The sequence below is a fragment of the Opisthocomus hoazin genome, chromosome 14 (genome assembly GCF_030867145.1).
Source record: "Opisthocomus hoazin isolate bOpiHoa1 chromosome 14, bOpiHoa1.hap1, whole genome shotgun sequence".
In the NCBI taxonomy this organism is placed as follows: domain Eukaryota; kingdom Metazoa; phylum Chordata; class Aves; order Opisthocomiformes; family Opisthocomidae; genus Opisthocomus; species Opisthocomus hoazin.
In genome coordinates this window covers 10,891,787-11,018,390 of record NC_134427.1, presented here as the reverse complement: position 1 = coordinate 11,018,390, position 126,604 = coordinate 10,891,787, and the positions used below count along the sequence as shown (strand labels likewise).

The 126,604-nt window shown below is 54.6% G+C and overlaps 2 protein-coding genes across 11 annotated transcripts; both read right to left on the bottom strand.

The window, feature by feature from the left end:
* Positions 1-5,793: 5,793 nt before the first annotated feature.
* On the bottom strand, positions 5,794-83,838 carry DLG3 (discs large MAGUK scaffold protein 3). 10 transcript variants are annotated; one of them, XM_075435289.1, is made up of 24 exons: positions 83,775-83,838; positions 81,614-81,745; positions 74,134-74,285; positions 72,365-72,520; positions 46,355-46,408; positions 38,345-38,395; positions 35,283-35,407; positions 34,619-34,788; positions 34,126-34,262; positions 33,663-33,807; positions 33,351-33,510; positions 28,297-28,453; positions 27,837-27,939; positions 22,244-22,358; positions 18,431-18,607; positions 17,688-17,763; positions 16,980-17,079; positions 14,042-14,083; positions 13,309-13,359; positions 12,416-12,517; positions 12,079-12,251; positions 11,396-11,505; positions 10,311-10,402; positions 5,794-8,519 (listed from the first exon to the last, which is right to left on the bottom strand). In XM_075435289.1, exons 1-24 carry the CDS (start codon positions 83,788-83,790, stop codon positions 8,413-8,415), a joined length of 2,703 nt encoding a protein of 900 aa, XP_075291404.1. In that variant the 5' UTR covers positions 83,791-83,838; the 3' UTR covers positions 5,794-8,412. The 10 variants fall into 10 exon arrangements, with proteins under 10 accessions (XP_075291404.1, XP_075291405.1, XP_075291406.1 ...); XM_075435290.1 differs by lacking the exon at positions 16,980-17,079 and adding an exon at positions 15,197-15,242; XM_075435291.1 differs by lacking the exons at positions 14,042-14,083; positions 16,980-17,079 and adding an exon at positions 15,197-15,242.
* A 1,031-nt stretch (positions 83,839-84,869) lies between these two features.
* Positions 84,870-93,795, bottom strand: GDPD2 (glycerophosphodiester phosphodiesterase domain containing 2). The gene is made up of 15 exons (XM_075435617.1): positions 93,685-93,795; positions 92,406-92,509; positions 92,238-92,331; positions 91,927-91,986; positions 91,024-91,122; positions 90,561-90,654; positions 89,981-90,126; positions 89,099-89,181; positions 88,393-88,543; positions 87,604-87,819; positions 86,593-86,744; positions 86,078-86,225; positions 85,695-85,777; positions 85,223-85,251; positions 84,870-84,948 (listed from the first exon to the last, which is right to left on the bottom strand). Exons 1-15 carry the CDS (start codon positions 93,793-93,795, stop codon positions 84,896-84,898), a joined length of 1,623 nt encoding a protein of 540 aa, XP_075291732.1. The 3' UTR covers positions 84,870-84,895.
* Positions 93,796-126,604: the final 32,809 nt, after the last annotated feature.

The following is a 126,604-nucleotide window of genomic DNA, read 5'->3' as shown; positions in this document are numbered from 1 at the left end:
TGGTATTGACCGCCAATCCATCTGTACTTATTAAATATACCTAAATTTACTGATGAGAACTCAATAAACTATTAGATCAGATCTGTTTGAGTGATCTCTGACATTTTTTCTGTGAAAACTACTAACACACCAGTCACAGTTCAGCATGAATCCACCCCAAATCCACATAAAAACACAGGCTTATAAATGGATGGATCTTACTGCAGCTGGATTGAAGAGATACCTCCCTCCTGAAATTCCAGTGAGGAGTGTGGAGAGCTGACATGGGGTTAAGAAACATAATTAGGTCTACACAGCTGTTGCTGTTTGACCAGCAGGTTCAGAAGTCAGAAAAAACACAGCCTGAGTGTTCACTCCTGTACTGTAGCACAGATGTGCTCCATGATGCCTCTTGATGGCCTAACGCTGGAGAACAAATTGTTGCATTCTGCCTGCATATAAGTACAAGGCCATGCATCTTCCAGTGTGCCCAGCCCTTCTCTGGAAGGAAATAAAGGTGACCGGAGTGGGAAGGAGCAACGGTGTGCGCCAGTAAAGCCCTTTGAGTGCTGGGGGACCAGTACTGTGGGTTCTAGCAGAGCCTAGATGTCCTTAGCATAGGAGTTTTGAATTATTTATTTATTTATTTTAAAAAAATAGGCTGATACGGTGCTTGAGCAGAAAGCATGGATTCAAGCTGTCAGTTGCCTGCTTAGAAGATGCGGTCGGTATCGTAGCTGGTAGATGTGTACTGGTGGCTTTTCAGTTAGAGCTGCTGCACTGTCGTAAGGCAGGTGAAAGTGAAGACAGTATGTTGTGTCTTTTGTGTGATAGACCACATATACATTTGCATGATCTGTAACTGGGCATACATCCTATAAGGATTCTTTTGCTGTTTCTTTAAGAGGATATCCAAGCACCCTGAGGAATGCTAACAGTCATTTCAGGTCCCCTGGTTTGCTTTAGAGAACTAAAGGTGCTTTGCTGCTTATTCTTTACAAACTTTACACAGAAGGCAGGGCTGATAGGCAGCAGTATCTTTCAGATATAAAATAATCTGGTTGAGATTAAGATTTACTTAATTTTGCTTTTAAAATCTAAAAATATATTTTACTTGGAGCCAGGTTATTAAAGCCTATTCAGACAGAGGACAGGGCCGCTAACAGCAGGATGGTGGCTATAGAAAAGAAGAAATTGCGTTAGTTGTAGTCCATTCTGAAAGCCTGACGTGCTGGGGAAGAAGAGCTTAGTAGTGTGCTTAGTGCAGTGGTCAGGGCCAAGAAGTAATTAAAAAAGTTCTTCTGTGTTGCAGTCCCTATCAATGCTCCGTGTCTGGCTTCTTTTCATAGTCTGGGTAAACCAAATATTTGTGATTTCTGATTTTTGTGTGTGCCAGGAGCCACGTTGCGTCCTACAGCTGAAGCTAGAAACCAGCCCATAGCATGGCTGCCACGTCCTCACGTCTGTTGTGCAGCTGGGTACAGGGCCATTTCCTGAGGACAGGTACACACAGACACGTAAGTCAGCGTGGCGTTTACAGCAACGCTAAGTAGGAGCTTACTGTACTAGATGCTTTGTAGTACTGCACAGGTTAGTATCAGCTGCTGGACAATAGTGTGAGCAGGGGACTCCCTAAAGGAGTGAATTTATACTGAAGGTGGCAGCCGGGGAAGTATTGGGAATTCTATATGATCTGGTGCCTGTGATAGCAAGATACTGGATGCTGCAGCTGAGGCTGGTGCTGCACCTCTGCTGGAGAGTTGTGAAGGGTCTCGTTGCTCCTCAGGCTCAGCTATATAGAACTATACATTGGTAGGAACAGGAAGGTACCTTTGTGGAAATAAACAGGATGCAAAGATGAAAGCAGAAATAATTACGTTCAGCTGAAGGTTATGTACATGTTCTTATTCCTGAGGTCGACCACAGGGCCTTTATTCTTCAGGCTGAGGTAGTATAAGCAGTGGAAGCCTCTTCCACTGAACTACGTGGCATTCCGTTCATGGTACCCAGACAAATCACCCAGGCTGCCGGATGCAGATGGCTGCTGTGAGACACACAGGAGGATGGATCTCTTTAGTTTCCCCACCTAGCATGCTCAGTTCACCAGGTCTAACGTGTAACTCCGTGAGCAGCTGCTTTCAGATCTTTAATGCACAACGTGCTGTCTGTTTAACTAAGAAACACCTTTGAACCCGTAAAAAGCCAGGCCTCAAATGCCACAGAAAAGTCTTCTGGAGTCACGGTTTGGGAGAGGTATGCTGCATCCCATCAGTGCAGGGACTGTAAGCGATGCCATGGAGCCGAAGGTAGCCATTGCTGCCTGTAGCATCTCCTTGGTGCCTGTGGGGCTGGCTTTAATTATTGCTTTCTGTTCTGACTTGCACAAATACATAAACAGGTAAAGGTCTCACACTGCACCAGATGAGAAGGTCATTTGCCCTGTAAGTGTAGCAGGTAATTACATACAGCCGTAGAGGGCAGCAGGTATTAAATGTGTTTTTGCCCACAGCCAGAATTGTTTGAATTTTTTCCTTGGAGATGCTCAGTTTGATTTCTTTTATGTTGCAGACTTTACTAAGGCGTGCAGATCAGTTACAGACTGCTAATAGTACTTCTTGCCTCTTCTCTGCACATTTTTGCATTGTACATTTAGTCCAGGGTTAGTGTTTACCAGAAGTTTTAAGCAGGACAAGAATTCCTCTCCTAGTTGATTCAGACCTTAATTAGCTGGATTTCCAGTGACCATTCCCAAGAGGTGGCTTGTGTGGAAGCACTCTGCTTTGCAGGTGTCTGTGCACTGGGTTAGCTAGTGTAGATGCAGGCTGATGGGACAGAAATCTTTTTAAGACAGCAACAGCTGACCTGGAAAAAAAACAACAACAAACCCCCAGTGCTGCTCATTCCTCCCCCAGTCTTCTCTTTTCGTTGATCCCTGTTTTGTTGCAGCACTGTTTCGGCTTGGAGAGCCTGGGTGCTCATCCTGAGGGTGGCACTGCGGCAGCAGTTTCTGATTTACACGGCATTGTGGAAGCTACAGGGTGTGCTGGACACTTGCGCTGTAGCTGCAGAGCTCCTCCTTGCTTCTGAGAACACAAATGTATCCTCTGGGGCAGTAGTTCACAAATTCCCCCCCTTTCTCCAGCCTGTACTTAATGCCCTGTCTTTTTCCCTCATCTCATGATTTCTTAACTGTTTAGGGAGCACCCACAGTCTTGAGGCACAAGGGAAATGCAATGTGACTTGGAGAGTGGGTCCAGGGAGAGGGTGGCTTTACCACCGAGCCACTAGGAATGTGGCTGCAGGGAAAAAGAAGCCCTTGCTGAGAAGAGGCTGGGTGCGGGGCAGAGATGGAGCCATAGCTGCTGAGCCCTGGAGCCCTTAGGCCACGGCTTACCCAGAGGTGCCTGTGGTAGGAGCGCTGGCTCTCCAGCCGCTTGCCACTCGGGGCGAGCCTCGGGCTGCCTCCCGCCGCACGGCTGGAGAAGACCTTTGCTGTTGTTAATATCACATCTGCACTGAGCATTCTGGAGCAGCAGGAAGGAAGAGGGGCTGGTCTGGCCACTTAGAATTGAAGTGAGCACAGAAATCAACGTAATTGGAAGAGGGCTGAAGCTCATTAGAGGACTGGGGGGAAGCTTTCGTCAAGTCGTGCGCTGGAACTAAGGGAGGAAATACCACAGACACCCCTCTGGTGAGCCAAGTGTGGCCCCAGCAAGATACTGCTAGTCCCACAGTACTTCTGGCTGCTTGCACCATTAACAGGTGCTGCACTGACTCACCCAAACAACATAATCTTCTTCCTTAGGGTTAAAAAAACACCTAAAGCAAAACAACATGACCCTCGTTTTGGACGCAAGGGATATAAATAAATCCTAAAGGTCAGGGGTACCTAATGATTCTTCAAGGACAGAAATACCTTTAACATCATGATACCTTTACCTGCTTCACAGGAGATGCTTTAGTGCCGTGAATCCTGCTGTGACAGCCTGAGAAAAGCAGAGATAGCAGTCCTTGAAAGTTACGATAGCAAGCACCAGAAGCAAGAAGAGCCACATCCAAGAGAGCTGTCCAGGTGCCTGCATCTGAGGCACCAACAGAGAAAATTTTTGAGAAAACTATGATTAAATTCCTTTAAAACCCCTCTTCAGCAGCCACACAGATCCTGTGCTCCTCTGCTTGACAAGGTCCAAGACAGCTAATTAACCAGAGCTGCAGACAGAAGCACTGACATGTTTCTCTACAGCACAAGCAGCTTATGGTCTAATATTCTAGAAGTCTCTTACAGCAGATTAGTTTCATGCCTGCTGCAGGCATCTGTAGCAGGACATCTTGGGAGAGAAAAGAACACCCCCACCCCCCATTTTGCAATGAGACAGAACCATTAACAGGATCATGCTTTGCTATTGTCTGGTCCAGGACTTTGCTAAGGTCCTGGCAGGCAATTTGTCCTTAGCCAGTGAAATAGCTCATTACAAAGCTTCAAAGGAGCAGGTTCTTCTCTCCGTGTCACCCCCCACTCTCTTAGCACGCAGTTTACTCTTGCACTGGTTGTCTCCACATTACAGGAATAGCATGATGTATTTGAAAACATAATCCTCTCCCCTCTGTAACCTCAGCGTTTCACCGGCAGAGCAGTTGAAGACGACACATCAGCTCCGGACGCAGCATGAATTGTCTTGGGAGGAGTGCCTGCAGGGCCCCGTACTGCTGACTCAGCGCTACTGGAACTAACGCAGCAGACTGGACAGTGAAGCCTGGCAGCTACCGGGGCAGCCGCTAACAGACAATGTTCCTGTGATGCTTAAAGTCAACAACTTCATCATTCCAAATCCACCACTACGTAAAGAAACAGTTTGATTTTTTGGGAGTGGTAATGGCAGCATCAGACCTGCTTAGCAACTGTTTAATCTTCCAGCATTTTGTGGACAACCACCACCACAAGACTGTTGACCTGATCAGTTAAAGGAGTTTCTAAACTGTGTTTTATTTGTCCAGTGAGCTTCATAAACTATGAAACTGTCAGCAAACTGTTTGCCTGTGCTTGGTACAACACGCCTGCTCCACACTTCTCTTGTGTGCAGTTTGAAAGGAAAAAAACAAAAAAAAACCCACCTTCAACATTTAAAAACAAAACTCTCTCACCTTTCAGTTCTCTCAGCTAAATGACAAAGCAGATTCAGGCACGAATGTATAATGATACCCCATTAACCACATTTGTCTTCCAGTGAACACTCCTGTTCTCTGCACTTAAAGGTAATAGAAAAAGATACTAGATGTCCTTACAACTTCTTTCTGCTTCTCTCTGATGTCTAAGCAGCATGTTAGACTGTAAAAAGATGTTCTGTATTAGCTGGACTATAATACTTACTTTGCTGTCTTTTTATCTAATACAGGAACAATGAAGTATCAGCATATAAACTCTGTTATTTGATCTGCATTTGCAAAGCAAACTTCCCACAATTCAGGCCATGACCCAAAACACATTTATAGTGCCAAGTCATCAGACCAGAGTTAACCTGTGTTACAACAGCCCAACCAGAAACGCTTTTCAGCAGCCTGGTTATGGCTGTAAATAAGCCCACTTCCTTTTTTTTTGAATTTTTTCTCCCATTTCCTTTTTCTTTTAGACAAGTTCTTGGTGACTACTTTATACTAAAAAAAGTTTTGGTTTTTTGGTTGTTTTTTTTTTTTAAGACCACTGTCAACACTTCGGTTTGCCATGGAGAGACCATATGAATAGTTGCTAAGACCAGCGCCAAAAACCCAGATCTGGCACACAATGAAAGACTCTACAAGAAGGTCTCAAAGACAGAGTTCTTTGCAACTCTCTGTTTATTAAAAATATATGTCTCCTTAGAAGAAACACTGGTAACCAACTAATGTTGTCATGATCGATTCGATACTGTCAGCTATGCCATGGAGTACATCATTTTTTTCTCCATGTGACTTGAGAGGGAGACAGGCTATTGGGGGGGAGGGAAGAAAAAAGAAAAAAAGTACAAAAAAACCCAAACAACCCCACAGACAGGAACAGTGTGACTAGCGTCTTAAGGACTTTCGTTTCACTTACTCCACTTCTCCAGGGACTGACATTTATAGCAGCCAGAGCAGGGCCGGTGGGGCAGGGGGCCTGATGCCGAACAGGAATCCATTGCCAAAGTTTGCTCCTTTAGGGTCGGTCCCACTGGAAGCAAAATCCTTCCTGCCCTCGACTATGCCAGCAGCTGCGTCTCCTCTGCGGCACTGCTGTGTCCCAGGAAACTGCTGGTCCCTGCAGGGCTCCTGGTGACGCAGGACGAGTAGAGAGGGCTTCTCACCAGGCAGCACACGCACAGCCTTGTAGCAGTCCTTGTTCACACTGAAAACCACGGCGTGTGCGCGCCGTGCACTGACTGGCACGCTGATAACCGTCACCTTCAGGGAAGGGGACCAGCGCCCCACACGTTCACTTATCCCTACAAGGACAGGAGGCAGAATGGCCAAGACTTACCTGTTTGTGCTCCTGTGGTGCCCTCCTTTGCTCTGGTGCTTGGCACCGTGTCTGAGAAACAGCATTTGCCGGTTCTTTGTAAGGTGGGAGCACTCTTCTGCGTGTGCCATGAGTACCCAGCAACATAGCTCCTTTCCAAAGGCTGTGCGAGTCCCCCCCAGCTTCACACAAGGCTCTGTTCCCATCACAGAGCCCCAGTCAAGTGTGGAAGTCAAAGTGTCCTCAAAGACAGACATTTCTCAGCTTAGGGCCAACTGTCTTAGCACCAATGGTTGCCTCGCCTGAAAAAACCCCAGTGCATAGCAGATGGGTGCAGCTCCGCACCCCCCTGCCCCACCGACCTGCGAGCACGGGGCACCCAATTCGGTTTTCTAAGGTGACCCTGAGAGAGGGAGCAGAGCCCAATTCCAGAAAGAGGATTTACACAGAGATGTCAGAGACAGAACCAGGTGAGGTGGCTGCCATTCGCCTGCCAAGCCCCAGTGCCCAGAGCAGCAGGCGAGGTCCCTCTGTGCTGGAAGGACAGCCTTTCCACGGGGAAGGCTGCTGCCGCCACCACCTGCATGCAGCAGAGCCGGGAATGGGGCAGGGAGCAGGGGAGGAGGGGGACAGTTTTTCTACTCTATTACTGATTCGGAGAAGTACGAGCGTCCATCCAAGGCACACCTGGGAGCTTTTCCTGCCAGTGGCTAATGCAGAAGGGAATGCCAGCATGCTGCCGCAAGCTAGAATGGGTCATTTCACCTGTGCCCACAGGTACAGGGCCAGCCCAAAGTCCCAGATTTTCCACAGCAACACAGGACAGCGAGTACATTTGTTCCACGTGGCCGGTAGAGTATTTCCTAACTAAAACCGCAGATCTAGATTCTATTTACAATAGAGCCAGCTTAAAAAATAAGTTAAAAAACTGGATTTTATACCCATTCAGTTCATTATTAACAAGAAAAAAATGGAGTAATGAAAAAAAAAGCCAACACAGCAACACAATATGGTTTTGGTTTAAAATTGGCTTAAAAAAATAGAACCAAAAGGAAACCTCTCATGCAAACACATAAGGTGGTGTGTAAAACAATGTGCAATTTAATATGTAGTATCATCCATTCTCTTGCTCTGCAGCCTCCTGCTCAGTCTCTGTCTCCCAGCCTCCCTCAGACGAGCTGCTGCTCCTTGCTGCGTTACTCTGGACCTCTGGCCCCTTCTGCACAGGCAGCGTGCCAGTCTCTGCTCTGCCTCGCAGACCTGGGGCGGCTGGCAGGAGGCTGGCCCCGGCCGGAGACGCTGCCGAAGCACCTGGTACCGTTTTGAGCTCTTCCTGCCCAAGTGGACTCCCTACGCCCAGCGGCTGGGGCAGAGAAACTGAAAGATCCTTGCAATAATACAATACCTTTTGAGAGAGGTCCCTCAGGTTTCCTAGTCCACGTACATATATATATATATATAATATATATATAATATTTCTCTCTATATTATATATAAATTACATATACAGATAAATAAAATGCTTTCTGCTGCCTTTGCGTCGCACTGTTCAGAGCTGCTAGACAGTCACACTTGGAAAAATGCCCCTGGAGCTTCGATACTAGCTCACGTGCTCAGAGTCCATTGTTTCACTCATTTCTTACATTAGTCCTTAGCCGCCTCCTCCCATCTTGATTCTTGGTTTAGTTAATAATAATAATAATAAAAAATGACCTTGAATGGGTTTTCATCTGTCTCTAATGGAGCAGTGGGAAGGTCCATGCAGGAACGGTGGGAACAGTCACGTGATGAATGAGATGAGTTCATCCCAACAAAAGAAACAGGACTAGAAAACTCAATTCTGCGACGATCTAAAAAAGGGGGCAGGAATAGTTTTCACATTGCCCCCTCCTTGGGGCAGAGGGCTTGGGTGGGGTGGGACTTCGGAGATCTTCTGCTCACAGGGAAGCAGGTGGGGGACATCTTCAGAGTTTCTCTGGGGATGGGACCCAGATGTAGTGCCCAGACTGGTCCTCGATGATCTGTTTGATTTTGCTATAAATCTCTTCAAGAGAGTCTCCTTGTACGATGGCTGGAAGAGGAGAGAACAAGCAAGACCTTGAGCATCAGGCAGCACTGCGCCTTCCCTGCCACGAGCTATGGGAAAGGCCTTCACTCTGCACCAAAGGGGCCGGTGGGGCACAGCCAACAGCCAACAAACGAGACAACTCATGTCAAAGGAGCTGCAACAGGCACACGATGACACAGAGGGTTAACCCAGCGTGTCCAAGGGGATTAGCGAGAGCTGATCCCACGCTGGCAGAGCTCCTCGCGCGTGTGAAGTGCTGGCCGGGTTCTCCACAACGGGCTGCTAATCAGCTTTGCAAACCGTGTCACGCCACCGCGCCAAGGCTGCAGGCAGCTGGCCCCGGCACCGTGGCTACCCCACTGCAGCGAACGGGAGGGCTTCACGCCGGTCAGCCGGTGCGCGCCACGCGTGTCCCGAGGTGCCGGAGCTGCCCCTCCCCTCCGGCCGGCTGCCGAGGGCTCCTCGTGCTGGTTGCTTCCGCCAGTGCCGGTGGGAATCGCAGCACGGTCAGGCTGGCAAAGGCCAACTTATGGCTCCCAGCAGCAACTCTCGCCCAAAGACCAGCGGCAGTCTCGCTGCTTAGTACGGACACAACACGAAGCACTTCGTTGTGCCTCCTGCATCAGAGGAGGAGGATGCACACACAGGGCCAAAACCTTTTGGTAGTTCAGCCTGCCCCTGTAGCCCAGCCAGGCCCATCCTCCAGTGCCTCTGCTCCCCCACTAAGTTACTGGCACAGAACTTTCTACAGCAACGGTCTCTCTGCCCACTACCCACTTCTTTCAACAATGGGTTTCAGCCAAGAGCGTTCCTTCCCCAGGTCAACTTCAAACTCCCTGTCTCATCGCATGATGGCACGCCGAGGGTCTGGCAAAACCATGGTGCGTGCTCCCCTTGTGCTCTTCACGGAAGAGCAGCCGACAGCTCCAGAACTGCTGCCTGGAACAGGAGGGCTGGGGAATGCTTTTACCCTGTTTGTACCCACATATTTGCTCAGTTGAGATCCATTTTTGGAAAACGTTCTGCCTGAGATTTTTCCTGGTAGCTATTAGGTAGGTAATACAAGGTTTGGCATGATTATCACTCCTCAACTTCAGATGAAACAGTTACTGCACTGGAGGAAAGATGGAACACCGGTTTCTCCGCCTCTTTGGCTGCCCATGATTTTCCAGAATTAATCATGTTACAAACATCAGTTTCTCCGTGCACAAGGCTGCCTGTGTCATGAGCAGCTCATCTCGGCAGGCACAAAGCGTGAGGCAGCCTCTGCCTGGCTCTTCAGCAAAGACTACGTAGGAAGCCAGCCAAACTTCCAGTCTTTTTCTGGGAGATGTTTTGTAGTAACTCAGGACAGTCTCCACCATTTAGGTCACTAATTTTCAATCTTTCCTCTTTAAAATGACTGCTTTCTCTTGTTTTGAAAACACTCCCCTTTCCCCTGCACACGGAGTTTTACTTCCTGTAGCTTTGTAGCACCCTGAACCTGTGCTGTGCTTCCCCTGCCTGGGGATTTTTTCTTTTTTTATTATTGTTAAAGTTCCTGATAAGCTTTCACAAACTTGGAAAATCCTGCCTGACAACTTGTCTCCTTCTCTGCAGCCAGTTTACTCTTATCCACTGATCTTGGAGCAGTCCCTTTGCAGAGCCCAGCTGGCAAAGTGCCACTTCTTTTTTGCTTTGATAAAGCTGGACATTTTCCCATGACCCTACAGCAAGACAGTGCTGGTAGAGAGGTCCCAGCTGCCAGCCAGAAAAACACAATAAATCAGATACGAGCCTGCTCAGGAAACCCACCTGTAAAATACTCTCCAAACTCTTGCTCGAGTTTCATGGCTTTGTCGAAGACCTTGTTGGCCTGTTCGTACGTCTGTCTCCGGTTCATCTCCCTGCCACGTACAAAAAATAGAAACTTAGCTCTTCTTCTTAGCAATGAACAGAAGCAAAAATAGCCCATGGAGCTGGGGTGCCTGGGAAGCCTCTGCCCACCAGGAATGGAAGCTGTGCAGGACCCAGCTCTCAAAAGCAGGACCCTTCCCCACATGCTCTTTGCTGCCTTGGCACTTCATCTCAACTTCCAACGATTCTCCCCATCGCCACCACCCACACTGCTTTCACTATAGTGCCGAAGTGGACTCAGATCCAGACAATCCTCTCAATTTGCAAGACCACTGCAGAGTCTTCCTGCTGTTCCAGGGCCTGCCACCACCCTCCTTGCCTAGGTTCCCTCACCTTCATAGAACACCCAAATAAGCAATACAACCCCTTCTGGCTTGAGAAGCGGTTTTCCCCAGTCCCCTCGGTGCCAGCAGAGTCTCTTCCGATCTCAGAGTGCATCTCTAGCTACTGAATCCCCTCACAGATAATATTCTCTCCTGCTGCTTGGGAGAGCTGCAAGCTCAGCTCTCGTGTCCTCTCCATCCTGCGCTCCCCAGGGCCAGGAGCAGCAGGATGAGCAGAAGATCCCCCTTAGGCACTCAGAAAACCACTCTCTCTGCCTCCCTGGGCTGTCCTGGCTCAGCCACCACCCGGCTGTGCTCCACCACCACAGGCTGTCAGCAGATCTCCTGGCTGGACTCGGGGCCCAGGTGACATCAGGTGTATTTGGGAACATTTTTAGATTTCCCATGGATAATCCTCTTTGGGGCGAACAAAGGGCTTTAAGCCGGAGCAATCCGTGGAGCCTGGATGCACCATGGAATTAGATGAGGAGCGACACCACAGAGACAGCAACGGGCCCAGCTCCTCCTAACGAGGGACAAGTTCAGCACCAGCAGCAACCTTCGCTGCTTTCTATAAAGGCAGAGGCAGCAGACATACAAACCCCCGACGTGCCAGAGCTGCTTGCCCTGGAAAGGCACAGAACACGGCGTAGCACTTACATGAGAGCTTCAATGGATTTTGGTTTGATGAAAATGGCAATGGGATAAAGTTGTGCTTGCTGCAACCTCTTGATAGCATTGCCAGACACATCCAGGATGCAGTGCTTCCCCTGGAAAGCAGAGAGTCAGGATCAGCCCTACCCATACAGTCCACTCTGTACAGGGAACAGCTTGCTCGTACAGATGCGCTTACAAAAGAGAGGAGCCACAGAGATGAAACACCAGTACTGCGACACAGGCCAGCTCCCAGTGGCCTTAAGTTCCCGCCTGCTTAGGGCAGGACAGCAGCAATGCAAAGGGACTGAATCTTTCTCTGAACATGCGAAACAATTTACGAGCCATGGGTACACTTCAGTGCTCCTGGGAAGAAATGCCGCTGCCTCAAGGAGGGCAGCCGGGCACCTTCGCCCCGCGAGCTCCCAAGCATGAGGCCGGTGCCACCAGCGCTGGGCTTACGGGCAGAGTCTGGATGACAGAGGTACGACATCGAGGTGGAGCAATGTGGCTGAAAAAAACAGCCACATGGCTTGGCAGGACTCTGGAGGGAGGACAGGCTCATGCCACACTTGCCTGATGTGTTTATACCCCTTCATTAACAACATGGGGAGAGGAGGGGAACTGCCGAACACATCTGGGTTCAGGCTGGATGTGTCCCGGTCCCAGGAACACCACCCAACACTCACCCTCTCCGCCACTGCCCGCACTGACTGAATGCTGGTCCCGTAGAGATTGTCATTGAACTGCCCAGCCTCTATGAACTTGTTGTCCTGGATGTCTTTCTCCATCTGTTCGCGGGATACGACGAAGTGGTAGTCTTGTCCGTCCACCTCGTTCTCGCGCCGAGGCCTGGTGGTGTCTGGAGGAGAGCGGGCATCGTGAGTGAACCCAGCACGACGCATGCCAAACCTGGGAGGGAGAAACCCACCCGTGCTCCCGCCCCACGCTGTGGGCTAGACCCTGCAAGTGGCAGAGCCACCGCTCTCCCTCCAGCGAGGGCACCGAGCGCCAGCTGGGACTTACGGGGCACGCAGGAACCAAACTTGTGTGGGAATTCAGAGATGAGGTCATCGTTAATCCGGTCCTTTGTCGGCCCCAGGATGATCACCGGCCTCGCATAGTGAACTGTGAACAAGAGCCACAACCTCAGGCCCCATCTGCGCTGTGGGCAGCTGACCCTACCTACAGCCACTTTTGGCATCAAACTGCCCTCTCCCTGCTGCACCCTGTGGGTGCTCCTGCTCGCATGGGCACCCGAAAGTGATCTGATCTCCTCCTGGTCACGGGCAACATCCCCCTCCCATCTGACCCAAACCATCCGTGTGGCCCTGGGGACGGTGCTGGTCTCTGGGGTCGTGGATCAGCAAAGCTGCTTCCTTGCTTGGGGCAGGAGCCAGAAAACCAGGACAGCTGGGTGAGGATGCCATGGAGCTGGGGGAGCGACAGGAGCCCGAGTCTGCTCCAGCTTCAGGCAAAGGGAGCCCACCGAGGCTGGGACGATTCAGCCTGTGAAAGGGTCCGCAGTCACTGAGCGTCGAGCAGAGTTAAACACTGAGGGCTTGGGGGGGTTTGCTCTGCAGCAGGGACCTGGCTCAAGGCAGGGAGAGATAATCCCGTCCTCAGTCAGGGACTAAAGCCCAGCTCAGTTTTAGCTCTGGATGTCTCTCTTGGTCTTCCAAGACCAGGTCACAAGTCTTTTCCGTTGATTAAGCAGGGGCAATCAAGGCCAGGGAAAGCCCCGTGCATCAGCGTGCACGCCTGGCTCCCTCGCTGTACACACAGACAAGGAACTCCACTCGTGTTCACCCGGCATTGTGCTACTACGGCAGAGGAGGTCGCACCAGCCACCCCGCCGTGCCGGGGACACAGATGCCCATGCTGGAGCGGGCACGGGGCAGCTCAGCACCAGCACTTACTTTCTTGACGTGTCACCGGCTCGTATGACAGGATGGTGTCCTCTTGTCCTTCTGCAAGAGAGCAACGGAGAGGCAGGTGAGTGCCCGCAGCAGCTTTCCAGCCCCTCTGCACCCGCAAGGAGCTGGCTCCTGCCCCCATCATGCTGCCAGCTGACACGGAGCGTGACGGGCATGCAGTTACCAGCCCTCAATCCATGTTAATTATTCACATCTCAGCTCTGGGTCAAGCCTCCTGTTTCCCTCCCCACCGCTGTGTGCTCAGGGCCCCTTGGGACACACCGTCTGCCCTCCCTGCGGGGTGGACAGCAGATGTGCTGCAGATATTGAGAGGACCCTCCGGGGATAAAGGCAGCATTCGCTGCAGCTGGACCCCTGTGCTCTGGTACAAGCTTGGGCTCCAGGAGCCACCTATGCTACCAACTCGGCCTCTGGCCATTGCCTCCCGCAGCAGGCACCGAAGGTATGGGACCACCAAGGACTGGGAACCCACCACCCAGCCTTGGAGCAGAGCCCTGCAGCCAGGAGAGTGCAGGGAAGCAGGCAGGCTCACTCCTGCCCCCCAGTCCCTGCTCCCCTTGGAGGACTGGCTGCAGCACCTCGGTGTCACCAGCACGAAGGACCAGGCTCCGAACAGAACCACCACCAGACAAGACAAGATGGATATACCAAAATGTGCGCACACATACACACGCACGTGCACAGGGGCGGGAGAGCAGGCGAGACGCACACTTACTGGAACTGCTCTCGCTGTCACTGGTGTTTGATGTCACGCCCTCTGCAAAGCAACCAGAGAGACCCCGTTCAGCAGGAGCACGGGTGGAAGGCACGGGGGCATCCCGGCTGTCACCCAGCACTGCTGGCCCAGGGCAGGGCAGCACGGCCTCCTGAAAAACCCATGCCCCAGTACCCGCTGGGATGTGCCTGTGCCGCATGGGCAGGGTGGCATCTCTTGCCCTTTGCTGGGAAACCAGGGATGTGCAGGGGGACGCTTGGCTACTCCAGGAGGACACAGGGATGCCAGGAGGAGGCTGCCTGGCAGCTGTGGGCAGACATGTGCAGGCGCTGGGCTTACCAGGCCAAGAGAGGGAAGGTGGAGTGCGTGGGGAGGAGGGTGCTGGTGGGGAGCACAGGTGCCGCATGCACATGGGGGGCAGGGGAGGGTATGGCTCCATGCCGGCACAGGGATGGCGGAGCCTGCCTCTGGGGACAGGGCTGGGACTCACAGAGACAAGACAGTGACAGGACGGGACAGCGTTCGGGGCTTGGCTTTGCTCAGGCTGACCCCAGTGCTGCGACCGCCCCACAGAGGCTCGCTGGCCGCTGCCTGCCCCTGGTTGGGCTCTGATCCGGTCCGGGGGGTGCGGAGCTGAGCAGGGGACTCAGGCCCAGCTGGGAGGGCCGCAAGGCTCCCGCCATCGTCATTTTGCAGCTCTGGGTACGTGGAGCTCCAGAGGAAGATGGCAACAGTTCAAAACGCTGACCCCTGCCCCACTCAGAGGGGGCCCATCATGGTCACGGCCACCTCCCACCCACACTGGCAGCGGCTCCGAGTCTCCAAGCGCTAAACCAGCAGCCAGCCCAGCTAGGAGCAGGAGGAAGAGGAGGATGAGGAGGTACAGCTCGCTCCAGGTGCAGTGGGCAGCCCTCAGCTGGGCCCGTGTAGGGCACAGCCACCATCCCCAAGCAAACTTCCCCATCCCCTCCCACCTGCGGCAGCGGCACCTCCTGAAGCCCAGCGGTCCCCGGCACAGGAGCAGCACCCGCAGTGCTCCTCCTTCCCCGCACCCAGAGAAGCGCAGCTGCCCCGGCCAGCGCCCGGCCATTCCCCAGGTCCCACCAGGCATGCCAGCGACGGAAAGTGAATGATGCGCATCAAAATTTGACTTACTCAGGTTCTTTGCTCCATAATAATCGTCACTTAACCCAGGGAAGTCCTGATTTCACAGACAGCGAAAAAGGGGAGAGGGGGAGAGAAGAGAGCGCGGGAGAGGGCAGTCAGAGGGATGGGGGAGACAGAGCCAGACCAGCATTAGTGACAGGAGTCCAGAACAGCCCAGAGCTGCAACTGCAAGTGAGGTTTAAACGTTTTCAGAGCTGATGCCATCAGCCCGCTGCCAACGTCTCGCCTTGTGCAGCTGGACGCCCCACCCCGAGCTCATCCTCTCTGTCAAAGAGCCCCCAAGGGCCATCCTGGGTCTGGGGAGGGCAGGGCAGCCATGGCAGCATCCGCTGGCACCCAGGGGCTGCGGCCCCAAGCTGCTGACAAGCGGGGACGAGGTGCTTCTCTGCACTGCCTTGCAGGGTGCTCTGGCAGGGCGCAGTGGCTCTGCGCTCCCCCAGACAGCCCAGCCGCTCTTGGGGTGGGCACAGCGCAGCCAGTCCTTGAACGCGAGGCAGGGGGGCACATTTTTCCCCACCTGCAGGTGTTAGCTGCCCGCACCTCGGTGCTTGCACGGGCTGTGGAAACAAAGGGGAAGGACCCCTCACTGCAAGCTGGGAAGGGCAGAGGCTGAGCACAGGGAGGGAGCTAGCTGCGGGTCTAGGACACGGGCTGGCGAGGAGCACTGCCGGCCCCATCCCTGTGCCGGACATCACCGCACTGCAAGGCTGGCCGAGAGCAGTGCCGCAGGGAGCCCCCAGACCCAGTACGGAGGTCACTGGAGCCCAGCCACGTCCAGACACTACAAGAGACACCCAGACTTCACCTTCACCGCAGGCCAGAGGCTCGCTCTGGCTGCTAAGCTTACTGGAAGCCAGTGCCAGCCTGGCATGGGCAGCAGAGGGATGCGGGCAGCCCCCAGAGCAGCCCAGCATCGACCTCCTGCCTCTGCATCACACTCAGGAGAGCCACCGGCGTGGAGGGCATGTGCTCGCTGCGCTGGCACCGGGGCAGAGACACTGCTCTGCCTTGCCCACTTTCTACCCCCGAGGTGCTGAGGACCAGGGCTCTCTGTCTGGACGCTTGCCGAAGCAGTGGACGCAGTTTAGCCTCTGGAAGGAGGAGGGGCTGGGTTCGGCAAGCAGCTCCGGTGCTGCCCACGTTGGGATTTTGAATGTCCTGCCTTCACTGGGAGCCTCAGGTGCTGCCAGGTGAGAGCTGGGGACCCCCCAGCTACCAAAGACGTGCCTCAGTCACGGGTGGGCAGCTCCTCCACCAGCGAGGGCATGGCTTCCCTGTGCCCACAGGGTTTACACCGCGGGAGGAGCTCTCAGCTAGGAACGCGTAGCTGCAAGTCCCTTCTAGGGGAAATGGGGAGCGCAGCTGGGACCTCCCCAGCCCCTCAGCCCTGACAGGGACAGGAGAAGATCTGCAGGAGGTGACCAGCCCCTTGCTTGGAGGGGACCAGCCCTTGGTAGTTGGAGAGAGGGAGCAGAGCCCGCAGCAGAGGTGGGAGAGCAGGGGGAGGCAGAGCAGGGGGTCAGGCGGGTGTAAAGGTGGATGAAACGATGAAGACATTGAACATGAGAGAGAGAAACAGAGCGCCAGCCCGCAGCCGTTGCTTTCACTTCAAGCCACAGTTTCTCCCTAGCTGCTGGCACGACTGTGGAGCACAGACCCGAAGGCGGGCAGATGCCAGGACCCCTGGCTACAGAAACGTGCTGAATCTCTCCCCCCAAGGCAGGGGACCTGAGGGTCATACGCTTGCCCTCTCTGGCCAGCTGCTACTTACGTTCCTGTCCGCCGCTCTCCTGGGCCAGGTTCTCTTTGCTCTTGTAAAATGGAAACTTTCGAGAGAGGCGGAAACTCTTTTTACGTTTCGTTTTGATCGACTGAAGAATACGGAGATGGAAGGGAGGACAGAAAAAACAATGATGTTTAACGCATGTGGGAAAAATTAAAATGAAGAGACAATGAGGAGCTGTGTCAAGACAGTTACCCCCAAATGAAATCATGGAGATTACATGAAAACTGTAATGCAGGAAAAAAATTAAGCATGGAGAAAAACATGTGGTAGGGATGCTGGGAAGCTGATGGGGCAAATCAGCAGCACTGCAGGGGTAGCCAGGCTGTTCTCCCTTCCTTGCTCACTCGCTAAGCACTCTGCACAAGGGGTGAGGGCAACTACCTTCACCTGCATGAGCTGCCTGCAGTCAGCTCCCAGCCACAGGCTGTGGTGGGACAGGCTCTGCTCCCCCACCATACCAACCATGGGTCCTTCCCCAGTGCTTCTGCACCACCCTGGGCTCCTCTGCTCACCTCCTGGACAGTCACAGAGGATTCGTGCTGAGCAGATGCAGGCCTGGGGTAGGTCCAGTTGCGCTGCTCTTTGCTTTGGGACTGCTCCAGCCACCCCACCTGGAACTCTGGCTGCTGGGACTCATCTGCCCTGCTAGCTACCAGCTCTGGGTGCCCACCTGAGCCCCAGCTTGGCACTTACCCTGTTGGACTCAATCATGCCAGTTCTGGCGTGGAACTTCACCGTTTTCAACCGTGCTCTCTCCTTCTTTTCCACCCTGATCAGAAGTTAAAGGGGAGAAAGAGCTGCTAGTCCCATGAATGTGCTCTCCGTGCACCCTTGGGTGGTGGTCCTGATGGCAAAGGGAAGCTCCTTCCCAGAGAGGGACAGAAATGAAGCCGCCTGCCCAGGGTCTGGCCAAGGCCAGCATCTGCAGGAGCAGGACAGGGACAAGCCAGTCTTCCCAGGAGGGGAGGGATGGAGGACAGAGATAGGGCTCACTCTGCAGACCTGAAGGCAGCGGCAGCCAGTTCCTCTGCTGCCTGTGACTTCCCATCTTACGGGACCCGGCTCACAGAGCTGCACAAGTTGTGAGAAGACACAAGGAGCAGCCCACAGTCACTGCTGTGACTCTGCTCTCGCTTGGAGCCCCAGATTGGCTAACACCAGCTCTCCATCCCCACGGGGACCACAGAGGGGGCTGGGTGCTCCTCTCCTCACTCAGAGTCTCACCCAGCTTTGGAGAACATCTCCCCAGGGAGACCTGCACACAGCCCAGCTTGCAACCGGGCTGCCCTTCATGCTGTACAGCCACGGACAGGCAGGTGGGCTGGGACCACAAGGAGATCCCACCCGGTGTAGACCCCTGAGGGCTGCAGGGCTCGCGGAGGCTGGCGACCTCCAGGAGGCACCACGTGTGACAGCTCCTGCTGATGGACGCTCACCTTTTCTTGCTGGGGATGACCCCGATCTGCTCACTCTCGCCGTGGGGCGTGACAAGCCTAGCTTGCCACCACTCATCATCGGAGGCGTTGATGACGTGCAGGATGTCCCCGTAGGAGAAGCTGAGCCCCTGGCTGGGCAAGCAACTGTCCCGGGTCCGGTCGTAGTCAAAGAGGGCTCTGCGGAGGAGCAGAGAGAGGAACGATGCCTTCCCTGAGCACAGCCAGGCAGTAAGGGCAGCAGCACTGCTGACCTCCCGGGGCACTGCCACCTTCATACCTTAAAGGATTTAAACCCAGACTCTGGGGAAGCCTCCTGCCGAGGCAAGCGGCACCGTGCAGCCACCAGCACACCTGTCCTGCCGGCGGGCTCAGCACAAGCCTCGAAGCGTGCAAGGCAGGAATAACAGTGCTGGACCAACGCAACTCGCTCCTGACGTTAGCTGCGAGAGGCAGGCGAACCACAGACGCACTGAAGGCCGTTGTGGTTAGCGAGCAGGGGATGCTGACGCGGCCTCAAGAAAGCAGCAGTGTGCAGGAGGGCAGCGGGGAGCCAGGGTGCGGGGCTGCTCCCCGCCTCCCCTCCCCAGCGGCTGCGGGGCCAAGGAGCGGGACGGGGAACCTCAGACCCCGCTGCTGGTGGGCTGTCACAGGCAGAGACCGCAGGGAGCTCTGAGCACGCGCGTTCTTTACATACAGGTGTACCTCAGTCCAGAGCCTACGAGTTAGGAATGCATCTGTTTCCACATCTGATCCTTTTCAGACTCCTAATACTTCCCCTGAGAACAGTTTATTTAGTTTAAAATTATCTTCAATATTAAACTAACCAGCTACAGAAAAGCTTTTTTCTTTTTTTTTTTTTTAAACTAGAGGAGCACCGATACCTTTCCTGTGCACACTTTGTCACACACAGCACTGCAGACCATACCCACAAGCTGCTTTCAGTGGCTTCATGTGCAACTCGTTCTACTAATGTCAGATCTCAAACCGTGTCTGCTGCGGTATCAAACCAAGCAACAAACTTTGCAAACCAAGGGAACAGTCACCAAAAGCACGGCTGCCAGCAGCACAATCCCTGCGTTCGCTCTGGGGACATCGGCCCTGCTCACCCCCCAGACCGACACGAGCCCAGACACAGCAAACATCAGCTGGCTTCTGGCTGCATCCTGATGCTAACGAGCCTCCCTCAACCCTCTGCCCTGCTCATCACTCCTGTCCACTGTGGGGGCTTCTGCAGTGGTCTGACAGCACAGGGTGCAAGCAGGAGGGCCGAGGGACCATGCAGCAGGTCCCCGTGGAGCAGCAGAGCTGGGAGGGCCCTTCTTCAGCCAGATCCCTGCTCCAGCGCTGCCGGCGAAGTGCCGGGCGGCAAAACCTTTTGGGTCACTTGGGACTGGCTCAAGGCAGCCGGTCTCAAATGGCGAGGAGAAGAAGGGCTGCCCTGCAGCTGGGGGAGAACTCTTTGGGATGAGACCCAACGCAGCACTACACATCCAGGCACATCCAACCACCAGGTCACCCCCCTTGCCCAGCCTGCTCAGGGCTGGGGCAGCTCTCGTGCTCGGCCCCTCTGCACCCAAGCGTGGCCCCTGGCACGCTGGAGCTGCCAGCAAAGCACCACAGGGCTCTTTGGCCGGAGGCAATCAACCCTTGCAGGCAGTGCCTGACCCAAAGATAAGGCTGCTTGTGGCCAGCAGGCCCCTGCGAGGCCATGTCAGGAGCAAGGCGCGAGCCAAGGCCCCGGGGAACTGGTCAGGCCGGTTCCCGAGCCCAGCAAGCTGCGGGGTGCCCTGCCCACAGCCCGCACCCAGCCCTGGCCCCACGGCTCCCTGCCTCCTCCCGCAGCAGCCACCCGCGACCCACGCACAGCAAGCCTGCTGCAAGGGCCAGACACCCGCAACGCAGGGGCAGGAGGCACGGGTGTCCCCACGGCGCGATGCTCCTGGAGACCACCCCCTGGGGCACACAAGCGTGCAGGGCCAGACGGCAGCGTGGCCGCTCCGCTCTGTGCCCGAGCCAGGTCGTGGCACACGGCAGGAGCAGCCAGGGGAGCAGATGGCTTGGCTGGAGGGCAGGGCAGCGTTGCCAGGGACTCGGCATGGCCTCCTCCCTGTGCCCAGGCACAACGCCCGCCTGTCCCCCATCCCTGCCCGGCACAGCCCCAGTGCCGGTGGACTTTGCCCTGCCTCACCCCTGCCCACGCCGCGCAGCCGCAGCTCCAAAACACGAGGTGAGCGCCAGCACCCCCAGATCAGCTCTGGCAGGCACTGGGGTGCCCGGCTCCAGCCCCGCTGACAGCACATGGGGTGCAATGCAGCCTCACGGGGCTGACTCAAGCAGTTGGGTAGCGAGTCCTGTAATTGATGTCCTGTCCGCAGCGCAGCAGCTCAGCTGGTTTCGGGTAAACTGTGCTCGAAACCACCCCACCCAGAAGGGCTGGGGCAGCCCGGCAGCTCTTGCAAGCACATTTGTGGGGTGCGCGGCCACCCGAGCTGGAGGGTTGGGGAGAAAGCTCTCCCCTGGGACCACCCTCTCAGCAAGGTGCTGCCCAGCTCCTGTCTGAAGCCACCTAGGTGCATGTGAGGGGACACAGAACTGTGGAGGCCACCAAAGCCACATAGAGGGATGCATCAAAAGATGAGAGATGCTACAAGCAGCCCGGAGGCAGCGGGGAGCTCTCTGGCTCACAGACATGCCCCATTATGTGCAGCACCTATCCAGGCAGGGAACAGGAGACTCACAGGCTCAACTCAAGCTGGACCTAGCCTAAACCCTGCTCCACCCACGAGAGTGTCCATGGGACAGCAGGGGAGCGAGGGCAGGACTAGCAAGATGATGTTTATTCAACACAGTGCCCAGCTTGTTGCACACCCCCAGCACAGAGCCCCGAGATGCTAAATCGAGCAAGATGCCTGCAGAGCCTCACGGGAAAGCGTGACCTGCAGGAACCCAGAGCTGCAGCTCTGCCCTCCTGCCAGGCCAGGCTTGCACTGGGTCCAGCAAGAGCCTAAAACCCCTCTGCATGGAGCAGCCATGCAGTGGGGGATGCAGGCTGAGGCTGATGCAGCCTTGGCCCTTGTCATTCTTCCACAGAAGCATCCCCTGCTCCTGCGAGCCCTCACCGGCAACAGGCTGTGCAGGGCGAGGATCTACAGGATTATTTTAATTACAAAGTTAAAATTACTCATTAGCTGTCACCCCACTCACGCTATGGCAGGCAGGAGGTGGCAGGAGGCAGGCAGCGAGCAGAGGCTGCCCTGGCAGTGCAGGACTGGCAGCAGTTAGAGCTGCGTGGCTGCTTAACCCCTGCCTGCCCTGTGCCTGGCTCCGGACCAAAAGTGCACGAAGGGCTCAGAGCAATAATCCTCTTAAGAGCTCATCTCCCCTCCAGCCAGGTCTCACACAGGAATGGCAGGAGGAGACAGGGAGAAGCCTGTTAGCAGGGAGCAGTTCAGTGAGAGCCCTGAACAGTCCCCTGAGCTGCCCGGGGCAGAAGCGGCGCTGAATGCCCGGCATTTCCCCACTTCCCAGTGGTCCCCAGTGGGTCGGCCTGACCAGCACCTGCCCAGGGCTCTATGGAGACATCAGCGCTTTCCACAGCAGAGCAGCCCTCACATGCACCCGCGTGCAGAACACCCAGCCCTGGTGAACCCGTGTGAAATTACCGCTCTCCCTGCTGCACCCCCTGTGCTTCGGGATGTCACGCTCGCTTCCCTGGCCTCCCAAACACCCCGCATCCCATACTGTGGGGATACACCCACCCCACCTGCCTGCGGCTCCCGGAGCAAGGGGGCAGGCAGGGGGTCTCAGCCTTACCGGACATAGAGAGATCTCTTCTCGCTTGTCCGGAGCGAGCCAGAGCCGGAGCTCATGCTGCTGTTCATCATCTGCTCTCTCAGGTCATGGATCTTTGACTCGAAGCGGCTGTACTCTGCAGGGAGAGAGGTGGTCAGTGCAGGCAGGGGCTGCCCCGGGCAGGGCGCAACTGGCTGGGAGAGGCCTGTCCGTGGGGCATCTTGCCCGTGAGCCCGTCCATCCCTGCACACGAGGGAGGGTGAAGCCAAAGAGGCTGCAGCACCCTGTGGCAGTCCAAGCAGGGCATCTGGAGCAGGCAGGGCACCAGCTGCTCCCAAGCCCACCCCAAATCCCCACACCGGCAGCTTGGGCAAGGGCTGCCGAGACCTCCACTGCTACCACGCTGCAGCTCAGCAAGGGACCGGCCGGGCAGGGCTCAGCAAGCCGCTGACCTGCAGCGCAGAGAAAGAGACCCCTCCAGGAGACCACCGCACCCTGGCCAGCGCAGCAAGGCGCGAGTGCAGGTCCCCACCCTCCACTCCCCAGCAGGCCTGGGGAAAGGGAAGGCGAAGCACGGCCCCCGCCCACGGAAGGGGAGCGGGGAGGAGGAATTCACCTCTCGCTCCTACGTCCTGGCAGCAGAGACCCACAGGAGGAGCGGGGGACCCTCCAGAAGCTGCTGCTACCTCCCTGCCGGGCAGCCGGACGGCACCGGCCACCGCGCCAGCACCTGCCACCGCGCCAGCCCGACCTTCAGCCGGGGGTAAAGGTCGGGCCGGCAAGCAGAGGGTGGAGGCACCGGCCCTGCTTACTCAGGGCCGACCAGGGAAGGTTTGCCAGGCGGCAAGCAACTGCGGCACCATGGCAAGCTGCCAGCACCACAACAGCCCACCCCAGCAGTTCTCACCTGGAACCCTTGATTTTGTCCTCTGAGCACACCCCACAGCTACATCCCTGCGTCCCAGCGAGAGGGAACCAGTCTCATCTCTGCTGGTAGACTTGCCTAGAAAGCCTTCTCCACAACCCAGCAGACTGCACGTGGTTTGGGTTGGGATTTTTTTGTGAACCAGAGCACAGCAGCTCAGCAGCGGAGGCAGGCACTCGCTGCAGAGCAGAGCCCAGCAGTGCAGGGGATCGTGCCGGCTGCGCCTGGCCCTCAGAGCTGCGTCGTACAGGGGCAGCGGGAACAACACATGGCTAAGAAACGCGCTGCGGGCTGCCCCATTCGGGGGGAGAGGCGACTCTCGGTGCGGACGCACGCAGGGCTGGGGTTATGCAGCTGTAGCTCGGCATTTCCCGGCTCTCCAGCCACACGCCTGGGCATCCCCCTCCCACATCCAGCTGCCAAAGATGGTTTTTTACTTAAAGACTGAAAAAAAGGTGATACACACAAAACCCGCCAAGCGGCACACAGAAGCTCCACATGGAGCCCCCTCCCCTGCCATGGGACATCAAGAGGTGTCACACGCTGGGCAGGGTCAGCCACTTAACGCGGAGGTCACCAGACCCCCACCGACCCCGGCTGCCCCATGCCGAGCGGCACCCAACACCCCCCCCACCTTCCCGCGAGCAGAGGGAAATGCAGCAGCAGCCAGGAGTGGGAAAGTCTTATTTTATAAGAAAACTGAAATCTGACACCAAAGCAGCTCTTTCGCGCTTGCCGACCTGCACCAGAGTTCCATGGAGCTCCGTGCAGAGGGAGGTAAGCTTCCTTCCGCTCCGCACCTCTCCTCCCACACTGGAGCGGACCACAGCATCTGCGGCACAGCTCGTGCTGCTCCAGGATGCCCATGAGCTCTTACGTCCCAGCGTCAGAAGCAGGTACAGCTGCTCCGTAAACGCTCTTTGGGGCAGAAGAGCTATTTCCCCCAGAAAGCTGCTGAGCTGGGTGCTACAACCCCCGTCCCCAGCCAAATCACCCCAAACCCCACTGGGGGCACAGATCCTCTGCACACCCTGCACTGAGAGGACCACTGCTCCCTGCCACACGGGCCCATATCACTCCCGCAACACCCTACTCCACGAGAAGCCCGGCGTGGAGGACACACCGCTCGGGATCGGGCAGGCAGCGAAGGGCAAAAGCAGGTTTAACCACCACTGGCATCAGGGTGGGGATGTTGGGAGGGCAACCTTTGGGTGCCACCACCCTACCAGCAACCGTGTCCCCTGCATGCAACCCAAGGGCAGAGCTCTCAAACGCCCCCGCCTCAGACGAGGCACCCATGCAAAGGGACTTTCCAAGTTTTGCTGGAGCGGCCACACTGCTCGCAGGGGCTGAGAAAAGCCCACCAGCATGACAAGCAGCACAAGCCAGGCTAGACGCAGCAAACTGAAGAAGGACACAGGCGCCGCTCTGGCTTTATACCCCCGAAAGCAAGTGCAGTCCCGTCCTCGGAAGGATCTCCCAAGGAGCCACTGACCCATGCTCACTCCAGCTGCCGGAGGGTACAGGGCAGAGGAGCAGCCAGCACCAAAAGCCAGCCTGCCACCTCCCTCCCAGCACAAGGGAGGCAAGGTTACCCCAGGAGTAGGCACGGGATGCTCTCACTGCCACCAGCCCCCCCCTTGTCTGCGCACTGGAGCAGCCTCCTAGACAACTACTGGCAAATAGCCCCCAGCAAGCACCGCTCCTGCCTTTGCTCCCTGGCTCACAGACATTTTGCCTCCGCATCCTGGAAGGAGATCTCCCGCGCAGCTGAAACTCACCCAGAAAGCTTGCCCACAGCAGGGAGGTGAGCCACGGCCACTCCCCACCTCCCCGACATTCCCATGGGACCCAGGTGCCGGATACGTTCAGGACACACTTATCAAAACTGAAAAATATGCAACAGGTGACCCTGCGCCTCTTGCCGCAAGTGCCACGAGGGGCAGGACGTTTGCTGTTCCCACTCAGCAACTCGCTAAAAACACCGCTCCACCCTCCCGCTGCTCCTCCCTTCCCAGGGCGCGGGTGCCCCTGGAGTGGGGCCCGATCCTGCTCCGCAGGGTGAGCTCGCCACCGGGAGAAGGACACGGCCCTGCACGCCCGAGCGCGCACAGGTCACAGGCCATTAAGGTCAGGCAGGGATCGCATGCCAGCACCGAGGGTCCACAGCACCGGCACACACTGGTGCGGTGCAGCTGCAAATACACCCAGCGGAGCTGACAAGACGGCAGGCCCGCTGTCGACTTCTGGGCACCGGGAGACAGCGCCAGAGGAGAAGGTGCTGGTAGAGGGGAGCTGCCAAGCAAGCTCCAAGCCTCGTGCACGTGCCCTGCTCTCTCCAACACGCAAACCCACCGCCTGGGGCCAGACTGGCTCCGCCGGATCATCAGCAGAACCAAGGCATATTTGGCCACAGGCTCCAGCCCAGCGACCTGCAAAACCCACCTCCAGCTCCATCCTTCCCCTCCAGCCCAGCACTTTACTGCCCTGACCCCACGCACCTTCCAGCTGTGGGGTTAAAGTACTGACACCTCCCCGCACAGGGCACACGTGCTGCAGGCCCAGGTGAGCGGAGGGGAGCATGGCTATGGGGAAAGCTTGCAGGCTTTTAAAAGAAGTCATCACGTGGCCCTGGCACTTCCCTTTGAGCGGCCAGCTCAGAGAAATGCGGTCATGCGCATTTTTATATTCTCAGGTGAGGAATATCAAGGCTTTGTTACATGGGGTGTGAGGAGGAGCAATTGCCAAACTCAAGTGCTGGAGATAACAGCAGGCAAAGGTCAGGGGGAGAAGTGCTCAAAGCGGAGAGACCTCACAAACAGCTCAGCGGCACCATCACAGGGAGCAGCCGCCGCCTCCTCCTCGACGTCAGGCTCAGGTGCTCAGAAGAAAGGCAGGATGTCAGCTCCTGCTCCTATCCTTCCCCAGTTTTGTCTTTGCCTCTTCCCACCCCCAGCGCCTGGCAGGACCCCACAAGAAGGGCACCTCGTCCCATGAGACCTGCGCAAGCAGCCTCTCTGCTCCCTTGGAGCCCCAGCAAGGTCACACGTAGAGCACGCGTGCATGCACCCAGCACCCCACGGGCAAGCCCTACGTATGACAGGCAGGTACCATCGTCCGCCTTTGCTAGTGGGGAGGAACTTCTCTAAGCCCCTTTCCACCAGCGTCTCCTCCTTTGGGCATCCTACGATCCAGCTCTCCCGCTCTTCCCACGGCCATGATGCACACAGAAGAGGCAAACATTTGGGAGCACACATGCCCTCGAGGGGACCCAGCCTCAGCCACACCTGGGGCACAGGCCAGGGAGACCTCGCTCCTTGGCTCCCAGGCCTTCCAGCCTCCGGAGCGCTGAGGTCAGCTCCCAAGGTACAACAGCCTGCGCTTCGCAGCAGCAGCACCGCTTCCCGGGACAGCCCAGCCCAGCCCAGGTGCTGCTGCCAGCACGCGCTGGGAGCCACTGCAGAGGCGGAAAGCCACCAGCTGCAAAGCACTGACATTTCAGCCTTGGTCTAAAGGGGTTTCAAAACATTCTGTCCTGTTTGACATTTAGGAACCACTCTTCACTGGCGTCTTTGCCAGATTTCAAGGGGCAAAGGGAGCCAGAAATACAAGAACATTAAGCGCTTCCTGGAAATAAAGAAAGAAAGAAAAGAAAAAAAAAAAAAGCCAAAACAAACAAACCCCACGCCCACAGCACGCCCCTGAGCAGCACTGACAGCTCCCCGTCCCAGTGGCCTCTGCCACGGGTGGGAGGACCGTCGGGGACAGGGACCCGCAGGGCACCGAGGAGGCACCAGGCGAGGGGCGGCACGCTGGCCTCGACGGAGAGGACAGGGGGTGCTGGGGGGCAACCAGCGGGGCCCACGAGAGTCACCTTCACCAGGGGACGGGAGCTGCGGCATCCCGGCACGGTGCCGCTCAGGGCACGGCAGCGGCCCCCGGCCCCCACCCGCTCCGTCCCGGCGGGACGTCCCCCCCAGCGCCGGCTCTGCCAGCCCTCAGCCCTGCCAGCCCGGCGAGGGTGCGGGCAGGCAGTGCCCCACGCACGGCCCTCCCACCCCAGGCGGGACCACCGGCCCCCGGCACCTTCGCCGAGGGGAGGGAAGGCCCGCGCTAGCGAAAGGCAGCCGGCGGGGCGGAGCGGCGGGCGGGATGCTCGGAGCCGGGGACGAGCCCCCACCCGGTGACGAGGCCCCGGTTCCAGCCCCGCCGGCCCGGTGGCCGCAGAGGCCCCCGGAGCCCACCGCGCTGCGGGGGGAAGGGAGCCGCCCCCCGTGACCCCGCCGGAGCAGCCCCTCGGTCCCGGGCCCCCCCGGCGAGGCCCACAGGACCCTACGAAGCGGGGCCTCGCGGCGACGCCCTCCGGCGAACGGGCGACCCCCTCCCCCCTCCCCCCCTAGCGCAGACGAGTCCCCTCCCGGCGCGGCCCCGCCGGCCAGGCCCGGAGCGGCGGCCGGCAGAGCCCCGCTCACCTGCAAGCCGGCGGGGTCGGCAGGGCCCCCCGGCAGCAGCCCCGCAGCCGCCCGGCCCGCACACAAAGCCGCGCAGGCACCGCCGGCGGGACGCCGCCGCCCCGCCCCCCCCCGCCGCGCCGACCAATCGGCGCCGGCCTCCCGATCCGCGCGCCAGCCGCCGCCGCGCCCGCTCATCTGCATGCAGCGCCCCGCCCCCGGTGCCCGGTGCCGGTACCTTCGGGCCGGTACTGCGCGACGATGGTCACCGTCTGGCCCGCCCGCTTCAGCGCCGCCGCCGCCTGCTCGTGGGTGGCGTTGCGGAGGTTGACGCCGTTCACCTGCCGGGACAGAGCGGCTCCGCTGGGCCGGACCGACCGGGACTCGCACCGACCGCGTCCGCCCCGGCCCCGGCCCTCGGCACCGCCGCCGCTGCACCGGGACCCGTGGTGCCCACGCTCGCAGTGCGTCGCCACCGAGTCCCTGTGCCCCCAGGACCGGCACCTCTAGTACCGGCAGCCCCGGTACCCGCTCCCGGCCGCACCGCAGGACAGGCCCCGGGCAGGCTGCTGCTCCCGTTCTAGGCGCGGGTGGGCCCTGCCGAACCGCCTCCCTGGTGGCCGGGAACAGGCGGCCTGCGAGCACCCACCCGGGGTGGCGGGAGCCCGTGGAGGGGCAGCGGGCCCCCGCCCACTCACCGAGAGGATGCGGTCTCCCCTCCGCAGCTCCCCGCTGAGGTCGGCAGGGCCTCCGGCCAGGATGAAGGACACAAAGATCCCCTCGCCATCTTCCCCGCCGACGATGTTGAAGCCCAGGCCGGTGGAGCCTTTGTGCAGGATGATTTTCCGGGGCTCCCTGGAAGGACAGACACGGGACAGGGTGACATTAGGGTGAGGAGCAGCGAAGCTGGGGACAGGGTCGGCTGTGCCTGGGCTTCCCGGCACGCTGGCGGGGCTGCAGTCCCCCTGAGCGTGACCTGGCATGGCAGCTGCGGCACCGAGGAGGCTGGTAAACCGGGAGAGGTGCGGGCAGTTGCACGAGCGACACAAGACAGAGCACGGACGGACACAGAGCGTCTGCCATGAAATCACATGCAGAAACATCGGACTGCGAGGTGACACCGGGTGCCGCGAGCCTGGGCATCGAGGACAGCGTTGCCGTGCCGGGACAGAGGGATCAAGCCCCTCCGCACCGGTGCAGCACGGCAAGCGTGCCTGCAGCCCTGCACACCCCCACAGCGCAGGCCCTGCGCGGCTCAACACAAGTCCTAAATTTTTCGATGATGACTTAATCCTTTCACAGCTCAAACAATAGGCAGGCAAAGGCAGAACAGACTGCCTGGCATCGCAAACTTTTTGTCTGGGAAAAAAACCCAAGTCTGCTGGGAACAATGGCAGCTCCCAGCTCAAGGGCTGGATTAAAATAAGAAGGAATAAATGACGCCAGACCGTTAGCACAGGCTGGCAGTGACTGTCAGCCAACAGGACACTGGAGACCATCAGCGCATCCGCTGCGGCGACCAGCTGGATCCTGGGCGCTCCGGTGAGTCCCGCAGGGACCGAGGACCTGCCACTGAGCTCGGCACCCTGATCAACCCCGTGCCTGCCAGGCAGCAGAGGGAGATCTCTGGGGTGTGGTAGGAGAGATGCTGGAGCGCCAGGCATGGCACCGGATCCTAAAATGCCAGCAGACTTGTGCTAAGGGGACCGTGGGACACCAGGGGGGCCGGCTGAGCGACAGCTGGGGAAGGAGCAGGGCTCAGGAAGCATGAGCAGCGGGGGACCCAGGGGAATAAAGTTTGGCTATGTAGGCAATACCAAGCCCTGCATCCTGGCAGCATGATCCCAAGCCACTCTTGTAAGAAAACATCTTTTTCAGCCCCCTGAACCAGGCTGGAGCATCACTGCTGTCACCTGGGCAAATGGGGGAAGGTTTTGGTGCTTTCACAGGTGCAGGAGGCAGCATTTACCTCCAGGGACATGTGCCAGCACCCTAGGAAAAGTCTCCCACCATCCTTCCCCTTGGGGAAGCCCCGATGGGCTGAATGTCACTTAGCTCCAGGCAACCACCTTGTAAGGAGCAATAGGAGCAGAAGATGGACAGGCAGAAGCACAGGACACCTTGCAAGGTCTTGGTGGGCTCCTGCCCTGCCCAGACCCCAGGCTCAGCACAGCCCAACCCTCCCAGCTCTCCCAGCCGCTCCTCTCCCCGTCCCCGCGCCTCCCACCAGGCACAGCAGCATCCCGGTCCCCTACCTCTGGTCACAATTGCTCCTGTGGCCTCCCTGCTGCCTGGGAGAGGACAGAGATGGCTGTCCCCTGTAGGACATGGACGACGAGACATTGACGGTGAACATTGCGGCGTGGCAGGCTCTGCTGGCACCGCCGGCTGAGAGGCACGAGGGACAGGAATGTTCTGAATGCTCCGCGCCACGGCCGCCCCACGCTGCCTGTCTGCCTCTTGCTGGCTGTGGGGCCGGTGGCTTCCCCAATCCACAGGCAGGGTTTTTTATGGAAGTGCTGAAAGGACGAAGCCTTCACTCTGCTAGACCCTACAGACTTAACTCCTTCTTGCCCCTGTAGGCACGGACAGCACGGCCCTGATGGGAGCACCCATGCGAGCGCAAATTTGCAGCCTGGCTCCCCACGCCTGCAGCTCCGCACACCCCATGCATCGCCGCAGCCCCTCGCCTTCGAAAGCAGAGGTGTGGCAGAGGCGTAACTCCCGCTATGCATTTCTGATGGGGCAGAGGTTGAATCTACCTTGTGATCTCCAGAAAATACTTGCTTTATCCTTATGGCCTTTGGATGTGTTTTGAGCTCCAAGCTAAGCGGGGCTCAGGACTCGGCTGGGCCGTAGCGCGGGGCTGGGATGCACTGGGACCAGGAGGAGACCAGGGAAAGACCAGGGAAATGCCATTGGGGTCAAAAGAGGCTCAACCCCAAGTCCTCAGGATGCCACCAGTGCTTGGCTCAAGGGTGGTTGTGAGGTGGCAGGGAGGGCTGCAGCCATCAGTCCCTCTGCAGCAAAGCTGTGCCTGGGGCTAGAGCTCTCCCAGGGGAAGAAGTAGGTCAGACTTCTGGGTCTACAAACCCTGCCTCCAAGCAGCTGATGAACATGCTCTGCCCCTTGGATTCTGCTGCTGCCCAAGCAGACTGCAGGAACCACCACCACAACTTGGCCCGGTGGAAGGCATCCCTAGTGCCCATGAGGACCAGATGGTTTGGCGGAAGGCAGAGAGACACTACAGGAACCAAGGAGAGGAAACGAAGCCCCAGACAGGTACGCCTCAGGTCTCAGTCACGACAGGCATTCTCTGCTTCCATCCTCGCCCCAGAAGGCAGGACATGGATCCTGCAGGCAGATCCCACGCTGGACGTTGCAGCGTCAACACTGGGACCTCGGCACAGAGCGACGGTGGGGATCCTGTGGGGCTGTGCTGGGTCTGGGTTGCAGTGGTGGAGCTCACTGGAAAACGCTCTGGTCCCTGGCCCTGGGTGCTGCAGGACTCCAGGGTCACTGGAGCCACGTCCATGCCTGCAGCAGCACTTGTGCCCACGGGAGGGGAAGAGGCTTGATACTGGAGCCAGGCCAGGACTGCTCTCCTGGGGAATGGCTGGCAGGAGCCTCCTGGGAGACAGCTGCTTTTTCAGGGGAGTCGCTGCCTCTCCCCACACCAGTAAGACACATTTGGACCCTGCTGGTCCCAGTGCACAATCTGGGTGACGCATGAGCTGACAGACCCGCAGCAACGAAGCTGTCCTGGGGGAGGTCAGTGATGCACATGAGGTTATCAGCGCTGCCCTGGCGTGGATGAGGGAGCTGGTGAGCCCACGAAGGCTGCCAGTCTGGCTGGGAGCGGAGGCTGGGGACAGTGGCCGAGCGGTGCCAGCCTGTCTGAAGCGGGGCCTCTGCAAGGCAGCACCATCCTCTAGTGGCCACCGGCACGTGCTGCACCAGGACCACTGCCAAGCCATCGCCGAGCCACTGCTGAGCCACTGCCAAGCCATGCCGAGCCATCGCTGAGCCATCGCCGAGCCATCGCCGAGCCACTGCCGAGCCACTGCCAAGCCATGCCGAGCCATCGCCGAGCCATGCCGAGCCATCGCTGAGCCATCACCGACCCATCGCCGAGCCATCGCTGAGCCATCGCTGAGCCACTGCCGAGCCACTGCCAAGCCATGCCGAGCTATCGCCGAGCCATGCCGAGCCATCGCTGAGCCATCGCTGAGCCATCGCCGAGCCATCGCCGAGCCACTGCCGAGCCACTGCCAAGCCATGCCGAGCCATCGCCGAGCCATGCCGAGCCATCGCCGAGCCATCGCTGAGCCACTGCTGAGCCACACCGAGCCGTTGCCACTGGGCTGTGTCCAGCCCAGGCTGGGCTGCTCTCTCCACTCTCTGGCCCACAAATAAGGACATGTGGAGGAAGGGACACCCTGGTGGGACCGGGGTCCCTGGTGAGAGACAGATGGTGCGTTTTCCGAGCACTGGGACTCAGTCGCTTCGGCAGTGCAATGCAATGGCAGAAAGCACTGCTCCTGAGTGTGGCACCATTCCCCGGTGCCCCAGCAGCACAGGAGTTGCTATACCTGGTGAGGACGCAGCGCCGGGAACGGGCTGTAGAAACAGCATCACTGGTGCCAAGACCAGGCAGGAGAGATGGGGCAGAGGCACCCGGCTGTGGCTGAGCACCAAGAAGTGAGAAATCCCCATGACAAAGGTGAGTGCAGCCACTCTCCAGGAGGACAGCAGACCTGATGCCAGACGGCAAGTCAGGGTCTCCCGCTCCAGCATCTGCCAGCGCCCTGCAGAATGGGACAATCCCAGCAGAGGCTACGGCATCTTCCACTGCAAACGCAACACCGAAACCAGCCTGCAACCTTGCTCCTAACCGCAGAGCCAGCCCTAAGCCTAACCCGAGTGTCAGCCCTGAGAATACAGCCTCAGCCCTACAGCCCTGGGGATACCAAAATCCAGAGCAGGCTCAGCACTGGCCCCAAGGCTGCTGCAAGCAGAGGGAAAGCTATGAGCCCGGGCAAGCAGAGCAGGACCAGCCAGGTCTCACTCTCCCATCCTCAGCATGAGGCTTTGGAGAAGTTTTACACCATGTTTAAGCTCAGAGCAACATCTACTTTGTGTTCCTCTTTATTTCCTGGGTTCAGGAAACAAACCTGCTTGTGCAGCGTAAATAATGCAAGCGGGGAAAAGGGGGCCGTGCCAGAGCTGTGCCAGAGGCTGTCGAGCCCGGGGCTGGCAGCGGGTGAAACGGCACCCGGGTGCAGGTGGTTTGGGATGCTGGGCTCGAGGAGTGTGGGAGGAGGACCCCTACTTGTACCCAGAGCTGTGCCCCGGCCCCTCACTGCCAGCACAGCTCCGCTCAGGGACAGCCGGCTGGCAGCCTGGGAGCCTGCAGCGCTGCCAGCACCGGATGGCACGGAACACCTCGTGTTTCCAGTATTGTAAACCAAGTAAGAGAATGAAGCCGAAATGCAGACACGTAAGCCTCGAGGAGGAGGAGGGGGAACAGTGAAGGGGGGGATGCAGTGAGCGAGGGAGCGACACAGCAGGGCTGGTCTCAGCAGGGTGAGCGCGGAGCTCACTGCGGAGGCCCCAGGCTTTGCACCACGCAGCCACAAATGGGCTTTCGGCCGAGGCTCTGCACCAGCAGCAGGGACGAGGTCAAGCAGCCAGGGAGGGAAAGAGAGGGAAGGAGGAGCAGGGATTAGGGATGCTCATGCCCGGCACTCACCTGGTGAAGTCCTCCTCCCCGATCATGTGCCGAGGGATGGGCGAGTACCGGGAGGGGGTCACCTGGGGAGGGACGGGGTAGGCAGGCTTGTTCTCAACACTGCCCAGGTAGCCCAGACTGGAGTTATGGCTTATGTGGTTGTCAGCCAAGGCTGAGAAGGCTGCAGGGGAGGAGAAGGGCATCAGGAGCAGAAATCCATCCACAAAGCAGATGTGGAGACCAGCCCAGCATCGCCCGCCGCCCCAGCACGCTCCGTCCCCACAAGCCCTGCGGTGCTCGGGCTGCCACGCCAGCGCCCGGCGGCGTACGTACTGCTGGCGTAGTCGGGGGGCGCGTACATGTCGTTGAGGTGGATGTTGCCTGGCTTGGCCACTTTCAGGTACACCATGTCGGAGGTGTTCTTCAGGGCAGCCACTGCCTCCTCGTGCCGCACGTCCTGCAGGTTCGTGTTATTCACCTGCCGGAGGGAAGGGGCTGGGTGATGGCCACAGGCAGGAGGGCAGGGGCCGATGCAGCCCCGCGGGAGTGGAGCAGTTTCCCGCAGGGTAGGTGCCGCAGTAGCTCCAGAGACAGGGTCCCATCTCCGTGGGTTTAGTCCTTCCACCCGCAGCCGGTGCTGTGCCTGCCCCTCCCACAGCACTGTCCCAGCGGGGACCCCAGGGAAGGGGCATGGGGCTGCCGGCGGGAGGGGTGCTGGGGTTCGGGGTTGGCACCGTGGCATGGCAGAGACTGCCCGGCTTCGCCCTGCGACGCCGCTGCCGGGCATGGGGCTTACCGCGAGCAGCCGGTCGCCGATCTGCAGACGCCCGTCCTTCTGGGCAGCGCCTCCCTCGATGATCTTGGTGATGTAGATGCTGTTGTCCCCGGGGATGTGCTGGTTCCCGATGCCCCCAGCGATGCTGAACCCCAGGCCTGAGGGGGAGCGAGAGGGCAGGTGAGGGCTGAGGGACAGACAGATGGACGGAGGTGCGGGCTGGCACCACGGCCCCTCTGCCTCACTGGGCTTCCCACCCTGCCCCAAACCTGGCAGGCAATGGGCCACCCCGCTGCTGTGTGGGGACAGCCCAGCCACTGTGCTGTGGGGCTGTCCCACACCCTGTGCCCCACAGCACTGTGCGGCATCCTGCACTGTGGTGGTGCCACCTTGCACCTCACATCCCCCATGATGCTGCCTTGCACCCCGTGACATCCCACACCGAGGGGTCACCCCACACTGTCCCGTGGGGCAGCAGGAAACCCCGGTCCTGTGAGCAGAGCGAGGGGTTCACCTTTGGGGCCCTTCATCAGGTTGACCTCCATGATGGTCTCTGGCGGGGGCTGTCGGCGGCGCACCACGAGCCGCACCACGGGGCCCGCTTCCTTCAGGGCCTCCACGGCTTTGCTGTGCACCACCTCGGAGACGTCCACGTCATTCACCCGCAGCACACAGTCGTTCACCCTGCGGGCACAGGGTGGTCCTGAGCTCCCCTGGGGAACCACCAGCCCATGCCACCCTCCTTGGACACCTCTGCCACACTCCGCTGGCCGTGCAGACCCTTGTGTGAAGGAAAGCTGCTCAAGCTGGCCAGATCCTGCCCTGCCAGGGTGAGAGTGGGGTCCCCCCCAAAGTGGGAGGCAGCGGGTCTGGTCCCCACGGTGCGACCCAGATGGAGATGGGAGATGAAGGGGAAAGGCTGGATCCTACCCTGGGCTGCAGGAGGAAGAATGGGAGCCGGAGCCTGGTGCAGGGAGGGGAGGAGGGGTAGCTGCAGATGGGAGGCTGGTGGCAAGGCACTGCGGCCATCCCTGCACTGAGGGGACCTGGCTGTGGGGAAGGGTTGGGGCGGGCTGGGGACCTTGGCAGGGGACAGGGGCAGGAGCTGCCTAGAGGGTCCCTGGGGAGATGCCAGGTGACACCGTGATGGGGCTGCTCCCCCAGCCCTGTACACTCACCCCAGACGGCCGTCCATGGCTGCCGCTCCCCCGGGGATGATTTTGGTGATGAAGATACCTGGATCATCTGGAATGTGGGGGTTGTCGATTCCTCCCGCTATGCTGAAGCCGAGGCCGGAGTTACCCTGTGGGAAATCAAACACCGCGTCTTTTCCCCGCAGGCCACTGCTTGCTGCTGGCCCTCCCAAAGCAGCTCTCCCTGAGCCGTGGCTGCCCAAGGTACGGGAGCCCTTACAGCATCTGTTGCGCCCCAGGGTGCCCGGCTCAGGGGGCAGAGGGATGCACGGCCGGAGGGGAGGCCGGTGCTCATCAGCCGAGGGGCTTGGTACAGCAGCACGGAGCAGCGAACAGATGGAGCAGGAGAGTGGGAGCCGCCGAGGACCTCCCTCACTGCCGCGTCTCCACCAAGAGACTCTGAGGCAGTCTGTGAGCTGGGGGAAGAGGGGGTGGTCCTTGGCGGAGAAAACCTCCCCTTGCTGGCTGCTCCCCAGGAGGAGACACCGATGCTGCAGCCCGCACGGAGCAGCGGGGCTTGTGCCAGTCACCAGCATCCCACCCCTGCCCCCCTGATGCAGCCCCCGCACGAAGCCAACCCAGTGACCAGCAGTGCTGACGCCAAAATTTGTAGGATTGGGTGAAGGGGGCTATCAGGATGGACTGGGGTCTCCACTTCTGCCTCCTCTTCCTCCTGGACATGTTTGGAGCATCACTTGAGCTTCGTCCTGCTGAAGTCTGCCCAGGGGGGAACACAGGTGCCATGCCAACTCTCCAGCCCCATCCCGGCAGCATCCCAGGATGAGCGGCCGTGGCCCTGCAACACCTCTCCTGCTCACAATATCCCCATTAGTGACACACTCACAGGCGCTGCTTCCAGCTCCGTGCCTGATGCAAGCGGACAATTCCTGCTTTTTTTGCTCTGCCTTGAAAATCAGATGGCTCCTCGCCTTGTTTTCTCATGCGGAAGAGCTGACACTTAGTCACATCCTATCGTGCCCGCCTCTCTCGTACACAAATGGGCTCGGGCCAAGCACTCTGCTGCCTGCCCACGGCCCCAGTGCTCAGTTCTAGGTGATGGGGAGGGCTGCCCTTCTGGGGGACCTGTGGCCAGGAGGGCCACACCAGAGCTCAGGCTCCCCAGGATCATCTAGCACCAGCAGCCAGCTGGGGCTTGTGCTGCTCCCCAGCAATTTTGGCTCAGCATCAGCTCTTGTGGCAATGCAGAGGTCCTGGCTCTGACTTTATGCCACTCATGACACAGCACGTGGCATCTCTGGGAGCCACCCATGCCTTTCACTACGCAACACTCCTGGATGCTCTCCTGCCAGATGGAATTTGGCTGGCACATGATGAGGAGGCACTCGACGGTGAAAGGTCTGAAGCCGCTCTCCTTCCCCTAAGCTGGATTCTGGTTGCTCCGTGTCCAGATCAGAAAGGCTGCTTACTGTCACCAGAGACCCAGCCTGGCCCCAGCAAGGCAGGTGAGACTGTGCAAAATGGTCTCCAGCCATTCGTTGTGCCTTTCTATGGAAGTGTATGCTCTGACGCTAGCTAAAAAAACCTTGCAATGATCCAGGAGGTGATTATTTTTATTTTGTTAAAAATTGAAATGGAGTTCAAGGGATTTCGTAGCTGGCATCAGGGTTGATGCAGACGCAGGGGCAGCTCCTGCTGCGGACACATAAATGGTGGATAAACCCAAAGCCACATCCCTCTGCAGGTGCTTTTTGTGCAGTAAGACAGGGCTGTTGGATCCCACTGGGGGACAGGGGAAGGGGAAGGACCGGGGTATGGTCCATGCTGGCCCTGGCTGCTAAGCACTGAGATTTCCTCATGGTTTTTCGCTGCCGGAGAGGAAATTGCTGCCTGGGGCTTTGAAATGGGTGCAGCAACGAGTGCTGCCTCTCTGTGCAACCCTGCCAGCTCTCACCCCTGCTCCTACTGTGGACTGAGGACAGAGGATGCTCTAAAGAATCCCTGAAAACAAGGGGTTTGCCTCTAAATTGGGCCTGGAGTGAGAAGCGCTCAGCCCAAAAAGGAAGCATCCCCTGGGCTGGTTTCGTCAGGCACGCCGGGGAAGCGGTGGGTGAGGCGGCAGCCCCAGATAACCTTCTGTCCACCCACCTCCGTGATGCAGAGCCAAGGGGAGGAGGGAGATGACTAAAGGCAGAGAGGAACAGAATAACGAGCGATGCGTCTTCCCCTGTGACGCTGGCCACGTGGCAGGGCCAAGCCACGCGGCGCGGCAGCCAGCTGGAGGCAAGGTGTGCCATGGAGCAGCCCCCCACCCCGGCCATCCTCACTCGGCAGGGCTGTGCACACCTCTCCGAGCAAACATGGGGTCAGCTTTTCCTGCTTCTTCTCCATCCCTCCACCCTTGCCACTCCCTGGGTGCCAGGGGAAAGCCACCCCTGCCCTGCACGGTGCCAGCTTGCCTCTGGATAAACCCCATCCATGGGGGGAGCTTAATTTTAGCCACGGCCGGTGTGGTGCACACTGTCAGGTCTGCGTTGCCAACAGACAAGAAAAGACTCGGGTAGAAACTCCCAGCTGCAGAACGGTTTACTAGGAAAGCTGTCCTTGCCGCTTGTAATCGCCGGGCCGTGTACCCGGGAGTGATGGGGAGTCTGGTGGCGGGGAGGCATCGGCCCACCATGCCCGGTTGTGGGGTGTGCCCGTCCGTGCAGAGCTCCCGGCACCTCTATTTTCTGGCAGAGGGGGTGACCAAGAGCCTCCCCCCCGCCCACCCCCCGTCCCGGCTCTGTGCTGGTGGGTTTGTGGGGGCAAGGGTGTGAGCGAGGGAGGCGAGGGAGAAGCCCTCCTCCCTCCCTTCTGGAGGGGTCTGCGGCAGCGGGGGCAGCGGCAAGCCCACCTCTCCCCATGCTGCAGGGCCATGTGCGTAAGGCAAGCGTGACACCCCCAAAAGCCTCCTGAGAGAGCGGGGAGCAGAGACCGAGCTCTCCCCATCAGCTGGTGCGGGGATGCGGGGGTGCCGGCTGCGCTGGTGGGCGGGCGAGTGGGAAGAGGCTGCAAAGGCTGCCGGTGGGTGAGTAAAGGGCACTTACCCTTTCCAAGACGATCTCCTCGTATTTGAACATCCCATCGCTGCCATTCACCTGGGGAGAGGCAGACAGCGCGTTACGGCTCTGTGCCGGTTCCAGGGGAATTTGCTTTTCCCCTCTGATAGCTGAATATTGAGAATCCAACCTAAAAGCTGCACCATCATCGCTGAAAAAAACCTTAAATGCAATCGCTCGAGCCTGCCCTGGAATTAAACCGTGCACTGCTTTTCTTTCTGGGCATGAGCCAAAGCCCACTGACTTTAATGCACTTCAGCGCAAAGCCTTTATTCTCCCAGCTCATTTCTCCAGCCATGAAAAGGAACACAACCGGAGGCACAAAAAGAAATAACGCCTTTGTTACACAGCATGTAATTAACCTCGGGAATTCACTGCTGCAGGAAGGAAAGAAAGGGGGTCAGTCCATTTAAAGGAAAAAAAATAATGTCTGTACATAATAACATAATAAACATCCTTAGCAGCTTATATCTTTTAAATCTTTTAGTAGCATGACTGTGTTAATGGGGAATTCAGAATAATTTATTCTACCAAATAAGTCGGGTGCAAAGGAAACGAGGTGTGAGTGTGGGGCACAGTAAGAGTGGAAAACATTGTGATGCCCTTATATCAAAAAAATGGTGTGGCCTGCCTCAGTGCTGTACACCATACTGCTTAAAAATCTGCCATAACCAGAGCGTCAAAGCAGGACTCTGGGAAACACACAGACTTGAAATGAAAGGCATGTAACTGTAGGCTGTAAAATAAGAACTGGTAAATGTACAGGTCAAAAACTTCTGTTTTCCCCACAAGCAACAATGCACAGGAAAATAAGGTGGCAGTTTCACTCCAGGTCATCAGGATCAGGCCATAAACAGCTGCTGAGGTCTAAAATTTAGCAGGATTTGCAAAGCAATTGGCTATTGGAACATCCAGAGCTGTTACACTCAACAGCAACAGTTTTGGAGAGGACTGGACCCAACCTCACAATCTGAGTGACTCACAGAATCATAGGTTGGAAAAGACCTCTAAGATCATGAAGTCCAACCATCCACCCAACAACACCATGCCTACTAAACCATGTCCCGAAGTGCCACATCTACACACTTTTAAAACACCTCCAGGGATGGTGACTCCACCACCTCCCTGGGCAGCCTGTTCCAATGCCTGACCACTCTTTCAGTAAAGAAATTTTTCCTAATATCCAATCTAAACCTCCCCTGGTGTAACTTGAGACCATTTCTTCTCGTCCTATCGCTAGTTAGTTGGGAGAAGAGACCAACACCTGCCCCACTACAGCCTCCTGTCAGGTAGTTGTAGAGAGCGATAAGATCCCCCCTCAGCCTCCTCTTCTCCAGACGAAACAGCCCCAGCTCCCTCAGTTGCTCTTGATAAGACGTATTCTCTAGACCCCTCACCAGCCTCATTGCCCTCGTTCCGCTCAGGGAATGAGGGACGGGACACAGGCAGGTCTGCACGGCACGGCCAAGGTGGTGGGACCTGGGGCTCAGCAGGCAAACGCCTCTCCCGTCATGCAGCCCTGCCTCTGCCTGTGGCCCCTGGACAACACGTAGGGCTCCTCCTGTGAATTTTACATCCATCATTAATTGATGGCTTGTAGATCGTATGGATCCACTTTCTGTATGTGCTTTGTATCCCAAATCGGAGCTGCCATGGCTTTGTTTGGACACAGGTCCCCTTATCCAATGCCAGCACGTTGGTTGTGTCCTGCTTGCCCAGCTCCCTGCTATCCGACCCCGTGTAGGCACAGTCCGGCCATCCTCCAAAACCCCACAGTGCTGGGTTGTAAGATGGAGGGGACAGCAAACATCACTTATGCTAAAGCCATCATCTGACACCATGGAAGGAAACTCAGTGAGGTGGCTGTAAGGCCCTATTTATAGGGAGGAAGAGGAAACAGGAGTTTTTCTAGGTGGGAATAATCAGGTGCCCAGGTGGAAGAGCAGTTCTGCATCTGGGATGGGGCCGTGCCACCTGCGACACATGCACCCTCATCCCCTGCCTGGTTCAGCCCTGGTGAAGCCAAAGCAACCCCACACCCTGCAGCGGGTACTGTGCTTCAAGAAGAATGAGGTTGGGGAGCATCCGGAGCTGAGAGACGGGATGGGGGCTCCAGGGAACGTGGCCTGAGAGGGTTGTCCCTCCTCAGACGTGCTCCATGCCTGGTGCCTCTCTCTCAGCCATGGGAAAAATTCAGGGCACGGTTCAGGGTCAGGACATCCAGATGCTCCAATATTGGGATGCTCTGATCCTCCCAGCACATTGGGAAAGGCTTTAGACAGCTCTTCAACAGGACGCTTCAGCAGAAAAGCACCGGGTGTGGTTTGATTAACCCAAGCAGGACCCTCGAAAGCCTCGGAGGGACAGGGACATGTGGCCGGCGCCACCTCCTGCCAAGCACTACCCTGGGCCGAGCTCCCATGGGCAGGGTGGCATCGCTTCACTCACCACAGGCTCCCCCTCTGCCATGGGTTGCCCTTCCCTCCTCGCACCCTACTGTACTGACTAATCCTCAGTGGAGCCGGCTTGCTGGCCCGCGCCGCCCTCACAGCCTCCCTCGCCGCAGCCTCCGGGCTCATCTCGTCTCCGCAGTTGGTAGCCTGGTGCGTGGGGCGCGGCGTTGCCTCTCCCCGGCTTTCCAGCAACTCAGAATCCTGGCACCCTTCGCTACTACACACATTGTCCTCTCTGCTTTGGCATTCAACACAGTTGCCACACAGCCAGCCATATGCACACCCACGGCCGCAGAGGAACAGCGCATACATACCTACAGGATGGGGATGTGCAGAAAACTCTGACAATCTGTGAGCCACGGAGAGAGCCAGCAGTGCACAAGCCCCGCCAAGCAAGCAGCCACTGCCAACAAGTGCCCGGGGTGCCGAGACGCAACCCCATCAGGCACCCCGCTGCCAGGCAGGGGAGTTCGTGGTACCCCCACTCCCCAAACCTTGGGGCTGCCAATGCTGAGCGCTGTTTTGCATCGCTCCCTGAAAGTGAGCAGTGTCGGTGCTCGTGCGGTGTGTGCTGGGAGCAGCCTGCTCCGGCTGGGCATGCCAGGGTCAGCCAGGCCTGACCGTGAAGTTTTAGCTCTGATTATGTTTCCAAAATTCATGCAACAGAATGCCAGTTAATTGCATAAGGAAGCCAAATGGAGAACTTAATATATACCACGTAACCAAGGGAACGAGCCAACAAAGCAAACGTTCCAGCATCGGAAAATTGAATACCAGTCGCTCACTGACGGCAAAACCTCCCTGTGGCACCCACCAGAGCCGCCACGACCTGGCTGTGCCGCAGGCTGTTCCCCCTCTCTTTCGCTGGTGCCCTGTGCTCCTCCTCAGCTCCTGTTTGCGGCCGTCTCAGGGCTACGGGCTCAGTGGGTCCATTGCCCCCGAGCACGAGGAGCACACCCCACCCTGCTCCCGACTCCCCAGGTAACACCAGCAGAGCTGATGGGGTTGTTGGGGGATAATTAGCTGTTCCCAGCGCATCCCAATCCTAAGCACCGTCTGATTTCTCATGGAAAAGAGTAAGGGTATTTTTTTCCAAGCCGTTCCCATGCAGCAAGCGCACCTGAGGCTCAGAAAGAGGCCCCCTTCGCTGGCCTTCGCTTCCCTTTGTGTTTTGAGCAGCAGGGAAATAGTTAGCCATGATGACATTTAAATCATCAACAGAAGGCTGCAGAGTTAACACTCATTTGATAAACAGAAGAGCACACACCTTCCAGAGCTACTGCAAGCTGTCTGCAGGCTCTGCCGGCCAACACTGCACCAGCGCACGTGGAGTGAGTGCGCTTTGCAATTTGCTACAGAGTCAGGATTTGGGGTTTTATTTCTTTTTTTTTTTCCATAAAAAAAGGAGGCCAAATTTAGAAGACTAAGATGGGGTTACTCAAACACAACCCAAAGAGCCCACCAGGCTGCAAGAGCAAATCACCTGCAGGAAGGATAACGCTGCCCGCAGCCGCTTTCGGAGCAGGATCCAGCCTCTGTCTTGTGGGTAGGATGTGATGGGGACAGGCACCGGCACCTGGTGGTGGAGCAGCCATGTACTGACATAATGAAGAGAGTCTGAAGGCTGGAGGGTCAGCCCTCGGTGGTGTAAGCCAGACCTGGGGGTGCAGGGCGCCTGGCGATGCCCCACACCCACCCAGCGAGGGGAAAGGAGAGCACCCCCGTGCTGGGGCAGCCGGTGCGATGGGCACCTCCCCGCTGGCACGGGCACCTGCAGCGCTGGCGATGGAGAACTCTCCCTGCCTGCACATGGCAGGGGACCCGGGGAAAACAGGTCAAGAGCTCCCGCCCTTCACTTCCACATGTCTTGCCACAGCACCGAGACCTACTGACTCACTTCCAGCTAGTCTCCGTCCTCAGCCCCCTCGCGTGTATTGCCCTTGCACACAGAGTAAATAAATGCTGTATTTCTGGTCAGCCTTTTGCCAGAGGGTCGTGGGGACGAGCCTGCTGCGCTCGGGCAGAAGGAAGGGGAGTGAAGGCTGACAGCCCCAGCATGCAGCTGGAAGGGCTCCACAGCCACGCTGTCTGCAGGAACTGGTGTGCCACCACCAGCACTTGGGACCAAAAGGTGAGGGCGGCAGTATAATTTTGGGGTTTTTTTCTGCTTTTTCAGGCTTACGAGCAAGTTTTGCTCTGCTCAAAGGCACTGGACCATGGCGGCTATCTCTGCTGCCCCCCTCCCTGCAGCGACTGCAGCTGGGGATCCTGCTGCAGAGTCAGTGCCACACAAGACGGCTGCCTCTGTGCTCACTGGTGGCAGAGCCCGGGGCTCCCGTGGTGCTCGCTGGCCAGGATCAGGCCTCAAACGCACTTGGCTTCCTCAGACCTGGCTTTCAGAGACTGAGGAGGTGCTGGCACCTCGCTGTTGGGCAGTGCGGCACTAATGGAGGGCTCCAAGGACCCAGGTTATGAAACTGTCAACTCCTCAAGGGCTTTGGAGTGACCTCCCCTGTTCACTTTGGGACTGCCTGGCATCAGTTGCCATGTACCCAGGGCAGCAAGACGTTGTTTCAGCTTCAGAGAGGCAGCTCAGAAACACAGAGACCCCGTCTGCCATGGGAACGGTGCTTCCCACCCTCTGTCTCCCCGCTATGGACCTGCTGGGCAAAATACACCAAGGGGTGAAACTGTGAGCAAAGACCTGCAGCTGGCATGGGTGATGCCCCCTGGCACCCTTCAAGGGATGCTTTTAATACAGCAGGAATTTTATAAGGATTTATTTGGGTTTTTATACCCTGGGTGTGCTGGGCTCTGCATGAGCTGCAGGCAGCAGAGCTGAGCCCTGGTCCCGGTGCTCAGTGGGACCTGGTGCTGCAGCTCGTACCTTACGGTGCTGCTGGTGCCACATGCTCTTGGGGATGGAAGTGGGTGGACAGAGAGACTGAAATGTGGAGCTGACTTCTTGATAAACAGCCGGGGCCAAATTCAGCCCAGCAGCTAGTCCAATGAAATCAATGGAGCTAGAACAGGAAGGAACTAGACTACATCCATCTGTTTATCATTAAGGAAAGCACTGAATAGTTAAGTAATTAGATTCTGGAAGATGTGACTTTAACCCTTCCAAATACATACTGTACCAACAGGCTTCAGCTTTTGGGTTTGTAAAAAAAAGTGCTTCCAGATCTGCCATTTTTGCTCTTCTGCAGCAAGCCCTGGTGTGGCTCCTTTGCCGGCCTGGGAAACTGCCGAACGGGAGGTTTTGGGGAGCGTTTTCCCTGGAGCCTGAGGAGCCCAGTACCCCGGAGAAGGAAAGAATGAAGCAGGGCTCACTTCTGTGCTGGTATGACATGAAGTAGAGGGCAAGAGGTTTTGCAGGCTGGAGGTTGAGAAGAATCAAAGTGAAAAAGTCTCCCCTGCTCTGGGCATGGGCTCCTCTGGGCACCCCGCAGGCACCACACGCCTGGGCAGGGGGCTGGTGGTCCCTGCTCTGCGCAGCAGACAACAGCCACAACCTGACCCTTCCTTTTGACCACCGCAGGGCAGTTCCCCCGCAACATGTGCGGCTGGGGTTGGATGGATGGGGTAGGTGACTGCCATCCCCAGGGAGATGCTGGTGCCTGCCAGGGGTGCAGAGCAGCCCCAGAAAGCCGGACAAACCCACCCCTGGGGGCTGCGGGAAGGGAGCTCCCATCCAGCACAGCAAGCAGGAGCTGCAGCCAAGGAGCAGGGAGAAGGGGCAGACAGGGATATGGAGCTAAGCAGGAGGAGAGAGAGGGGGTGGGAGGGATATGGAGTTAATGAGACAGAGTGAAGGGAGGCAGCTGGGAGGGCAGGAGAGTGGGGTGCACTGTGGTGGGAGGAGGCTGCTGCTGGGCCCATGGGTGGGCTCCCTGCTGCTGGCTTCTGCGGGGCTCGGGAGCCTGCCTGGGGTGACAGAGCCTGTCCTTGGCCCTCGGGCTCACCTCTCGCTGCCCTTGGTCACACAGGCAGGGAGGAGGGACAGGCACGGCTGGAGCCTGGTGAAGGTGGCTGCAATGGTGAGCAGGCAATGTTCCTCCAAGGGAGGGAGGGTACAAAACAGATGTGAAAGTAGACTTTCCATCTGGAAATACCTCCCTGCCCTGCCCACAGCACACCCCTCCCTTGTCCCAGTACAACCTTGCGGTGTGTCCTTCCCCTCCAGCAGACATCACCTGTTTTCCAGTTCCCTGTAGAAATGCACCAGCTGGGTGAGCACGGAGAGCAGACTGCAACACGGAACTGCCCCGCAGCCGGGGTGCCCAGCTCGCGAGAAGCCTCCAACCCCACAAACACCCTGCCATGCCATCTGTTCGGAGAAGGAAACCTCTGGGGACAGCAACTCTGTTGTGCCACGTTCATACAAGGCTGCTGGACCCAGAACTACCATAGTGAGAGAGGCACCATCACCTTCCTCCCAGGTGGCTTCGGTTCAGCGCCCAAGGCATAATTTAACCACACAGCCAGGTTTGCAGAGGTCTCGGCTGGGCTTCTCTTCCTTTTTGTAGCCCTGCCCAACCAGCCCAGCACAGCTCTGATGTGCACTGACCCCACCACAGGCTATGGGCTGAGATCTGCAGTTCTTTACAAGGAGGGTTCAATCACCAGAAGTCACTGGCAGTCCCCCACCGTGACTCCAAAGACAAACTAACGCCAGCTCTGAGTAGTGATGTCGCTTCATTAATGTGAAAGGCAGCTGAAATTTGCTGCATCAGAAGAAAACCAGGTGCAAAGCACCCGGCCCTGGCAAGCTGTCAACTGAGCTTGGGAGCACCCCCCGAGCACGGAGCCAGTGCTGCAGAAATCCATGCTGGCCACCCTACTCCCTCCATCCCCCCGTCAGGAATGATTCACAAATGTTCTGGGAAGGGGTGCAGCAGCGTGCAAACCCTCTCTGCAACAAACTGAGGAGGATTATCTTTCTACTACGCCAAGAGTGCCAAATGCACTGTGGCTGCAAACACTCACAGTTGCTAAGTACTGCTCAGATGCTGGCAGGCTTCACTGGGAGAGGAGCAGAATCTGATGGGCCCTGCTGCCCTGAGGACCAGGGGATGCGATGCCAGCGAACGCCTGGAGACCCCTGCCTCCCTCCCGAGGGGCTGGGGCTGCCGGAGGGGGCTGAGGCAGTGCAGGAGGGTGAGGGATGTCCCAGCAGAGCCTTGCAGCCACCCCGCATGGGAGGCTGAGGAAATGGCTGTGTGGCTAACCCTGAATGCAGCCAGCCCAGCTCCCCCTGCTCCTCTGATGCCTGCTTGCCCCACAGTGTGCCCCTCAGAGTGCCTTGTACCCTCCCTGTGCTGGAGGCCCCAGCATTGCTCGCTGCTAACCTCGGCTCTGCTCAGTGTCACCCAGCCCCAGGGAGGTTCGGGGGTGAGATGTGCTGCGGGGAGGTGGTGCAGGTACCAGGCTCCTCTGCCACCTCCCCAGGGCCTCCTTGGGCTGGAGGAGCCTCTCCTGCACCATTGCCCAGGGAAAACACACCGCTTGTTCAAAGGAAGCAAAACAAAACCAGGAGACTTACAGAGAGCCCTTGTTCCAGCGAGTCTGTGTTCACGATGATGGGAGCAGGGTTGGCCTGTGAGGAGACAAAAGCGGGATGTCACTGAGCTGAGCGTCGAACCCAGCCCTTCGCAGTGCGCTGCCTCTCCCCTGCCACCACAGACCCTCCAGGCCGGGCAGAAGAGAGCAATTCAGCATGAGCTCCGCTCTCCTCACTTCTCCATAACCTGACAGCCCGGGGACAGGAGCAGAGCCGCAGCACGGCTCCGGGCGTGGGTCCCCTCCTCAGGCCTGGTGTGTCCTGGACACCCCACGGCCTCAGCTGCGGGGAACGAGACAGAGAAGACTGGAAACGCTCCCTGCCTCGGGCCAGAATCCCACCAGCACTAAAATGTATTTGAAATGCACCTTACTGAGGGATTAGGAAATAGGAGGAATGGGGAAGTCCTGAGGGGGGATATGTTGCCAGCAGAGCAGTCCTGAGACCCTCACGCACCTTCCAGCAGCTGCTGCCGCCCCCCCAAGCACGGGGCCGCCACGCCCGGGGAGAGGGGCAGCGTTTGGTCCCTCGCCTCGTTACCCCCGGGGGGAACCCTCTGCTCGGCGGCCTCGGCTCATCCCCCACACCACCACCCGCCGTCCCCCTCCCTCGCGGGGCTCCCCAGAAACCCCTCTCTGGGTCCCCCTCCCTCTGGGCTGCCTGCTGCTCGTTAGCTCTTTGCAGGTCGCAGCAGGGGCAGACGCGGGCCGGAGCGGGCCGGGACGAGCCCTGCGGGACAGGAGGGAGGCCCTGCGGGGCAGCAGCAGCCCGGGCCGAGGTCCCGCAGGGCAGGGGCCCCTCCCGGGAGCGGCCGCGAGGCCGGGGAGGGCCCCGCCCCCCGTCGGCGGGCCCCGCGCGCCGGAGCTGTCCAGCGTAGCAAGCTCCTGACGGCGCGGGGCCCCGGCAGCCCCCGCGCTGGGGCGGGCGTCCGCCTCCGAGCGGGAGCGGGGGGGGAGCGGCAGGGAGTCAGCAAGCGGAGGTTCATGGCAAGGCCGACAGTCCTCGCCAGCACGCAACAGCAGGCGGTGCGCACCTGGCAGGTCACGGGTGAGCCGGGATTCACACCGTCACTCCGAGGCCCCGCGGACAGCAACAGCCGGAGCGGGGCGGGGAAACGCTCAGGGACACGAGCTACAAGGGGAGGCGAACCCTCTGACTTCGGGCATCAGAAATACCAGGGGCAGGGGCAGGAACGAGCCAGTCAAGGTGAGGGCTAGCGTGGCAACCAGCAGGAACCACTGCCTGTCCAGTAACGTGGGTGGTTGGGCTGCACAGCCCAATGGCCTCTGTGCGTCCGTGACATTTTCACAGGAGCAGGCTACCTCCTCGTTGCCCTCCTCTAGGTTTCTACACCCCCGACAGAGACCAACCTCCTCACATAACCCAGCACGGCAGACCCTCACTGTCTCCTGTTGCAGCTGATCTTATTTCTAGACTTTTCACTCTCCTCATTTTGTAGGTGGGAGAGTTAGGGGTCAACCAGATTGTGGTTTAAATCTTACGCTGAAAGGTTCTGCTCTCATATGGATGGAGCAGGAGGTAGTTAGTTTGATTTATTCAGATGCTTTCTGATCTTTCCTGCAGCTGTAACTATTGGTTACAAAACCATAGTTTTTATGGCAATTAGTTCTCTAGCTCAGGCAAATATGACCACTTCCAAGCACTCCTGCCAAACCCCTCCCACACACGTGAGAGAATCACAATTTTCAGGTCCAATGTCTTGGGATCTCCATGGCCCAGAAGCAATGTTAAACTGGGAATATCCCCTCTCTGGCAGTACACAGTCTTTGTGTTTAATCCAGATAATTTGTGAGATAGCATATATTAAACCTGGCACTGGCTTTTATTAGTCCCCAGTGCAATTCTAGGAAGGGATTCCACATTTCAAGGCAAAAAAGAAGCACTTCTACTGCCAGCAATTAACAAACGATGGATGTTTGAACCTCGATGTGCCAGAGGCCAGCTCATATTAGATGAGCTTCCAGGAAGGATGCAGAAGAGGCAGCCTAAGTGAATGTAGCCCATCACGTGCCCCATGATTTATGACACAAATTCAACTCCATAGATGATGCTTTGGATCCTTCCCAGGGAGAAGTGCTCTGTATGATAATGTTATAGAGGCTTTTGCAGGTCCATCCCGAGTCCTCTACTGAGCCCCACTGCAGTCTCTTTGTTGAATTACTAATAGCCCACAAATCACACATCACATTGCCTCGCTCACACAGTGGTAAGCCCTAAGGACATATTTTGTCTAGCCTGCTCACTGTGCACTGAGCATCCTTCGCAGCCATTCCACACTAGTGATTTTTACATCTCAAAACACTGCTAGGAGCACAATTTCCCACTCAGGCTCCAGATGGGACCCAGGAGATGCCGAATGCGAGAGGCTGCTTAAAACAAAGTCACACATGGTCAGGAGGAATTCAGACCAGGAAATCCCCGCTTGCCTCCTGTGGCCAGCTATTCCAGCTACTACAGGAAAGGTGTTCGGACATTAGCTCTGACCTCCACTTGAAAATATTCCAACATTTGCACCTTGCCCGTTCTACTGCAGAGTCAGACGAGACCTTAGACTCAGAAATAAGCAAAGGGCCTGAAAATGAAAAGCCTCTGCCTCCCTCCATCACACAGGCACATGTACCGAGCCCTCTGCTAGCCAGGGGAGGAGAGAACATCATCATTTTTTGCTGGGCAGCAGGAACGTGCTGGTGAATTAACCATGCCCTCAGTTCTGTAGGGAATGGTAAGTAATTTATGCCCTAAGGAGCCGGGGGTTGCTGCATGCAGGGAGAAGAGGGAACAGTGCTGTGCATTCAGGTCATGTTCAACAGGGGCTGTCAGATCTCTCCCATCTAAACCACTTCATCACATTATTATTATTTACAAAGCCCTGTTTGTGCTTGGGGGGTTTACAAATGGAAAGAGCAGAGGTCCAAGCCCTACTGTGCTCACCCCATGGCAGCAGGACCACCAAAACCCAGCGGAGCTGGAGGTGCCCCAAACTCCCTCCACCAGGCAGAGGCGCAGGGGGCTGCACGGATCCTTATGCTCAGGGGCTGGAGGCTGCAGGGAAGGTGGGACTCAAAGAGGACCTTGGGGAGCGAGGGGGGTCACTGCACAGATGCAGAGAGACTGATCTAGGCGCAAAGCCAGCAAGGCAGAGGACAGCTGTTAGGAAAATCTGGGCAGCAACAGGAGTCAAAGGGAATAGCAGTGCAGGATGAGGTTTGAAGGTCAGGATTCAAGAGCTCTCTGGTCTCTCAAGGGCTGAGAGAAGCAGAACCTCCCATTCACCTGCGTCGAGGCACCAGCACTCCAGCACTCCACAATGGTCCCAGTGGCAGCCACAGTGTAGGTGCCAATGGCGGGAGCAGCAGCCCGTCTCGTGCACCCCCAGCGAGGGGCTGGCTCCCTGCAGAGGGGCTGGGAGAGCCTAGAGCCTGTCGGGGGGCAGCTGCCTCCGTGGCGAAAGCCAGGAGGAGGCTGTGAGTCTGCATGCAGGGCAGGAGGGACACCTCCTTCTCGACAGCCTGCAGTCCCCCCCCGGCTGGAGCAATTCCACTACAGCATGTGCGAGAAGCAGCAAGACAGCCAGCAGTGCTTGGACACACCTCAGGTGCAGGATGCGGCCTTTCAGAAACACCTTTAGATATCACCTCCGGGCAGTCATCTGAGAGGGAGCGCTGCCGTTCGGGTGACTGGCCTCAGCAGCCCAGGGACACTAACAGAGTCAGCTGGGGGCAGCCAAGCCCCAAACATCTATAGATAGCACCCTTCACCTCTGTTTCTGCTGCTGTCATCTGCTGAAGTAAAAGCAGGAAGTGCAAAACATGATGATTTTCCAAAACTTCCAACCAAAAGAAAAGTTGCCATTAAATGCATTTCCCCTAAGGACTGCTCTCAGGACTCGCATACGGGAGCGGAGCAGGGAGACTAAACTGAAAGTTCAAGATACTCTCGACAGAGCTGAAATCCAGAAGCTTTGCAACAGCTTGACATCATCCACAGAGCCATCATGGGGGTCAGCCCACAGAGGTCAGGAGTTACGTACCTCCTCCAGACAAAATAAATGTGCTGCAGATGTCCCAGGCCAACGGCAACTGGGTTGTGCCCACATATAAACCCACTTCCATCTTAACCAGCCACGGGACTCAAAGAGGAGCCCCTATAGCTGACAAATACCAGGCCTAATGCACGGAGCTGATCTCCGCAGGAGGCCAGTGTGCCCCATGGGTCACACACCAAGGGATGTGCAGGACAGGGTGACTATTTGTGACGCTGGGCTAGTGCATGAGAAGCAAAGTACTAACTTAACTCTGGTATTTCTGCAACTTTCCCAGATTGGATCAGAGTGAACAGTCAATCCGCCTTTGAATATTCTTTGCTTCATACTATCTGAGGTATAATAGTAACACTCAAAAGGAAATGGTTCTGGAGATACGTGAAATTCAGTCATCGCATCCTTTTAAAAGCTCTCAGGGTCAGAGGCTAAGAAGGGAGATGCCCTACAGAAGCGTATAAACAGCGTGGACACACTGGGCTGCTTGTAGCCCAGCTCCATCAGCTTTGATTTTTTTTTTTTTTTAAAAGGTATTAAACCATGGAGAAAGCTGTGCATTTACAGCTACGAAAGCAGTTGCTCTGTGGCACGATGCCTCGCTGCCAGACGCTAGCTGTGAACACTCAGGTACCGGCTCTGGGACGCCGAGGAGCAGTGCGATGCTGCCGCAGCAGCAGGGTCGACTGCGGGATGCCCAGGCACCGTCGGGCTCCTGCTGCTGGAGGGACTGGGTTTGCACCAAGCTAATGAATTAATTTCACAGGAGTGAGCCCGGGTCCTGTCGGTGCAGCACATACAGTGAGCCCATGCTCACCGCCGCTCACCCTGATCAGCCCCGACACGCTCATCTGCTTCGCGCCAGACTTCCCTGCCCTGAACACAAACGCTGGTTTTCCCAGCGCTGGGGCTGCCTCCTGCGCCAACCCAGAGCCCGACGCGCAGCTGCCAAAAACATCACCTCCCAAAGCACCTGAGAGGACACAGCTCCCCACAGCAACGTGTGGGCACTTCTGAGGCTGAAGCAGGACAGAAACCCACTCCGGAGGCTCCCCGAGCCCGAGGCGAGGGAGGGGACGAGCCCCAGCTCTGCCCCTGCGGGTGGGCAGGTGTGTGGAGCAGAGAGGTGCTGGCACCGTCCCCCCAGGCTGCTCTGAGCACACCCCCCCCCGATGCCTGCATGCCTACAGACCCCCTTGGCTTTCACCTGGCTGTGCCCAGGGAAGTCACCTCACAGACGTCCCGTTAAGAAACAATACACAGTACATCCCATACCGGACCGACGCCTGGCTCCCAGCTGGACCACAAGACCTAGAGCTTTTCCTACATCTCTATAGCAAATCCACCCTCTGGCCTTCCTATCCCTTCCCTTCTCAAGGGGAGAGGTACCACACTGCTGCCAGAGGCTGGTCCCCTTCTCATAGCTCCCTGTGCTCACCTCTTTTTGCCTTCATCTGCTCTTTACATGGCAGCCAGAGCCGAGGGTGCTTGGGAGCATCAGCGGGCTGCAGAGCCCTGAGGGAGAGCTGCATCCCTCAGGGCTGCCTCAGGCTGGGACAGCGAAAGGGAGCAAAAGCAAATGGAAGCTGGAAACTTCTGGAGGCTGAAGAATTTCATAGCCAGAGATGAGTCTCCCTTCCCCTTAACTGGGCAGGACAAAATAACTCTCTGTCCGTTTTTTCTCACCCACTGCAAGAGCAACCTGTTGGCTGGCACTGCTTGGGCAGGGCAAGGCAACACCGCCCGACAGTGTGCCTGCACAATGGGGAGCGACAGGCTAAGCCTGACCCCATGTCCTCGTTCTGCACAGCTCGAAACGTGGCATAAATGACAGAGGAAATGATGCCAGGGCTGACTATGGAGCTTACGGGTGCCCAGACTCCCTGCGTCGGTCCCGGCTAGCCAGGCACCGGCTGCTGCCCGTGCCCCGGTGCTCAGCTCCCAGCCAGCACAGCGGGCCACGGGCGAGAGCAGCCCTCCTCCCCAGGCTGCCTCTGGGAGACGGCAGAGCTGGGCTGCTTCGGCAGCGTGAGCAGGCTCCAGGGCCGCGGCAGCAGAGCCCCTGCCCCGCGGCTGCACCTCGGCACCAGCTCAAAGCACCGTGGCCATCCGGAAATGGGGAGCGCAAGACTTGAAAGGTCTCTGGTCACAAGGATCTTTGGCAAAGCTGCTGAAGTGCCCAAAATGTAATGCGAACACAGGCAGCTACTGAGGGTTTAATCTTTGTTTTGGTACCTTTTTTTTTTTTTTTTTTTTTTTTTAAAAGATTAAGCTTAAATAGGGACTGGAAAAAGCCTTCACTCAGAGGGGAAGGAAGAAAGCTTCCCCAAACAGAAGCTCTGCAGAGTCTAAGTTTCCCTTTAGCAACCATTAAGGCCAGTGTGTTCATACTTGAAAGTTAGACATCCTGTTCCAGGCTCAGCCCGCTAAAATGAGTGACCCAGTTTGCAGAGGTGCTGGGCTCTGGTAGCTTCCCTCTGACCTGGCGGTACCAAATAAAATTGACTCAATTCCTTTTTTCCACAGAAAGAGTTATTATCATCTGAAAGACTCACGTGTTTTTTTTCCCCCCTCTCAGACAAATACATACGTACAGGGGGAAAAAAAAAAAAAGAGTGAATAAGGGATGGTGTTAAAATAAGGATTTCTTTGGTCCCTGGGATTCAAAGATCCTGTTTTCTTCTCTTCAGTAAGCTCCAGTGCACACCTAGTTACAAAGTGTTAAGAAACATGTTTCTCTGGGACAAAGCCTCAAACTAAATTCCAGTTAATACAAAGATGACAAGAGGATATTTAGGGCCTGGCCCAGGGTGCTCTGAAGCAGCATGTGTCCCCAAAAATAATTACACCCTCTGAGCAGTCCTTCATCAAGTCCCATCCAAGTGAGCTTCTGCAGACTCAACTGTGAACTTCATTTCAAATTCAGGTATTCTGAGCTTGTTAAAAGCTGTATTAAAAGTTTTCATCTACAAGCCCCTGATGTATGTTCATAACATATTGTTGGATTTGCAATGATGGCCCTTGAGGGATCCCGGTATTATCCCATCTTTGCATGTGTTAAAACCAGCTGGGAGCATTAGTACAGCCCAGTGCACCCGCAGCGCTGGCACGACCTTACAGCGAGGCTTATGCCCATTACCAAATCACAGCTGCGGTGCTGAGCAGAGATGCACCGTCCCCCCTGCCAGCGTGGGGGGTTCAGGATGGCAGGCAGAGCCCCCATGCCCCAACCACATCAAGCTCCTCGTGCCCCAGCGCAGACCAGTGCTGGACCTGCTCTCCCCCAGGACCCAGAGACCACAGTCCCTTCAGAGAGCATCCTGCATGGGGCTGTGTGCCACGAACACTCAGCACATAGCCATGGCCATGGCTGATTATGACCTGATTAGTCTTAATGACTTCCTCTCTCTAAATAAGCATTTGCAGCTAAGGAAGGAGTGGAAGCTCCTCTCCTCCCACCACGGCATACGACGTGCCAAGGGGCTTACCCAAACAGGGCAGATCTCCAGGGACAGCAACGGCTTCTGCTTCACTTCCACCTCCCATCCACCTCCGCATCCAGGGTACTCGGACGGGACCTCTGGCATGGCCGTCCCTGGGGTTTCCTCTCAGGCAATCCCCCGTGGGACCCTCCTCCCTCGAGCACACCCTGAGGCCGGCCGGCAGATCCCTGCTGAATCCCCGGCACTGTCAGGACCGGGCTCAGTCAAGTCCCAGTCATGTAACACCCAAAACCACAGGGGAAGAGCCAGGTGGAAAGCGCAGCCACGGGGGTGCAGGGAGCATCCCCCTGGCCAGGGCAAGGGCAGGCGCTGCCATGGTGGAGGCTGAAGGTCTCCCTGCCACCCCCAGGTTCTTCATGAGGAGCCATCTCCTCCACATTGGCTACATACCTGCTGAAACCTGCCCATGCTTGGCCCTGGCTGCCTCACCAATGCGTTCTCCTCCTCTGGCAACGTGGCCGAGCCACATCCTCCCATTTTTGGCAGGTGCTTTTCCTCTTCTTCTACATGTTGCCCTGGTGGGGTCTCTCCCACCTATGTGGCTTTAGAGGCTGCTTTTAGAGTGGCAGCTACATCTCTACTATGGCCAGTTTGGACACAAGCTCTAGCACCTCTCCCTGTGCTGCTCCTGGTGTCCCTCCTGCAGCTCAACACCCCAAAACCAGCAGTGGGGTGCAGCTCTGGGGCCACGACCTGTGCATCTGGGCTGGCTGGCAGGCAGCAGTTGGTAATTCGGCTGGAGAGGAGCTAAACTCAGTCCTTCAACTCCCCTTTCCAATTCCAATATTAGTGGGATGTGTCAGAAGGGTCGGCAGGCACAAGCGCACAGCCCCTGCCTGAGGGATTCACATGCTCAAGGGAAGGGGAAAAGTCTTACAGGTGAATGAAGAAACCAAGTAGACAAATGTCCTCACCTGTCCACTCCTAAATGGACTCAATATGTTTTGGGAAGGAGCACTGAGAACAACTGACCCGCCTCAGCCCGGTCCAGGGGATGGGTGACAGCAGGACAAGGGATGGTCCGGGGTGGGCGAGGGGCACTGGCTCACCCGGCATCTGGATGTTAAGGCATAAGCTTCCCTAGGAGATGCACAGGGAGCGGGACTTCATAAAGCATTAACTGGGACCTGGTTCCAGCTGGGTGGCAGGAAAGGAACGTCAAGACCACTAAACTTATCAGCTGCCTCCCAGGTCTGTGGGACAAGGGGCCGAAGGCGGGTGCGAGGCTGAGTCTGGGGGAAGGAGAGCAGCTCAGTGCCTGGTTATAGCAACTCAACTGGGTGATGACGGCAGGATCACCAGACGGAGATGCCCAAGAAACAAGCTGAGAGGTGAAATCAGACGGAGGGAGATATATTAGGAACAGACACGCAGATTTACACATCATGAGTGAGGAGGTGACAAACAGGTCTGTGGGATGGGAATCAAACTCTCACAACAAGGGAGTGGAGTGTGATGAGTGAGGAGTGGTGGAGAGGGAAGACCCACCCGGGACTCCGGCTGGCAGGAGGACACGTTGGAAGAGATGGAGGGAGGGCAGGGGGGGACCACCAGCGACCGCAGAGCAGGGGCCAAGCAGACAGACGAGGTCAGGAACAGACAAGCACTATCTTCAGTGACGGAGCCAGACGCGAAGGGCAACTTTCACTACAGTTGCATCTACATTTAGGTTGCCAAAAATACCTTTCACAGATCGGCTGTCTGTAATTAAAAGGATGTCTCCTGTGCTCGTGACACAATGCAGAGCTCGTCCTGCCACGCGGGGCTCCGCGTGGACGCTCTGCGGGGGGGCTTTCCCATGGGCAGCTCCTCTCCGCCCGTGTCCTCCCGTGCCCTGCCAGCCCTGGGCAGCTCAGGCAGTGGTGCCTTCCCCCAAATGCACCTCCACGGCACAGGCACAGAGCAAAGGAGGAAAACTTCACCCCTTTCCTGTTTTGGCTTTTCTCCTTCCCTCCAAACATGGAGAATGCCTTCCTCTCTCCTCCTCCACCTTTCAGTGCAAAGATTTAGCTAATTTCTTCTATGAATAGCACAGGAGTAGCCATAGCAACATCACCCTGCCAACCTCACCACCTCCACTGCCTCCGTGTCCCCAGCACCCTGTTCCTCTCACCCTCCCTCGCACCTCCCCAGGGAACATCTAGGGCTGCAGCCATTTCCCACGAAGCAACCCGTGTTTGGCTTCCCACCTGCCCCCTTGAAATGCTCCCTCCTTCCTTCCAGTCATGCCTGCCCACTGCTCATCAATCCAGCCCGGACCCCCATGGCCTCCCCAAGGCTCTTTCCTCCACCCACCCCCCATGCCCCAAGAGACAGGAGCCCCAAATCCAGCAGCATCTGAAGGTGTGGCGAAGGCTGGTGCTTCCACCAAGATGTGCCGCCCTGTGCCCACCTACTCCAGGTAATTCCCCGGCTCACGGGAGGAACTATATAACAAGCAATGTTTGTGCGTGGAAGAACACTGCCTTCGGTGAGGCGCTCAGTGCCGAAGACAGGCAGGGTGGACCTGCCCCCCTCCTCCACCTGCCTGGTCATGAAACACTGTGGGGGGCCACGCAAGCCTGGCGTGCTCCAGGCACTTGCAGGTGGTCAGGGACTCATTGCGATGCTGCTGTAACCCCACTCTGCACCCTCCCGACCCCCCAGGAAGGGAGAAAGAGACCGCAGGAAGGAGGGACAGCAGGACACCACACTTCTGGCCACGCAGGGCCAGCAAACCTGGGGCAGCTCTAGGGGTGGAGGGCACTGCCCAACCACACGCTGGGACATGGGCATCTCCTCTCACGGCTGGGGAACTGCCCTGCCCCAGGCCCTTTCCCCAGCCGTGAGAGGAGACGCCCATGCCCCAGCCACCCCAAACGCACATGAAAATGCTGGCGAGACCCTTGCAAGCCTCATGGGGGACACCGGTCTGGCCACTGTGCCCGACACCATGGACCTTGGGGTGAACTAAGCCACAAGGCTGGACGTTCCCTGCAGGAGGGAAAGGTGCTGGCTGCTGCCGGACCCTCAGCGCAGGGAGCAGCACTGGAGAAAGGTCTCGGGTACGGCTCAGCGCTCCTCTCCCAAGAGCCCGTGGGCGTCACTGTGCAGGGGAGAGGAGGGGTTTGAGTGCTCTGCTCCTCCAGCGCTGCACATCAGGGATGCTTCCCTGGATCACGCTGCCATTCCTCCCCCAAAGCCGCGAGTCCTCCTCTCACCCCAGTCTGGCAGGGGAGGATTTGAATCCCCCATCAGCAAGCGAGGGGGGACGAGGAGGGCACAGGACCAGCCAGAGGGACGGCGATGGGAACAATGGAGGACAGCAATGACAGCAAGCGCAGGAAGCGGGGACTAACGAACAGGGAACAGGGATAGATAAGGGAGAAGAAATGTAAGGGATCTCAGAACGGAGAAGAAAAGCAAAGCAAAATGAAATGAGAAACGCAGAGCTCAGAGATTTCCTCCCTCCCTCCTTCCGAGTCAGGATTAGGGGTTCTCAGTTACTGGCACTGCCTGAGCAAGCTAATTTGTGTCCTAGGGAAGGGGAGAGGCAGGAGGAGAGAACCGACGGGGCACCGGAGGTGCGGGCTGATGTTGGGACCATGCCATGTGTTGGGCAGCACGTGTGGGCACATCTCACACGCTGCGGAGCTGCGCACAGGGTCTGCGAGGACACATGATGTCAGAGGACATACACCAGCATATGCAACCGTGAGCACATTTCCGATGCCAGAGCATCCGCGCACGCGGCTGCATCAGCACACACAGGCAGTGCGCACTCCCCTCTGCTTGCGTGAGGAAGCAAGGGTAGAAAAAAGGCTTAAATGAGAGGTGGCGAAGCTCTCTGGAAGGTGAACAGATCCCTGCTTTCCCAGTGAAACCTCCTGGCCCACACACCCCTTCCCATTTCTGCTGCTGGAAAGTGCTTCCAGGGACAGGGAGCTCATTTAAAGGGGCAGCCCTGAAAAATGGCAGCTCTGCCTCTAGCCAAGGCTCTTGAGGACGCGGAGGCTGTCTCCTCAGCTCCTGCAAAGGAGCTCAGCTTCACATCTGCAGCATCCAGCCAAATCTACCCAGACCCCAACATCTCCCAGCCTCCTAGAGCCAAACCCATCTGCCTGGGCACAAGCCATGCCCAGCTGTTTGCATTTTACCACCTTTTGTCTCTCTGCCCACTACTGGACTGGGAAGAACATGGATTCCTGATGGATCAGGCACTGGGCACCCTCGGATCAGAAGAGGAGCATTGCTGAGGTATTTGCTGCACAGCTTTACTCACTGCATACATTTGCTACAGGCAGCGGACATACCTCACACACCATATCCTGCATGCAGACCCCTCTATGCTCATGTAGCCTCACACACTGGCATCCTCTCTTACTTGCCATGCCGCGAGGAGCTTTTGATTTTTTTTTTTTTTTTTTTTCATATTCAGAATGGCTAAGGCCGAGCAGAGATTTCCAGTGTGGACCTTCAGAGCAGCCTAAGCCCTGGGGCTCTGTGGCAGCACCACAAAGAAACAATGATTTCTCTTCCACCATTGCAAAAACATGAAAGACTCCCCTGCCCAGCCTGCCACGGCAGCAATGCAGCTGGCATCGCTTCCTTCCCAGCCTGCTCGCATTCGTCTTACCAGGAACCCTGGGCCGGACTTTTCATGCAAGCAGGAGTGGAAATGAGGGAGCAGACATGCTTCAATTCCCTGCTCCTACCCAGCTCCCCGAGCCTGCTGCTCTGGATAGAGCGAAGGAAAGAGACAGCAAAGGGAAGATGGAAGAATGCTTGCCAGGAATCAGCAGGCGAGAGAGAGCCGAGGCTGATTTTGATGCAAAGAGTGGCAGAGAGAGAGACAGAAAGCAGGACCAGACTGATAGGAAGGTGGCTGGGTTTTGGGTGCTTTCTGTAACATCATCTGAGCGTATCAGCTTTGAATCTAATTATTTCAACCAGAGCTACAGACTGAGATAGTAATGAAGAAAAAACAGGGGAAGGGAAGAAGAAGGTTGTGTTTTCCGAGAGGAAAGGAGGAGAGAATTCCCATTGATTCCCGTGTGTCTGCCTGCTACAGTGTCTTGAAATAATAATTAGACGGATCAATAAGAAATCATGTGAGGTTTGAAGATAATGAATGAAAGAGGCAGAAGAAGTAAATTGAAATGCCTTTCTCTAAAGCAGGGTAAATTGTTTTTCAGGCAGGGTCTAGCCTCCATTTTAATGCTTTGCAAACAGATCCAACCATTTTCTCAGCTAGCTTGTGGGTTCAAAACAAGACTGGTCTCTCCATTTAGGGGAGAAAGAGAGACACAGCCTGAGAATGGGTCCTGGAGGAGAACACGAATAAAACGAATCTGTGTGGGAAGAAATGGAGGCAGTGAAATGGGGCAGAATGCACACAGCATGCCAGCGACCAGAGCAGGGTTACGTAATAATCTCGGGGAGCAGGGACGTAGCAGCAGAGCGAGAAAACCACAACTTGAAGGAGAGCAGGTGCCAGTTTGGGAGCGCTGGCAAGCGGCACCGTGAGCCCATGAGGCTGCCCGGCAAGCAGCGTGCCCCGCGCTGGCTAAGCACGGGACGATGGGACGCCCTCAACACTGCCAGGGCTTCGGGCAACGGCATCGCAAGCGGCAAAGACCTCGGGTAGGGCGACCAAAAAACATCACGCCTGATGCCCACCTTGTGCCAAGCGAGACCTGGCTGGCCCAGCTCGGCCCCAGCAAGGCGGCTCCAACGCAGGTGGGCAAGACCGCGGCGTCCAGCCCGCGTGGCGGCGATGCCAACCCGAGCCACGCCGGCGGCCAGCCCAAGCCATGACGAAGACCAACCACGCCGCCGCCGGCATCCAGCCCCAGCAACGCCAGCACCCAACCCGGGCGCCCGCGACACCCCGGGGCGACGCTGCACCCTGCCGCGACCCCGCCGCCCTCCCGCCCCGTCCCGTCCCGCACCGCGGAGCCGCTGCCCGGGGCTGGCCCGTACCTGCTCGTACCAGTCGCGGCTCGAACACGTGCACTCAGGCCACCAGCCCGGGCCGCTCCCGTTCACCTTGGGCGCGCTCTTCCCCGGCGGCGGCGGCGGCTTCAGCGCGGCGGGGTCGCGGGCGGGGGGCCCCAGCTTGGCTTTGCCGCGGGCGGCGGGCGCGGCCCCCCCGGGCGCGGGCAGGGTCTGCGAGCCGTAGCCGCCGTAGCCGTACTGCTCGTGCTGCCACTCGCCGTAGGAGGGGGGCTCCATGCGCCGCAGGGCCGCCATCCGCGTCACCTCGTAGCACTCGGGGCACTTGCAGCAGTGGTGGTGCTTGTGCATCGCTGCCCTCACACCATAGAGCCGGCAGCGAGGGCGGGAGGCAGGGAGGCGGCGCGGAGGGAGGAGGGACGGGCGGGCGGAGGGAGGGAGGGACGCTCGAGGGGCGGCAGAGGCCCCCGCCCCGCGGGCGGGAGGAGGAGGAAGAGGAGCAGGAGGAGGGGGACGGGGGACACGGAGGGGGGGGGACACGGGTGTCACAGCGCGGCGATCTCCGCGGGGGCGCTCAGCCCCGGTGCCGCTCCCGGCGCGAGGCAACGGCCCCGCCCCGCCCCGCTGCGCGCGGCGGCTCGGGAGCGCGGAACGCGGCACCTGCGGCGGCGCGAGGCTGCCCCCGCCTCCCCCCGCCCCGGCGGCCAATCCGCGCCGGCGGAGCTTCCGCGCCCCGCCCCGCCCCGCCCCGCCCCGGCCGGGGCCGCTCCGGGGACGCGGGTTCGGGACCCGCCTGCCGCCCCCGCCGCGCACCGGAGGAACCCGGAGGCGGGTCCCCACGGCCGGGCGCACCGGGCAGCTGCCGCGCAGCTCTGCTCCCCCGGGCAGCCGTGCCAGCTCTGTGGATGGCACCGAGAGCGTGAGGCCATCAGCTGTGGGCCGCACCGGAGCGCGAAATCGTTGTTCCAGACCCGAACCACGGTCCCTGGCCTGGCAGCAGCATCTCTGCAGCGCGCCCGCGTCAGCCGCGCTGGAAGTGTCACCACGCTCTCCGGCACAGCAGCCCGGGGGTGCTGCCATTGCCCACGGAGCCACGGGTGGCTTGCGGTCGGAGAAACCCCCGGGGCCTTCCGCCTGCTGCCCTCAGGGGATGGTAAAGGCAGGGCAGGAATGCCTGCTGCTGCAGCAGGGCAAGGGCGCTGCGGCCAGCGCAGCTCGGGCAGCCCCTCGCCCCTTGCACTGAAGTGCCAGACTGGAAGAAGGTCAGAAGAGAGTCACTCGGGCAAACTGAAGGGTAGAAATAAAAAACATTACAAAAGATCCACATCTGAGCAGTTAGAACCTGAATCCAGCCTCCTAATGCTTAAGGGTTGTAATAAACACTGAGGAGGGTGAAGAATTATTTGAAGAAATGGTACATAAATACATAGAAGAGCGATGAAAGGTGCACAGCTCCCACAGGGTACGGGTAAAGGAACACTCAGAAGGAACACAGAAGCGCACTTGAGTGGGCCTCGAGCCACGAGACGTGGTGGCTCAACACCCCGATTCAGGCTGGAAGATCTGCAGGCTCCTGCTGCCCCGTGCAGCCGGTGCAGTATGGCCCTGCTCACAAGCGGGGCTGTCGGAGGAGGCAGCGCGTGACAGCCGGTCAGACAAACGCCCCTGCCCACTCCTTGTTTCTTGAGCTCTTTAAACTGCAGTACAAAACTACTGCTGCTCTTGGCCACCACAGAGGTGCTTCTGCAGCGTTTGCTCCCAAGTGGTCAAGTGAAGCGGTTGCTTCTGGGCAAAGGGGAGGGGACAGAAGACACCCTGCGATTGGGATCCGCGTTGTCCCCAAGCCCCGTGGTCCCCACCGCGCGGTGCACAGCCTGTCCTCTCCAGCACTGCCTGTGCTTCATTGCCCCTGGGCTGCTCAGGTGACCTCCGTCACAGGATGGATGCTACGATCATGTGCTGCTCCACACTTAATGATGCCGTGGAGCAGTGTTGTGGCTCAGATACATTACACTGAAACTTCCCCAGCCGCAAGCTTAGGACAGTCATAATGTTCCTGGCCGAGCAAGTCTGGAGAGCCTGCTGCCGCTACGCTGGCTGAGCACAGCACTGCTGCTGAGCACTCGGAAACAGCTCCGCAGGTGAGCCTCACCCTGCGGCTCCCAGGGGCTCTCGCTGACGAACAGTCAGTTGTGGGACCCGGGTGCGCTGTGGCACTGACCCAGAGATCCAGAGAGGCAGCAAGATGAAGCCAACAGCTGCACGTAAGAAAGCAGTGCTACGCTGCAGAGCTCAGTGCCACAGGGAACTGCAGACCCCAGGAGCTCACTGAGGCAGGGAAGGATTGGATGCCTGCGTGCAAAGCAAGCTTGTTCAGAATTATTTTAATCAATGAAAAATTGTGTTTGTGTGCATGGAAGGAAAGCATGCAGTGTTGGTATTAGCAGAGAACTTTACACTTCAGGCTTTAAGAAATTAGGATCATCTCCACATCTTCTACTGCTCCTTGTGCCATCTCCCAGAGCACACGGTGCTGGCCCTGCAGGAGGACGCTGGGCTGATGAGCCCCGTGCTCTGGGGAGATGCTGTACCTCCTCAACAGCCAGGGTGGACTGGGGGGCTGGGGAATGTAATTCCTGCGGAGAGGGCATCTTGCGGCAGTGAGGGCAGAGGTGGGAATGAGGTGAGGGGCTGGGGGCAGGAATGAAGCTGGGGGAGGGGATTGCTGAACCAAAGCAGAGCCGTAAAACTTGCAGAAACAGGCAGGTGGCCAGTGTCTCCTGCATGACAGCAAAGGACATGAAGTCCATCTTGGCTATCCACTGTCTCCCACCCTGCAGCACCTCTGAGATCTGAGTCACTTCATCAACAAGACGTGCCCAGAACCCGTAACACAACCATAACTAATTACTGCTCCAGCCCAGCTGCAAACCTCCCTCCTGTCGCAGTTCCCACCCTAGGATGGCACGGTTCAGCTGCAGGGACCATGCAATGGGCAGAGTTATGCATGGGAGGGTTACCTTTCTAGACAGCAATCACACGCAAAAAGCTACCCAACGCCCAAAGCGCAGGGCAGGCAGCGGGGTCTGCAGCCACCCAGCTGAGAACGGGGAGGCGGGGGGCACCGGCAGGTAAAGCGCAGCAGGAGCAGGCCATGGGCAGATGAGCGGCAAAGGGAGGGACCAACCGAACTCTGCTCAATCCGTCAGTTGGTTCCTCAGCACGACCACAGCCCCCCATCCAGCACGGATCTGCAATTTGCTGTGTCTGGGGCTTGTGAAATGCAACTCGCACGGGCACGCTGCAGAGCCAGCTGCACAGCCAGTGGGCAAACGGGGCTGGTGGTTCCCCTGAGCGTTGGAGGGTTTGCGCAGTCACGGGTGAGTGGGAAGGGGCAGGATAACGAACATCTCACGCTGAGGCTGTTCCTCCCTGCCACCGGCAGCGATTCACACTGGGAAATGTGCAGCTGGGATAATAATAACCAGGCATACCAAGGGACCGACAGCTCTCGGTGCTCTCAGGGCAGTTGCCAAAGAAATTATTCACCTCCAGGGAAAAAACATTTTCATTCTATTAACGATCCCTGATACACTGCCCAGTGCCACTACGCAGTTCCCATGTCCTCACTTGTGGCAGCAACAGTGTGAGGGTCTTCAATAAACACTACCAGCTGCTTTCTGCAGTTGAAATTACAGCGAGCTAAATGTCTTCCATGGCAGCACTGGTGGGGCAAAGGAGCGATGGAGACCTGCGGCAGGTCCCTGCAGCAGAGCCCAGCCTCCCTCCCCGTAACGGAGAGCCTGGAGGCTCTATTTAATAGCAATCAACTGCAGCAGGCTTTATGGATTTCCTGACAGCCTCATAACGCCCACAGCCGCTCTCCCCATCACCCGTCAGAGAGGCTCCTGCCTTGCGCTGGAGCACTTGAAGCACGGGCTGGCCGTGGGCTGCCTTCCCGTGACACCTCCCTGGGTGCAACGGGGGAAGCTTTGCTGCTGCATGGGCATGGCAATTACAGCACTGCCGTGTCTTGTGGTCTCTGGGAGCCCAGCCCTTGTGTGTGTCTCATTTCCTTTAGAATAAAGCACAGTTTCAGCCTGAAGGAACAGAGGGAAGTTTTGAAAATGGGACGAGGGCACAACTTCACCACTCCAAGTCAGAGTCAGAGCAAGGTATTTCAAAGTCTCCTGTCTTTAAGAGAATCGGTTGATATTTTTTTGGTCCTGTACCTTGATCTCCAGCTGGTTTTGCCTAGCTTGACCCCACCAGACATGCTGCCTCCCTGCATCTTTCACTAGTCCCAAGCTGTCCCTGTGTATGCTTACAAACTCAGACTTAGTGGCAGTCAAACACACCCCGCTTGTGCTGTACAAGGCTGTTGGAAGTCTCCTGGCTGGCCCTGCCTAAGCCGACGTCACCTTGGGGCCACAAAGCCCCACGAGTCCACTCTGGTGGGCTCCCCACCGGGAGCCACCCCTGCAGGAACCATTCCCATCCTCAGAGTGGGTCAACATGTGGCTCTGAAAGTGCTGCAAGGCCTCAGCACCACCCTGCTCGGACCTGGAGCTGCCCTCTGGGCAGCAGAGACCTGCCCAGAGGGACCTTTCCCCACATCCAGGGCCCAGGGATCCCCCTGCCTTGATTATTCCCACCCTGTGTGGGGGGCAAGAAGGTGAGCTCCGTGGGTCCACACATTGTGTCTTTCATCGGGCCAGCCCTGCTCCAGTCTGCCCCTTCCAGACAGAGCCAAACCCACTCAGCAGCTCCCACCGACCCCAGCCAGTGGCTCGAGGGGATACTGGTGCCCCAGAACACAGTTTCTGGCGCTGGAACCTGCCCAGCCTCGGGGAGAAAAACGAATGCTGGTGCCCCTGGGGGCTCCGGGCACCCGCCGAGGACGGGAGGTGGGCGCCCCGCTGCTCCCGGCGCTCCCTCCTGCCACTGCCCGTCCCCTTTAAGGGACAAAGCGCTGCTCGGAAATTTCTGAATGGCTGTCCCCGCCCCCGGCCCGCCTGCGGGCCGCTCGGCCAATCAGCGCGCGTGCCGCAGGGCCGCAGCCGGCTCACGGGCCGCTCTTAAAGGCGCAGTGTCACCACCCGCCCGTCCCCAATGCCGCCTGCACACCCGGAGAAGGCACGACTGTTTCGGAAGCCCCGGGGGGACCTTCACAGCGGGTGCCAGCCCTGGGGTGAGGAGGTGCTTCTGAGGCACGGGCATGGGCACACCCGTACACACGTCTTCCTCACGAGCGACACACCAGCAACACCAGCCCTGGGTGACAGATCGACGTCAAAGCACGATGTGCCGCTTCCCTCACCCTGGCTTCGGGGCTTGGTTTGGACGTGGGACGGTCGAGTCCCAGGACTGGGCATCCACGGGGGCCAGAGCGCGCAGCTGAGTTGAACTTCACCCCAAAGGCAGCCAGGCCACGGGCTCTGCCACTGAGCCACGGCGTGGTGAGAGCAGGCAGCTGGGAGAGTGATTTCACCACCACGCTCTTATTCCGAACCAGAGCGGTAACGCTGGGGTGCTCCCACAGCAGTGGAGCCCCAAAACTTACAACCCCCCCCTCCAAAAACACCCCTCGAGATTCAGCTATGCAAAATCTACCACCGCACAGAGCGGAAAGAGCCATGCAGTACGTGCCAGAGCTTGCCCCTGGCTTCAGCAATGAATCCAGCTCCAGGACCAGCCTGTGCCCCATCGCTTGCTCTGCCATAGCTCCTCCCACAGCCTGCTGTGAAATGACCCGGTCCAAAAATACCCCTTAAAAGTGGGGGAGAGCCCGGCAAGACATTGCCACGCGCAGGTGGGAAGCTGGTTGTGAGACTGGGGAAGCGACGCCGGCCAGCCGTGACGCTCTCCATGCCAGTGCTCCGGGCACAGGCGCTGGTGTGCCCGAGCGGTGCCAGCCCCGAGAGCTATCCAGGCCACAGACAGCAGGAGGCCTTTGCCTGAGTCTCAATACTTGGAATAATTTTTAGGTGTGATGCCAGCGAGGCTCCTGCAAGGTGCTTTGTACCTGCAGGCTGCCGGGCTCTGGCGGGCGCTGTGCTGGAGCAAACCCTCACTTCCTGCAGCAGGGCACGAGGTTGGCTTGAAACGCTTGCACCGCACAGTCTAACCCCCCAGAGCGGGCAGAGAGAAGCTAGAGGAGGCAGCACACAGCAGAGAGCACCTTTCAAAGGCCTCACACTCGGATTCACAAGAGGGATGATTCCCAAACCCACACTCATCCACTGTCCTTCTTCCCCTGCAACTCCTCGAGCTCCTACCAGTGCTGAGGATAATGGATCTCTCAGCGTAGCTTGATACTGATCCTCCAAATCCTGAAGACTAAAAACCTTCACGAGCAGTTATCGTGGCTGCCCTATTTATAACAGTGCCGGTATTGCCTCTGCCACCAGAATCCTGATTTCTGTCCAGCTCGATGCCATTAAAATGCAGCGATGTTCCCCCAGCTCCAGCGCTCCAGATAGAAGGCAGCTGGCCTGCCGCGCTCTGCCTTCAAGCTTGGTTTGTTTCTTTAAAAAATGGCAAGGAGAGCCTGTTTGTTTTGCAGAAACGCACCCGGGAGATTTGTCCTCAGCCTCCCGAGATGCTGGGGTGCCTGTGAGGGGGAGCAGAGCATGGATGGGTGAAGGTCAGGTGGCAAATCCTGTGCCATGGGTATGGGGGCTCCGCACTTTGAGAGCACCTGGTTGGTCTGTGCTACAGGAGACGGCTCCAACGCTTCACTTCGGTTGCAGCAGGAACGTGGTCAGTGGTCAGTCATCCAGCAAGGCAAAGCAGGAAAGGAGGGACCTGGGTGCTGCTGTGGGGACCCTGCACCAAGGCTGCACCAGCTTGTTTCGGAAATTTGATGAGCAAAGCAGACAGAGACCCAGCATGGACAGTGCGGCAGCTCACTGAGCTCCTGGCCAAGGCACTGATGGGGCTGGCCCCTGTTCAGTCCCCATCCTGCTGAGATGCCAGTGAATGGTCTCAGTTCTTGCTTTCAGAGCTACACGTGAAACCCACCAGTGTGAACCTCCTTGCGCAAGTCGCCCCAGCAGCTGTGCTCCCCTGGGGATGGCAGACGTGCACCAGACGGAGGCAAACGAAGCTGGAGCATGAGTCTGGAGGGAGGATGGATGGACTCCAGGCTCGGTCTGGATAATTCTGGAGTGTGGCCATCTGTGGAACTTCCCAAAGCCTCCCTTTCCGCCACTGCAGTGGGAGTGCGACACACACACCATCGCAAAACAACTTCAAAACAGTGGCGATGACTTGGATGAACGGACGGACCAACAGCCCTATGGCCGGCAGGGCTTTCCTACGCTGCGCGGCCAGAAAAGGGTCTGCCAAGGATCTTCCTTTTGCTGCTAGTTTTAGACAGAAAGTCCCAGAACAGAGTAGGACCAGGTGGCCACGCATGAGCCTTTGGTTTGACAGCCTGGTGGCCCTATTGAATTCTTCCTCCTTTGCTGAAGCTGTATATTGAGCTGGGAGAACTGAGGTCTAAGCACATCCTTATTTATCTCTGCAGCAGGAATAGGAATAGCAAGAGCCTCTATAAAGCTGAGGTCATTCAACCCCAAAATGCCCACTGAAGATCTTACTGACACAGCCCGTGCCGTCCCCTCTTTGAGTCGCAGCATCCTGGCGACTAGGGCAGCTGGCTGCCCAGCCGGGTGTCCATGCTGTGCAGGGCTGATGTGTGGTTCAGTCTGAGCGCGTTACTGCAGACAGACACCCTCTTGGCTTCAGTACTTTGTCTTTCGAGCCTGTGTCTGAAATGTCAAAACACCAAACTGCTGGAGAGCATCTGAACGCAGAGCCTTGAAGTGACCTCCAGGTACAAGGCAGCCCAAGTTGACACTGGGGCATCAGCTGGAGCCTCTGGGCTGTGGGCTGCTGCTTTTCTTCTCTGCTTCTCTGAAATTAAACTTGCTCTCCAAGGTACATGGGGATGCAATGGGGAGGGAGGGTCTCTCCGGGAGCTGGTTGCTCCTCCGCTCCCACTGTTTGAGCGTTGGCCACTTCCCCATATTTTGGGGTTGTGGCGCTGATGCTGCCAGGCTTGAGCCGAGATGAAGCAGTGGCCAGTCTGGCCTGCAGTGATGGCTTTGGCTGCCTGCCCAGCCAGTCCACAGAGAGGACACGGGGTGGTGGGGACAGCAGGGCACGTGCAACCAAGCAACCTCATGGGGGGCTTCTTGGGGAGGCTGCATTCGCTGTCAGACATTCGCCCGCGTCAGGGATCTGCTTTATTTCCCCGATGCTCTTTCCAATAGCTAACAGCTACTTGGCGTGTCCACTCTCACACACCCTGCAGAGAAAATGAAGAGCAGTGGGGCTGCAGCCAGGGCAGGGGGGAGTGGGGGGCTTGCAGTAGGAATTTCTGCAGCTGCAGCATCCCCCCCACGCCAGTCTCATCCCAACCCGCTGCGGGTGCCCAGAGCCGCTCCTGCCAGGCAAAGGTGCAGAGCACAGGAACGCCCTTCTCTTTGGCCAAAGGCAGATCAGGAAAGAGGAAAAAGCACTTGAGAGAAAGATGGGGGAAGCAGACAGCTGGTCGCCACGCTGGCGGCACAGCCTGCCTCTCTCTGCCAAACCCCCCAGGGAGCTCCACGAACCCTCTCGGCACTTGAGCTGTGGGTTATAGAGCAGACGGATGCAGCTTCTCCAGCGGCAGGTGCAGCAGGGAGGGCTCCTAATGCCCCGCCGGGCCTTTCTGCAGAGCTGGGCTGTGTCTCCCTGGGACGCAGGGAGGGAAGGGGACATTTTTGGCGTCAGCCCGGCAGGGCTAAAGCACAGCCTGCACCTGGCATGCTGCGGGCACGCTCAGTGGCATCCCACGCACCCACAGCCTGCGGGAGCGGCAGCAGCCCCTGCCAGTGAGGTTTCCTAGTCACCGGCGATTTCAGAGCGTGCACAGAATGTCTGTCCTCTGAAGCAGCCTCGCTCGCTCTCTCCATCACATTAGGACCTGCTGTTGCCCCGTGTCAGCTGTCGGGCTGAGCAAGGACAGATCTGTGGCATTGGCGTCAGGCAGCGAAGCAACAAAACCCTTGGCAGGCAGGAGGGAGGGAGGGATGCACGGGCAGGTGACCATGGGAGGGCTGGCACGGCACTGGCGTGGTGACAGGGATGAAGTCAGAGTGGCTGCAGAGCCATGCTGGTAGGCAGGAGAGGGTGGTAAGGGAAGAGCAGCGCTTCCTCGCAGGCGCAGAGCTTCTGCTCATCAGTGGCATTGTTCCTCTTCCATTTATCTTTCCAGCTGGCTGCTCTCTGCTCCCCACACAGAGGATGGGAATGGCATTTACTGAGAGCAGCAGCCATGCTGCCCGCCTGTGAGCGCAGGTAAGCAGCACCGGCACGGGATCATCCTCGTGGGTCTTCCCGCTGCAGACGCACACAAGCCCTGAGCAGCCCTGCTAAGGCAACTGCGGGGCCCAGGGAAAGGTTGAAATGGAGTATTTGGCAAATAAAACCGTACAAACCGCAGGGCTCAGGTAGGATTGTGCCTCTGAGCACCTCAACAGGACGTTTCAGCTGGCCGAGTCCCTTTGCTTTTGCCCCGTTGAGGGCTGAACACCCGCTTTCCAACGGAGGGATGGTGTCAGCCCACCAAGCCTTGCTGTCAGGAAGCACATGTTGCTGCTGTATTTATCAGTCCCACTTCCTTTGCAGCAGCCATTTGCACACTGCAGGGCTACTCAGAGTGCACACGCATCCTTGCCAGCAGACAGAAAATTTCCTGTTCCTGGAAGCACTTGTGCGGAGAGGCAATTTATTTCTCGTGCGTCTTCGTGGCTAAAGCAGGTTACGGTGGCTTTTGCTCTGCTATCACCGCCGGTGAGAGCTGCAGGCAGGGGAGAGGACAAAGCCAGGACAACAGAAAACTTATTTACATTGACGGATGTGATAAGAGAATTGCACTTACTTCAGGCAGGACAAGCCAGTTCATCATCTTGTCTTTTATCAGTGGCAGGGTGTCCACTAGAGCTCTTGTTCCTGGGCTGACAGCACTGGGGGGTGGGGAGGCCGCTGCTCTGCCCTGCAGCTGGTGCCCTCCCACCCTAGAATGAAATATCACCTATTATAAAAGCTTCCCTGGTTCTTCCAAGTGCCATTTGCCATCTCAAGTGTTTCCCTGAAACCCGTTTTGGAAATGCCCATGGCAAAAAGCACGTACCAAAGGCTGGGGAGCAAGAAGTCACCGTGGAGGTGGGCAGGACCTGGGTGTGCAGATGTTATCCAGCCCCGATGCTGTCCTGCATGCTGGGGCTGTTGACAACCGACACAGGAGGTGATGCTGGGCAGGAGCTGAGGTGTCCTCAGTGCCTTCATGCAGGAGCGAGGGATGCGAAACAGGGCTGTGCTGGAGTCCATCGGCACAGCCTGCCCCCAGGCACAGCTGATCCCATGTCATGGTCCGGATCGCTGACGCGGGGGACTGCTGGAAACGCTCCTGCTCTGCCAGGGCAAGGCCTGTGTTCAGTGATGAAGATGACAGCTCGGGGAGCAGGATCACCGCCATCTCAAAGGCCCCTGTATCCCAGCACAGTGGCTGCTGCAGGGGAGCAGCACTTGAGCCTGCAGCTCTCCAGCACTGCTTGGTCCCAGTTTCCAGGAAAGCTGCTGGGTCTCCACAGAAAGCTGAGCTTCGGGCAGGACTACAGGCATGGCTAAATCCAGCACTGGACACTACAATCTCGATGGTTTTTCCCCTCCAGGTCTCTGCTCTGTCTGTGGCCAGGCTGTAAAGAGGTCATCCTCTGGGATGAAGGAGGCTGCAGATGAGAGAGCCCTGCCAGAGCACAGCCCTCCCAGAGCCCTGTGCTGCCCACCGGGTCCCCACCACCTTGTCCCTCTTGGGGCAGTGACCCCCTGCTCTGGGCTGGCAGCCGTGGTCCCCATGGATGGGTGACCCTGAAAGCGCCAGTGTCCGGCACTGAGGACCGGCTCCTGACCCGTACCGACACAGGCTAGGAAAGGAGGAGGCTGAAAGTAAAAAAAGCTTCAGAAAAGAATGACAGGAATTATTTCAGGGCTGGAACAACCTGCCTCACACTGAGTGAAGAAGCCAATCTGTTTAGTTTATCTAAGGGAAAGTTAAGAGGGAACTCAGACGCATCTATAAATACCTACATGTTGGGAACATTTCTGATTGCCACAGTCCTTTATCCTAGCAAACAAAGGCAGCAAAATTTCCTGGGGCTGGGAGCTAGAGCGAGAGAAATCCAGGCGAACAGCAAAGTGCAGATTTTTAATGGGAAGGATAAATAACCATCAGGCCAGCCAGGCTAGGGACACAGCAGATTCCCCGTTGCATGAAGTCTTAAAATCAAAGCTACGTGGCTGCTGCTAAAGGAGATATTGCAACTCAGCCAGGCATTTGGGGCTGGATGCAAGAGCCGCTGTACTCCACACCCTGGGACAGTCAGCAATAAAATCCCTTAAAATCTGACTGTTCCCAACTGAGCAGGCTCTCAGCCCTCATGGGTTTTTCCCCGTGACTCCCCATCTGCAGTTATGGTTCCCTCCCACTGGCGAACAGAGACCAGCAGCTGAGCTCATCCTGCTGTGGTGTTCAGAAAGCCCCCGTCCCGCCCTTCCAAAATGGCTAAAGATTTGGTGAATGTTTGAAAACATAGAGAGTAGCAAGAGGAAAAGGAGAAATTAAACAGTAAGGGGAAAAAAATGGGGCATTACCCATTTTATTGCAGTCCAGAATAAGAAGGGAAACTTTTAAAAAAGAAAGAAAAGAAGCAATGAAATTTTCATATTTAAAATATTTCAGAAGAAGACTTCGACTTAGCAAACCATCATTATTTCAAACTATGCCAAGGAAACCAACATTTTCATATCATTTTAAATCCGCGGTGAGCTCCATCCATCCCGGCCACTTCATGCCTCCCAAAAGTGCATTTTGCCCTTCGCTTGTCCCTAAAACCCCCTTCAAAGGCATAGCCCAAACGGTGCACGCGCACCAGAAGGAAGCTGAGATTTACGATGCACATCCAAATCAACAGCGTTTCCAAGTAAATAAGACAGCAGAGAAAAGCTCCCGGTAAGCTGAGGAATGGACCTGCCATTTAAGAGCTCAGAGAAAAAAATATGGAAATCTGCAATGTGGGAGTGTGCCAGCGCTGGGGGCGAGAGGGACGGAGCTGGGAGGATTTCCAGCTCCACGCAGCCTCTTCACTTCGGCGCCATATCCACCTGCCCTCCGAGCCCTGAGGGCTGACACCGGGCCACGGTAAATGCTAACGCCAGGGGATGATTTTGGTGTCGTCCAGCCCCTGGCACAGGTGACTGCTAGATTTCCTAGCCTGCGCGTCACCAGAATAGCCATCAGGAAACACTGCCAGCCCCAGTGGAGGAAAATGCCTCTCCGGCACCGTCCCCGCAGTGCTATGGGCACGCGGCCCCAGTGCTGTCCCCTCGGCGCCAGCCGCTGGCCGGGCTGGCAGAGTGGGACGCGGTGTGGTGCGCACGGAGGCTCACCTGGGGCAAGGCGCTGCGAGAGCCGAGCACCAGGCTGCAGACGCTGGCCGGTGCCTCCGTCCTCCGTGCTGTCACCCTCACCAGCCGTGGCGGCGTCCCCGGCGCGCTGTCCCCAGACGCTGTGGGAAGCCTCCGCTCGCTGTCCCGGGATGGATCCTGAAACAAGACAGGGGGTACATGCGGGTTGGGCAGGCCAGATGCCTCCAGGCCCTCCCACTGCTTTTGGAAGACCCAAAATGAGCTTTCCCCCATGCAAAGGGCTCATATTCCCTTTGTGAGCATCCCACCGCCCGTGACAGCCTGCTCCGGCACTGATGCCGTGGGCAGTGGGGTCACCGCAGGTGCCGGTGGAGGCTTGCAGGCAGGGGACTCTGGGGCTGTCCCACCCCTGGGCAGGGGCAGCTCCCTGTTGCATTTCACGTTTCAGCAACACAAGGTGCCTCAAAGGCATTTTTTGGAGAAAAGAGAAGGGATTTGATGGCGTCGATGGGCTTGGGCTGTGTCAGTGCAGGGAAGCCCCAAGACCGGCTGCTTTGCTCGTCCCCCCTGTGCACAGGGCACTGCGGGGGAAGCAGGAGTGCCCCTCATGCCAGCTGCACCAGGCCTGCGGCTGCTTTCCCACTTGTGTCCACATTGATTTTTAAATGTCCTTATTGACTGCCACATCTCCTTGGGGCCCCATGGACTGGTCTAGCAGCAGAGACTGGTGGCTGTTGCCAGCAGAGCTTGCTGGTGGATGGATCAAGGAGACCCCCTCAAACAAAGCAGGATCCCACTGCCTATGGTATAATACCACTAAAAATTCGTTCATAAACACAGACTAGATCTGCAAGTTTGCCTTTAAGTAGAGGGACTGTCAGTGTGAAGGGGACAAGAAAAAATTAAACTAGAATAGTTCCTGAGTCAGGGACACAGGTATCTCCTGCACTGATTGTGGGCAGTTTTGTCCCCTGTGTTCTTGATCATCGAACTCCTTAAAATGTTCCTCCTTAGGAGACATTGTTCAGCTCCATCATCCCTGTGTGCCATTCAGATTTGCTGTCCCCACAGGTATATGATGGGAAGCTAGTTCAGTCCGTGAAGCAGAAATATGGTGTTTATCTGATAGGATTACTTCACCGAAAGGAGGAGTCCCTGAATTTTTGCATTTCTGCACAAATGTTCCTGTGTCCCCAGTTCAAGTGGATCCCACAGCATCCCTTGGCAGGACTCAAGGCAGTGGGGGGGGCGACAGGAAGAGGACCTGCAAAGGCACAAAGCAATTTTATTTACCTCGGTGCCTTTGAGATAACTGAGACCCTACCGCTCAATTCTTGCCTCCCCACCTGGCGCCGTATCTTATAAAAGGCTGTTGAAAATTAAAGAGAATGCAAGTAAGAGAGATAAAAGTTATCTGAGAGCTGGAAAAAAATCCAAAAAGGAAAACTTAAAAGACTCAACCTACTTCACTTATCAAAAGCAGGCCACGAGGTGGCTAGATCAGAGAGCCGAAATGCCTCCGTGGGAGACAGCGTTGGAATGGAGCAACTAATCCAGCTGCCACAGCAGAGCACGAACCAGAGCTGGAGCTGAAGCCATTTGCATTAGGAACAATTCAATTAACACTTGTGAACCAGAGAGGTTGCCTCGTTAAGGAGACAAGCTGTGACAGAGGAGGCGTGGAGACACCCTGAGTGTGAGCTGGCTGGGCTGCGGTGGCCAGCAGGTCCCCCTCCGTGCAGGGGCATGCAGGGTCTGGCCCCACAGCATCGTGCCGGAGCAGCTCTTACCTCGGGTAGGTTTTGGGGCTCTCCGGGGGTGACCGCAGAGCTGGGCTTACTGGGCCCATGCGCTGGCCCCCCGGCTGTGCCGTGATGTGCGTCCGGGCTTTGAGGCTGCAGGGGTGCGGAGCGCAGCGTGAAATCGTAGAATTCATGGATATCTGCAAAACAGCACAAGAAACGTGCACAGGACCAGGGAGGCAGCCCGATGCCGGCGTCCTGTGTGGGGTGCAGCACCTGTGCCCACCGGCTCTGCTCCCAGAGCATCGTAAGTCTGAGCCCTCTGTGAGAGGCTGGCACCTGGGTGATGGGCTGGGCTGCGACTCTGCTGGCTCCCTACCCTTGCCACACTGCCCACCGCGCCCTCCCTGCACGGCAAGAAGTGCAGTGGGGCGCCTGGCTCAGCACGCAGTGCCCCATGGCTGTGGAAGGCACAGGCATTTCCACAGAGCAATGACCACACCTGTCATGGGGACTAAGCGCAAACTGTGCTCAGCAACGTCAATCATAAACGCACCCCATCCCGCTGTCCTCCCGGCTGTGCCAGCCCCATGCGTGGTCCCATGTCCCTTCTGCTCTGAGAAGCCTCCTGCGCCAGGCAGTCCCTGCCTGCCTGCCCACCTGCCCCGATGCTGCCTGGCTTCTCCCTCCCCATCGCTGTTCCCCAGCAATTCCGGCCCGTGGAAGGGCTCCCTTCCCACAGAGACCGGCAGAGAGGGCACAGGGCAGTAGGACAGCATGCTCATGGTGTACAAGCTCTAAAGCTGATGGCTACAGCTGTGTTATCCCCAGCTCCTTCCCTGATAAATTTCTTCTTCCCACCTGGCACGATACTACCTGCACACTGCCACAAGCAGATGCCAGGTATCCTCACCCTGGGCTCCAAGGACCTGCTGCTGTAAATCGTAGTGGCTCCACAGAGTGGTGCAAGAATGGGGTATCCCAACCCTCCCTGCTCCAGAGACAGTTACGAGGTGACAGCGGGACCTGACGGCAGCTGCTGCCCAGCTGTAGCTCCAGAGAGGCTGCGGGAGCCCAGACTGTCCCCTGCCAGGAGCACTTTACCCTCTCCCAGTCACACATGGAGGATTGCAGGGAGCAGCAGGGCTGCAGAGGGCTTCGCTCCTCCCCAAGGAAGCCCCCACTGCCACACACTCCGGCAGCTGCCAGCCCCCAGCAGCGCCCAGCTCATCTCCAGAGCCAGGTGGACCTCCAGATCCAGCACCGCCGTAGGAGCAATGAGAGCCAATATACCCATCGCAGAAGTGTTTAATTTCAGAAAGGGAACTACATCAACAGTGAAAAGCTTTTTTATGAAGAAACTGAAAGGGGTAACAAAGTGGGTAAAACATTTGTGGGAGGCACCGAGCCTATTTAGAGAGACCCCATGGGGACATCAGAGTAAACGCACAGTGCCTGGCCAGAGGATACTCCAAAGGCAAAATGGAGGAAAGCAACGCTGGACTGCAGGGGAAGGGAGGCTTTAAAAGCAAGAAGACATTGATCTAAACAGCTGAAGCTGCATCCAAATGAGAAAACCAGAAAGGATGGTAAATACTGCCAGGTTAAAGGTAAAGCTCCAAAAGGTCAGCCAAGAGCTTGGTAAACGCCTCGCCAGAGGCTCAAAAAAGTAATAAATCCCTTCAAGTACCTGGGAAACAGGAAGCCTGGCGGAGCTGGTAGGGCCAAAAATTCACGGCAGCATAAATAAGCACTCGGAGTGGGGAAAGCCGCAGCAGGAACCTGAGTTTATTTTCTGTACTTGTGCCTGCTGCTGCGGAGGCCGGAGAGCCCCTCTTCTGCAGTCAACCCCAAAGGCAAGTGGTGGGTCTCAGCCTGGGGGGGGGGCCGTGGCCACTCCCCTGGCACTCCCCGTGAGCTCAGGGATGAAGGAGCTGCCCCAGCCCTTCGGTGTGCGATTTCTCACCTGAAACTATGCCACACCGAGGCACCACGGGGTATTAAATTCCCACCTTATAAAGATTTCCAAAGGAAATCTGGTGGGTGCTGGGCAGCGTAAGCAGGGACATGCTGAGCACTGCCCGAGGCTGTTTATCTGGGAGGCTTTCACAAAGCAGGATTGCACCCCCAGACAGAAGTCTCTATCCTCTCCCTGTGCTTAACCACATGCCCATGCACTGCAGCAGCACGTCCATGTGGCAGATGGGATGGGGAGCAGCACTGAGCCCCACCATCCAGCTCCCCGGGGCTGCCTGGTGACCTCCCAGGCACAGGGAGAAAGCTGCTATAAATCTCGGCTGCTGGGAGAGTGGCTTTGTGCCCACGGGGAGCACAGCCAGGCCACGTGGCCACCTGAGTCCAGACAGCACCGTGCCACTGCCTGGCGTCAACGATGCTTTTGGAGCTGCTGCTTCTGGAGCTGCTGCTTCGCGCTGCATCATTGCCAGGCTCTGTCCTGTGCCCCGGGAGAAATAGGGCAGCCGGCAACGATGGGAGGAGTGGGAGTCCCCAGATCCACCCACCGCGCTGGGGCAAGCCCCTCCGCAGCCCCCCAGGTGCCGAGCACACTGCTGGCAGCCCTTGAAGCCCTCCCAAATTAGATGTGAGGTCACAGCAAGCAGTCAGCACACAGCCAGACAAACGGGACTTTGTTTTCATGCAAAAACATCTCTCCCTCTGGTTATAAAAACAGTCATTGCGTAACGGGATAGCAGGGGCTCCTGGCTGCGTGGATTACGCTTGGAAAGCGCAAAACTTTGCAAAAACGAGAACAGGATTTGAACAGCCCCGTGGCAGGGGTGCACCGCTGCCGGCATCCCCATTTGCCACCCATCTGCTGCAGGAACACAGCCTTGGGCAGCCAGGCTGGCAAGGTGCCTGTGGAGCGGGAAGCTCGTCCTCTGAAGCAACCGCGCTCCACCCCCAAAACCCTCAGCCCATTTTAGACACTTGCTGGGAGAAGGAATCGTTGGTGGCACCAGGAACCAGAGGAGTTTCAGGATCTGGGGATGGGGTTCAGGTAGTGAAGGGTGCGGCTGTGACAGGAGTACATTCTAGGACACACATCCATGTGGCATTAAAGATAATTTGAATATATGCTGGTTTTCTTCATGTCTTACGGGCATCACAAGCTGCACACAAGTCTGCCACACCCGGCGCTTTAAGAGCAGCGCTACCTGAAAAGCCTCAGTAAGGGGGTGTTGTGGTAGCAAAAGATGATGCTGCATGTTCTGCCTTACAGCCGAATTTCTGTTTGATGACAGAGTGAATCCACTCTGGATCTAATAAGGAAGAGTAACTCAAGATTTACAGAGATTAGAATTTGTCTAACAATTTCCTCCTGGGGTCAATACGTCAAATAAGTGTAATTAGATATGTCTACAGCACCAGCACCTGGGGGCTAACGCAGCGCCCTTGTGCCAGCCAGCACACGCACTTCCAGAAAATGCCATTTCTTCCCTGACGTGTGCGCTGTCACCAGCTGCGTCACCGCAGATTTACCCCAAGCAGAAACCCCAGGCTCGCACCAACCTCCCAGCCGTGGCCCCGCTGTTGTAGGGAGGACTTACACCTACGGTTGCCACAGCAGAGACTTCAAGCAGGCTACAAGTTTCCATCCTTGGCTAAGGGCTAATCTGCAAGAGGAGCTGTCTTCAGGGCTGGGAATCCTCCCGATTCCTCCACTTTTCCACCCTGGCTCCTGCAGCCACCCGGTGAAGCCGCAACCACCACCCCAGCAGCGCTGCTGGTGAGCTGAGCTCCCGGCTGGAGTTTTGCACCCGGGGAAGCACCGTGGGTCAGCAACAGCCTGCCCTCTCCTCATGCCTCCGCAGCAGCATGGCTCACTGGGGGGAACCTTTTTTGGGGTAAAAGGAGCTGTAAGAGACGGCTGGGGGCCCCGAGCAGCTGACAGAACCTCACTGGGGTCGTGCAGCCACCACTTGGGCACGAGGAGCTGAAACCCAGAGGGCTGTCGGGAATATCGCTGCCCTTTGGGCTGCTGGCAGCCGGGGTGGCCGAGCGCACACAGACCCTGCCTGTCTGCCTGGCTTCACCCGCTGCAGATGGCACAACGGCTCCTTTCAGCCCCAGCTCTGCGAAGGAAAGGTCAGGGAGCTGCTTCTGCGTGCGAGCCCCGTCCTCCCTGGTGACACGAGACAGGGCCAGGCATCTCCCCAAGGGGCTCTGGAGAGCAGAGAGAAAGCAGGGCCACGATCACCCCAGCCCAGTGTCCCCGAGTCCCGGCTCCTCGAGCGTCCTTTCGCTGGGCGGTTTCCCTGCAAGTCACGTGCTTGGCTCTGCGGCCTCAGATGCAGGCAGAGAGGGGCCAGGAGGAGGGAGCCAGCACAGTCTGTTTCCCTCTGCACCGCCAAGGAATTTCTTTTGTGCAGAGCACGGGTTGGTGCATTCCAGCGCGGAGTAGCTCCCGCATCGCTGCGCTGTGCCGAACCAGCCACCGAGGCACCCGCCGGGGCACGACCGTCCGGGCAGGGTCAGCGAGCCGCACGGCATGGGCAGCTCCTGGGAGAGGGAGTGGAGTCTGGCACGGTGGTCACAAGGGTTTAAGGGGCTGTGCTGTGCTTAGAGGAGTCTGGCAGCAAACAGTGTTTGTGCAGAGCAACACTGGGCACATTCACAGCAACAGATACATCCAGCCCTGGACACCAAACAGGCTTTATCTGAACATCCCAGCAGATCCTTCCCTGGAGCAATCTGGGGCTTCTGGAGTCCACAAAACAGCTTATTCTTTAAAAAAAGCATATGGAAAGCCATATCCCCGGCATTTTTCATGTGGACCAACTTGGAAAACTTCATGACGTTTGGCACTCCTGGCAGCTGTACTATGGCACAATGCATTCTGGTGTTCAAGCTCAAGCTGGCCAATGCACGCCTTAGGAGAGCATTAAGTGTAGGAGGATGAGATCTGAGGACAGGGATGTACTGTGCTCACGCATTCATGTTCCCTAGAGGCTGAAAAAAAAGCAGGCCCATGTTGCTGAAAGGCTGCAAGAAGAGGGACCTCTGCAAGCTGAGACCTCTCCGGAGCCAGAAACATCTGGCATGGCACGAAGCAGCGAGATGGGAGCCTCTGCGCTGGGAGGACTACCCAGGGCTCTCCTGAAAATCCTCCTGTCTCGGATAAACTCCGAACCCGCCCTGTGACTCCAAGCAAACTTCAGACAGAGACACAGCAGCCCACTGGGAAAAGAGGGGTGGTGTGGGTGAAAAGCAAATACAATAGAAATACTCCACGACCCTCCTAGAGCTGTCACCGTGCTCCAGCGGGTCTGGACCATGGACCCTGCTGTGTGGCAGCTGTGTGTGGGCGCAGCGAGCACGCAGCCAGACACAGCATCACACGTGTCCACACAGGGACAGAGGAATTCACAAACCCATGCTCCGGGGGAAGGAGGACGGAAGTAATTAATGTAAATTCCTAGCTAGGTAAACACATCTAGAGAAAGCTCGCTCTGGCACGGGGAACTAATATCCTGTTAAACCAGTTGAAAAGGTCACCAGCAATCAAGTGACACTCCCTCGTGCCAGCATTGACAGGACACCAAGACAGATGGCTTAAAGCAGGGAGCTGGGAAGCCTGTGCAGCGTTTGCGTGCCAGCGTGTAAACTGCAGCCAGCTCGGTGTGTGCGTGGACACGCTCTCTCCAGCTACACTCTCTCCATGACACTTTTGCACTAATATGAACAGCCCTGGGCTTCAGGAAAGCTGCTTTGCTGCCTTCACACAGCCCCAGGGAGGGCTGGGGGAGCACACAAAAGCAGTCAGGGGTGTTGAGCTCGTGTCAAGTTTGCCATGGCGATCACAGCCCTGCTGGGGACCACTGCCTCCAGCACGGGGCTAACTGTGGGCTGGGGACCATTTTGAAAGTGGGTTGTATAAACGAAGAGGCAAGAAAGGAGATGCACGCTGGTTTTTGGCATGGGGGCCCACTGCCCTGGAGAGCCCTCCCTTGCCACATCTCTGCTGCCAATGGCACACACATCCCAGTGCAAGCCCTGCACAAGGACACGTTAGGGCTGAAAGCCTCCAGATGATGCTCCAACAGCAAGGACAAGCAAAGGAGAGTATAAAATAGCTTAAGACACACTGCTCATCCCATGACTGTATTCCATTTTCAATGGATAACCTGAAGCACAGAGGAACTAATGGCAACGTGGGGCTCTGCAGGCACAGAACTGGGTCTCTGGCTGCAGAGGTGTGAAGAAAAGATGAGAGCTGCCAAGAGAGGAGAGCGATGGCAAGTGGGAGTGCCAGGGCTGAGACAGCCTTGGGTCAAAACACACTGAGCATGAGGCACAAACCATGCATGGAGCTCTGTACCCCAGGCATGGGTCCTTCTCTGGGGTGCAGAGCTTCTGGGGTGCTTTCCCTTCCTTCTCAGCAGGGAAACTTGGCTTCTCTCCCGGGAGACCTGGGAACAGAAACCATCAGGGCTGTGCAAGCTTCCCTGAGGCCCACAGCGAGCAGGACTTAAGGAGAGGAGTTGAATGGGAGGTCCTGCCCCTCTCAGCACACTGCAGCTTCTGCAAATGGTTCTCTGGGGTTACTTCCAAAATTAGTGTCCTAAGTGAAACTAGACAGCCAAGATCTCGTCTGCTTTGGCAGGGAATGGAGCTGAGTAACTTCAGAGTCTAAAACCATCAAATTTCATTTTTCTAAAAAAAAACCTTGCAAAGAGAGTGCGTTTTCAAATGATGTCATTCAGCGAGATAGCCATGCATCTTGCATGCAGAAGCTGCAGAGTCTGCCGAGACTCTGGCTGTGTTTGTCTAAATCCACAGGAGGACTTTGCACTGAAAACGGCATTTTCTGGTGCCCAGCCCCAAGACAAGCCTCGCCGTCAAGTCTGTTTCTTGTGTGAAATGGAGCTGCTTGCACAGTGCATTACTTGCAAGTGTTTGTGGGTCTAAATGCACGAAAGGCCAGGATACTCCAAAAGAAGCTGGGTACATGTGGATTCTCTCTCAAAGACAGAAAAATTTAGTTTCCCTTTGGGTCGGCAGCAGGAATGGAAAGTAGCAGGTTGTGATGAGGCTGAGGGGCACAGTGAGGAGCGAGGCCCGTGGCAGGGTGTCCTTGGTACGGCAGCAGAGCTAGAAATCCGGCGGTTGGCTGAGGCCACACCACGCCTGCACTGTGCAGAGGGTGCTCGTGGCATTGCACCATCCCCGAGCGGGTGCTGGGTAGATCTGGTCCGGCCCAGCAGCATCCTTTAGCAAGCACTGGACAGATCTGGCATGGCCTGATGAAGAAGGCTTTACCCCTTGTCCACAATCACCTGACTGAGGAATCCCGTTCATGTCACAAACACCGAGTGACTGCAACCCTGACCCCCAGTATCTCCTGCCCAAGCCCTGGAGGGGAAAGCCAGCCCAGGTCCCTGGCAGGTACCCACGTGTTTGCACAGGATGCACCCAGCCTGGTCAGTGCCAGGCACCGGTGCAGGATCAGGCCCCCCGGAGAGGCCACTGATCACAAAGCCGCAGGGACCGCAAGGCAGGGGCTTACCCAGCAGAGCCTGGAAGAGTTCACTTTGGAAGACGTGCGAGACTTTTCCGATGGAGGCTTTTAGCTCCTGCTCCTCTGGGGACTGCAGGGTGCTTTGGTACCTGGTCAGAATTTCCACTGCCCGTTCAGTGTCTGCAGAGATGACAGGAGTAACAAGGCATTAACACTGAAGGATGGACAGACATCTTCAGGGAAGGCTTGAGTGCAGCCTTGGAGCAGCGCAAAGGCCTCCCCTGGACAATGCCTCAAGTTGCCTTCCCGCTCTGGATTTTTAAGAGACAGCCAGCCACAAAAGCTGCCTCCTTACGCATACTTGGAAGAGCTAACCCTGCCGCAAGGTGCAGAGTGGCCACGGTGGAGAGCTGGGCAGGGGCCGGGGGGGAGGTGATTCTGCCTGCTGGCCCTCCTCAACCCTGAAAATCAGGGGCTAAACCCAGGTTGACTCACCTCCAAACCCCGCGGCACTGGGCAACCTGAGCACCTCTGCCACCTCCCAGGCAGAGCAGCCATTCAGGAGCTGGATGTGTGCCAGATGCACAAGGCTACGAGTACTACCTGCAGGAGCTGCAGCCTCCCATGCGGGGTCAGATGGCTGCAGCACAGCTGAGCGCAGCCCCACTCACACAGCACAAGACACGTGAACTGCTGAGCTACACGAGTGGCAAAACTTAGGTTTCTGCAGGGTGAAGTGTAAGAATTGCTCCACGTAGCAAGCAGCCTTGGGTCACCAGGAGACACAGCGGGAAAGGAGTGTGATGCCTTGGTGTCAGGGAAGGAGGGATGCTGACCCAGAGGGGAGCTGGAGGCTGCTGTGAAGCAATGCTTTGGTTAAAGACTGGGCTTACCATAGCTGTGAGACAACCTTGGACTAAACCAGTGGAGCTGTGATCTCTCTGTACCAGGACACCTCAATGCTTCTCTGGGCAGGTGCCCGGAGCTGCCAGTCCAGCTCCAGCCCCAGATGTGACCCATTTCTCAGGAGGGTGGTGAGCTCCCATGGACCTTGAGCCCATCCCAGCGCTATCAGTGAATATTTCCCTTTATCGCCCAGGCAGCCCACAGACAAAGAGCGTCTGTGTGAGGAGGCGGGGGAGCCATCCTGCCACTGTTGGGGACTCATCTTTTAACCCAGCAACTCATGCAGAAAGGATGACCCTGCTCATCCCCGGGCTCTCGGCAGGGAATTCAGGTCATCAGACAAGGCGGCCTGTGTCTGCCAGGGTGCGTGCCACCTGCTATCCTAGCTTGTGCAGCTGGGTCCCCTCCCAGTTCTCCTTGGCCAAAAGGGGAAGGGGGTCCTGCCTGTGTCACCGGCCCACACTGACTCATCATGGGAGCAGAACAGAGAAAGGAGCCCGGGGAAGCGTGAAGAGCTCCTGCTCAGAGCTGGGCTCCATGCTGGCTCCAGGAAAAGCAGGGACTTCCCCAAGCTCCAGATTTACTGGGCTTTATGGGCATCCCAGCCCTATGTTATCACTAAGGGCTTCCTTTTCTGCAAGATCAGACAGTGGCTTCAGACACTGCCCAGCATCCCGCAAGCAGGGTTGAGTCATCTCCGCCTGGTCATTCCTGACCTTACCAGCAGAAGCTAAAGGAGCAGGTGGAGAACTGGGGCCACCACACCGGGACACAGAGACTGTGAGGCCGGTGTGAAGCTCCCACCCCAGGCCAGGCTGCACAGAAAGAGCTGCACGCAGCCCGTGCTGACCCCTGCACTGCCGGCCACCGGCACCGGGTGACAGCCAGCCGGAGCGGGGCAGCGCTGGCCCGGGACCACCCAACCCAGGGAAGCGCTGAGCCTGCAGCGCAGGGGACAGACGGACACCCAGAAAAGCGCACGGGGTGTCTGGGGCCCATCTCACCGCACCTCAAGGTGCAAGTCCCCCTCCCAGGGGGTCCTTCCCGGCGAGGCCCCCACACCCGCCCTCCCCACGGCACGCAGGGGTGCCGCAAGCACAGCATCCCGCGGCCCGAGGAGGGCGGGAAGCCGGGGCACCCGGTGCTCAACTCTCAGCCTCGGGGGTGCGCCGGGGCCCGGCCCGCGGCGGGGAGGGAGGGAGGGAGGAAAGGGGCGCGGGGCGCCGGCCGCAGCCCGGTGCCGGTGCGGCGGACACTTGTTGAGCACGGCGGCCCGGGCGGGGCGGGGCAGGCCGCTCCTTACCTTCCCGGCGGATCATCGCTCCGCCGACCCGGCGGCCGCTCCGGTCGGTGCCGCCCCGCCAGCGGCCGCGGGAACCCGCCCCGCCCCGCCCCGCCCCGCGGGAACCGGCCGAGGAGCCGCCCCGCGCGCGCTGGCACCGCCTCCGCCGCGCCCCGCCGCCCGGAGCCCGCCCGGCGCCGCGCCCCAGGAGCCCCGGCAGCGCGCCCGGCGCCGGGCTCGGCCTCCGCTCCCTGCCCGCCGCTCGGCCCCGGCGCCGCTCCCCCGCGCTGGCGCTAGGTGGCACGGACGGGCCGCGCACCCCCGCCTGCCCGGCCGGGCCCGGACCCGCGGGTAAGGGCAGCGGCGCCCGAGTCATCCCTCCGGGGTCTGCCACCGCTCCCCATTTATTGACGTAACCAGGCAGGAACAAGTGAAACTGGCCCGAAGCCCCTTCCCGGCTGAAGGCCTCGCTGCGAAGTGCCCGACGCCGAGCCCCGCGGCTCCCCTCGCCCCGCCCCGCCCCGCAGCAGCGCGACCGCGGTCCCGCCGGCCCCGGGCACCCTGCAGCCCCAGCCCCGCTCCCCTTCCCCCGAGCTGCTCCGGGAGCCGGCGCCCTGCCCGCCAGCGTGAAGCCAGCAGCAGCAGGGGCAGGACTTGTGTCCAGCGTGGGGGGGGGGGGGGAAGAGTTCGGCTCCCCCCCCATCTGGTGACCCCCCCATTCCTCCCGCCAGAGCAGCCGCCCCGCAGACGAGCTTTCCCACCGCTGGCTGCAGAGCTGCTGCTGCCCGTCCCCGCACCACGCTGCGACTCGACTCCCTGCCAGCCTCCAAACCCCAGCGCGGAGGTCTCAGCCCCAGCACCGATGGGTGAGTATTCAGCCCCCCAGGCACAAGCCAGCCCCAGGAAATCTCTGCAAAGACTCCAGTTCCTCACTGCCGGTGGGAACTGGGAACCCAGCTCCGGATTTTTTCAGGTGAGGGCAGTTGTGCGGCACGCAAGGAGCCAGGAAGGCCACACGAGATGGAAAGCTCGGAGAGGAGGCTGCGAAAGAAAGGAGCCTTGAAGCTGGCCCGAGGAGTGCTCCCCAGTTGAGCTGTGCGGGGCTCTGGCTGCCCCTCCCATGGCTGATGCAGGCTGGGGGGTCACTCTTGCATCAGGCTGTTGATCTTTGTAAGCAGCACATCCGTCTCGGACTCTGGGGAGACAGAGAGAAAAATCAGTCGTCGCCAGCAGCCACCACCCTGCAGTGACAGGTGGAGCAGCCTGAAAAGCAGGTTTGAGGAGACCTGGGGAGTGTGGGATTCCCCAGCGCTGTCCCACAAGGACAGGAACTCCCTGGGCTGGGATTCCCTTCCCTCTCCTGGCCATCCTAAACCGCTCCGTCATGCTCGGCTGCCTGCCTGCCAGGGAGAGTCCCGCAGGCACAGCCTGGCTCCAAGGGAGGGGAGCTCACACCGCTGCACACTTACCTGCTGGCTGCCTTCTCTGGGAGCATCTCCTAGGAGTTGGAATGGGATCGATGTTAGCATGTAAGTCTGGCCTCCCCCTTCCCTCCCCCAAGCTCCCAGCCGGAGACGGTGGGGCCCCACAGCACACACAGTCCCACAGGGATCTGATCTCGATGCCTGCAGCACTGGTAAAGGAACAGGGCCAAGGTTCCCCAGCTTCATCCCACCAAATCCTGGGGTGCAGAGCGAGCTAACAAGTGTGAACTAAGATATCCAGCAGCTTGAGGAAGGGTCTGACCAGATTTTTAGCTGCAGCCTGGTGATAAAAGCTGCCTCCGTGTACTTCTGTCTCAGCCAGACAGGAGAGGACTCCCCAGGGTGTCAGCAGGGTGGCAGCAGATATGCCCGGGTTTGGGTACATACCAGCCACCCAGGGCACACTACAGCCTCCCCCAACAGAACTGCCCCAGGAGGGGGAAGGAATCAAACGTACTTCAGCAAGAGGAAGGCCCAGAGGATGGCAAGGAAGGAAGCACAGTCTACAACAATCCAGATCATGAGGTACGTGCTGCTGGGCTGCAAGGCAACAAGACAGGCCATGAACACCGGCCAGGGGTGGTGTGCCGGCGGCACAGCCCAGCCTGCTGTGCCAGCAGTCACAGAATCACAGAATCACAGAATGGTCGGGGTTGGAAGGGACCTCTGTTGGTCATCTAGTCCAACCCTCCTGCCGAAGCAGGGTCACCTACAGCAGGCTGCACAGGACCTTCCGCAGGGTCACACGTTCCCATGCCAGCACAGCACTGAGCAAAAGCCACCCTGCAGGCAGCTGGCACAGGGCTGTGGGGCAGGGTGAAGGATGGAGGGGCCACTTACGAGCAGCCAGATGGGGTGTTTCATCTCCTTCAGCACCTGGCAGGCGTTGGTGGTGACGGAGCTCACCCCAGAGCACCACAGCACGGAGAAGAGCCAGGGCTGGTTCACCACGTACAAGTTGACAGAGATGTTGTCCTGGCGGTACTGCCTGCATAGGGACAGCCGTGGTCTGAGCAGCAGACAGAGGGGTGCCGGCACACTCAGCGTACAGCCAGAGAGGACTGTACATCTGGGATGTGAGCCAGCATTTGCAGCCACATGGAGCAACTGTCTGGAGAGCCAGACCCGGGGCAGATTTGCTGGCAAGGCAGAGGACCGCAGCCAGCTCCATCCCCTGCACCAGCCCTGCCTGATAAGGCATGCTTGTCTGCAAGGCTGTAGCGCGCACCTTGCCCTTCCCAGCAGTGCACCAGCACTCAGCCTCAGCTGGCCTTCGCCTCTGCTGGCCCCTGGGACAGAGCAGGGACAGTGCCCAGGCTCCACAGCTCCCAGGCTCCTGGGCTCAGGGGTCACACCTGATCTCCTCGGAGCTCATGTCCTGGTAGGGCAGATTGACACGCAGCAGTGGCTCCTTCTCATTCTGGAGTCTCTTCCGGCCATAAACTTGCTGAAGGCCTGGGGCTTGCTGTTTGACCTGTTCCCTGAACCCATCCGGCAGCCAGAGGACCTAGGCAAGAGCCAGAGAGCATGTGCAGAGGAGAGATGCTCCAGAAAGCTTGCTCTCTTCTGGTATTTCCTTGCAGGTCCAGGCACACATAGTCTGCTCAGACAGCTGTTTCCTGCCCCTCTCTCCATGCTCAGCTCCCTCCATGAGGATCTTTGCCAGGACAGTCTCCTAAGAGCTTGTCCCAGACAAGAAGTAAGCACGACAGACCCCACTGAGGGGAGAAAGCAGTTCCAGCCTAAGCAAGCTGCAGCAGTTACGTCCTTTCTGGGTCCCTGAACAGATCAAGCGGTGCATCCTTTTGGCCCCAACTCTGCAGCAAGAATGTACCTTGGATCAGCACTTCAGTACGAGTCTTTGCTGTGTCCTGTCCTGCTCTGCGTTCCCAAAAAGCCAAGCAAGGAAAGCAATCTGGGGGGCTAATTCATTGCCTCAGGACAGCACGTGCTGCAGAGGTTGGATGGAGTGCAAAGGCAACACAGGAGGTTGCAGCAGGAATCCAAGAGCTGGAGGGAGAGGTGTGGCGCAGCACGGGGAGGTGGAAGCCTGAGCGTTGTTTTCCTGCTCTTGCTAGCACTGCTGGTCCCCTCCCTAGGCTGAGTCACTGTTTACCCACCAGGGTGGCCAGTGCTGGGGAACCAGAGTATTTGGAGGAGTCTGAAGCTGTAGGCATTAACCCCTAATTATTGGCAGCTTCTCCCAGCTAGAGAACCCCATACCTGGACAGGGTTCCCCAGCAGGGATCACATAAGGGGATGTGGCTATGGGGTGGCAGGAATGCTCAGTGGGGCTAACGGGGCGCCTCGCCATGGCAGGGGTGTGACAGCAGGGCCTGGCAGTGGTGGGGTGGTGGCCAGCTCACCTGCTGTAGTGGGATGCCTGACTGTAAGATCACTCCCAGGGTGGCATTGACGAAGCTCTGGTAGTCACTGTGGTTCTCAGGCCGGAGGTCGAACATGATGGAGATATTGCTTTGCTTGGCTGCCTCTAGCGCCTGTTCCAAGGATGGGATCTTCTGCTTAGTCGCCTGGTCGCGATCGCTATCAGAAAGACTCTGCATACTGGGAAATGGCCTCCGCTGCAAAGGTGAGAGAGAGTTAGTCACCAGAGGCAGACCCCCTGTAATCTTCCACCTCCTAAACTGGTGCCCATCTCTGGCTCTCAGTTTCCTACGCTGGCCTCTCCACATGCTCTCCAGTGCAGACAGGGATCCTTCCGCTGTATATCCACGGGGCACCTCTACCCTTCTCCCCACTAACAGCAGAGTTGAAGCAGCCCCAGCACCTGTGGGCATCTGGAGCAGCTCAGCAATTGATTAGTCACATTTTGGGAAGAGCCTTGCCACAGCTCCCTCCAAGCCCAGGCAGGCTGTGCAGCTCAGAGAAAATGCATGAGACATCTCCCCTCAAACCAGCCTCCTCCGTGACTAACCTGAGGAGTCAGAACAAACCCCAGCTTGGGGTGTAACCGTACCCAACAGGATTTGTGCAAGCATGGATGTCCTGGTTCTGTTTTAACCAAAACCAGGACAGTGGAAGTGCTTCTGCGCCCTGTCTAGGCGTCTGCCAGGACTAGCGCTGCAGAGAGCAGGGCTCATGCTTCACCCACAAATGTACCCATCCCTGACCAGCCACCCCAGGGGCATCATGACCTCCAGGAACCAGCTGCCAGCATCCAGCTGCTGGAGGTCTGTCCAGTTGAAGGTGGTGCTGTTCAGGGCAGCCCTCTTGGGGAACACAGCCTGCACGTTGGTTGTCCTGGTGAGTTCCTCGTCATGCATGAGGAATGGGACCCCATCAGCACTGGCAAAGGAACAGAGAGGGAAGCTCTGTGTTGCAAACTGTTTGTCCTCTGTTCATGCCCCAGCATTTCTGTCCCCTCCCAGCCACACTGCTAGGGTAGCCCCCACCTTTCTGCCTACTTGTGGTCCTCTACACAAAAAAGTGAGTGTCTGGAAAGCACAGAGCACCTAGAGACCAAGCCAGGAACCAAGCAGTTCTTTGCTTACTGCAGCAGCTGTCCCTGTAGCAGGATTGCATGAGATGAACTAGAGCCAGGGTCTGTTTTCCAGGCAGTGCCCCTCCCCTGATGGTGCCTCCCTCCTAATGGCCTGGAAGGTAACCTGCGTGGGGAGGACAGAAACCCAGTACCTCTCCCACAGCATTGGGACACCAAGCTGGAGCCAGTCCCATACTAGGAAGGTGGGAATGGCAGAGCCCTTTGAACAGGGCTGCCTCTAAATGCAGGCTATATCAGTGTTCCAGGTGTGTTCCAGCATGCCCCATGCGGGAGGTGACATCCCAGGATACACAGGCCCCTTCCTCCCTTCCAGTCCCTGCTGTCCCTTTTCCCTTTACCTCACCATGACGTCTGTCTCAAAGACTTGCACATCACAGTCCACCGCCTTGTGCAGTGACATGAGCGTGTTTTCGGGGGCCAGCTGGAAAAGGAACAGTGTTAGTGCAGAGGACACAGGCAGGAAGGGGCAGGAGGCAGGCACTCACCCTGCCTGGCTGCACCCAGCAGCTTGCCTGGGCTCTGGGGCAGCCACAATGAGACTGGGGAGACCCCAGTAGGGTGGGGGATGGAAAAGGGCTGGTGTAGACAGCTGGAGCCTGCCTAGTCCCTGCTTCCCAGCCCACACGACACAGCCAGGCTTTAGAATCATAGAATCATTAAGGTTGGAAGAGACCTCTGAGATCACCAAGTTCAACCGTCAACTCAACACCCCCACGCCTGCTAAACCATGTCCCCAAGTGCCACATCTACACGTTTTTTGAACACCTCCAGGGATGGTGACTCCACCACTTCCCTGAGCAGCTTTTTCCAATGCCTGACCACTCTTTCAGTAAAGAAATTTTTCCTAATATCCAATCTAAACCTCCCCTGATGCAACTTGAGGCCATCTCGTCTCCTGCAGAGTTACCTGCTCCTGGCCCAGCAGCACTCTGCAAGCAGCTTTGCCTGGTGGCTGCTGTGCCCACCCTCCTCATCCTGTGCTCACCCATTCTCCAGCCCTGTGCTGTCCTGGCTGGTGTGGGGACCCCTCTCTACTGGGCTGGCCAGAGCTCGTCCATGCCTGCAGCAGCACGGGTCTGATGCCGGTGCCCATGGCCAGGCACAGCCTGGCTTTCACCTGCAGAGCAGCCTGCCCCATCCACCCTGACCACTGTGTCGTCTCACAGCTGGGTTCAGCAGACCACAGTTGTGCCAAGACACTACCAGAGCTGGCCACTCACCATGGGGGCTCCTCGGTGGCCAACCAGGGCTGGCTTGGGGGGCAGCTGGTTCTCCTCCATGATGCAAGGGGAGGTGATTCCCAGGGGAGCCAGATACAGTGCAATCATCACCGCACAGTACACAAGCAGGAGAAACACCTTAAGACCTGCAGACAGAGAAGACAAAGGGATGAGGTACAAAGGAAGTGTTTTGCAGGCTGTTAGGAATAAGCCAAGGCTGCTTCACTTGGCATTACGTGATGGTTGCCCTAGGTCAGGCATTGCATCCCCAGCCTCAGGAACACTGCAGATTTATTCTTGGCTCACTACCTGTCCTCACACACCAACCCAGCACTTCTGCAGGACTCAGTCTGCCACTTATAGCCCTCCTTCAGCTGCAAAGCAGCAAGGGCTGAAGATGCACCAAGGGCTTGGCATGAGAAGCAGCAACCAAGAGCAGATGTTACTACCAGACTGAGTCCTGGGGACTTATTCCCACTGTACCAATGCTCTCTGTGCACCACTCTGGTGCCACTCGGCTGGGTGGTAGGAAGTAGGGCAACAGCCGAGGGGCGAGGTGGAGACCTTGGAGGAGGATTACCTGCGCTGCGGGTGCGGTAGATGAAGCTGGCCAGGGGCCAGGCAAGGAGCGTCATTCCCCCCACGATTCCAATGTGCAGGAAGGGACCTGTTGCCTGGGGAGCCAAAGGCAGGGTGTCAGCAGCCCCCGTCCCCAAAATCCATGTGCTCCAATGCCAGGGATCTGCCACTGCAGCCAGCACTGCTGGAAGAGCCACAGCACCAGGGAGGAAAGGACAGGCTCCTGGGGGGACTGAACAGACTCCCCTTTCTGGTCCAGCCACCATTCATCACCCTGACTCCAGCCGCTCCAGGCAGGACTGCAAGAGCAGGGGGAGCACCTCGACTGACCAGGCAGCAGAAGTCAAAGGCAGGGAGTTAACCCCCACGGCACACAGCCATGCCCGGGGTTCCAGTCACCACCCTTCAGCTCGTCCCCACAGGCCAGGTACAGCGGGGGAGTCTCTGGTATCGAGGTGACTCACCTGCAGGGAGATAAGCGCGCTTCTCCACTCCTCTGCCCACTTTATTCCCAGCCCTGTGAAGGCTGCAGCCACCACCAGGGCAGTTAAGATCAGCAAGGTCTGCGGGGCAGGGCACAGGGCAGTTAGGGGAGCACAGAGCATCCTGCAGGCCAGCTGGGCTCTGCCCTGCCAGGGCAGGCAGAGTCCTTCTCACCCCTTCCTCCCGAGCCCCTGCAAGTCCCGAGACCCCACTTCCCCCAGCTGGGTTTGCAGCTGAGCTCTGTACCCCATGCTTTGAGCAAGGGCAATATTCCCATCCCAGAGGTGCGCGGCTGCGGGACAAACAGCTGCAGCCCAGCTCAGCGGGGACACACAGCCAGTCAGTGGGGTCACAGCAGCCATACGCAGACCCAGTAGGCTGGTCACAGCTTCCCAAGGTGCAAGGGCAGCCAGGGCAGGCACCATAGAATCATAGAACCATTAAGGTTGGAAAAGACCTCCGAGATCATCAAGTTCAATTGTCAACCCAACACCCCCATGCCTGCTAAACCATGTCCCCAGGTGCCACATCTACATGTTTTTTGAACACCTCCAGGGATGGCGACTCCACCACTTCCCTGGGCAGCCTGTTCCAATGCCTGATCGCTCTTTCAGCAAAGAAATATTTCCTACTATCCAATCTAAACCTCCCCCGGCGCAACTTGAGGCCATTGCCTCTTGTCCTGTCTCTAGTTACTTGGGAGAAGAGACCAACACCCGCCTCACTACAACCTCCTTTCAGGTAGTTGTAGAAAGTGGTAAGATCTCCCCTCAGCCTCCTCTTCTCCAGACTAAACGACCCCAGTTCCCTCAGTTGGTCCTCATAAGACTTGTTCTCTAGACCCTTCACCAGCTTTGTTGCCCCCTGCACCCCGAGCCTCTCACCTTGTGCAGCCAGTGTAGCTTCAAGGGCTGGCCGCAGAGCTGCAAGCACAAAGCAAGGACCTGTGAGAAGGACAAGGAGATATCAGAGCTGGGCTGCACCCCACACCTCAGCACTCTCAGGGCACAGGACTCAGCCACAGGAGCTCTGGCCCCCTAACACAGGCAGGGTCTCTGGTCATGCTCAGGCTGACGCAGCTCCAGCGGGCCGGACGCTGCGGGCTCCACCTGCCTCTACTCAGGGCATGGCAGCCAGCCTGTGCTCAGCACAGCTCCGTACCCCCACTAGCCCAGGCAGGATCAGCAAGGCTCACCAGCAGCACAGCCGAGTAGGTGATCAGCACGGCCGTAGCTATGAGCAGGACCAGGGACCAGTCCAGCCACAACTTCCTGTGCTTGAAGATGAACCTGCCAGCAAAAGGGATGGTCAGAGGGGCAGGGGGGGACACCAGGAGCAACGCTGGACATGGGATCCTACTCACTCATTGAAGTTGTGGAAATCATTGAGGATGATGATGGCAAAGTAGAGCCACACCAGTGTGAAGAGGAAGACGCAGAAGAGGAAAAGGAACCAGCTGCAGTCACACTGAAAGCCAGAGATGACAGCTATGCACACTCCTGCAGAGCACCTAGCCCCTGGTCAGGTTGGTGAGACCCCTGGGGAGCACTCAGCCTGCGGCAGGGTGCACAGATGGTCACAGCAGGCACTGGCCTCATGGGTCTGGGCACTGAGCTGCCCCACAGAGAGGGAACAGAGCTCCCCAGGAGAGGTCTTTTGGCCGGACCTATGCTACAGGAAGATGGAGCAGCATCTCCTACAACAAGCTAAAAAAGCTGCCTATGCCAGGCTGGGGAGGACAGCCCCTGTGGCAGGATTGCCTCCTTTCCCATGTAGCAGCCCCCGGGAGCAGGCTGGGACTTTGGACACAGGAAGGGGCAGGGAGCCAGGTCCTGTTCCCTTCTAGCTGGGCGATCTGTGGGCTGGGTGGAGAGGGCTGCTGCACCCCAGAGCTGCCATTGCAGCGGTGAGCTTGCAGACTGCTCCTGCCTGCCCAGCTGAAGCCAGGTCCAGCTTCAGGGTCTCCAGCCCCCAGCCCCGCATACAAGGGGATGTGAGGGGTGCCACTGGTGCTGAGCGGGACACCTGGCAGCCCAGACCAACTCGCACATTCCAGGCAAGACGGGACAAGCAGCGGAGCAGCCACTCCCATGGGAGCTGGAGACCTCAGAGAATCCCAGGGCCTCACCCCTCCCAGGTTACAAATTGCCAGGGACACCCCCTTCCAGCACCCCATCGGCAGGGGCCGCGCCCAGCCCAGGAGCTGTGCCTCTCACGTGCCTTGCCAGGCACTTGGCACCCCGGGACCTGCCTGCCACGCTCAGCCCTCGGGGAGCACGGCGCTCTGCTCCAGGCACACGTGAGCCCTGCCGCAGGCGCACGCTCGGCTGGGCAGGGGACGGCCACGGCTCAGTCCCACTGCTGCCAGCGTGCTGCTCTGCCCTTCCTGTCACTCAGCGGTAACAGACAACTCACCTTCTCACTGCGCCAGGCTAGGGCAGTCCCTGGACAGAGAGGGTGCCAGGTAGCACCCCAGCTCTCTTGGGGCTCAGCCCTGGGGAGCAGGACCAGTGGCAAGGGGTCAGCAGCCCCATGTCTGGGCTAAGCCCCCCCAGCCGGAGCCCCTCCCCACCCCAGCCACCACTCTGAGCCTCCCACGCAGGGGCTGGCCAGCCCCAGCTCAGCATCACCCGTGGTATCACCTTGGTGGTTCCTGGGCCCTTCCTCCTCTTCTTGGCGGTGATCCACCGGCAGCTGTAGAGGCAGAGCAGGCAGGTGGCACAGGGGCGGCAGCAGCCAGGGGGGTCTGCCATAGCGCCGGGCTGTCCCAGACCAAAGGCCACGTGTCCTGCGGGGGGATGAGCACAGCGTGCTGGCACAGACTTCCTGACACACACTGCACCTCGTCCCGTGGAGATGGGGCACTGCAGCACCCTGGGTCCAGGCACTCTGGCGAGCGGCTGCCCCAGAGCCCTGGGACATAGCGGGGCTGCTGGCCGTGTCCCCAGGCGAGGCGTGGTGCCGGGGAAAGTGGAAGCACAGGGTGCAGCCCAACCTGTTCAGCACACTGCCCTGGAACCCTTTGCTCAACGACCTGGAGCAAGCCGGGAGCTGGCAGGGAGCCGAACCTGCTCCCCAGCCCAGGGTCTGGCACTCTGCCTGGGAGCCAGAGGCACGGTGCAGGCTCCACGGGCCGGCAGCCTCGCCGGCTAGCCTGACACAACCTTGCACTCGGGCTCCCTGGGAGCAGCCCAGCTGCGAGGACCATGCAGCCCCACACCGCAGCGCAGGGCTCCTGCTGCGCAGCTGGGGGTCCATGCAGCAGCCTGGGAAGCTCCCCCCGCCTCCCCCAGCCCGGGTCCCCGCCGAGGCAGCACCATCCTGGCAGCTCTCCAGCTCAGCTCGCACAGCAAGTGGTACCCAGGGCAGCTGGAGGAGCTGCAGCTGAGCAGGCGCCGGACGGTCACCGGTCCAAGCACAGGGTGGGGAGCAGGGGGAGAGCAGCAATTACAGAGGGAAACCCACTGCTACAGTCACAAGCACCTAGGCTGGGTACAGGGCTACCACTGGATTCCCCATGCACTGGGAAGGAGAGGGTCTGGACACTCTGCTGTGGTCTCCAGATTCCTGGTGCTCAGCTGGAGGAAGCAGGGAGCCCCAAGCAGGTCTCCCTTTATTCACCCCGAGTAGCATCATGTTTATAACCGCTTGCCCTGCTGCAGAGCTGCTCCCCCTCCTCATCCCAACCTTCCCAACAGGCCAGGCAACCCACGCAGTACTACCACCCTCGCAGACTAAGCCAGACTCCCATTTCACTGTGACCACGGAGCCAGGCACAGGAGCCAGATGACCACATCCTCCCATCCACATCCTCTCCAATGTCAAGGCAAGGGTGTGCCTAGCAGGGCCCTGCCCCATCCCAACCTGGGCCCTGGAGAGAGGGAGCAAAGCTAGCCCAGGCCCTCCCAGCCCCAGGCAGCCACACCAGAGGGGCTCTGCCGTGCCTCGGCTATGGCCAAGGTCAGCCTAGTCTCCCCCTGTGACACAGCAGCACCCCAGAACGGCACCTCGCTCCCAAATACCACCAGTGTGTTGGTCTCCAGGGCTGGGGTGCAGCATGTCCCTCAGGAGCACAGCATCAGCACAGGGTGAGGCATCTCTGCACAGAGCAGTGGCCACTGGGGCATGCACAGCCAGATACCAACCCAGGAGCCAGACCCCTCACCTGCCCAGCCAGCTTCTGCAGGCTGGGGGCTGCCGTCAGCAGGTCCAGCCAGCCAAGGCGCAGGGGATGCTAAGCAGCACAGCGGTGCCCACATCCACTTCCCCCTCCACCTTCTAGGGACAGGATCAGCAGCCGTGATCTACTCAGCGATCACACTGAGGGAGCCAGCCCTAACTGCAGTGCAGGAAGCCATGGGACCTTAGAGCTTCCCTCCCTGATGCCCAGGGGCTCTGGCTGCAGGCTCAAACCCCTGCTGTCACCAGAGGCAAAGGCACCACTTCCACCAGGGAGCAGGGCATTCACCCTGTTGTCCCCTCCCTGCTCAGGCAGGCAGAGTGCTGGTGCCAGCAGTTGCTTGGGGAAACCCTCCCAGCTGGCTCCAACGGCGAGTACAAAGTACAGCAGGAGTGGCTGTGGGTACCAGACGACCTTCAGCACTCAGCTGCTCCGAAAGGCTGCTGCCAGGACTGGAGCTTGACAGACCAGTGGCACTGGACCAGCCACAAATCTACATCAGTGGTGCTATTTGGAGCGTTTGGAGAGAAAATGCCACCCTGTTCCCCAGCTCAGAGTGGGACTGCAGCAGCAGCACCAGTAGTTATTGTGCAACACACCTGGCACAGGGCACAGGTCCCAAACAGAGCTGGGTTGGACACGCAGGGTCTGGCCTTACTCCAGCTCCAAGGGGAGAGCTGCCGTGGGAGCTGGAGGTCCGTCAGGGCCAGAAGAAGCCCTCCTTCAGCTCCCACCGAAGAACCCCCACAGCACACCCCCAGCCCCAGTGTGGGGGGCACAGGAGGCTTGAAAGGGTGACAAACCGGTTGCTACAGTCACCGCCATGGCAGCGCGAGCTTGCAGCCCGCAGGACCTTCATGCCCCAGGCGTGCTGGCGCAGGACAACCAGGTGGCCATGGGCAGAGCAAGACCCCGCAGCCCTCGCGGAGCCCAGCCACCCCGGGCTGCGTGCCACCGGGCAGGACAGCAGGAGCTGGCGCCCAGCCCCGCTGTCCCCCGGCTTCACAGGACGGAGGGCAGAGAGGTCCGGGGTCAGCGCGGGGAACACGGTGACTCCACGACAGCAAGAGCAGCGGCGCCCGGCCCAGACCCCCCCTCTCCCAGCCTCACACCCCACGCTGACCCCGCGCCCCGGGCTCCCTGTCCCGCTCTCCGGAGCGCGGGGACGGCGCGGGCAGCCCCTGTCCTCCCCCCTCGGCTGCACGCAGGGCCAGGACGACCACCACCCCCCCCCCCCGGCGCTCCCGCAGCCCTCCCGCATCCCCGGGTCAGGGGCTGCAGCGGGCGGAGTACCTGCTCCCGCGGGCGTCGGGTCCCTCGGCCGGGCCGGGCCGTGCTGTCGGGCGGGCGTCCCTGCGCGGCAGAGCCCCGCTCCGGGCAGAGCCCCGCTCCGCGCAGAGCCCCGCTCCGCCGCCTGCTCACGCCTCCTGGGTGTGTGCGCGGCCCGGCGGGCGCCGATGCCGCCGGCAGGTCTGCGCAGGCCGGGCGGGACGGCGGGATGGCGGGCTGCCCGCCGCCCGGGGGTCAGGGCGGGCCCCGCGGCGGCTCCGGGCCCCGCCGGCCCCAGCGCGGCCGCGGGGAAGCGGGGAGGGGGCCCCGGGGGGCGGCACGGAGCGGTTTGCGGAGCTCCGCACGCCGCCGGGCCTTCGAGCGAGGGGTGCGGGAGCCCCTCCGTCAGAGGGGCTTCCCCCTGCCCGGGGGCAGGCAGGGCGTCCCGGGCCCCCGCAGCTGGCCCCGCGGACGCTCACTTGGAGGCAGAAGCACAGAGGTAAAAGTGATTTCTTGTCCTGAGCCAAGAAAAGTGCCCCAGAGCCAGCGCAGCGAAACTGGGCTAAAGCAGCAGCTGAAGGGAGGCTCTGAGACACGGCCTGATGCCCCCTGCGCGGGGCCGGGCGATGCCGGCTCGGTCCCTGTGGCACAGCCCCGCTGCGTCCCCCCCGCCCGCCACTCCAGGTCTCACAGCCGTCGGTCAGGCAGGAGGCAGGATGGGTGGTCGGACCTTTCCGTGTCAGCGGCTTGCTCCATCATTGCCTGGGATCTTGGGGGACCTCTCTGATCTCCTGCCACTTGCAAAGGAGCCAAGAAGGCTGATGGCATCCTGCCAGCGGCACAGCAACTGCCAGGCTGGGCAGGAGCCTCAGCACTCACCCTCGCAGCACCGTTAACAGCTCTGGCACAAGTGGTGGAACAGCTCCGTGAAATGTGCTGATCAAGCACATCTGTGAGGCCCTATCACTGGGGGTCTGGAGCACTGCAGGAGGGGATATGTGATAATACTCATTGCTCCACACCCGAAGGAGTAAGCTGAAAGCACTGCAATGGCCTGGAGTGACTCTGGGATGAGCAAGCAGCCCTGCACCCCGAATTTTGTCAGCTGTGATCAGCTAGCAGCGAGGTTCAGCTCCTGCATCCATGTGCTCTGCCAGCACCGGCACAGACCAACCATGGTGACATGGGGCAGAGCAAACCTGTGGGTGGGGGGTCTTCCCAGCGCAACTGTGCCCCGGGAGAGCCCCTGGGATGCAGAGCGCCTGTTTTATGGGATTAAAGATATTTAGTGGTGGGGACAGTGCTGCAGACTGTAAGGAGATGAAGTGAGCACTGGGGAACAGTGAAGGACCACTTCAGCCAAGAAACAGTTTGGGCAGCGGGGAGGGGGAAGCCGAGCACGAATGAAGAGACCAAGGTGACGCTGGAAGAGGGGAGGCTGCAGCAGAGCTCCCAGAGACCCCGCAGCTGTGGATTTCAGGGGTGCGGGGCAAAGCCGTTGGGAGGAGCCACGGGCACACCCAGCAGGATCCCCGGGTACCGGCCGCCGTCGGACCGCGCCGGGCGGGAGCCCCCCTCCCTCTTGAAGACAAAGCTGGGACAGCCCCGCCGCGGCCGCCTCTGCCCACCAGAGGGCGCCGCCGCGCTGCCGCCGGCGCGGTGGCTCGGCTGGCCCGGAGCGACCCCGCGCTCTGTGGTCCCAGCTGGTGGCCGGGCGGTGCGGCCCTCGCGCACGGGCAGCTGCAGCGAAGGCGCGCGGCGGCAGCGCCGCTGTTCCCGTGGGAGCCCCCGGCTTCGGCCCCGTGGCAAGCGGCAGACAGTTTTTTTAATCCCCGCCGCGTGACGGCAAGTGGCGGCCATATTGAGCGAGGGCAGCGGCGCCGTAGCGGTGCCTGTGAGGGGCGGAAGCCATTTTGAATACTGGCACCTGCGAGGCGCGACAGCCGCGCGAGCCCTGCCTGGTCAGCGCCGGCGCACCGCCGGCAGGGGGCGCGCTCGGCCCACGCGCCGCCTCAGCAGCCCGGCGCCGCGGGCGGTTTTCCGCGCTGGCGCGGGAGGCGGCGGAGGTGGCAGGCGGTGGCGGCAGGCGGTGGCATCCAGCTCGCTTCTGTCCGCGGTTTGGGTCTTCACAGAGCAGGAGCCAGCAGCTCACCGAGCTGAACCGCTGCGGCTCTGTAGTGAGGGAGAGGCGCCTTGTGCCACCGCCGTTCGGAGCGGGCGGGGCCTGGCCGCCTGAGCCCGCTGCGGCGCAGGCCGGGGTATCAGCCAAGGGAAGGAGCCGGACTTGGGGAGCCCTCACAGCAGAGCCCCTCGGCCTGCCACAGACAGGGACAGCCAGGCACACACCGCTCTGCCAGCTCAGAAGCGGGTCCGGTCTCCAGGAGCCAGGTCACAGCTGGACAGCTAAAGCCAACAGCCAGAACGCACAGCCAAGCTAGGGTAGCTCAACAGCTGCCTCATCATCAAGCGCCAGAATTAGTGGGGGAGATAGAGAACAGTGTCCCTGTCAGCACCGTTGAATCAGCTCATCCACAGCGTCAGGTACTACATTGCCATATGCAGGGTTTGTGCCCTGCCTGAGAGTCAGTCTCATCTGTAAGCATTCTTTTAAATTCTGGTAAATTATAAAAGTAAGTGCACAAAGGAACTGTCTAAGTGAGCAGAGAAACTTACGTTGGTATGTTGCAGTTCACCTGGAGTTATCTCCCTAAACTTTTAACTTGGGGAGCAGAGAAGCTGTTTTCAACATATGGAAGTGACTTACTATTAGGTTCTTGTTTGTCAACTGGACCAGTCAAACCCCAGTCTTTTCAGAAAAAGATGTAAGGCGCTGTTTCAGTTACTTCTGTTTTTCACTATACTGCATGTAATCTACAAGAAACGTGGCTTTTAAGTTTGGCTGTTTTAGGGAATGTTTTCCCTTCCTGTAATCTCCCATAGGACTCGAGACCTGAGATTTAAGGGTAAGGCAACACAGGTTCCTGTAACCGTTATTTCCCACTCTCAGCTTGTAATGGACAACAAAAATTCAGTGTATCACCATTCCTCAGCTGTCAACACTTTAAAAACCAGTGGCACATGCTGTGCTTCCACCCCAGCTAGTAGCTGATTTACATAAACTGATAGGCCCAGGCAAGGATCTCTCTATCACGAATCTAAAAACCCCTACTTGCTGATGATCTGCAGTAATATAGAGCTTGCTACATTTTGAAGCTATCCTGCATAGCCACATTAATATTAACTTGTTAGAAAAAACTACTCAGAAGGTAAAATGCCTACTTAAAGGAGGGTATGTTGATCATGGCACTAGTCTCAATGGTTAGGTTTACTTTTTCTGAAAGGCCAGAAGCTTATAAGGAATTAAGTCTGCGGTGAACAGACTTTGGATAGAGATTCTTTTTCCCCAGAAGCAGGCTAGTTAAGGAGATCAGGAATGCAGATTGAGAGAGCATTGTTCAGCACGAGAAAAACCTCTGTGGAGAACTGTATTTCAGCTCTTACCACCGAGTTTGTATGATACAAGGCAAATCACTTGACCCAAACTTGTCGTGGGTGGTCGTTGTAGTTTTCATTTCCTAAGCACTTGAAAACAGCATGGGACTGATTTTTGGGAGTGCTAATAATTCATTGTTGTAATTGAGATGAATAATAGGAGCTCTGAGGATCAAATGCTAAGGAGTGTTAAAAGTTCAAGCTGCACAGTAACAACAGATCTCAGATTGGGCTCTGTACCAGTGCAGCATTTAGCCCCACTGTTTTCACAGGTATTTAACACCCCTCAAGGGTTTATGGAGGTACATTTATTAATGTATGGAGAACACAGACTTTTACAAGAGCACAGTAGAAAAGCAGAAGGTAATCTGTCCAGTAAGCATTGTACTGTGTACTTACACTTAGGAAATTTTTTCTAAGCATAGTATTACAGCATATCAAAGGGTGATAATAAGACAAAGAAGAATTTTCTTGGGGTCACTGAAAAAAGGGGAATTCAGACAGGCAAGTCCTGCTTTCCTTTAAAAAAAATTATTACTAGATTCTGATATTTCTGTCAGAGATCTGTCCTGTAAGATTTACATGCTATACTTCATTGATGATTTCAAGGACTGAAATAATTGTTTTTGTTCAGATGTAGCTTTTTCTTTTTGGAACTTGAACTAGTTTAGAATTTGAAGGTGTTTATCATTTGCCATTTCCTAATTGCCTTATTATTGCACACTTAACTGAAGCCACACAGTAACAAACTGAAGCCAAATCTTAAGTATTACTTTTAAGATATGATAGAAGGGGTGCTCACAGGGTATGCTCACATGCAATTTTGCATCTTAAACTACATATTTTTGGGTTTTGTATCCTCTACAAAGGAAGCTGACTAATTTAATTGTCAGAATTAAACAGACAATTTTTTCAGAAACAGAACTGGTTTTTTCAGTTAATCCATTTCCTTTATAGGGATAATTAGCTTTATTGGAAGTTAATTTGGAGGCATAACTTACTGAATGGGCCAACACTGATACTCTGCTGATCTGGTTCTACTTGCTCTGCGTTGAAAAACATACTTGAGCAGTATCAGTGGTTTATGTTATTTTCTGACCAATATTTGTGTCTTCCCAGAAAAAAATATAATTCCTCCCTTGTCAATAAGCATAAACCATCTTATCTGTCACTTTGTATTTAGTCTTTTATTGTTGTTTACTAACTTTTAAGACATACCATTATTCCTTCATTAAGATAAGCCTTTGCTATGGAGTGTTTGCTCCTGACATGTCTCTTAATTTCTGTTCAGAGTTATAGTTACCATAGAACAGCATTTCCCCCCCTTTCAAGATATGAAAGCAGCTGCAAGATCACTATGTTACAGCATGCTATAGAACACAAAATCTATTTGTTGCTTAAGCTTTTCTCATTGTTTCAGCAGCCTTCCATGAAGTCATTACTGCTCACTGATGTTACTGTTAAGCCACATACTTAGTTACAGCATTACTGAGGGACTAACAGCAATCTAGACAGGATAAGACTGAATCAGCATTCATGTCAAAAACAAGCTTAAGTCCTAGACAAAGGAAAGCTCAACTCTCGAGCTATAACAAGCACCTATAAGGATACAGCCCAAGCTCCTGGGCACCTAACTTGTAAGTGCTTACTTTGTATTTGAGTATCAACATTGATAGTGGTTCAAGTCAGTCTTTGCTCAAGGAATACCACTTCTGATCTCCCCCTAGCCTTATCACTTACAGGATTCTATTTTCTCTACTCTATAGATCTAGGCAAGGAGCACAAAGGTCTCTTGTATTCTAGTTTACTATCACTTCCTTATTCTCAGATAGGTTATTTGAGGATAAATAACACTTGCAAGAGTCATGATGTACTGCAGCCAGTAATGCTTCCATTGTAATTGCAGTGCTATTACTTTTTTCTCTCCTAATACCTACAAACTGTTGTTATCAGATAGCTTCACAGAACTGTTAGAGCCTTTCCTGTTGTTTTAACAGAAAAAAATTAACTTACATTAGACACTCCTACAAAAGCAACTTTCCCATGTGTGTAACTTATCTGTACCCTATAGTTTATAATTGTTACAAACTATTAGCTTAAATGTTAACAAAAATAAAACCCCAAAAATTTAAGAAAAGGCCCCAAACCAGCATACTTACCAGATAGCAGTAGCTCCCTGTTCCAAACTCTCTAGTGTATATAAGCAGCAGCTATTTGCCATTGCCAAATTTATAGAACCAGCCCCCAGAGTGTAGTGCTGAGGGTAGGTTTATATAAAGGGCCCTTGCTGGGGAGTAGCCTTGTGGGGAGGTGGTGTCTATAGGCCTTTAAGGGGCTGGTTATAGCTGTGCTGTAGTGAAGCTAGTATGCAGAATTATTAATAGATAAGTAGTTTTTATTGCACTAATATGAAGAACTTTTAGGCATCCTTGTGAAGTGCTCACTAGATAAGATACTTATACAGAGATCTAAAATCTATTCACAGAACTTACCTTTATTTTGAGAAGGTGCTTCAGTGCTCAGAAGAGGTTCTGTTCTTGTTTAGCAGAACTGGGCTGGTCTGTGACTTACAAGTGTGTGGTGGGTTTAGAATTTGTGAAGCTCATGAGGAGGTGCTCTGCCTTCTTGATCACTGCACAGTGATGCTGGTGTGGGAGGATTTGTTGCCTAAAGTCCTTGTCTTCGGTGCTGGTAAGAAAAGGACACCTGGAAAAAGTCTTAAAAGCAAGTCCTGAGAGACCTTCAATGGTTGAAATGGAAGTTGAGATGAAAAATGCCACTCTAAGTTTGCAGCCTTTACACTTGGAGCTACCATCACACATTGTACCTCATTGCATTAGACACTATACAGCTATAGGGTGAAGGTGATTGTTGCCTCAGGTACTTGCACTTGCTTGCCTTGTCAGATACAGTTACAGACAGATGGTTATGAGGAACTGAGAATATGCATAGCCCAGCATGAAGGGTATTTGTCTTGGCACTCTAGGTGTTTTGTCACTGTCAAGCTTTGTTTCTAGGTTCTGCAGAATTATGCAGAAGCTATGTGAATGCTGCATGTATTTGAGACAGTCCCCACATGTGAAGGCTAGCATGGGAGAAAACAAAACGTGCTTGTTTGCAAAACAAAAGAAGTGGTGAGGAGAGCATGGGAGAATGCATTTAGGATGAATATGAATGTAACAAGCTCAAAACAGGGATGCATCACTGACTGGTGCTTAAACTGAGACCTCTGATTGTGTTAAGAATTAAACTGTAAAATGTGGATGGATGTTGCTGGGGCCTTGTGTCCACACTAAGTTGTGTGTGACACTGGCATGCTGCTCCTGGATGCTGTTCGTAATCAGTGATTCAAAATAGTGGAAAGCTTGCAGAAAGCTTTTAGGGTACTTTACAGTGCTGCTGGGGACTTTTGGAAACCCAGGATTAGATGCAGCCGTGATCTAGTCTGGGTAGCAGAGGCTACTGTGTTCCCACTACAGTGTAGTCTGAGCTGTCCCTTGCATGCTTTGTGGTGCTACAGGGGTGCTTGCTAGGTTCTCCTTATCTTTGTCCACTTTTGTGATCATTAATTGCTATGTTTGAACCAGACAGCTGACTAAACTTTGGGAAGTCTTAGGCAGATTAGCCTAAGAAGCATTTAAACCGTGCTAACTGCAAGCTCTGACTCATTCCTGTTTTGCTCTGTTGTAGTGCAAATAGTTGTGCTAATTTACACTGTTTTGACAGTCACTTCTGCAATATATAAACTACTCTTTCAGATGCCTAATTAAATATTACAACTATCCTGACTAGAAATGCTTTAATCTTATAAGAATACTACTTGAGGTTACTGCTACCAGAAACGTATTTCCTGGAGTTATTCAATAACTCTGTTCTAATGACATCAACAGCTGGACTGCTAAATGCTGTTAATGAAAGCTTTTTTCTACCTACAAGCATGTTATCACATCAGTCCTAATCTAAATATTAAGAAACAGACTTTGCAAAAACAGTAGCAGGTGAGAAACTTAACCCATGTTAAATTCCAATAGACATTACCAAAACTCAGCAGCATTATTTGAAAGAATGGGTTTCACTGCAAAAGCACTAGTCAAAGTATTTAATGGTAAAAAACAAGGGACAGAGGAGGCTTTTCAAAAGAGTACTACTTGGCACAGGAACAGTCAATTCAGTGGAACAAAAGGGTCAGAGGAGCAAGTGGGAGTTATCAACATCTCATTGCCCAGGCTACTTGTATAATTTCTGTGGATAGCAGTGCTGTCACGTCCTGGTTGGTGGTGGGGAAAGTTACTCTCCCTCGTTATGGAGCCTTGGAGTATCATTAATGAGGATTTACGTCTTAACCTTGACTTAACTGGCATAAATGGCTATACTGTCCAAAGAAAAAATTATACAGATATTAGCTATGTGTGGCAGTGTGAAATGAGAATTGCAGAATTCTTGGAGGAAGGCATTTGGGTTCTTTGGTTAGATTATAGCTAGCTGTACACAGCAGCAGATTCAGTGAGTTAAACAAGTAAGGCCAGCGGATCAGACAGTGGCTAGACGCCTGTCTCTCACACATGCAGTGATATAAGTAACTTCATAAGTGAGAACAACATAATTCACAATACTAACTTGTAAATAGAAAAGGCAGTAACAAACCCAATGAGGGGTCTACTAAAGAAGCAGGGATAAGAGCATTGGACTTGCCTGAGCTGCTGTAAGAAAGGAACCTCGGTGTCCCAGATCCAGTGGGTAATCCATTCTTGGATGACTGTGGGTGGTTTGTCAATAGGCGGATTTGAGTAACTGGTCTTGGTTGTCCTAATCTCATGCTTGCTTTATTCCGTTAGTTGCTTTGACAGGTAGCTGATAGTCAGGTCTCTTTCCCAGCTGTGCATTGTGCCTGTACTCCTGGTGGGGCAGAGTAAGGCTGCTGTGTACTTGGAAAACTACAAAGATTTTCTCTAAATTAACTGTTCAGATTTCTAGTGTTTCAAACTGAAGCTTTTCATATGCTCTACAGCAATGAATCAATTTTGTTTTTAATGCCCATCTGTGCAAGTCACCTCCCCTAACTTTGCTGTCACTGAAATTGCCAAAGGTAGAAGTGAAGAGTCCTGAAGAACAGATGTGTTCTTTTGCTAATATTAGAAATAAATAACTGTTAGTGCTCTAAGAACTGCTAGGCTGTACTAAGATTTACTGCACAGAAATAACTGTCCTAGTTGCATCTTTCTTGTTTCTCTAAGAAGTTTAAGTGGTAATCGAAAAAAGATTCCATTAAGAATGTCAGATCTCCCATCCTCTCTGTGTATGTGGACACATATATAGGGAAGGAGGAAACTGAAACAAAGCACTTTCTGCAGTGAATATTTGATTTACCTGAGAGAGAGTTCAACTTGAACTCTTTCCAGAACCATGGGCTATGCAGCAATATGATTTTTTTTGCATGTTGCATTCTTAATTTTAAGATTATTTGGCACACTTGCTTGAATCAAGCAAAAAATGGCAGTCCCATCCCATCTGGCAAGATGCATTAATTTTCAGCATGCTGTAGGCAACTTACTGGTTATGTGCAGGTTTCCTGTACCTGTTTTGAACTTTGGGAGATCATGTTGAGTGTGAAGTTGAGTTAGACTAAACGGTTCCCAGCTGAGAGGATCTGTAGAGTGTCCAAAAGCTGTTGGTACTCTACTCTTCTAGGCTGATACTAACTAGTGCAGGAGATGGTAGTGAAACTTTATGTGCACAGGCTTTAAAGAACCTGAGCATTTCCTCACTCTACAAAGCTGCTCATGCACAGAGGTGTTGCCACTAGGTTTTGCTCCTACTCTTAAGGTACAAAATAGAGAGCCAGTATTCTTGGATTCTTTTTCTTGCTCTGCTGTGTTTTCTGCTAGAGGACATCTAGTTTAGTGTTTTAGTGACCTCTGTGGGAAATGGATTTTACATGGCCTGAGTACTTACCTTCAAACATTGCCAAGCCACTTGGAGAGCCGTGTTGGCTGGATAAGGAATAAAGCTGAAAGTGTTGCTTTTCAACTCATGGACTCCATCAAACTAAAGTCCTTCTCAGCAGAAGTTCCAGCAGTGTGTGTATCCAGTCCTATACTTTTGAAGTCCAAGGTGCAAGATGCTTTGCATTAAAATATTCTGCTGCTACAGTGATGTCTTACTACAGCTGAAAATTTCTGTGCGTCATTTTATGGATGGAGAAGTCTTGACAGGCTTCTATCATAGGGTTGTTCTTACTATATAGGAGACTTGCTATATGGATGAAGTAGTTTATAATGCTGTCTAAAATTATCTATTCATGTAGCTTTTATGCCCAAGAAGCAAAAATGTACTAGAATTCTCTAAATAGGTTTGATTCTGCTGTGTTGATGAATACTGTATATCTTGTTGATGTATTGTTTACCTTCCCATGTCATGCTGGGAGCCTGAAATGTTATTTAGTAGGGAATAGTCTCACATGGTCTAATAAAAAGCACAAGGTAATATTTACAGTGAAAAGTTCCAACATGTTTTTCCAAACTGTGTAGAAAAAAACTATAGTGTCTCTTTACTGCTGAAGTAAGCTGCTTCTGGAGAGTAAACTAGTTATTGCCTTGGTTTGAAAGCGTACATATTTAGAGCAGGAAAGAGTCAAATATTCGAATTCTCCCAGAACCTACTATCAACAAGATGAAATCTCACTTCTTGTTTTATTGTTGCCAATTGGCTTGTACTCAAGGGGCATTACAGTGTGAAAGCTTTGTGGCTAGAAATGATGGATGGTTGTGCAATTGGATAAACAGCTTTCCTTTTGAGCTAAATAAAATGCAGTGCTTGCTAATCTAAACAGTTAATACCCATATGCTAAATAGGATTCTGTCCATTCTTTACCTTTTTTCCTGATGGCAAAGGTTGTGGGAGAACAATTAAGTCGTATGGCCAATTTAGGCAGGCATAGATGCAGCAATTTTTTCGGTTAACCTCATCTTTCGTGGACTTTCGTGACTTTCAGTGTAGTAATGAAATCCTTCACAACTGGCCAATTTGTTGAACAGTCTGAATTCAGTGGTACAGAGTCACATCTGACACTGATAAATGTAGCTATATCAGCATGAAGATGTAAGTTTCTGTCCTGTGGCTGGGGAAGGTAGTCATTTGTGAACTCAAACACAGCAGTAATATCAGTTTGGGCATTCAGGCTCTACATACTGATGAAATTTATTCTTCTCTTCCTTTGTTTTAATCCCTGACGTGAAGCTCAAATTAGTTGAGGTTGACATAACTGGTAAAGAAATGGCTAACATGGAACTAGGACTTCGGTGTTAAGGGTGACACTGGAATAGTGGAAATACAAAAAATTCTATAAAAATTTGCTTATGAAATCTTACCGTAAAGAAAACTGAAATGAAGACCTGTGAATGATTCAATGCCTTATGTCACCTGTGATTGTGTGGATTAATTCAAATGATTGAGATAGTTGACTGAAGGCAAAGGAGGAGCTTCAGAACTGAAATTCTTCAAAAAGCATGTGGTATGGTTTTAGCCTCTTCCAAACTTAAATATTTGAGAAATCCTCTGTATATTAGCTTTGTTGTTTGGGGCAATTTGGTAAACCTTTGATTGAAATACCTCTGCCAGAGCCAGTGTGTTAATGCTGTGCATGATCTAGGACACATGCTTGTATCTCACAGGAAAAGCAGTTCTTGATGTGGCTAGAGAGAGTATGATGCTTCTTGGATGCTAGGAGGTAACCACATACACTACGGAATTACTTTTCATTTCCAGTGTCCCTGGAGTAAAGGTAACAGTCAACAGGAATCTGTTCAGCTGATCAGTTACAGGATTTCAAGTACATGCAAATGTCAGTATTTAGCAATTACTGTAGTCAGTAAATTACCCTAATTGAAGGGAGGTGTATAGAATGATCAGAGGCTATTTCTGCCTTGACTCCTTTAAGGGAAGGACACACCATGTAAGAGGTGAAGATATGGAAGCTAGCTAGGACAATCTTGGTTCCAGAGACAAGATGTTACAGCTCACAGTTGATCTTTGAGTCAGGCCATGGAGCTTTGCTCATCCATAATGTTCTGTAGGTTAGCATGTTCAAGGAGTTAAAGATCGTTAATATTTAGGTATTGTGACTTATGGACAATGCTGTTTATTTTGAATATGTGCTCTTCATTGTATGTCTTGCATAAAGTGCTTTGAAAATTCACTTAAAATTTGTCCAAATTTGAAATAAAGGATTAGTATTCCAACAGCGGTAAACTGTTGGAAATTCAGCTCTGGTTATTGCCATCCAGGTATCTCTTGATGCTTAGAAAAGAAGATATACTGGGACAGCCTTGAATACTTTTTCCCCCAGATGAGGGAGTAAATCTGTTCCTGTCTCTTTGCCTACTCTAGAATATCTCTGAGAGTGAAAGGACTGAAAATGGTAATAAAATCTCTCCTTCCCTATCCATTGTGCTTTTGGAGTTCCTCCATTTCTGAAATGGAAGAGCTAAAGGAAAATATACAAAGGAGTCTGCTGAATCCAGCAAAAAGTTGTGGTTTAGTGTTAGGGGTGTTGGCCACGGAACCCTCTAACTTCTCTGATCAAGACTCTTGGCTAAAGCATGTATTTTTAACTGTTTAGGGGGATTTAATTAAGTAATAATGTATGTTTGACTACTTTGTGCATTTTGTAGCTGTTATGTATTATGTTACATTCTGAATGAGGCTCCCAGGATGTTAGTCACTTCGAGCTAGTTAAAGTGAACATGACCTTAATTCTGTGAAGTATTCTAATGACTTGTTTCTGAAGGGTTTTTCCTTTGTGTGAGGCCTAGATAATTGTGTTGCACTTTCTGTTTCTCAAAAAAAAAAAAAAAAATCCAGATGGATGATGTTAATAAGAATGAACATATCTTACATTTCAGTATTCCTGTACCTATGCTTTTGAGATAAGCAGAAGGGAGAAGTGTATTGTGAAGAGATGGGGTATAACCAGCGTTATTTAAAAAGGCATGCAGAGTTTTTATTCAATCTGTTATAGCATCGCTGTCAAGGGAAGGTTGGTAATGTTGATTTATATTGCTGTTTTGCTGTAATATTAATACATCTAATCAATAAGCTGAGGTCATTAAAGCCTTTTATTCACATTAAACCATTTATAATCAGCAATACATGTTTCTTGCAGGAAGGGCAAATCTTCTGCGAGCGTACTGTGTATATGTACGTGGGAAAAAAAATAGAAAAAAGCAAACACGTGAGTATTCCTACCATAGGGTCTTGCTCTAAATCTGTTGTGACTTAAGCAGAGGTGGCAGCTCACAGCCTGACTTCAAATGCTACATCAGGTGGGTTGTTTTTTTTTGTTTCAAGAACATAGTTGCATTCAGTCAGAGGGATGAAGCATTTGGAATATCTTCTGAAATGGCAGAGAACTGGTAACCCAGATGGTTCTTTCTGGCTCTTTGTTAATTTCCTACCATGGTGGCTTGTGTTAATGAGGTACCAGAGCTGTCCTTTCCTGCCCCTTTTGGAGAAGGGCCTGGCTGTCCCTTTTACAGACCTCGAACTGAATCCTAGGAGGAGTGCAAATGGGATTGTTGAGAATAGAAATGCTTTTTTTTGTACAAGAGTGTAGGCCATTCCTGGTGGTGTTCCAAGTCAAGGGAGTTTTTGCCAACCTGTGTTGGCAGTGAATGCATTAATCTTTCCTTGCTACCTCTTGGAAGTGTGTGGTATGGATCCTGCCTGTGCACCAGGCACCTCAAATCTATTAGGCACTTGGTTTTCACGTCTATGTGTGTGTGTGTAAAGCTGTGTGTGTGCTTGAAGGCCAGGGCCCTAAAGAGCAACGACATCCACGTACTAAATTCCAATCTGAGCATATTGGAAGAAACTTGCCTGAGGTTAAATGGAATGTAAAATAATGTTTAGCTGGGAAATAAATGGATTTACTGCTGGTGTGGATTTGCTGCTGGTGATCGGAATGAGAAGGGTTTCTGATAATAAAAATAAAGCACCATGTTGTGAAAACTTAAACAGATACTTCGTGATGCTTCTGTATACAGTGATACGTGCAGATGAGGTTGCCAGATGGCATGAGACAGACTTGCCTAGATTCTAGTGAAATAAATGACACTTGCAGTGAAAGTTAACAACAAGCAGAAATACTTGTAATGCATTCTTTTACAGTAATAAAATATTCATAAACAAATAATAGATTCCAGGCTAATCTATCACTGCCAGACAGAGGTGCCAACATCTCAAATCTTTACAAAACTTTTGTCCTTGGTTATCTAATTTTTCAATTCATCATTAAGCATTAAGAATAATAACTCAAGCCCTTATTTGAAGGAAGTTGTAATTCCAGTTTACATAAATAGAAGCCTCTTAAACAAACATGGATAGAAAATTTCAGACATACATAACTAGAAAAAAGTATAAGTAATTTTGGAAAGCTGCCAGGGCCTGAAATTAAAGAACTGAGGCTGACATACTTATTCCCTAGGTGTCTGTACAGCATCAAAAGGCAGATTATATTGATTCTTCTGACTTTGGGAAAACATTTGCTCTTAATGATGAAACTAAATTTTTTATTCAGAGGTTCTGTACTTCAAGGATCAGCATGCATTATTGCTTGCATTATCACTTACATTATCACTTTATTGCACTGGTCTGGAAATTAACAGGATGAAACCATTTAAAATTATAGATACTAAGGAGGATACTTGCTCAGCTCTGTTATTAATCTGTGAAGGAACAGAGTATTTTACATTAAAAATAATCCTATATTAAAAGAATGTGTTTTCCACACTGTGTGGTGAATTCAATTGCATATCTGTGTGGCTTTTTTGAAAGAAATAAGTGTAAGTAATTGCAGAGGCATTTGGTAGTCTCCTCACACAAGTTAAAATCTTCCTATACCTTCTCACCTCTTCCCTGCATATGGATGTATTGTGTTATTGGAGTTGGCAGGTTGGGCCTGGTGGAAAGCCACGCTGTACAGAGATACATGTGTGTCCCAGCCAATGCCGTGGGAGAAGCAGAAGTTGGGTGAGAGTGAAACTGTTCTCCAAAAGGCTGGAGTGGCCTTAAAAGTGTAAGAATGAGAAGGTTTGGCTGACAGCCTGGGGCCAGGGAGGGGCATGAGTAGCAGCTCTGAGCCAGACTTGGAACGGAGGAGAATGCTTGCTATAGGCTCAGATGGATGACTCTTCAGTCAACGTCTAGTTGGTCTTGATACTCCTATGTACTCTGAGCACTACTTAGAAGAGGCTGCATCTCACAAAGTTGCTGACTCGCTGTGCACCGTCATCACATTGGGGATCTAACTCTCATACTTCCTGAAAATATTCACGGCAGTAAATGTACCTCAAGACCCTTAAATGTGAATAATTTTAATGGAAGGACCCTCAAGCTGGAAATAGATTTTGTGGTAGGGAGCTGCTGTGTTGGAGACCTTATCAGGCAATTTTTAAACGCCAGAGTCTGATGTCTTAACACCAGTTCAGTGTGTGGTGTTTACTGAAAACAGATGGCTATCTTTTCCCTGTGATAAGCAAGTATCTGTGCATAAAGACTTCAGGTGAGATACGCCTCATCAACACATAAACAAGTGTGCAGGCAATCTAGAGGGTCCTTGGGAGTACAAGCTACTGCTGATACTATGTCCATATGGGAACTGCAGTACCAGGGGGTGGCTTTTGGGTAGGATACTACTAGCAGGTGCAGCCAAGTGTCCTGCTGCAGAGGGCAGATGGTGGTGATTCAATTCACAGCTTGAAGTAACCATTGGGGATGCAGGCATTATCTGGGATTTATGTGCCAGCAAATGACCAAACATCTGATCTTTAAGTCTGTTTAAATACGTAAAGATCAAGTCTCTCTAATGTGATTTTTAAAAAGCACTTAAGAGCAGTGTGGATTTCTTAGTCACTGAAACCAATGAGACCAGTACCTTTTAGTACCTTAGTCTAGTCACTAGGCTGTGCTTTTAGCTCAGTACTGTGCTCTTTTCTCACGATCACTCACTGAAACAAAGTGGTGCTTATTGATACAGTTCTCCTTGTTGGGGGCAGTCATTCTTTTTCTCCCACCAGAATGGTGTGACTGTGGAAACCCAGAGTGAGCCAGAATGAGGATACCAGCTGAATGTTGCACTAGAGCCAATCTAGCTAGCATTACAGCATCTCTGAAGGTACTAGCGTAGCTCAACAGTGTGCATCCTCTTCTGCATGTGCAGTGACAGCCAAAGCTATAGAATTATAATTTTCAACACTGTCTCCCATAACATCCTCCTAGGGAAGCTCAGGAAGTGTGGGCTGGATGAGTGGTCAGTGAGGTGGATTGAGAACTGGCTGAATGGCAGAGCTCAGAGGGTTGTCATCAGCAGCGCTGGGTCTAGTTGTAGGCCGGTAACTAGTGGTGTCCCCCAGGGGTCAGTACTGGGCCCAGTCTTGTTTAACTTCTTCATCAATGACCTGGATGAAGAGTTAGAATGTACCCTCAGCAAGTTTATTGACGACACAAGACTGGGAGGAGTGGTGGATACAGCAGAAGGCTGTGCTGCCATTCAGCGAGACCTGGATAGGCTGGAAAGTTGGGCAGAGAGGAACCTGATGAAGTTTGACAAGGGCAAGTGCAGGGTCCTGCACCTGGGGAGGAACAACCCCATGCACCAGTACAGGCTTGGAGCGGACCTGCTGGAGTGCAGCTCTGCAGAGAGGGACCTGGGAGTGCTGGTGGACGACAGGTTGACCATGAGCCAGCAGTGTGCCCTGGCTGCCAAGAAAGCTAATGGTATCCTGGGATGCATTAGGAGGAGTGTGGCCAGCAGGTCGAGGGAGGGTCTCCTTCCCCTCTACACTGCCCTAGTGAGGCCCCATCTGCAGTCCTGTGTCCAGTTCTGGGCTCCCCAGTTCAAGAAAGATGAGGAGCTACTGGAGAGAGTCCAGCGGAGGGCTACAAGGATGTTGAGGGGACCGGAGCATCTCCTACGAGGAGAGGCTGAGGGAGCTGGGCTTGTTCAGCCTGAAGAAGAGAAGGCTGTGAGGGGACCTAATAAATGCTTATAAATATCTTAAGGGTGGGTATCAGGAGGATGGGGCCAGACTCTTTTCAGTAGTGCCCAGCGACAGGACAAGGGGCAATGGGCACAAACTGAAGCATGGGAAGTTCTGTCTGAACATGAGGAAGAACTTCTTCCCTCTGAGGGTGGTGGAGCCCTGAAACAGGCTGCCCAGGGAGGTTGTGGAGTCTCCTTCTCTGGAGATATTCAAGACCCACCTGGACGAGGTCCTGTGCAGCCTGCTGTAGGTGACCCTGCTTTGGCAGGGGGCTTGGACTAGAAGACCCACCGAGGTCCCTTCCAACCCCGAACATTCTGTGATTCTGTGATTATCATGCTTGGCTGGGCTCTTGCATCAGAGCTCTTCATTATACATGGAAAAGTTTTTCCACTGAATATCTCCATCCATACTACCTAGGAGCTAGCCCCTTCTATGGAAACTCATCCTGAGATAGTAAAAATTGAAACTGTTTTGCACGGTGTCTGGGAAAAAGAACTTTCCTAGTTCCTGTAGATAGCATGGTCCTAGAAGCATATCCCTAAGAATAGGACTCTGTAGCTGGTTTCCTTACTTTTGGGTGAGTACAGGTCTTTGAGATCATCCACATCATCCATTACAGTGGAGACAGCAGCGAGCACTATGTAGTTGCTTTCGTACTGGAAGAGCACCTTTCTAATGCATGTATATCTTATGCGCCAAATAGCATTGCTTTCTGTATAGATACGACAATGTTGAGGATACGAATACCTTTCATCTCCTTAAGTTCCCTGTATAGCCCTATTCCTTCAGGGTACATAGTAGGCAAACCACCTATACATAAGTTTTCCTGAAACACTGGCCCCTTCCTGGAGCATGTGGTCCACCTGTCATTAGGAGAATGACATAAGTGGATTTTTAATGACATAAACTACTTTGAAACTAGCAGAGCCCCAAACCCAGTGTGACAGTTGTTGTCTAACACAAGTTAGAACATAGTGGTGAAATACACCGTGTATTAGTATGATGACAATATAAAGGCTGAAAGTACCTGCAATGTACTAAAGCTCATAAAGAACAGCAGAGGAAATGTAATAAACAGTAAAAGCAGCAGGACCTACTTGTTCCTCTCCTTGGATTTGCTGTCAGGGTTGTGATAAGGCACCAGGGCTGGTACCTACTGTTTTACCAGAGACATCAGGCCTATCTGAGATTCCCTACTGGTTTGTTTTCCTCTATTTGGGCTTTTAGTTGATTTGCCTCTTAACCTTACACATTATACCTGCTATTATGCACTGTTGGTGAACAACTGTTCAGTTTACCTCATTTTCTGCAAAATGTTTTGAATTATGTTGAAATTGTTCAGCAAAAACCCTGTATTGTTTGTTAGCTTTTCAGCAGCGCAAGCTGCTCTCTGGCTTACAGTGGGGAGCCAGATTCAGGCAGTATTGATATGTTCTTCTCTGTTTGCAAGGCAGGGGAAGATACAGCCAGGGATTTTAACCTCTGTTCTATTAAGCCATTGTAAAATACCATAAATAGACAATCTTCAAACACCACTGATGAGAGTATCTCAGGAGTTTCTGAATATGTTGTTGTTGCAGGAGTCTATTGAATAAATTACATTCTTACACTGTACTGGTGGACTAATGAATAAAAAAGGCATAACTATGTGCTACTTTGATATTTTTATTAGGATTAGCAGGAGATTTGGGAGCATTTACTTATTTGTACTTTATTGTATGTTTGGACTGCACAATACTGTGCTAATTCAAAGATCCTAAAGTGAGTAAAAATATGTACTACTTTTGCTAGAAGAGTCATTGCTTTAGGTACTGGGCTGCTCCCACCTGAGATGGTGAGCAGCTCTGAGTCACGAAATGATAATGGAAATTTGATGAAAGGTCCTGAATTTAGAACTAGTTAACACAGTGTTTGTAACACTGTAATTTACAAACCACACGTTTTTCCTCTCTTGAAAAGTGTGATAACAAATGGAGAGGTTTTCAGCTCTTCTAACAACCAATGATTAAATTTATGGAACTGCTTTTACATTTCTCAGCTCTAGCTGCTATAATAAAACAGTTTATTGCTGACTGGGTGGTCCACTGTGGTACTGAGTTGTATGACAGTTTTGAGCATTAGGCCAACTGTTGCTTTTATTTCAGACTGCATCTTGCCAAGGTGAGTAGTGTGGAAAATGAACAGTTTCTTGTCAGGGAATTTTGGAAGATTGCATAGGTTTTTATTTTAGTCCTACGGTGATATGTAACTTGGAATAGCTAGCCTGAGAACATTGTGAAGGACTATCATGGCTGATCATAGCTCTGCATCAGGAAGTCTTAACAGCTGGTAGAGAACATGCATACCCTGAAAGGGATGCTCTTATGTGCCATTAAATTGGATAAGGAGGGATTTCAAGTTTGCATTTTATTTGTATTTGAAATGTTGCTCTTCAGAGTTTGCTGTTACTAGGGGGTGTATTCCAGAGGATCAAGATAGCCCTCAGGGCAGACAAATTCTGTCCTGTTCATCTTTTTCTTTTTTCTCAAAATAAATTCTTGTTAATAAAGATTTCCTCCAGCTCATTGCTACATGCAAAAGATGTAGCTTCTAAAGTGAGTATCTAGAAGCTGGTGATAGCGGAGTAGAACGTAGCATAGTGTGTAGGACAGCATGTTCTCATGCTGCAAGTGTGTGGATTCTTGAGGGAAAGGCTGAGTGTGTAGCTGCTTACGTGATACTGTAGGGAAATGGCACTTCCTGGAGAGTGCAGGGAGATGGACATTTCTACACTTGTTTATTCTAGCTTTTTCCCTTGTATAAATTCTATTTAATGAAAAAGCTGGAGTGAAGGGTGGCTGTAGGAGGAGGTCAGAGCAAGGGCAGTTGTTGCGGCCTATTTGTCTAGCAACCTCTGTAAGCAATTAGCCTGTGCTTGACTACTTCCAACTGCTTTGCTCTAACCTGTAAGCAATGCTTCAGGTGCCTGGGCTCTAGCAGGACACCTGAGATCTGGTGCGCCACATGATACTGTACAGATACAGTCACGAACTGTAGGCTAAGCTGCTCTCCCTTGAATCCTTGCAGGCACTACTGAACAAGCTCTGCTTCTCACAAGATAAAATACCAGTGATCAACTATTAAGCAATATCCTGCCTCTGTCTTATAGCTCCGTCTGGATGTGAACTCAGCAGAAACTTTCTCAAGATCTTGTCTCTGTGAGAAGCAATGGCTTCTTGCTGTATGTGTCTGCTTGGTTCCCTACCTCGAGAAACTGAGCAGGTACCTGTTTCTATAAGAAGTGTCTGTAAACAAGTAATTCTGACAGTCTTTGCAGAGGGTTGAGAAAGGTGAACAGGATTATGAGAAACTATGAACTTTGAGGAAAGCCTTGGTCCCGAAAAGAAGAACCAGAAACTTCTTGGGACTGGGATCTTCTTTCAGTTACTTTATTTGGTGCACAATATCTTTCTTGCCTGCTAACCTAAGGCAGGAAGTTCTATAACCAGGGTATAAATATCTTTCTTCCAAACACAAAAGGGAAAAAAATAACTAAACCTCAATGAACAACAAAAATACTCTGCTGTCCTTTAAGGCCTAAGTGCCCTTATGTCACCCAGGGGTAGTCTCCATTGCCCAACAGGAACTGGCCCGTAGCCAGTCTTTATGACATCTCCTTACTCCTGTCTGTAGTCTTGGCTGCTGGAGTGGGCAAGGAGTTGGACTTCTGGCTGGTCCCTTACCCCTCTGCATTGCTATACTACAGAGCAGGGCAGAGTTGCTGCCAGCTCCTTTGAGGGTCCCTAAGCCCCTCTGCACACCTGGGGAATCCAGAGTGGGGCGAGGAGCAGAATAGCCTGCTAAGGAACATAATGCTAGTCAAGTTGGAGTGTAGTCCTTGTAACAACTGCATTGGGTTATCCTGGCAGACCCATGCCTTCTCGCTGTGAAAGATGCAGTGCCATGCCCAGGAGCCTGTTTAGGCACCCTGCTGTTATGCACCATGTCGGGGGAAAGTGAGAAAGTGAAGTTAGTCCAGGTGTGTCTTTATCTACATGGTGATGACAGCTTTTTGCTGAATAGTCTGTGTTCAAAAGTGTGCAATTTCTAACCTACAGTAACTGATGTCTGGAAAAAAAAATGGCTAAGGCCAGGGAGGAAAGCAGTTAGTTAATCTATGGCTTCAGTGGGAAGTTAAGGGAAAATTTATGGTTTGGGCATTGTTCCAGGTAGACTCAGTGGAGAAAAACAAATGTTCTGTTTCTGTAGCTAAGGCTAATGTATGTTTTAACAGAAGACATGTCTCACAAAAGATAATGTATCTATCTTGTATAATCAGCAGTTTTGCTAATTACAGCTTGGAACACTTTTCTTTTTCTCTCTGTGAAACTTTTTGTACTGCATATCACCTGAAAGATGAATTCTATTACAATTTTTCATGCAAAGCTTGTAAATCACAGAAGAGAAAAAAAAAATACAGAGCCCAATCAGGAAATTAAAAGAAATACAGATGACCCACATCAGTCTCTTGGGAAAATGCTCTGATCCAGTGGGCCAGCTGCTAGTGAATGTGTCAGCTCAGCTTATGTGTGCACTGAAGTTGCAACTTGAAGGATGTTAAGGCGCCAGTAATCAACACCCATCCATATTTGTAAGAATGATGGAAAAGAGCTGGCTCTGCACAGATAAGAAATCTCTCAATGTCACTTGGCAGTTGCTTCTTTGTTGTACACTTTTGCTAGGCCCACTTCGTGCCTTTTTTCATCTCCTTTTTACTTTTCTTTTTAAAACACTACCCCCCACCCCCCCAATTTTTCAGGTGCACTCTGAATTTTCTTCCTCTGGCTGTCTCCTTGATTCCTCACTCTTGACTTTCTGTGTCACTTTGAGGTTAGTTGTTCCGGTGAAGCCAAATATAGCTCCTCTTAGCAGTGTTGCTTATTCAGGTTGGCTCTTTCTGATCCTGAAATGTGTGGTGAATCTGCAGCTTTGCTTTGGTCAGACATCTTCTACTTAGAAAAGCTTCGTGACTAACAAGTCTCAAACTGTATTTTAAAACTTGCATATTTAAAAAGATGAAATCACAATGTATAGTGAACTGGGTAACGTGGCTAGGTCACAACCAAAATCTCCCATATCACCAAATGAGAATCTGATTTATCACTGAATATAAAAAGCAAATTCTATAATCTGCACAAAGCATCTTTTATAGAATTTAGGAGGTCAGTATGGATGTCCAAACTCAGTGTAGTGAGTAACAAGGTGTGTTTTTTAATAATCCCACTACTTATCATAATTCCAAGCAACAGAATGTCTGTTGGCTGATGTGCATGAGTTTTTTCCTTTCAGTTACATTAAATTCCTTTATAGGGTGTTTAATTCCTTAGGTAACCTGCATATGTGATTGGACAAAGGGCTGAACAAAGGCTTGGGTACATATTTTGTCCCTACAAGAGAAAATTTTGCTACTTTGTGCCTAGAATGTCATACTAAGAATATAGAGGAGAGAGAAATTTGTCTGGAAGAATTTTCGGGTCTCATAAAAACAGTAGGATAGCCAAAACTGAAGCCACTTGATATTGTAGGATTGAGATTTGAGACCTTTCTTATCTGTGTCCATCAGATCAATGTTGCTACTTTCCTATCATTTTGAAGGACAAGAACTTCTAAATTTCTCATAGTTTATTCTCAGTAGTATGTTTTCCTACAGTTCACACTAATAGTTTTTCTTGTCCGGGAATGTGGGCAAGTTCACTGTAAAAGTGAAAATCTTGGCCTGACTGATGTCGTAAGCACAATGAATGCACCCTGCAGTCTGCTGGGATACTTGTATACGTCTCTGTTAAAAACCCTCTGTAGTCTGTCTTTAGACTGCATGACTACATGAACTTATTGTGAGATAAATACGCAATAGTTGAACAGTTTTGCTGAGATGCAGAGATCTCTTGCCATGTTTTTGTACTCTGTTTTTAAACCAATGCTAAGCTCAGAAATGGATTCTCACATGATTTCATGCAGTTAGATATGAATATAGCATTCTGTGACTCACTGTAACAGCAAATATGGCAGAGCAATATTGCAGCTGGCAAACTTGCTAGTTAAACATTCACCAAACGTACTAGGCTATAGTCAAGGACAGAGGTGGTGTCAATTTGCATTTTTAATTAAAACATGGCTGTGAACGTGCTTGCTGGGTGCTTAAGTTAATAGCAGCAATCATGCTGGCTGTGACCTCGCAGTGAGAGCTTCCTGAGCAGATCTTTTGCTTACTTGAAACCTGTTGCAAAATTAGGGTCATATTAATTAAAGCTCTTATTCCTCAAAGCACTTGAGCATGGGCTTTGTGCTAGCCATGTGCATAGCTCCATTTTTATTTAGCATGATATGTGCCTGAGGGAGAAATTTCAAAAGCAGAGAGACCAGGCTGCTTAACTGCCTGTTGTACCTGTGTAAATTCCCCATGTGATGTGCTGGACAGGATAGTGAGGTCTGGGTGCATTTATCAAGAATAAGTTTTCTTAACTTAGCATGATGTGGCTATGCAAGTAAGCAGCTGCAATCCATCAGGTGAGGTATTTCCATTACACTGCACACGAGGATGGTAAACTCTAAACTTTAACAGGTACAGAGAAAGATGACCAAAGGAATGGACAGCCTGTTGCATAAGTGACTGGAAAAGCTTGGCCTGTAAAATTGAGCAAAAGGAAAGGTGAGGTATACAGTTGCTTTCTTTTGTACATCAAGGAGTTAAGTACCAGAGAAAGAAAAAAGTCACATTAGAAGACAGCTTTTCCACAAGGACAGATGGATATAAATAAGGTGGGATTGAATCTTCTTCCCCTAATAATCAGCCTAAAATTAGACTAGCCCAAGAAGGTCTAGAAAAGACTTCTACTAAAGGCAATGGGGATACAAAGTTTAAGTGCTTTTGACATGGTGTTTGGATAGATCATGAAAAGGAGGGTATGATGTGGTGCTGCAATAGCAGGGGCTAAGGTCTGGGAAATTCTGCAGCTCTTTACTTTGACAGCTAGTATCTGTTTGGGATCTGTAAGCTAAAATGCTCTCTTATTTGTTGAGCTTTGGATCAGAGCCGAATTAAACTCTTCCGCTGAGGGCTGGAAGAAAAATGTGAAGATTTAAGTGCCTTGCAAATGCTTCAGTTACTATTAAAAGATGCAGTAAAAGATTATTGTCAGCTGCATCTGGCCGCTGCAACTGTGGGAGATGCTAATATGTTTCTCATCCCCAGTATTTTTTGAAATATCAACACAGAATAACACTGCTTGGAGCCACATTATTCCTCCCTCATTAAGTGCAGCTGGAACCAGCTGAAGAGCTGTTTTGGAGCCAATAAGGCTTGTTGTGTGATGGCCCTTTCTGAAGTTTTGGCAGAAGAGGTACAGGTCCTGATAATGCTCCCCAGGCTCACACGTGCTCTCTGAGCATCTGACACCAGCACCATGTGGGCTGGGAGAGGGTTGTGGTGACTTGGCCACATGTGCTTACTACAGCCTTGGGACAACCATGCTGTCGCTGATGGTTCGGAGCCTGTGATGTTGAAGAGGGCCTAGGAGTGAGAGGCTGCCCCCAGAATTTTCTACTTGGATGCTGAAATTATCACAAGCAAAGCACTGGCCCTTTGCATGCGGCAAAGGAAGGCCAGGAGACCAAGGGAGGAAGTACTCACAGGCTTTGTGTATGCTGGTTAGGAATTTGTTCAACGTGCACAGAGGCAAAGGGGAATGGCCGAAGTGCCAGCAGCTCTGGATTGGAAATGGCTGATTCTGGACAGGGTATGGCTAATAATGTTTGCTCAGAGCAGTGTGTTAAGGGTGAAATATCCAGTAGCTTCTGACTACATAGTTGTGTTCTCCAAGGACAAGGCTTCCTGCACGGAAGGCTGAAATGTTGAAATTTTAGCTTTCGCCAGCCAGGATGAAGAAACTAAATTTTCTTAAAAGTGGTTTTGGGTGCTCCCTACCCACCCATTTGTGCACCCGTTGGTGTATGGCTTTTACACAAACAAGACTCACAAGGGAAGTCCTTCATTGTGGATTTCCCGGCTGGCTGCACAGCAATCACCTCTTGGCCATGCTTGCCACTAATTAACTCATTCTTCAGAAGACAAAGATTCTCATTCCTAGCCCAGATTTCTGAATTTCCGTATGTAACAAAATCAAGCAGGGGCAGTGATGATCAAAGACATCAAGCAGGAAGTAATTTAAAAGTGAAAGGAAAATATTGATCTACAAGCTAGCAAACCTTATACAGGATCCTTCTTGCTAATGACAAAACTGATTTGGCCTGATCCCATGGTCTTAAGTGGAGAAGCTGTTTCATCCTCAAGTGACTTGCTGTGCTGGAGTTCAGTTAGTCTGTAGCTGTGCTGACACCTGCAACGCGGAAGGAATGCAGGGTTGTTGGAAGATTGCTGTGGTGCACAGCACAGGACCGTGATTACTCAGCAGAAGCTGGCTAGGAGGTGCCAGTGCTTAATGCACTTCCAAGTTACTCTGTGACAAAAAGACAAATATAAATATATACTTTGATTAGCTTAGGTTCCTGATTAAAAACTGGGAGTTTGAGTGGGAAGAGATATAATCAGTATAAAAAAACTAAAAAGCGTTCCTATGGTCCAAGCAGTGACTTCTGCACAGAGTGAATACGAAGAACATGGCTGTGCTGAATGTGCTGCATGGTCTTAGAGGAGAACGTCTTTCAGCTACTTTTGGCCCTGCTGATTTTAGGACCCGAATTATTTATTTATTATTGAAGAATTTTGTCATGTTTTAAATCTGATTACAGGTTTATTTTTGATTCAGTGACTTAATTCTACACAATTGCTGATGACGTGAAGTTGTACCCGTCCTTCAAGGGCATATGTGACATGCAGTTTCTGGGGTTTGTAGCTTAATTGCATCTTAGCCATTAATTGCATTAAAACTGCACTTAAACATTTAAAGACTGCAGATCCTACTTTACTAGTGAAATGTTTTTTCTGTCTGCAAACATACAGGTTCTCCGATTACAATGATCGGTCTTGTCTTCAAGAGAAGCTGCTGCTGTTTAAAAAAATAAATTGAATATACATACATATATTCATACACCTCCCCCATTTCACAGTCAGACCGCCATCATGAAACCTGTTCAAACAAACACAGAGGGAATAAGAATAATATACTGATAAATAAAATTTTGCTAACTTAAAATTTCAAGTTCATCCACACAGAATTATTTCTTAATATTTCTTAAATATCTGTACTTATCCCATACAACAGTGTGCTGCTTCTCCCTGAAGGACTGTTGCTTTTTTTTTTTTCTCCTGACAGCAGTTCTTTTCAGGTAATTCCAAAGGGCCCCAAGCTCCCAGGAGCTGGCAAGCTGCCCAGTAGTGAGGTCTTTTCTATTCCATTGAATAAAAAGAGATGTATTTACTGTTTGTGGCTTTTGCTTCTCACTCTATGGCAGTATCAATAAAGATACTTCATATAATAGGAATATTGCTTCATTCCTGAAATTATTTGGGCTTACACACTCCTCTCTTGACAGGTATACAGCTTGTGTTAAGAACACTTCAAAATACTTTGCCAGGATTTGTGTGCAATGCCAAGGATGTGAGCTTTCATTTTTTCTTCATCCAATTTTTGTTTTCAAATGTGACTAACATTTTTCTAATAGAAATGTGTTCTTACTGAATTTTGTGCTAAAGAAATCGCAGTTTGAAAGCTACAGTGTGTTTTTTGTGCATCCTAACAACTCTAGCTTTCTCACTGAGAATACCAAAAAATAATTAGTAATCAGCAGTGGGAGTCTAACATTATAATTTTTCAGCTGTTGTTCAAAATAACTTTGTACATATCTGGTAGAAACAATTAGTGAAATAACAAGGAATAAAAATTATGCACCACAATTGCAGAATTTGTGAACAGAACAGTAGGTAGAAATTGATGGATTCTTTTAGTTTGTTACCGCTCATGTAAATGAAAATCTGAAAAACCTGTCAATGAAATGACTGTGATTATTAGCCTGGAAGTTGTGACAGACTAAATATAATAGGGGAGCTAGCTGCTAGAAAGTAAGTAGAAAGAACATTTTCATGGGTTTTGTATGAGGTAGGCTGTTTTAGAAGCTTTAAGCCATTGTACAAAGGACTGGATTCATTCGGCTGAATAGATCCTAATGCTTTGAGCTGCCAGGTATGTGCTGTAAAAGATCCCACTGTGATGAGGCGCTCTGTCATAGCTCCTGGTACTGCGAGACTCCAGGGACAGTGGATGGCTCTTTTTCCAACCGTTACTGGATATCTTTTGATTTAGTGAAACAGCTTCAATAGCAGCATAATGTGGTACTTTTTGATCAGTGTACTGGAGAGCTGTTATTGCTTAAATAGAGTAAGATACTGCACTACAGGGCTCCTAAAACCAGCAGTTCTCTCTTAACTCTAAGCTTGCATGTATTTCAGATCTATTTAGTCCTCTAGCTTCATGGGAACACAGATGAAATTCTGCTTTTACATAGCTGGTAGTAGTTAAAACCATTGCATGTGTCAAAGGAAATGGGATCAACAAATAAAGTGGAAAAATATGTCATTTGTAAACAGAATTGTGAAAAAGAACTTGCCTTCTAGCTCATCTGGATTGTGCCATGTGGGACCATATGTCATTTGACCTTTATTTCCTTTGGCTAAGTAGGTTCAGCTATGATGAAAATAAGTTCAGAAGATGGATCGGATTGCAACACAGCTTTGGTTAGAAAAATCAACAAACTTTTTGATTATTCTCTGAAACATTCTTGTAGTCGTATTTGTGCTTTTTGCAATACCTTCTCTTCTGTGGCAACATCTTTCTGCTTTACATGGAAATTTGAGGTTATAGGTGCATATTGGGCTACTCTCTTAGTAATGAAGTACGCTGTTAAATGAAGCTGCTGTGCAATTTCTCACTGTTCCTTGAAGCGCTGTTGAGTGCAGAGGAATCACAGAGATTCTGGGGGGCTGAATCCATCTCTTATATGCTGTGCATGAGTGTCATTACCCATCATTAGCGTCCCACTGGTTCTGCACTGAACTGCTGTGTCTGGATAATTATGTTCGTGGGACAGAAGCTGTCACCAGTCAGAAATACTTGGTGTTTGGTGAAATAGATAATGCATGTTCTTATGCAAGAACAGCTTAAAACTGTGTCTGATGCTTACAGGTTGCATCTTAACTGCTGAGAAGCAAAAGTGATGTCGACAGAACCGTAGTTAGTAGTGCTGCCTTGAGTCAGCAATTGTGAGGGTCGTATATGAGAAGGTGAAACTCGTTTATCATCTGCTTCCTGAAAACTTAGTGCCTTTCGAAAAGTAAACAAAGTGGTTTGCAATGCAGGCTGAACTGCCGGTCTGAAAGAGTTGTGCTGAGCAGCAGAAAGTCCAGCTGGAGGACAGTTACTAGTGGTGTACCTCAGGGGTCAATAATGGGGCCCGTAGAGTTTAGTATCTTCATTAATGACCTGCATAATATGACAGTGCACCCTTAGCAAGTTCGCAAAGGATACAAAATTGAGAGAAGTGGTTGGTACAGCATGTGGTTGCACTGCCGTTCAGAGGGACCGAGCCAGGCTGGAGAAATGGGATGACAGGAATCTCATGAAGTTCAGCACAGGGAAATGCAAAGTCCTGTACCTGGGCAGGAATAACCCCATGTACCAGCACGAGCTGGAAAGCAGCTTTGTGGATAAATAGACCCTGAGTTCCTGGTGGACACTACATTGACTGTGAGCAATCAATGTGCTTTTGTGGGAAAGAAGGGTAACAGCCTCCTGGGCTGCATTGGGAAGAGTGTTGCCAGCAGACCAAGGGAGGTTACCCTTCCCCTCTACGTTTTAGCCCTGATGAGGCTGCATCTGGAGCATTGTGTCCAGGACCGGGCTCCCCAGTACAAGAGACATGGGCATACTGGAGCAAGTCCAGTGGAGGGCCATGAAGATGATGAAGGGATTGAATCTTCTGACAAACAGGGAGAGGCTGAGAGAGCTGGGACTATTCAGTGTGGAAAAGAGAAGGCTCAGAGGGATCTCATCCATGTGCATAATGAATGCCCGATAGAGGGGAAGTAAAGATGATGGAGGCAGATTCTTCTCAGTGGTGGCCAGTGAAAGGACAAGACACAATAAACAAATGAAATACAGGAAATTAAGAATAAGATTTTTTTCTACTCTTTTTCCTAGGAGGGTAGCTGAACACTGGAGCTGGTTGTACAAAAAGGCTGTGGAGTCTCCATCCTTGGACATATTCAAAATCTGCCTGGACAAACTCATGAGCCGTCTGCTCTCATTGACCCTGGTGTGTGCAGAGGGTCTGGAGGTGCCTCAGCTGTTCTGTATTTCTGTGATCCTGTCTGCCTGGATACAGCCTGTGCCTAAAGCCTCCTGTGAAAGGCAGCAATTGAGTAGGTGCACTAACAGCTCTAACAAGTCTGTGTTAGTGAGTAATCATCTCCACTTAGATTTGTAGCCCTTTAAGTTCCTGAGTGACATTAGTCTGTTATCCTATTGCTAATCATTTCCACCTGGTAGGCAGCTATGAAACTTATTTAATTGCTTACCAGTTAATGAGCATTGCAATTAGAACACTTCTAGCAGAAGGGAGCACAGCTTCATTATATACGATATACAATTGCAGTGAGCATGTGAAGTAAGAATTTCCTGAGATAGACATGCATGGAGGGAACTGTAGCTGAAACCCGAACTCTTTGAATTACTGTGTTAGTGAATCCTGGAATTGCATTTATCCTTCTCTCTTTCTTTTAGAATAAAGTCATAAGATACTAAACTGCTGGTTTATACAACCTTTTCTACTTTTTTTAGTAGTAATCACACATTTTTCTGTGCTAGCGAAGAATTTTTCAAGGGCCTTGTGGATGGTGAGGAAGGAACTACCACATGTTCCTGGTCGTCTGGTTGTAATTCTAATTGCCTGTGTGGGAGTACAGACTCTTGGAGCAGGCTGCATGTGATAAATCTGCAGTGCTTCCCACTAAGTGTCTGCAGTCTATTGAGGAGCCCAAAGAGGAGCAAACACTTGTGCACTAATAGGTTATTTCTTACTAAATTAAGCTCAAGTGTTGCAGGAGTACTAGACTAGCTGAGATCTCTTGGATTGCTTAGTTAAAGCTTCTGCAGTAGTCAGCACCTGTGCTGCGAAGCCACTTTGTAGAATGCATGTATTGCTATATCATGAAGATCTTTGGTCCTCTGGCACCTTAGCTGCAGATGTCTGGGGAACTCTGCAACTTTTAGGGTACTCTGGTTAGTGCTGTTCATTAGCAGAACACTGCTTAACCACTACATTTCCTTCCCTTATGCTTATCTCCTGGTAAATTTAGAGGGGAGAGTTTGAGTTTACATGGCAAGCTTTTGCTAGACTGAACAGATTGGTGTATGCTGTTCCAGAAGAGGTCTTGTGGAGGATCTGTACAAAGGTTGCCTTGAATTGCTCTTCCATTATCTCAATTTCTTCCACTTCTTAATGTCTCTTAAAACTTGGTACGTTACTGTGTCTGTACTAGTGCCCCTATCATTTCTGCCAGCTCATCATTGTACCGGTAGGTGGACCCAC

Coding starts and splice junctions, on each gene's coding strand:
- DLG3 (XM_075435289.1), bottom strand. Junction 27,940..28,296: donor GGGGAGACCGCATCCTCTCG/GTGAGTGGGCGG, acceptor CTGTCCCGGCAG/GTGAACGGCGTCAACCTCCG. Junction 22,359..27,836: donor CGCGCAGTACCGGCCCGAAG/GTACCGGCACCG, acceptor CTCTCCCTGCAG/AGTACAGCCGCTTCGAGTCA.
- GDPD2 (XM_075435617.1), bottom strand. CDS start 93,795: ATGGCAGACCCCCCTGGCTGCTGCCGCCCCTGTGCCACCTGCCTGCTC. Junction 90,655..91,023: donor GCGCGCTTATCTCCCTGCAG/GTGAGTCACCTC, acceptor TTGGCTCCCCAG/GCAACAGGTCCCTTCCTGCA. Junction 85,778..86,077: donor AACACCCCATCTGGCTGCTC/GTAAGTGGCCCC, acceptor GTTGCCTTGCAG/CCCAGCAGCACGTACCTCAT.